Source organism: Mesoplodon densirostris, chromosome X, assembly GCF_025265405.1.
Source record: "Mesoplodon densirostris isolate mMesDen1 chromosome X, mMesDen1 primary haplotype, whole genome shotgun sequence".
Taxonomy (NCBI): domain Eukaryota; kingdom Metazoa; phylum Chordata; class Mammalia; order Artiodactyla; family Ziphiidae; genus Mesoplodon; species Mesoplodon densirostris.
The window spans coordinates 70,416,092-70,560,270 of record NC_082681.1 but is presented as its reverse complement, the minus strand read 5'-3'; the positions used below and the strand labels follow the sequence as shown (position 1 = coordinate 70,560,270).

Here is a 144,179-nt window from a genome sequence, read left to right as displayed (position 1 = left end):
AGTGGTAGAGAGCAATGTCAAAGCAGCAGGACAGAAGAAAGAACTGGCAACATGTTCACATTAGATTTCAGAGTTGTTAAAGACCAGTGATTGCTGCATTCTTTTCATTTCTCCCTCCTTTCATTTCCATCAAAATGTCTATAGTGATTAGGCTAGTCCTGCCCCACAATTGTATGTTGGGTATATGGAGTAGATAATTTGTAACTTTAGTTTGCATATCTTCATTACAAGAGATACTCAAGGAACTATACCCCAAAAACCAAATCTGAGGATCTTCATCTATACCTGGACCTGATTTAGAGAATGAAATCTTGTAGTTAACCTGCTGTCATAATGGGGTTAGATTTGGAGAAGAGGATTAGTATATTTTACATGTGGGAAAGATGTTAACTGTCGTAACCAGTGGGCAGATTGTGGCAGATTGTATGTTCCAAAGTTTACTAGAACAATATCTCCCATACTACATACTCTTCCTAAAATGTGACTTTGATATTTCTTCCATCAAGAGCTGGGTCTAAGATACCTTCTGGTATCACTTACATGTGAAATCTTTTAAAAAAAGAAAAGCTGAACTTTTAGAAACAGTGAGTAGAATGGTGGTCATCAGGGGCTGCTGGCAGTGGGTGAGGATGAGGAGATGCTTGTCCAAGTGCAGAAACTTCTGGTTATTAAGATGGATAAATTTTAAGGATCTAATGTCCAGCATGGTGACTATAGTTAATAATACTGTGATGTACACCTGAAATTTGCTAAGAGAGTATATCTTAAGTATTTTCACCAAAAAAAAGGTAACTGAGCAGTTGATGTGTGTTAATTAACTTGATTGTGGTAGTAATCATTTAAAAATGTATACATATATCATATCATCACATTGTATACTTTAAATATAAAATTTTGTCAATTATACATCAATAAAGCTGTGGGGGGAGAGTGAACAAAACAAGAGCTGGGGTCTATGTTTCCTCCTATTTAATCTGAGTGAGCTTGTAACTATAGCACAAGTGATGCTGTGTGACTACCAAGGCTAGAACATAAAAGGTGATAGAGCTTCAACTTGTGACTCTTGGGACACATGCTCTCGGAACCCAGCCACCATGCTGTTGATGAAGTCTAAGCAGGTACATGAAGAGGTTACACGTTCTAGCAGGCAATCCCAGCTGAGATCAGAGGTCACAGTCCGTGTCAATTGCCAAGCATGGGAGTGAGTGAGGCTTCAGGTGATGTTAGGCCTCAGCCTTTGAGTCTTCCCAGCTGATGCTCCAAACACTGTGGAGCAGAGACAATCCATCCCTGATGTATCTTTTCCAAATTCCTAACTCACAGAATCTGTGTACATAATAAATAAGTTGTTGCATACCATTAAATTTGGATTGTTTGTTACACAGCAACAGTGACTGGAGCAGGAACTATCAATACCTAGTACTCTATTCCTAAACCAGGTTCTAGCCAGGCAGGTAGAATGTTCTACCAGAAAGTTCTGTCTGAGCAACTTTATCTCTAGACTTTTGAAATGTGTTTTAAAATTTTAGTCTGGAAATAGTAGAACTGTGGAAAACTCATTACTGTTTGGACTTGGAGTTCATTACAGAGATATATTTGTAGAATGTATTAAATATATAAGACAGGTCAGTCTTCTTCAACCTTTCTATGCTAACACACCTGAGGGATGAATCCCTTTCTTATAAGTAACAGTGTCTCGCCAAAGCAGTGACTTTTAGATATAAGAGTAGGAAGTATGTATCATAATATACAAGTGGTAAGAAGAGGTAATGTGTAGTTTGAAAAAGCCCCTGACCCCTGGAGATTCTTATGAGTTCTCCATTTGAGATTCAATTATTGGTATACTAATATCCCTCTGAGATCTGAGACAGGTTTCCATTTCTTAGCAGCCAGGGCCATTGAAAAGGACAAAGGAAATCATTAGGAACTGAAATTAGTTTACAAATGTCCTTGGATTGCCACATAAGGCTCTGGGGATTCATATTTGTTTTGTTTTGTTTTTTTCATTTTTCATATTTGTTTAAAAATGGCCCTTTGGTTGGTATAAGATTTCAGGGATTCAGATAGAGGTTTCACACAACTAAAGCTATTTTAAAGAGAGGCAGAAAAATTTGTCATTAAGTGTTACTGGGCTCTTTCTCTCAGTGAGTCCCCTCCCCTATGATAATATGGTTATTTCAAAAGTGCTGAGAAAGTGTAAAATTTTATCATCAAATTTTGATTCAAGACATTTATTATGTGGTCTGACTCAGATCAATTTGTTGTCCGATGGGGGTGAAACTCAGTCCAAGATAACAAGAGCAAAGATACAGAATAAGAAAGATGATTGTTTCAGTTGACTTCTCTTCCCTCACATTTTCAAACCAGGCCCATTATTTTACCCTTACTCCCAGTACTGTGTAGCTATATTGTCTCATCTTTGTTATACTTTGTCAATCTTTGTCCACTTATCTTAACTTGGGTCTGTAATGTTATTTATTTCATTATGAATACCTCTCATTATTTTTGATGTGACATTCTTTCTCCTTCTTTTTGCCCAAGGTCAATGCCTTTCTGATTTCCAGATTGTTCTATTTCACTTGTTCAAAGTAACCAGCAAATTTACAGGAAAACTAAAGTCACATGCATCATTGAACAAAGATGCTGGAGTGGGGAAAATGGGAAAATAGGGTAGCATCTAGATTTCCTTCTAACATTGAAGGTGGGGATTGAAGTTCTCAGAGAACCAGAGGCTTTATAAGCAGGAAGACATCCAGAACCCTTGTTTCATTATAAAGTAGCTTATTATACAATAAGCCCCCTAAGGTCTGGGATTTTTGTCAGTTTTGTTCACTGATGTATCCAAGTGCCTACAATAGTTCCTGGCATATAATAGGTGCTTAATATAAAATTTATTGAATGATTAAATGCAATTTCCCTTCTGTCTGAAACACAGCCTGATATAGAGGAAATACCATTGGCTCTGAATTGATCCTTTATCTGACATCAAATATTGGATTTAAGAGTTCGGTTATGGAACTACTTTCTCTTTTAAATCTATATTCTTTCCTTAGCTGTTACCATCTACTCTTGTGGCTTCAATTACCACCTATAAATGTCGATGCTCACATTTCTATTTCTACCTCCAATTCCATATAATCAACTACCTACTTGACATTTCTGCTTGAATGACCCACAGGCATCTCAAACTCATCATATTTAAAACTGAACTCATTATCTTCCCCCCCCATAACAGCTACTAAGTTGAATCAACCCTCCTGTGATGTACATGGCATTGATTGAGCCTAATTTTAGCCATTTAAAGTCTTAGAATATTATTTCCAGCAGCAGACTCTTGATATATCCTTAATAAAATCCCCTTACTTATCTTATTTGCACCACCTCACCAGAATTGGAGAGAAATAGAAAGAAAAACAACTCTCAATCTCTCTTCCTTCTGGCTTTCATCCTAGAAAATTTCAAGTTTAAGGTTTGAGTTAGTTTTGAGATTGAGATCTATTCAAGTTCTGAAACACAGAATAAGAGGTTGAGAAGGAAGATCAGGATTAGAGCTATGGTATAGTCTTCATGTAAATGAAGGGGTATATAAAAGGAATAGCTAATAATAACTTCGAACGACACAAGAAATGTTAAGGTCAAATATCAAGGTCAGGACAGTATTTCTTAATATTAACATCAGCATTTTGGTCCTACTGACACTTTGGGCCAAATAATTCTGTTTTGGAGGTGTAGATGGGGACGGCTTCCCTGTATGTTTTATGATGTTGAGTGGCATTCTTAGCCTCTACTCATTAGACACCAGTAACAACAACCCCACAGTTTTGACAACCAAAAACTTCTTCAGACGTTGCTAAATGTCCCCTGAGTGGCAAAATTTCCCCCAATTGATAGCCATTGATCTGAAGAATTGTTTTATCAGAGATTAATGATTTGAGAAATCATATTAAAGAACTATCAACTAATGGAGTTATTACCAAATCCTTCTGTCCATATCCTTTACCTATTGTGGTAATGAGAAAAAGTGAAGTTTTAAATGGGCATGGATTATCACTCTCACAATTCCCATTACAAATTATAGTATGGTTTATTAGGAATCCAGTAAATTACTCTGTTATATTTGTGAAATATGAATAATAACATTGCAATAATTGATGAAGACAAAGGGAAATATCTTTATCAGTTTAAAAGACTACTTCAGAGAAAAACAAGTTTCTGATACCTCTCAGCACCTGATGGGAAGGTGGTAGATTATATGCACTAACAAGAAGTATTGCTAGTTCTAGATGACAGAATTGCCTTTATCAGGTATTGGCAGAACATAGATGCTGGCTATTTAAAGAATCAAGCCACCTGAATTTAGCCAATTTGAAAAAAAATATCTAGAAAAGTACTAGTTCTGTGGTAATGCTATTCAAGAGGGACTCATGCAAAGAAGAACCTCAGAGAAGTCCAGGCAAAGCCTCATACATTCTTGTCCTTAGCCAACCCAGCTGCATGAGCAACAAGATCCCAGTCATTCCTGTATCATTGCTGGCACTAATTTCTAAGATACCATGTTCTTCCTTGGTCTTCACTGTCTCCAACCTCTGGCTTCTCGTGGAGAACGGATTGAATAACACTTTCAGATTAGATGTTACCGGGCGTAAGTAGGTAGTGGTTTTCTTAGATTATAATTTAAAGATTTCAAGCTATGCTACAGGGCCAAGATTTGCCAAAAAGTTATGCCATCTCAAGTACTCAACTTGTAGGAAATGGAAACTATTTATCCCCATGGAGGAAATTAAGTCTGTTTGGAATTCCAAGAGTACCTGGTACTCTGTTTTAGCAAGCATGTCTGAAAACTTGTTCCCGCCTCTAGACAGTATCTATACTTGCCAGCTATGTTGTCCTACATAAATCTTTGCTGACTCAATTTATGGGGTAGAGGATAGATACAGAGCATGGTGAGCTAAGAGAAAAAGGCCCTCCAACCAAGGGACTCATCTATGACATGAAAGGGATTCTATGGTTCTATACACAACCATATATGCATACATATACAACATATACAACAAAAACTTCACACAATAATTATTTTTTTAAATGGCATGTCTTTTTATATTTCTTACTCCATCCTGTTCTACTTCATTTTATAAAAATACTGTTTGTGACCTGCTGACTTGATTTCACTACTTAATGGGCTATGATCTGCAGTTTCAAAAATATTCTTTTAGTGTAACTAAGATTTACTTTAAGAATGACATAATTTGGAAGTAGTCAGTCAGGTATTATGCCAAGTGTTTCACTGATCTATGCAAGGGAAATAGAATCATGTGGGATTGTTTTACACATTTGACTTTTCTCAGAGGATCAACAGATATTTGTGAGAGCATTAGCAATGACTCCGATTATTAAAAGAGAAAAGACCTTAGAACTAATTTGGACCTGGATTTTCTTTTGTTTTGTTTGCCAAGGGTGACTGAAGGCATTAAATCCACTGTGAAACTTCTGCATACTTCAAAAGATGTCCAAATTTGACAGCCTATCTGTAAACAATCCATAATGGCAAGCCATAGTATTAATGAACTAAAATATCTTGTTTTTAAAACCAGAGAGCAGAACTCGTAGGAACGGATTCCTGGAAACCAAATATTTTACTCATGATACCTAAAATTAAAGGGCTCTAGTCATGGTTGCTTAGATTTCATGGAAGACCTGTTTCACTCTACATAAGATATTCTGCAAAGTAGTCCAGGTGATGGGCACACAAAAATTCAGAACCACCCCATCATGACTCTCAGGAGATTCACAACTTAAAATATTTGATTACCTTGCTGTGAATGCCAGGAAATGTGGAGTGGTGGCAGAGCAAAAGGGTTAAGAGCCAGACATGTCATTCTTAGCACTTGGCTACAAAGACTCTAAGAACAACGTCACGTTCTTTACTCTTCATTTTACATATTTAGCAGGTATCCTGATGTCCACAGACGACCAACTTAGAATGGGTGTTGAGGCTGGAAATTCAGTAAGCCTGACCTATCATGTAGATAGATAAAGTGAGCAAAAACAGGAAGTTACCAGATGAAACATTAATGTGGCTCACAACAGTGGTGGCAATGCTGAAGTGTGGTGCCAGGGACTCCAATATGGATGATGAGTACTGTTGTAGACTTTGGGCCTCCTTGTCCAATATAAAATGAATTACAGGTGAATACTTATATCCCATCTAATGAGACTAAAGTTTGAAGCCACTACCTGTGTAAAAAGAGCTGGCAGAAAATGGGGTGTATACCCGAGGGTGGACAAATATGATCTATTGCCTAAGGATGAATTGGGGAAAGATAATTTTCGTCCATCTGTGAGCCCAGTGCTTGGAAACTAAGGCAATAATATGAAGCATCTGTCCTTTGTCTAGGAAAAGTTTAAAGTTGACAGTGTCTGATTTCCATGAGAAACAAAAGAAGCTAGGATAGAGAGTGGGTCAGAAAATGAGGTTGGAGTGGTTGCCTTTATAAGCTAGGGAATCAGTCTACTTACAACCATAGGTTTTCTAATGGGCAGTGTTTTTTGAGCATGTGGCTCCTCCAGGGAGGTCTCAGGAAGTTCCAGAAGACACAAAGAACCTGAGGGCCTACTCTCTAGGGTAGAAGGGATCAGAGATAGAAAGGAAAATGCTAATCTTTAAAAAGAGTACTAATTCACAGCAAAGGTAATTTATAATCTGCATTATAGCCCAGCTTTATACAATCACCTTGTTTTCTGCCAGGAGAGGATGTCACAAAGTCCAGGGTTGTTTAGTATGTGAGAATCTGGGCCTGTGAGCCAAGCTTAGAGTGCTTAGATAAAAAATTGATTACTCTGCTCCTGGGCCCCTCAGGGGGCCACCCCCATGGGCACATGCACTTGTGCTGCTCTTGCTCTGTGCTCCCTCCCTCTGCCTTTCACTTCCCAGCTGTCAAGATATTGGAAGCTTTGAAACTCAGCAAAGAAGGGATACTTATTTAGAACAGTCTGTTAAGTGTCAAGCAATATCCATATATTACCTATACTATGCTTGTCCCCAGTCCGAAGCTGGGATTCTTCCACTGGGTGAGTGGTCCAGGCCCCACATTAGCATTACTCATTTGGTTGATGAGGACATATTTGATGAGGACAGTTGTTGCTGGTATCCCAGGACTGCCTGCTTGCTGAAACCCTCTGTAAAAGCTCTGTGCACCCTGCAGTTGAGTGCTCCAAAGAGGTAACAGTATTCAGAGAGGAAAAGTAGTGCTGCACAAAATTAAAATAGAAAGGCCATGGTTCTACTAATTTAAAGAAAAATATAATACTTATAGTTAGAAGACCATGCTTGGGGCAGAGTCAAGATGGCAGAATAGGAGGACATAGAATTCGTCTCTCCTTAGAAGCACATCAAGAATACATCTACAAATGAAACAATTCTCATGGAGCACCTGCTGAACACTACTGAAAGACCTCAGACACCTAAAAGGATGAGAAAAATCCCCACTCAAATGGGTAGGACGAAAGAAAGAAAAAAAGAAAAGAAAAAACTGGAAGGGACCAGCACCCCTGGTGGAGAGTTGAAGTTTGCTCTCATTCAGATTTGATGGACAAATCTAAAGCTTTAAAGACAAGCAAAAGCTAAGAGAATTCAGCACTACCAAGCCAGCTTTACAACAAATGCTAAAGGGAACTTCTCTAGGTGGGAAACAAAAGAGAATAAAAGAAGATTATGAAAACAAATTCAAAACAATAAAGAAAATGGAAATAGGAACATGCATATTGATGATTACCTTAAATGTAAATGGATTAAGTGCTCCAACCAAAAGATACAGACTGGCTGAATGGATAGAAAAACAAGATCCGTACATATGCTGTCTACAAGAAACCCACTTCAGATCTAGGGACACATACAAACTGAAAGTGAGAGGATGGAAAAACACATTCCAAACTAATGGAAATCAAAAGACAGCTGAAGTAGCAAAACCAATAACAGACAAAATAGACTTTAAAATAAAGACAGTTACAAGAGACAAGGAAGGACACTACATAATGATCAAGGGAAAATCCAAGAAGATATAACAATTGTAAATATTTATGCACCCAATAGAGGAACATCTCTATACATAAGACAAATTCTATAGCCATAAAAGAAGAAATCAACAGTAACACCATAATAGTGAGGGGTTTGAACACTCCACTTACATCAATAGACAGATCATACAGACAGAAAAATTAATAAGGAAACACGAGCCTTAAGTGACACATTAGACCAGATAGACTTCACTGATATTTATAGAAAATTCCATCTGAAAGCAGCAGAATACACTTTCTTCTCAAGTGTACATGGAACATTCTGCAGGATAAATCACATTCTGGGTCACAAATCAGGCCTTGGTAAATTTGAGAACAAAATTGTGTCACACATCTTTTCTGAACACAATGCCATGAGATTAGTAATCTATTACAGGAAAGAATAGTAAACACCACAAACACATGGAGGCTAAATAAGGTGCTACTAAATAACCAATGGATTACTGAATAAATCAAAGAGGAAATCAAAAAATGCCTAGAAACAAATAAAAAAAAAACAAACAAACATGAAATGACCCAAAACCTATGGGATGCAGAGAAAGCAGTTCTAAGAGGGAAGTTTATAGCAATAAAATCCTACCTCAAGAAGAAGAAAAATCTCAAATAAAAAACCTAACCTTACACCAAAGCAACTAGAGAAAGAAGGACAAATAAAACCTAAACTTAGCAGAAGGAAAGAAATCATAAAGACCAGAGCAGAAATAAATGAAATAGAGATGAATAAAACCAGAGCAAAGATCAATGAAACTAAAAGCTAGTCCTTTGAGAAGTTAAACAAAATTGAAAAACCTTTAGCCAGACTCATCAAGAAAAAAAGGGAGAAGACTCAAAAGAACAGAATTAAAAATGAAAAAGGAGAAGTTACAACTGACACTGTAGAAATACAAAGGATCATGAGAGACTACTGCAAGCAACTCTATGCCAATGAAATGGACAACCTGGAAGAAATGGACAAATTCTTAGAAAAGTACAACCTTCCAAGCCTGAACCAGGAAGAAACATAAAATATAAACAGACCACTCATAAGCAATGAAATTGAAACTGTGATTAAAAATCTTCCAACAGGGCTTCGCTGGTGGCACAGTGGTTGAGAGTCCACTTGGCGATACAGGGGACACAGGTTCATGCCCCGGTCCAGGAAGATCCCACATGCCATGGAGTGGGTAGGGCAATGAGCAATGGCTGCTGAGCCTGTGCGTCTGGAGCCTGTGCTCCACAACAGGAGAGGCCACAACAGTGAGAGACCCCCGTACCACACACACACACACAAAAAATCTTCCAACAAACAAAAGTCGAGGAAGAGATGGCTTCACAGAAGAATTCTATCAAACATTTAAAGAAGGCTAACACCTATTCTTCTCAAACTCTTCCAAAAAATTGTAGAGGGAGGAGCACCTCCAAGCTAATTCTATGAGGCCACCATCACCCTGATACCAAAACCAGACAAAGATATCATAAAGAAAGAAAATTACAGAACAATATCACCAATGAACATAGACATAAACTTCCTCAACAAAATACTAAGAAATAGAATACATCAACACATTAAAAGGATCATACACCATGATCAAGTGGGATTTATCCCAAGGATGCAAGGATTCTTCAATATACACAAATCAGTCAATGTGATACACCATATTAAAAAAAATGAAGAATAAAAACCATACGATCATCTCAATAGATGCAGGAAAACTTTTCAAAAAATTCACCACCACTTTACTATAAATACTTTCCAGAAGTGGGCACAGAGGAACCTACCTCAACATAATAAAGGTCATATATGGCAAACCAACAGCAAACATCATTCTCAATGGCAAAAAACTGAAAGCATTTCCTCTAATATCAGGAAGAAGGCAAGGATGTCCACTCTCACTTCTTTTATTAAACATGATTTTGGAAGCCCTAGCCACAGCAATCAGAGAAGAAAAAGAAATAAAAGGAATCCAAATTGGAAAAAAGTAAAACTGTCACTGTTTGCAGATGACATGATACTATACATAGAAAAGACTAAAGATGACACCAGAGAACTACTAGAGCTAATTAATGAATTTGGTAAAGTCGCAGGATACAAAATTAATGCACAGAAATCTTTTGCATTCGTATACACTAATAAAAGATCAGAAAGAGAAATAAAAGAAATAATACCATTTACCATCGCAACAAAAAGAATAAAATACCTAGGAATAAAATTACCTAAGGAGTTAGCTTCAAGATGGTGGAAGAGTAACACATGGAGATCACCTTCCTCCCCATAAATACATCAGAAATACATCTGCATGTGGAATAATTCCTACAGAACAACTACTGAACACTGGCAGAAGACCTCAGACCGCCCAAAAGGCAAAAACTCCCCACGTACCTGGATAGGGCAAAAGAAAAAAAGTAAAAACAGAGACAAAGGAATACGGACGGGACCTGCACCAGTGGGAGGGAGCTGTGAAGGAAGAAAGATTTCCACAGACTAGGAAGCCCCTTTGGGGGCAGAGACTGCAGGTGGCAGAAGGAGGAAGCTTTGGGGCCACAGAGGAGAGCACAGAAACAGGGGTGTGGAGGGCAAAGTGGAGAGATTTCCGCACAGAGGATCGATGCCGACCAGCACTCACCAGCCCGAGATGCTTGTGTGCTCACACCACAAGACAGGTGGTGGCTGGGAGCTGACACTTGGGCTTCGGTCGGATCCCAGGGAGAGGACTGGGGTTGGCTGCGTGAACACAGTCTGAAGGGACTGGTGTGCCAAAGTTAGCCGGGAGGGAGTCCAGGAATATATCTGGAGCTGCTGAAGAGGCAAGAGACATTTTCTTGCCTCTTTCTTTCCTGGTGTGTTAGGAGAGGGGATTAAGAGCACCACTATAAGAAGCTCCAGAGATAGGCATGAGCCATGGCTATCAGCGCAGACCCCAGAGACGGGCATGAGATGCTAAGGCTGCTGCTGCTGCCACCAAGAAGTCTGTGTGAAAACACAGGTCACTATCTACAACTCACCTCCAGGGAGCCTGTGAAGCCCACCACTGCCAGGGTCCCGTGATCCAGGGACAACTTCCCCGGGAGAATGCACGGCGCACCTCAATCTGGTGCAATATCATGCTGGCCTCTGCTGCCACAGGCTCCTCTGCAATCCATACACACCCGCCCCCTGGCCTGAGTGAGCCAGAGCCCCCGAATCAGCTGCTCATTTAACCCCATCCTGTCTGAGTGAACAACAGATGCTCTCAGGTGACATACACGAAAAGGAGGGTCCAAATCCAAAGCTGAAACCCAGGAGCTGTGCGAAAAAAGAAAAGAAAGGGAAATCTCTCCCAGCAGCATGAGGAGCAGCGGATTAAATCTCCACAATCAACTTGATGTAACCTGAATCTCTGCAATACATGAATAGACAACAAATCATCCCAAATTGAGGAGGTGGACTTTGGGAGCAATGATATATATATTTCCCTTTTTCTCTTTTTGTGAGTGTGTATATGTATACTTCTGTGTGTGATTTTGTCTGTATAGCTTTGCTTCTACCATTTGTCCTAGGGTTCTGTCTATCTGTCATTTTTTAAGTATATTTTTAGCACTTCTTATCATTAGAGAATTTGTTATTAGGTTTGGTTGCTCTCTTCTTTCTTTCTTTCTTTTTTTTCATTTCTTAAAAAAATTTAATAGTTTTTTCTTGTATTTTAATAACTATTTAATTTTAATTTTAATTTAATTTAATTTTATATTCTTTCTTTCTTGCTTGCTATTTTTCCCTCTCTCTAATTCTGAGATGTGTGGAGGGTAGGCTCTTGGTGCTCCAGCCAGGCGGGAGAGAGGTGGGAGAGCCAAGTTCAGGACACTAGTAAAAAAGAGACCTCCCAGCTCCATGTAATATCAAAAGGTGAAAATCTCCCACAGATCTCCATCTCAATGCCAAGACCCAGCTCCACTCAATGACCAACAAGCTACACTGCTGGACACCTTATGCCAAACAACTAGCAAGACAGGAACACATCCCCATCCATTAGCACAGAGGCTGCCTAAAATCATAATAGGGCCACTGACACCCCAAAACACACCACCAGAAGTGGACGTGCCTACCAGAAGGACAAAATGAGCCCCATCCACCAGAACACAGGCACTAGTCCTCTCCACCAGGAAGCCTACACAACCCATTGAACCAAACATAACCACTGGGGTCACACACGGAAAACAATGGGAACTACGAACGTGCAGCCTGCGAAAAGGAGACCTGAAACACAGTAAGTTATGCAAAATGAGAAGACAGAGAAACACACAGCAGATGAAGGAGCAAGGCAGAAACCCACCAGACCTAACAAATGAAGAGGAAATAGGCAGTCTACCTGAAAAAGAATTCAGAAAAATGATAGTAAAGATGATCCAAAATCGTGGGAATAGAATGGACAAAATACAAGAAAGGTTTAACAAGCACCTAGAAGAACTAAAGAGCAAATGTACAGTGATGAACAACACAATAAATAAAATTAGAACTTCTCTAGAAGGGAACAATAGCAGAATAACTGAGGCAGAAGAACGGATAAGTGACTTGGAAGATAAAATAGTGGAAATAACTACTGCAGAGCAGAATAAAGAAAAAAAGAATGAAAAGAATTGAGGACAGTCTCAGATACCTCTGGGACAAAATTAGACACACCAACATTTTAATTATTGGGTAGGGGTCCCAGAAAAAGAAGAGAAAAAGAAAGGGACTGAGAAAATATTTGAAGAGATTATAGTTGTAAACTTCCCTATTATGGGAAAGGGAATAGTTAAACAGGTCCAGAAAGCACAGAGAGTCCTATACAGGATAAATCCAAGAAGAAACATGGGAGGACACATATTAATGAAATTATCAAAAGTTTAATACAAAGAAAAAAATATTAAAAGCAGCAAAGGAAAAACAACAAATAACACACAAGGGAATCCCCATAAGGTTAACAGCTGATCTTTCAGCAGAAACCCTGAAACCCAGAAGGGAGTGGCAGGACATATTTAAAGTGATGAAGGAGAAAAACCTGAAACCAAGATTCCTCTACCCAGCAAGGATCTTATTCAGATTCGACAGAGAAATTAAAACATTTAAAGGCAAGCAAAAGCTAAGAGAATTCAGCACCACAAAACCAGCTTTACAACAAATGCTGAAGGAACTTATCTAGACAGGAAACACAAGAGAAGGAAAACATGTACAATAGCAAATCCAAAACAATTAATAAAATGGTAATAGGAACATGCATCTTCATAATTACCTTAAACATAAATGGATTAAATTCCCCAACCAAAAGACAAAGACTGGTGGAATGGATACAAAAACAAGACCCGTATATATGCTATCTACAAGAGACCCATTTCAGACCTAGAGACACATACAGACTGAAGGTGAGGGGATGGAAAAAGATAATCCATGCAAATGGAAATCAAAAGAAAGCTGGAGTAGCAATTCTCATGTCAGACAATATACACTTTACAACAAAGACTGTTAAAAGAGACAAAGAAGGTTGTTACATAATACTCAAGGGATCAATCTAAGAAGAAGATATAACAACTGTAAATATTTATGTACCCAACATAGGAGCAACTCACTACATAAGGCAAATATTAACAGCCGTAAAAGGGGAAATTGACAGTAACACACTCATAGTAGGGCACTTCAACACCCCACTTTCACAAATGGGCAGATCATCCAAAATGAAAATAAATAAGGAAACACAAGCTTTAAATGATACATTAAACAACATGGACTTAATTGATATTTATATGACATTCCATGCAAAAAGAACAGAATACACTTTCCTCTCAAGTGTTCATGGAACATTCTCCAGGATAGATCATATCATGGGTCCCAAACCAAGCCTTGGTACATTTAAGAAAATTGAAATCATATGATGTATGGTTTCTGAAAACAATGCTATGAGACTAGATATCAATTACAGGAAAAATGATGTAAAAATAAAAACACATTGAGGCTAAACAATACATTACTTAATAACCAAGAGATCACTGAAGAAACCAAAGTGGAAATAAAAAAAATAACGAGAAAAAAATGACAATGAAAACACGATGACCTAAAATCTGTGGGAAGTAGCAAAGGCAATTTTAAGAGGGAGGTTTACAGCAATACAATCTTGCTGTAAGAAACAAGAAACATCTCAAATAAACAACTTAACCTTACACCTAAAGCACTTAGATAAAGAAGAATAAAATACGTCAAAAGTTAGCAGAAGGAAAGAAACCATAAGTTCAGGTCAGAAATAAATAAAAAAGAAATGAAGGAAACAATAGCAAACATTAATAAAATTAAAGCTGGTTCTTTGAGAAAATAAACAAAATTGATAAACCATTAGCCAGACTTATCAAGAAAAAAAGGGAGAAGACTCAAATCAATAGAAGTAGAAATGAAAAAGGAGAAGTAACAACTGACACTGCAGAAATACAAAGTAGCATGAGAGATTACTACAAGGAAGAATATGCCAATAAAATGGACAACCTGGAAGAAGTGGACACATTCTTATAAATGCACAACCTTCCGAGACTGAACCAGGAAGAAATAGAAAATATGAACAGACCAATCACAAGCACTGAAATTGAAACTGTGATAAAAAATCTTCCAACAAACAAAAGCCCAGGAGCAGATGGCTTTACAGGCGAATTCTATCAAACATTTAGAGAAGAGTTAACACCTATCCTTCTCAAACTCTTCCAAAATATAGCAGAGGGAGGAACACTCCCAGATTCATTCTACGAGGCCACCATCACTTTGATACCAAAACCTGACAAATACGTCACAATGAAAGAAAACTACCGGCCAGTATCAATAATGAACATAGATGCAAAAATCCTCAACAAAATACTAGCAAACAGAATCCAACGGCACATTGAAAGGATCATACACCATGATCAAGTGGGGTTTATCCCAGGAATGCAAGGATTCTTCAATATATGCAAATCATTCAACGTGATACACCATATTAACAAATTGAAGGAAAAAAACATATGATCATCTCAATAGATGCAGAGAAAGCTTTTGACAAAATTCAACACCCATTTATGATAAAAACCCTGCAGAAAGTAGGCACAGAGGGAACTTTCCTCAACATAATAAAAGCCATATATGACAAACCCACAGCCAACATCATCCTTATTGGTGAAAAACTGAAACCGTTTCCAATAAGATCAGGAACAAGACAAGGATGCCCACTCTCACCACTATTATTCTACACAGTTTTGGAAATTTTAGCCATGGCAATCCGTGAAGAAAAAGAAATAAAAGGAATCCGAATCGGAAAATAAGAAATAAAGCTGTCACTGTTCGTACATGACATGATATTATACATAGAGAATCCTAAAGATGCTACCAGAAAACAAATAAAACTAATCAATGAATTTGGTAAAGTAGAAGGATAGAAAATTAATGGACAGAAATCTCTTGCATTCCTATACATTAATGATGAAAAATGTGAAAGTGAAATTAAGAAAACACTCCCATTTACCACTGCAACAAAAATAATAATATATCTCGAAATAAACCTACCTAAGGAGACAAAAGAACTGTAGGCAGAAAACTATAAGACACTGATGAAAGAAATTAAAGATAATACAAATAGATGGGGATATATACCATGTTCTTGGACTGGAAGAATCAACATTGTGAAAATGACTATACTACACAAAGCAAACTACCGATTCAATGCAATCTCTATCAAACTACCACTGGCATTTTTCACAGAACTAGAACTAAAAAATTCACAATTTGTATGGAAACACAAAAGACCCCAAATATTCAAAGCCACCTTGAGAAAGAAAAACAGAGCTGGAGAATTCAGGCTCCCTGACTTCAGACGATACTACAAAGCTACAGTAATCAAGACAGTATGGTACTGGCACAAAAACAGAAATATAGATCAATGGAATAGGATAGAAAGCCCAGAGTTAAATCCATGCACATATGGTCACCTTATCTTTGATAAAGGAGGCAGGAATATACAATGGAGAAAAGACAGCCCCTTCCATAAGTGTTGCTGGGAAAACTGGACAGCTACATGTAAAAGAATGAAATTAGAACACTCCCTAACACCATACACAAAAATAAATGCAATATGGATTAAAGACCTTAAAGCAAGCCCAGACACTATCAAACTCTTAGAGGAAACATAGGCAGAAATTTCTCTGATATAAATCACAGCAAGGTCTTTTTTGACCCACCTCCTAGAGAAATGGAAATAAAAACAAAATAAACAAATGGGACCTAATTAAACTTAAAAGGCTTTGCACAGCAAAGGAAACCATAAACAAGATGAAAAGACAACCCTCAGAATGGGAGAAAATATTCTTAAATGAAGCAACTGACAAGGCATTAATGTCCAAAATTTACAAGCAGCTCAAGCAGCTCAATATCAAAAAAACAAACAACCGGGCTTCCCTGGTGGCGCAGTGGTTGAGAGTCTGCCTGCCGATGCAGGGGACATGGGTTCGTGCCCCGGTCTGGGAGGATCCCACGTGCCGTGGAGCGGCTGGGCCCGTGAGCCACGGCTGCTGGGCCTGCGCGTCCGGAGCCTGTGCTCCGCAGCGGGGGGGGGCCACAACAGTGAGAGGCCCGCGTACCAAAAAAAAAGACACATTTTGAAAAAAAAAACAAACAAACAAACAACCCAATCCAAAATTGGGCCGAAGATCTAAATAGACATTTCTCCAAAAAAGATATACAGATTGCCAACAGACACATGAATGAATGCTCAACATCATTAAGTATTAGAGAAATAGAAGTCAAATCTACAATGAGATATCGTCTCTTACCAGTCAGAATGGCCATCATAAAATATATCTACAAACAATAAATGCTGGAGAAGGTGTGGAGTAAAGGAAATCATCTTGAACTGTTGATGGGAATGTAAGTTCATACAGCTACCATGGAGAACAGTATGGTGGTTCCTTAAAAAACTAAAAATAGAACTACCATACAACCCAGAAATCCCACCTGTGGGCATATACCCTGAGAAAACCATAATTCAAAAAGAGTCATGTACCAAAATATTCATTGCAGCTCTATTTACAATAGCCAGAAGATGGAAACAACCTAAGTGTCCATCAACAGATGAATGAATAAAGAAGATGTGGCACATATATACAATGGAATATTACTCAGCATAAAAAGAAACAAAATTGAGTTATTTGTAGTGAGGTGGATGGACCTAGAGTCTGTCATACAGAGTGAAGTAAGTCAGAAAGAGAAAAAAAAATATCGTATGCTAACACATATATATATATGGAATCTGGAAAAAAAAGGAGTCATGAAGAACTTAAGGGCAAGATGGGAATAGAGACAGAGACCTAATGGGGAATGGACTTGAAGATATGGGGAGGGAGATGGGTAAGCTGGGATAAAGCAAGAGAGTAGCATGGACATATATACACTACCAAGTGTAAAGTACATAGCTAGTGGGAAGCAGCTGCATAGCACAGGGTGATCAGCTGGGTGCTTTGTGACCACCTGGAGGTGTGGGATAGGGAGGGTGGGAGGGAGGGAGATGCGAGAGGGAAGAGACATGGGAACATATGTATATGTATAATGATTCACTTTGTTATAAAGCAGAAACTAGCACACCATTGTAAAGAAATTATACTCCAATTAAGATCTTTAAAAGAAAAACTTCCTAAGGAATTAAAGACCTGTACTCAGAAATCTGTAAGATACTGATGAAAGAAATAAAAGATGACACATACAGATGGAAAGATATACTGTGTTCTTGAACTGGAAGAATCAAATTGTCAAAATGACTATACTACCCAAAGCAATTTACAGTTTCAATGAAATCCCTATCAAATTACCAATGGCATTTTTCACAGAACTAGAAATAAAAAAATTACAATTTGTATGGAAACACAAAAGACCATGAATAACCAAAGCAATCTCGAGAAAAAAAAAAATTGGAGCAGGAGGAATCAGGATCCCTGACTTCAGACTATGCTGCAAAGCTACAGTCATCAAGACAGTATGATACTGGCAAAATACCCCAGAAATATAGGTCAGTGGAACAGGATAGCAAGCCCAGAGGTAAACCCATGCACCTATGGTCACTTAATCTATGACAAAGGAGGCAAGAATACAAAATGGAGAAAAGACAATCTCTTCAATAAGTGGTGTTGGGAAAACTGGACAGCTACATGTAAAAGAATGAAGTTACACCAGTCCCTAACACCATACACAAAAATAAAGTCAAAATGGATTAAAGACCTAAATATAAGGTGGGACTCTATAAAACTCTTAGAGGAAAACATAGACAGAACACTCTTTGATATAAATTTCAGAAATATATTTTTTGACCCACCTCCTAGAGTAATGAAAATAAAAACAAAAATAAACAAATGGACCTAATTAAACTTAAAAGCTTTTGCACAGCAAAGGTAACTATAAATGAGACAAAAAGTCAACCCTCAGAATGGGAGAAAGTATTTACCAATGAAGCAACTGAAAAGGGATTAATCTCCAAATTATACAAACAGCACATGCAGCTCAATATCAAAAAGAAAAAACAACAACCCAGTCAAAAAATGGGCCGAAGACCTAAATAGACATTTCTCCAAAGAAGAGATACAGGTAGCCAACAAACATATGAAAAGATGCTCAACATCTCTAATTATTAGATAAATGAAAATCAATACTACAATGACCTCATACTGGTCAGAATGGCCATCATCAAAATATCTACAAACAATAAATGCTTGAGAGGGTGTGGACAAAAGGATATCCTGTTACACTGTCTGTGGGAATGGAAATTGATACAGCCACTATGGAGAACAGTATGGAGGTTCCTTAAAAAAGTAAAAATAAGACTACCATATGACCCAGCAATACCACTCCTGGGCATATACTTGGAGAAAACTGTAATTCAAAAAGACACATGCACCCCAGTGTTCATTGCAGTACTATTTACAGTAGCCCAGACATGGAAGCAACTTAAAATTCCATCAATAGAGGAATGGATAAAGAAGATGTGGTACATATATACAATGTAATATTACTCAGCCATAATTAGGAACAAATTGTGCCATTTGCAGAGACATGTATGGACATAGAGGCTGTCATACAGAGTGAAGTAAGCCAGAAAGAGAAAAACAAATATTGTATAATATCACTTTTATGTGGAATCTGGAAAAATGATAAACTTATTTGCAAAGCAGAAACAGAGACACGGACCTAGAGAACAATCATTTGGATACCAAGCTGGGAATGGGGGTGGGGTGGGATGAACTGGGAGATTAGGATTGACATATCTACACTACTATGTATAAAATAGATAACTAGTGTGAACCTACTGTATAACACAGGGAACTCTACTCAATGTTCTGTGGTGACCTCAATGGAAAGGATATCCAAAAATGTCAGATATATTTATACAATTCACTTTTCTGTACAGCAGAAACTAACACAATGTCGTAAATCAACTATACTCCCATACTAATGATTTAAAAATATAAAGAATTGATTATTTTTCCATTATTGCAAGAATTTATTCCTGAGTGAAGATAAAGGCTGTAGCATGTACTACAAAGTTTTTACTAGAAACAGAAAGTTGTAGGGTGTCTCAGTATGTACCCAAGTTTTAGGATCCATTTAGGATTTTGACATGTCTGACTATACTTGGAGAACTGGTGGAAAAGCAGTTCCAGGGGCCAAGCTACCAGAGGGGCCAAAGAACCTCTCGGAATATAACTCATGCACAGGGAAAAGAAAGTCACAGAACTCAATATGAGTTCAAAGACAATGGGTCAGCCCCATTAGCAAAAGTGATTACAGTTACAGCACAGGTGTATATCACTCAGTTGGATTAGTCACTGACCCAGCTCCCTCAGAGGGAGTCACATTTCAGTCCTAGTGGGATACCAAACATGAAAAAGAGTGAAAATTATAATGAGCTCTTTTACCTTATCACACAACATGACACAGCTGTTTTACCTTAGCTGTGCAATTTACATGGCCCATTAAGTGTTTAATCCTTACCTCAAATCATCAGGACCATCAATGTCAGCAACCTGACATAGAAGATGGCATCCTCAGTTCTTATATCCCTCCCAGACAATGGCAGTAGATATCACCAACCTTACTGTAAAAATGTCATCAGAGGCAAGAATCTTTAACAGTTAGCAGTAATTAGTGGTGCCTTCAGAGGCAATGGGTTCCATAGCTTTTGGGGACATAGTCAAGGACAGGAGACATTATTACAGCAAGGAGAGGAAGAAAGTGGGGGGCACCAAGTAGCAGCCAAGAGGACTGGTTCACACAGAATCTGAGAGATGCCCTAAGGACTCTCAAACCTGTTTGTGATGCACTGGGGCCTGAGACAGTTGAAGTAGAGCAGGTACTAGACTTTTTAAAGCAAATGAGTCCAGACTTATAGAAATACTTTTTGATGATTGTTAAAATAACTGTATCTTACATCCATGATGATGTGACCCAGGAAATGAAAGTCACTTATGGTTATATTACTATTGTAGTAAGAAAATAAATGTATAACAGAAAAAGAACTATGTTAAAAAATGAAGAAAAATCAGGCAAAATCATTTTGTCTAGTGATGTTAATGACTTAATTTATTAAACTAAAAGTGGATGAACTAGGGGCATAAAGAGTAAAATCAACAATCCCTCAAACACTATAAATGAGTGATTATCAATGAAATATATCAGTGATGAAATGTATCAATTATCAGTGAGAGATTATCAGCTAACTGGTAATATGTGTATACTGAGAAATGCTAATACATCTCAAATTCTCCAAATCTAACATTAAGAGTATATTAAATATCACAATACAACATCATAATTATATTGAGTATCTACAGTGTGCCAGATGCTTTATATAAACTAGTTCACTCAATCTTCACAGCAACTCTGAATGTTAGGTACTATTATTCCCATTATGCAGATGAAAAAACTGAGACTCAGAGAGCCTGTGACTTGGCCAGATATACTACAAATATGTGGTGGAACTGGGATTGCAATCCTGTTTTGATTGACTTCAAACTTGATGTTTCCTCTGCTACAACATGCTGCCTTCCAAGAAGGTTGATTTTAAATATTGAAATGAGTATGGAAAAATGTATAGCACTGTCACAAGAATAGCACATTGTTATTGTGAGTCAGGGAAATCTGCTTTTATTTAACATCTAATTTGTATTACAAGTAACAAGTCTCATTTGGTGAATATTAAGTGATTGACAAAGTGTGTTTTGGAGATCTGCTTATGAGGAAACTGGATTTTATAATTGAACCAACCAATGGTGATGAAACTGTAGCTTTCATCACAGAAAAAACATGCATCTTATGTAAGTGGGAAGGGAAATGAATGACACTGAAGTAACATCTGAAAAGGTAATGACTGTATGATTTTTCTTTTTTCACAAGTATAATTTATTTTCTCTTCAAAAAGAAACTTTTGAACCCTGAATTCTTATATGTCAGGTAGCAGGTCAGTTCTAGTTCTGCATAAACTTTGGGAGCTGATGGAAATGTGAAGAGAAATGTAATGGCATGTTTCCAGTCTTGACAACATAATTTACTCAGTTTTGACTCACAGGTTGGTGGATGAGAGCCACACAGCTTCACATTTCCTTGTAAAATTTTTATGTGAGCTAGTTAATCAGCATACAAATATTCAGAATTTTCCTGAGCTGAAGATGTACAATTGAAAAATTAAAACTATTCAATGACTTCCCATTGTTCTCAGGATAAAAGCCAAAATCATTAATGGGCCTAGAAAGCCCTGCATGGTTTAGCATCTGCCTCTCTCTTTGAACTTCACCTCTAGTCACTCAAACCCTTGCTTACTACACTCTGCCCACATTGCTTCAGGGTCATTGTACATACTGTACCCAAATATGATACATTACTAAAATTATTTTGTCCTCCCATCAGAAAATATTTCAAATATAACAATAAGTATATAAAATGCTAACTGATAAATATGCTCACAAGGGAACTATTTGAGGAATTCTGGATTAATGAAATAAACTTTACATTTATCAAAAAAAATTACTTTTTATGAATCACATGTCTTGATAAAATTAAACATGCTGGGCAAAGCTAAATGTTATTTGCTTTTTTAAATACAATATTATTTTTTTCTCCAAAGAATTTGAGGAAGCTCTAAAGCCAGTTTTAAAGAGTGACATTGTACTCTTCTCATTCCCTTCTGTCTGCTACTTAAATGTATGTACATAACAGGGGGAAAAAGCAGGGGGATGTAGAATAAAACAAACTTAAGAGATCTAACAACCAAACGTGATGTGTGGAACTTATCTGGATACTGACAAGGAAAAAATAAATTAAAGTCATCTTTGTGGTAATCAGGAAAAATTTAATATAGCCTGGGTATCAGATGGCTTTAAGGAATTACTGTTAATTTTGTTAGGTATGATAATGTCATGGTAGTTACATGAAAAAATAAGTTCTATCAGTTAGACATGCATACTGAAGTATTTAGGAGTGAACAGACATTATGTCTGGATTTGCTTTAAGATATTCCAATAAAAGGCAAAGGAAGAAACAGATACAAGGAAATTATACTAATGTACATTGAACACCCAGAATAAACTCTGAATGTTACAAAAAAAAGAAGCTACAAAAAGACAAAAGGAAAACACCAGTGAATTTTTTTTTATATATAATTGAGGTATAGGAAAGGACTTTTTAACTATGGCTTAAAATCCAGAAGCCAAAAAAGAAAAGATTGATAATGTCAACTACTTAAAAAAAAATCTTCTGCATGACAGGGACAAAACCATGAAAGAATTTTTTATTTCTCAAATGAGTAATGAAAAACTGGAAAAATACTTGCAACTGATATAACAGAAGAGAGCTAATCTTCCTAGTTTATTAAGAGGCCTTAGAAATTGATATGAAAAAGACAAATAATCCATTAGAAAAAGGGGAAAAAGACATAAATGCACAGTTCAGGGAAAAAGGAATATGAATTCCCCATATATATATATATATATATATATATATATATATATATATATATATATATATATATATATAATGCTCAACCTCACTCATAATAAGAGAAATATACATTAAGATACAAATATAATTTTTACCAATCAGCTTTGGCAAACAAGAATTCTCATATATTTCAGTAGGACAATTCCTATGGATAATTTGGTAATTATAAAAAATACAAATGAATTTATTCTTTGACTCAGTACTCCTAATGAGAATGTATGTCTACAGATATACTTGCATATGTATACAAGAATATTTATTGGTATACTGTTTATAATTAATAAAAGATTGGAAATAGCCCAAATGTCCATCATTAGTTTAATAAATTATGGGATACCAATACAATGGAATACTATGCATCTGTTTACAAAACAAAGGAACCTCTCTATATATACTGATATGGGAAGACCTCCAGGATACATAGTTAAGTGAAAAAAAGTAAGAAAAGGAATAATTCATCCTTTTGAATAAATAAAGGATGGAAGTGATATGACATATATCTTCATTTTCTTGTATTTACATAAACACTGGAAGTATCCACAATAGCTAATAAAAGTAGTTACTTGTAGGAAAGGGAAGAGTGGTGTAGATGAGGAGGGGATGGGACTTAATATAAACCTTGATTTATTGTTATATTTTTGAACCACTTGAGTATATTACATATTCAAAACAATATAAATAAATAAAATTTTAAAAGTTAACTCCTCAGCAAACCTTCCACATTTTATATCATACAGGATTAAGTCTTTTCCTTTACTGTGCTCCCACATTATTTTATATGCAGTTTTTTATAACACTCCACAGTTAGTAGCATAATTTTTCTTTCTTTTCAGTCAATCCTACAAAGGTATGAACTTAAGTGTAGGAATCTTATATTAATGCATCTCTGTCTGTTTCATAACGTGCACAGTGCCTGGCATGTGATAGTTGCCCAATAAATTGTCTTTTGAATGAATATAACCTTTTCAGGTACACCTTGTCTTAATGAATCTTTTCCTATAGCATCTTGCTTTTGCCTCTTTTATTACATTTGTAACTCCATTGTAGTAGAATTATTTACTTAGATGTGTTTGTCTTTATGAGATTGTGAATCCCTGAGGTATAGTAGGTATTCAATTAGGATGGTGAACTTACAGACCTTGAAAAATTAGAAATAATTTTTCCATAATTCTTAACAAAAGAAACCAATACTATCATAATATGTAGTGATATCTAAGATGAGCACTCTCCAGTAAAGTAATAGATTCTCGGTAGTGGAAAATAAGAATCTAAACTTTAAGAAAATCTTTGTTCATTACACTGATGCCTTTATCCATGGAGACTTCACACATCCTACAGTCCTTTATTCAAGGGTATGCAGAAATCTATTAAGCTGTTTTAACAATCTCCTTTTGGTTTAATTTCAATGATTAATTTTGAAATACATTAGTGGCATTTAGTTGGACTTTATAGAACAACATTACATAGAACAACACTAATGAATTGGAATTGAAATTCCAAGAATGATAGGGATTTTATCCTAGAGCACATAAAATACTTGAATGCATGAAAGCCCCTTGGCCTAGCTGAAATGTAGTTATTTATATATTCATTCATTCAGCAAATATTTTTTGAGCAGCTACTATGCTAGGCATTCTGAAGTATCACAATATAAAAAAATATGGTCTTTGTCCTCAAGGAGGCATTATAGCATAGTGGTTAAGAACACATTGACAAAAAATAATAATAAATCACTATATTGTACTCCTGTAACTTATATAATATTGTACGTCAACTATACATCAATCAATAAGAATGTGAAAAAAAACTGCACATGAAATCAAATAAACCTACTTTTGAAATATTGCTTCTCGCTTTACTAGTTACATTAACTTGAGCAAGTTACTTAAACACTGTGCTTAGTTTTCTGTCAAACAGGGACAATAATAGTTATTTCATAGGATTTTCATGAAGGTTTAAATGAAACAATGGACATACAGTGGTATACACAGTTGTTGGCACATAATAACTACTCCCAAAGTGTTTCTTTTCAGTCTTATCACCTAAAAATAGAAGTGTTATTTTCTGCAGTCAACATTTTCATAATATTAGAATTCATCTGCTTTATTATAGTATATCAACTCATTCCAAATACTTACAGGTAGACTTGGTATTCACACATGGTATGCTTATCCTAATTCTCAGGCTCTATGAGGCATGGGGGAACAACTTCTTAGAGTAGTGAGGATGTTAGTGAATGAAATTGATGAATGATTATTAGTAATCTTAAGAAGAATAAAAGAGGTTCCATAAGACTGATGATGGGAGGATATCATGTTATTTATTTGAGTGAAAAAATGGAATTCTAAGAAAGATTCTAAATGTACTAAAAGGTACTTTGAAAGGAAATGGTGATCACTAAAAGTCAGTATGGGTTCACTAAGAATATATTATATATATTATGTTAGTCCAGCAGACCACTGTTACCTAACTGATAACCCTCAGAACACTGAAAGTTAATAGGATAGTGCTGCTAAAACAAACATACAATAAAACCACACAAACACACACACACACACACACACACACCAAACTTTTATATGACCAAATAAATTTAGGAAACATGAGATTAAGCAAAGTTAAATGTGCCTTCACATGTATCTACTGCAGGACTTTTCAGTGTTTTAATACACTAAAGTGTGTTATGTTTCCAATAGCATAACATATTACGTAGTCTTTCCCAAATGGTAACACAGAACTATTCTGTGGGGTTTGTGTGTGTGTGTGTGTGTGTGTGTGTGTGCGCGCACATTACTTATCAACATTACCCAAACTAATTTTTTTTTTTTTTTTTTTTTTTGCTGTATGCAGACCTCTCACTGTTGTGGCCTCTCCCGTTGCAAAGCACAGACTCCGAACGCGCAGGCTCAGTGGCCATGGCTCATGGGTCCAGCTGCTCTGCAGCATGTGGGATCTTCCTGGACCGGGGAACGAACACATGTCCCCTGCATCAGCAGGTGGACTCTCAACCACTGCGCCACCAGGGAAGCCGCCAAACTAATATTTTATAAAATAGTTTTGGAAACACAGGTCTAGTTTGTTTCTTTATAGTTACTAGAGTAGTAGAAAGGATAATGAGCAGACATATTTCAGCTTTAGAGGGCTGAAAAAAATAATTTTATTAATCTAAGATGAAAAACTGTCTTCTAGATGAGTCAGCTTTAAACATTTTTCTTGCATAACCCCTGAAAGAATTTTGAAAAAAAAAATCCTCTCACACATTTTTAAGTTGACATCAAATGTTTTTCATCATAATTTAAAATTTAATTTTAGAAAAAGTTGGATCACAGGACATTCCTGGTGTTGCAGTGGTTAAGAATCCTCCTGCCAATGCAAGGGACACAGTTTCGAGCCCTGGCCCAGGAAGATCCCACATGCCGTGGAGCAACTAAGCTCGTGCACCACAACTAATGAGCCCACACGCCACAGCTACTGAAGCCTGCATGCCTAGAGCCTGTGCTCCGTAATAAGAGAAGCCACTGCACTCAGAAACCCATGCACTGAAACGAAGGGTAGCCCCCGCTTACCACAACTAGAGAAAGCCCACGTGCAGCAACAAAGACCCAGTGCAGCCAAAAAAAAAAAAAAATAAGTTGGATCACAGATGCTCAGATTTGCCTTCATTATAAACATTTTTAATGACATACTCTATTCATTGGTCTCATACGTAGACTACTTTTAGTTATTTATTAGTAAATCAGTATTTATAATATAATAGCATGTACAAACCCAACACCCAAAAGGAAACATAAGTCTTGACAGTAATTTGACATTTAACCATATATTTTCCCTGTGCTGTTCCATTCCCCTGGGCCACCTACCCTGAATCCTGTGTTCACTGTTCCCTGGCTTTCTTTTTTATTTAGCTTTATTGCATTTGTATGTATTGTGAAGATATATATCTTATATATTATATATGTTATATATTATATAAGTTATATATATATAATTTTAGATGTTTTAACTTTATAAAAAAGGCTTAATGCTATCTATAATCTTCTGGAACTTGATATTTTCATTCAACGTTATTTTTCTAAGGTTCATGCATATTTTTGGACATCTTTATTATTTAAAAAATATTTTATTGGGCTTCCCTGGTGGCACAGTGGTTGAGAATCTGCCTGTCAATGCAGGGGACACAGGTTCGAGCCCTGGTCTGGGAAGATCCCACATGCCGCGGAGCGACTGGGCCCATGAGCCACAACTACTGAGCCTGCGCGTCTGGAGCCCGTGCTCCGCAACAGGAGAGGCCGCGACAGTGAGAGGCCTGTGCAGCGCGATGAAGAGTGTCCCCCGCTCACCGCAACTAGAGAAAGCCCTCGCACAGAAACGAAGACCCAATGCAGCCAAATAAATAAATTAAATTAATTTAAAAAATATTTTATTCAAGTATATAACATATGTAAAACATATATACCCCCCAAAAGTGTGCAAATCATAGGTACAACTTGATGAATTGAAATAAACACACCTGTATAACTACTACCTACATCAAGAAATAGATTTATGTAGGTATTTGATATATTTTATATTATTTAAATGATGTTTCAAAAAGTTCAGACCCAAGTTTGTTGTTAATATGTTGGAATAGCGTTTTATTTATGTATTGATCTTGCAACCAGCTATTTTGCTAAATAAATTCGTTTATTATTTAAAGTAGTTTATCCATAGACTTCTTGGATATTCTATATACATGTATATTATTTATAAATAATACATTTAGATTTCTTCCCTCCTATCATTTATGTCTTTTATTTTTAACACCTTTATTGGAGTATAATTGCTTAACAATGGTGTGTTAGTTTCTGCTTTATAACAAAGTGAATCAGATATACATATACATATATCCCCATATCTCTTCCCTCTTGCATCTCCCTCTCTCCCACCCACCCTATCCCACCCCTCTAGATGGTAACAAAGCACCGAGCTTATCTCCCAGTGCTATGTGGCTGCTTCCCACTAGCTATCAGTTTTAAATTTGGTAGTGTATATATGTCCATGCCACTCTCTCAGTTTGTCCCAGTTTATACTTCCCCCTCCCTGCGTCTTCAAGTCCTTTCTCTAGTAGTTCTGAGTCCTTACTCCCATCATGCCCCTAGGTTCTTCACGACCATTTTTTTAAGAGTATATATATATGTGTGTGTGTGTTAGAATATGGAATTTGCTTTTCCCTTTCTGACTTATTTCACTCTGTATGACAGTCTCTAGGTCCATCCACCTCACTACAAAAAACTCAAGTTTCATTCCTTTTAATGGCTGAGTAATATTCCATTGTATATTTGTGACACATCTTCTTTATCCATTCATCTCTTGATGGACACTTAGGTTGCTTCCATTTCCTGACTATTGTAAATAGAGCTGCAATGAACATTGTGGTACATGACCCTTTTGGAATTATGGTTTTCTAAGGGTATATGCCTAGTAGTGGGATTGCTGGGTCATATGATAGTTCTATTTTTAGTTTTTAAGAAAGGTCCATACTATTCTCCATAGTGGCTGTATGAACTTACATTCCTATCAGCAGTGCAAGAGGGTTCTCTTTTCTACACAACCTCTCCAGCATTTATTGTTTGTAGATATTTTGATGATGACCATTCTGACTGGTGTGAGATGATATCTCATTGCAGTTTTGATTTGCATTTCTCTAATGATTAATCATGCTGAGCATTCTTTCATGTGTCTGTTGGTAATCTGTATATCTTCTTTGGAGAAATGTCTATTTAGGACTTCTGCCCATTTTTGGATTGGGTTGTTTGTTTTTTTTAATATTGAGCTGCATGAGCTGCTTGTAAATTTCAGAGATTAATCCTTTGTCAGTTGCTTCATTTGCAAATATTTTCCGCCATTCTGAGGGTTGTCTTTTCATCTTGTTATGGTTTCCTTTGCTTTGCAAAAACTTTTAAGTTTCATTAGGTCTCATTTGTTTATTTTTGTTTTTATTTCCATTTCTCTAGGAGGTGGGTCAAAAAGGATATTGCTTTGATTTATGTCATAGAGTGTCCTGCCTATGTTTTCGTCTAAGAGTTTGATGGTGTCTGGCCATACATTTAGGTCTTTAATCCATTTTGAGTTTATTTTTGAGTATGGTGTTAGGAAGTGTTCTAATTTCGTTCTTTTACATGTAGCTGTCCAGTTCTTACAGCACCACTTATTGAAGAGGCTGACTTTTCTCCACTGTATATTCTTGCCTCCTTTATCAAAGATAAGATGACCATATGTGCGTGGGTTTATCTCTGGGCTTTCTATCCTGTTCCATTGATCTATATATCTGTTCTTGTGCCAGTACCATACTTTCTTGATTACTGTAACTTTTTAGTATAGTGTGAAGACAGGGAGCCTGATTTCTCCACTTCCCTTTTCCTTTCTCAAGATTGCTTTGGCTATTCGGGGTCTTTTGTGTTTTGATACAAATTGTGAAATTTTTTGTTCAACTTCTGTGAAAAATGCCAGTGGTAGTTTAATAGGGATTGCATTCAATCTGTAGATTGCTATGGGTAGTAGAGTCATTTTCACAATGTTGATTCTTCCAATCCAATAACATGGTATATCTCTCCACCTATTTGTGTCATCTTTAATTTCTTTCATCAGTGTATTATAGTTTTCTGCATACAGGTTTTTTGTCTCCTTAGGTAGGTATATTCTGAGATATTTTATTCTTTTTGTTGCAATGGTAAATGGGAGTGTTTTCTTAATTTCTTTTTCAGATTTTTCACCAGTAGTGTATAGGAATGCAAGCAATGTCTATGAATTAATTTTTTATCAAGCTACTTTACCAAATTCATTGATTAGCTCTACTACATTTCTGGTAGCATCTTTAGGATTCTCTATGTATAATATAATGTCATCTGCAAACAGTGACAGTTTTACTACTTCTTTGCCACTTTGGATTCCTTTTATTTCTTTTTCTTCTCTGATTGCTGTGGCTAAAACTTCCAAAACTATGTTGAATAAGAGAGGTGAAAATGGGCAGACTTGTCTTGTTCCAGATCTTAGTGGAAATGGTTTCAGTTTTTCACCATTGAGGACGATGTTAGGTATGGGTTTCTCATATATGGTTTTTATTATGTTGAGGAAAGTTCCCTCTATGTCTACTTTCTTGAGGGTTTTTATCATAAATGGGTGTTGAATTTTATTGAAAGCTTTCTCTGCATCTACTGAGATGATCATATGGTTTTTCTCCTTCAATTTGTTAATATCATGTATCATGTTGATTGATTTGCATATATTGAAGAAGACTTACATTCCTGGGATAAGCCCCACTTGATCATGGTGTATGATCCTTTTAATGTGCTATTGGATTCTGTTTGCTAGTATTTGGTTGAGGATTTTTGCATCTATGTTCATGAGTGATATTGGCCTGTTGTTTTCTTTCTTTGTGACATCTTTGTCTGTTTTTGTTTTCAGAGTGATGGTGACCTCATAGAATGAGTTTGGGAGTGTTCCTCCCTCTGCTATATTTTGGAAGAGTTTGAGAAGGATAGGTGTTAGCTCTTTTCTAAATGTATGATAGCATTCACCTGTAAAGTCATCTGGTCCTGGGCTTTTGTTTGTTGGAAGATTTTTTATCACAGTTTCAATTTCAGTGCTTGTGATTGGTCTGTTCATATTTTCTATTTCTTCCTGGTTCAGTCTTGGAAGGTTTTGCATTTCTAAGAATGTGTCTGTTTCTTCCAGGTTGTCCATTTTATTGGCATATAGTTGCTTGTAGTAATCTCTCAGGATCCTTTGTATTTCTGCAGTGTCTGTTGTTACTTCCCCTTTTTCATTTCTAATTCTATTGATTTGAGTCTTCTGCCTTTTTTTCTTGATAAGTCTGGCTCACAGTTTATAATTTTTTTTTTTATCTTTTCAAAGAACCAGCTTTTAGTTTTATTTATCTTTTCTAACGTTTCCTTCATTTCTTTTTCATTTATTTCTGATCTGATCTTTATTATTTCTTTCCTTCTGCTAACTTTGGGGATTTTTTGTTCTTCTTTCTCTAACTGCTTTATGTGTAAGGTTAGATTGTTTACTTGAGATGTATCTTGTTTCTTAAGGTAATGATGTATTGCTATAAGCTTCCCTCTTAGAACTGCCTTTGCTGAATCCCGTAGATTTTAGGTCATGGTGTTTTCATTGTCATTTGGTTCTACGTATTTTTTGATTTCCTCTTTGATTTTTTCAGTGATCTCTTGGTTATTAAGTAGTGTGTTGTTTTGCCTCCATGTGTTTGTATTTCTTACAGGTTTTTTTCCTGTAACTGATATCTAGTCTCATAGTGTTGTGGTCGGAAAAGATACTTGGTACAATTTCAATTTTCTTAAATTTACCAAGGCTTGATTTGTGACCCAAGGTATGATCTATCCTGGAGAATGTTCCATGAGTACTTGAGAATAAAGTGCATTCTGTTGTTTTTGGATGGAATGTCTTATAAGTATCAATTATGTCCATCTTGTTTAATGTATCATTTAAAGCTTGTCTTTCCTTATTTATTTTCATTTTGGATGATCTGTCCATTTGTGAAAGTGGGATGTTGAAGTCCCCTACTATGATTGTGTTACTGTCGATATCCCCTTTTATGGCTGTTAGTATTTGCCTTATGTATTGAGGTGCTCCTATGTTGGGTGCATAAATAATTACAACTGTTATATCTTCTTCTTGGATCGATCCCTTGATCATTATGTAGTGTCCTTCCTTGTGTCTTTAATAGTCTTTGTTTTAAAGTCTATTTTGTCTGTTATGAGAATTGCTACTCCAACTTTCTTTTGGTTTCCATTTGCATGGAATATTTTTTACCATCCCCTCACTTTCAGTCTGTATGTGTCCCTAGGTCTGAAATGTGTCTCTTGTAGACAGCATATATACAGGTCTTGCTTTTGTATCCATTCAACCAATCTATGCCTTTTGGTTGGAGCATGCAATCCATTTACATTTAAGGTAATTATCTATATGTATGTTCCTATTATCATTTTCATAATTGTTTTGGGTTTATTATTGTACATCTTTTCCTTCTCTTGTGTTTCCTGTCTAGAGAACTTCCTTTAGCATTTGTTGTAAAGCTGGTTTTGTGGTGCTAAATTCTCTTAGCTTTTGATTGTCTGTAAAGGTTTTAATTTCTCCATCAAATCTGAATGAGTTCCTTCCTGGGTAGAGTAATCTTGGTTGTCGATTTTTCTCCTTCATAACTTTAAATATGTCCTGCTACTCCCTACTGGCTTGCAGGGTTTCTGCTGAAAGATCAGCTGTTAAACTTATGAGAATTCCCTTATGTGTTATTAGTTGTTTTTCCCTTGCTGCTTTTAATATTTCTTCTTTGTATTTAATTTCTGATAGTTTGATTAATATATTTTGGCATGTTTCTCCTTGGATTTATGCTGTATGGGACTCTCTGTGCTTCCTGGACTTGATTAACTATTTGCTTTCCCATATTACGGAAGTTTTCAACTATAATCTCTTCAAATATTTTCTTAGTCCCTTTCTTTTTCTCTTCTTCTTCTGGGACCCCTATAATTTGAATGTTGGTGCGTTTAATGTTATCCCAAAGGTCTCTGAGACAGTCCTCTATTTTTTTCTTTGTTTTTTCTTTATTCTGCTATGTAGTAGTTATTTCCACTATTTTATCTTCCAAGTCACTTATCCTTTCTTCTGCCTCAGTTATTCTGCTATTGGTCCCTTCTAGAGAATTTTTAATTTCATTTATTGTGTTGTTCATCACTGTTTGTTTGCTCTTTAGGTCTTCTAGGTCCTTGTTAAACGTTTCTTGTATTTTCTCCATTCTATTCCCAAGATTTTGGATCATCTTTTCTATCATTTTTCTGAATTATTTTTCAGGCAGACTGCCTGGTTCCTCTTCATTTGTTAGGTCTGGTGGGTTTTTGCCTTGCTCTTCCATCTGCTGTATGTTTCTCTGTCTTCTAATTTTGCTTAACTTGTTGTGCTTGTGGTCTCCTTTTCTCAGGCTGCAGGTTCATAGTTTCCATTGTTTTGGTGTCTGTCCCCAGTGGTAAGGTTTTTTCAGTGGGTTGTGTAGGCTTCCTGGTGGAGGGGACTAGTGCCTGTGTTCTCGTGGATGAGGCTGTATCTTGTCTTTCTGGTGGGCCATTCATGTCTGGTGATGTGTTTTTCAGTGTCAGTGGCCTTATTATGATTTTAGGCAGCCTCTGTGCTAATGGATGGGTTTGTGTTCCTGTCCTGCTAGTTGTTTGGCATAGGGTGTCCTGTACTGTAGCTTGCTGGTCATTGAGTGGAGCTGGGTCTTGGCGTTGAGATGGAGATCTGTGGGAGATTTTCACCTTTTGATATTACATGGAGCTGGGAGGTCATTTTTTTACTAGTGTGCTGAACTTGGCTCTCCGACTTCAATGGCACAGCCCTGATGCCAATCTGGAGCACCAAGAGCCTGTCCTCCACATGGCTCAAAATAAAAGGGAGAAAGAAGAGAATGAAAGAAAGAAGAAAATAAAATAAAGTTATTAAAATAAAAAAATAATTATTAAGAAATAAATTTTAGGTAATAAAAAAATAAAAATAATGGACAGACAGAACCCTAGGACAAATGGTTAAAGCAAAGCCATACAGACAAAATCCCACACAGAATCATACACATACACACTCACAAAAAGAGAAAAAGGGGAATATATATATATATATATATATATGTATATATATCATTGCTCCCAAAGTCCACCTCCTTAATTTGCAATGATTTTTTGTCTATTCAGGTATTCCACAGATGCAGGGTAAATCAAGTTGATTGTGGAGATTTAATCCACTGCTCCTGAAGATGCTGGGAGAGACTTCCCTTTCTCTTCTTTGTTTGCACAGCTCCCAGTTTCAGCTTTGGATTTGGAACCCCTTTTGCTTGTAGGTCACCTGAGGGTGTCTGTTCTTCACTCAGACAGGGCGGTGTTAAAGGAGCAGGTGATTTGGGGGCTCTGGCTCATTCAGGCCGGGGGAAGAGAGTGGTACAGATTCAGGGCACATCTGCTGGGGCAGAGGCCAGCGTGTCACTGCACCAGCCTGAGGCACACTGTGTGTTCTCCCAGGGAAGTTGTCCGTGGATCACTGGACACTGGCAGTGGCAAGTTGCACAGGCTCCTGGAAGGGGAGCTGTGGATGGTGACCTGTGCTTGCACGCTGGCTTCTTGGTGGCGGCAGCAGCAGCCTTAGCGTCTCTTGCCCGTCTCTGGGGTCCGCGCTGATAGCCACGGCTCCCGCCCATCTCTGGAGCTCCTTTAAGCAACACTCTTAATCCCCTCTCCTCACGCACCAGGAAACAAAGAGGGAAGAAAAAGTGTCTTGCCTCTTTGGCAGTTCCAGACTTTTTCCCGGACTCCCTCCCGGCTAGCCGTGGTGCACTAGCCCCCTTCAGGCTGTGTTCATGCTGCCAACCCCAGTCCTCTCCCTGCACTCCTACCGAAGCCTGAGCCTCAGCTCTCAGCCCACGCCCGCCCCGGTGGGTGAGCAGACAAGCCTCTCGGGCTGGTGAGTGCTGGTCAGCACTGATCCTCTTTGTGGGAATCTCTCTGCTTTGCCCCCTGCACCCCTGTTACTGCGCTCTTGTCTGTGGCTCCAAAGCTTCCCCCCTCCGCCACCCACATTCTCCGCCCGTGAAGTGGCTTCTAGTGTGTGGAAAGCTTTCCTCCTCACATCTCCCTCCCACTGCTGCAGGTCCCGTCCCTATTCTTTGTCTCTGTGTTTTCTTTTTTCTTTTACCCTACCCAGGTACGTGGGGAGTTCCTTGTCTTTTGGGAGGTCTGAGGTCTTCTGCCAGCATTCATTCTGTGTTCTGTAGTTGTTCCACATGTAGATGTATTTCTGATGTATTTGGGGGAGGAAGGTGATCTCCATGTCTTACTCTTCTGCCATCTTGAAGCTCCTCCAATTGTGTTTTTATATTGTAGTTACAGACATTCTAACTTTTTAAAAGGAAATATAAATGACTACAAACAGACACTTAATGAAGGAGACCACAATAGGAGAACTTGCCTTACAAGTTTTCAAGATGCCCGTCTCTGAGGTCCATGCCAGAGATGGGCATAGTAAAATTGATAGTAATTAAGATAGTGTGGTATTGACACAATGATATATAAATAGACAAGTGGAACAGAATAGGGATACCAGAAGCAGACTCATGCATGTATGATCACTTGATCTTTGGCAAATGTGACATTGCAAAGTGGTGCAAAAAGAATGTTTTTTTTCAATTACTAGTGCTAGAATAATTTGATATCTGTTTGGAAAAAAAATAAATTTTATCTCCATCTCATACCTTACATGCAAATCAATTATGGGTGGATTGTAGCTCTAAAAGTAATTTAAAAACCACCACAATTAAGCTTTTTTAAATGAATATGAGAACATCTTCATGCCCTCAGTGTCTGGAAAGACTTCTTAAATAATTGACATAAAGCCAACTAACCATAAAGGGAAAGATTGATATATTTAAATAACAAAATTAAGAGCTATTGTTTATAATATGAAACTATTAAGTCAGGCTGGAAGACGTTATTTATAGTACAGATAGGGGACACAAAGCTGCTATTTGGGATAGAGACAAAGAAAGACAAACACATTTAAAAATGGGCAAAAGTTCTGAACAGATATACTGCAAAATAAAATATCAAAAAGACAATAAATATATGAAAAGGTGCACAGCTTCTTAGTATACAGGGAAATGCACAATAAGATTACCATTCCCCACTAATAGGAGAGCTAAAAGAGAAACACAGGGTCCAGAATGAGAACCCCATAGTACTCTACATGATGCTAGTCATACCATGCTTGGAGCATGATATTCACTTCTGGGGATCACCCTTTGCAGAAGAGAGAAATTGACAAACCAGAACATATTTAGAGGAGAGACCTCTAGACATCTATCACAGCATATGAACAATGGTTAGAAAAACTGGAAATATAAACTTGGAGGAGAGAAGTCTTCCTGTTATAAAAGCTTTCACAAGAATAGAGATGAGTTAATAACTGGAAATTATTAGTATCAAAGAAATATAAAAGAAAATAGTTCTCAGCTCAACCTCATAAATTATTTTCTAAAGTTTTGAGCTCACCCCAAAATGGAATGGGAATGCATCAGGAATTGTGAGTTCACTGTAACTGGAGGTTTTCACAAGAATTGTCTAGGCAACTACTTGATGGAGTTATTATTACTAGGGTGTGGAGGGAGCTAGGGGTTTAGACTGACTTCTGAGGCCCTTTTAAGATTTATAATTACATAAATCGTGGTGTGCTTGCATGTGTGTGTGTGTGTGTGTGTGTGTGTGTGTGTGTGTGTGAGACAGAGAAAGAGAGAGAGAGAGAGAGAGAGAGAGAGAGAGAGAGACACCTCAGAGCAGGCCACTCTTTGGAAGAAATAATACCTGAGAAATCATCCTCCACCCTAACTTCATCACATTTCTTCTAATGACAAATGAAGAGTCAACCTTCACAGGTCGACTCACTACTCTTCTGGAATCAATGATAGCCACTGAAAGAATAAGGGTCCAGTGGCCCTAGGTATCAAAAGATGTTTAGAAATAGTTGTTTCTCTTGCCAATGGAGTCCCATTGTTCCCTCAGATATTTTCTTGTTACTGTTCAAGGACAATGGATGAAATGACCTTGTAACTCTCTTCTGGAATTCTGTACAGTGCTAACAATGTTAAATCTTGCCTTTCCAAGCACAGAACACTTTTCCTATGGGTATGTGGCACCCTCTAGCGGCCACAATTATGGACATAATGTCTTGGGGGAAATCAGAATTCTAGACCCAACCAAGACAATTTGTGGCACCAAGTCCTAAAGTCGTGTCCTGCTGATGCACAACACCATGTAGCAGGTGACTGAGACAGGCTTAGAAATCCTAAGTACAACACTCTATCATTGACTTACCCTATTCCCACTGCAGATATTGCCCTTGTTGCTGACACTTGGAAAGAACAACAGTAAGCCCTTCAGCTTGCAGGGGGAGTTTGTTTTTTTTGGGTTTTTTTTGGATTTAGATATTGTTGTAATAATGTGTTGTCTGTTAATAGAAGAAAAAAAAGGTTATATTCCTAGTCTCCCATCTGCCAGAGCAGGCAGAGAGGTGGGGACCAGGGAATCATTGAAAAACATTGTTGGTGGTTCCAGCTAACTATCAAGACTCTTTGAATACCATCAAGAACCCAGCCACTGGGAGACCTTCAAGATGGCGAAGGACTAAGACGTGGAGATCAACTTCCTCTCCACAAATACATCAGAAATACATTTACATGTGGAACAACTCCTACAGAACACCTACTGAACACAGGAAGAAGACCTCAGATTTCCCAAAAGACGGGAAACTCCCCAAGTACCCGGGAAGGGCAAAAGAAAAAAGAAAAAGCAGAGACAAAAGAATAGGGACAGGACCTGCAGCTCTGGGAGGGAGCTGTGAAGGAAGAAATGTTTCCACACACTGGGAATCCCCTTCACTGGCAGACATGGGGAGTTGCAGCGGGAAGCTTTGGAGCCACAGAGGAGAGTACAGCAACAGGGTTGCAGAGAACAAAGTGGAGACATTCCCACACAGAAGATCAGTGTGGACCAGCACTCACCAGCCTCAGAGGCTTGCCTGCTCACCTGCTCACCTGCCGGGGTGGGTGCGGGTTGGGAGCTGAGGCTCAGGCTTCAGAGGTCAGATCCCAGGGAGAGGACTGGGGTTGGCTGTGTGAACACAGCCTGAATGGGGCTAGTGCACCGCAGCTACTCTGGAGGGAGTCCGGGAAATAGTCTGTACCTACCTAAGAGGCAAGAGGCCATTGTTTCAGGGTGCGGGTTGAGAGGGGATTCAGAGCACTGCCTAAATGAGTTCCAGAGATGGGCACGAGCCACGGCTATCAGTACGGACACCAGGGACGGGCATGGGATGCTTAGGCTGCTGCTGCAGCCACCAAGAAGCCTGTGTGCAACCACACGTCACTATCCACACCTCCCTTCCCAGGAGCCTGGGTAGCCCGCCACTGCCACGGTCCCATGATCCAGGGACAACTTCCCCGGGAGAACACACAGCACGCTTCAGGCTGTGGCACCACAGGCTCGCCCCACATTCTGTACTCCTCCCTTCCCCCGGCCTGAGGGAGCCAGAGCCCCTATATCAGCTGCTACTTTAACCCTATCCTGTCTGAGCAAAGAAGAGACACCTTCAGGGGACTTGCACACAGAGGCAGGGCCAAATGCAAAGCTGAACCACAGGAGCTGTGTGAACACAGAAGAGAAAGTGAAATTTCTCCCAGGAGACTCAGGAGCAGTGGATTAAACCTCCACAATCAACTTGATGTACCCTGCATCCCTAGAATACCTGAATAGACAACAAATCCTTCCAAAATTGAGGTGGTGACTTTGGGAGCAACTGTAGACTTGGGGCTTGCTTTCTGCATGTAGCTTGTTTCTGGTTTTATGTTTATCTTAGTTTAGTATTTAGAGTTTACTACCATTGGTAGATTTTTTAATTGATTTGGTAGCTCTCTCTCTCTCTCTATATATATATATATATTCTTTTTCTTTTTCTCTTTTTGTGAAGGGGCATGTGTGTATGCTTCTTTGTGTGACTTTGTCTGTACAGCTTTGCTTTTACCATTTGTCTTGTGGTTCTGTCTGTCCACTTATTTTCTTTTTTAAATTACTTTTTAACATTTTAAAATTTTTGTTAATTTTTTAAAATTTTTTGCTTTAATAACTTTTCTTTCTTTCTTTTTTTTTCTCCTTTTTCAACTGAGCCATGTGGCTGAAAGGGTCTTGAGGTTCTGGCTGCATGTCAGGCCTGTGCCTCTGAGTTGGGAGAGCCATGTTTTGGACATTGGGCCACCAGAGACCTCCTGGTTCCATGTAATATCAAAGGGCAAAAGCTCTCCCAGAGATCTCCACCTCAGCACTAAGACCCAGCTCCACTCAATGACCAGCAGTTATACTGCTGGACACCCCATGTGAAACAAACAACTAGCAAGACAGGAACACAACTCAACCCATTAGCAGAGAGCCTGCCTAAAATCATAATAAGGTCACAGATACCCCAAATCACACCACTGAACATGGTCCTGCCCAACAGAAAAAAAAATTCATGCTCATCCATCAGAACACAGGCACCAGTCCCCTCCACTAGGAAGCTGACACAACCCACTGAACCAACCTTAGACACTGGGGACAGACACCAAACACAACGGGAAATATGAACCTGCAGCCTGCGAAAAGGAGACCCCAAACACAGCAAGTTAAGCAAAATGAGAAGACAGAGAATCACACAGCTGATGAAGGAGTAAGGTAAAAACCCATCAGACCAAACAAATGAAGAGGAAATAGGCAGTCTACCTGAAAAAGAATTCAGAGCAATGATAGTAAAGATGATCCAAAATCTTAGAAATAGAAAGGAGAAAACACAAGAAACGTTTAAGGACCTAGAAGAAAAAAAGAGCAAGTAAACAATGATGAACAGCACAATAAATGAATTTGAAAATTCTCTAGAGGGAATCAATAGCAGAATAACTGAGTCAGAAGAATGGATAAGTGACTGAGAAGATAAAATATTAGTAATAACTACCACAGAGCAAAATAAAGAAAAAAGAATGAAAAGAATTGAGGACAGTCTGAGAGACCTCTGGGATAACATTAAATGCACCAACATATCAATTATAGGGATCCCAGAAGAAGAAGAGAAAAAGAAAGGGACTGAGAAAATATTTGAAGAGATTATAGTTGAAAACTTCCCAAATATGGGAGAGGAAATAGTGAATCACATCCAGGAAATGCAGAGACTCTCATACAGGATAAATCCAATGAGAAACATGCCAAGACACATATTAATCAAACTATCAAATTTAAATACAAAGAAAAAATATTAAAATCAGCAAGGGATAAACAGCAAATAACACACAAGGGAATCCCCATGAGGTTAACAGCTGATCTTTCAGCAGAAACCCTGCAAGCCAAAAGGGAGTGGCCGGACATAATAAAGCAATAAAAGGGAAAAACCTACAACCAAGATTACTCTACACAGCAAGGATCTCTTTCAGATTCGATGGAGAAATTAAAACCTATACAGACAATCAAAAGCTAAGAGAATTCAGTACCACAAAACCAGTTTACAACAAATGCTAAATGAACTTCTCTAGGCAGGAAACTGAAGAGAAAGAAAAGACCTACAATAAGAAACCTAAAGCAAATAGAAAATGGGAACATACATACAGATAATTACCTTAAATGTAAATGGATTAAATGCTCCAACCAAAAGACATAGACTGGATGAATGGATACAAAAACAAGACCTTTATATATGCTCTCTACAAGAGACCCACTTCAGACCTAGGGACACATACAGACTAAAAGTGAAGGGATGGAAAAAGATATTCCATGCAAATGGAAATCAAAAGAAAGATGGAGTAGCAGATCTCATATCAGACAAAATAGATTTTAAACTAAAGACTATTACAAGAGACAAGGAACGACACTACATAATGACCAAAGGAACAAATCAAAAAGCAGATATAACAATTGTAAATATTTAAGCACCCAACATAGGAACACCTCAATATATAGGGCAAATGCAAACAGCCATAAAAGGAGAAATCAACAGTAATGCAGTCATAATCGGGGACTTTACACCCCACTTTCACCAATGGACAGGTCCTCCAAAATGAAAATAAATAAGGAAACACAGGCTTTAAATGATACATTATAAAAGATGGATTTAATTGATATTTATAGGACAATCCATCCAAAAACAGCAGATTACACTTTCTTCTCAAGTTCTCATGGAACGTTCTCCAGGATACATCATATTTTGGGTCACAAATTGAGCCTTGGTAAATTTAAGAAAATTGAAGTTGTATCAAGTATATTTTCAGACTGCAACATGATGAGACTAGATATCACTTACACGAACAAACCTGTAAAAAATAAAAACACATGGTGGCTAAACAATACACTACTAAATAACCATGAGATCACTGAAGAAATCAAAGAGTAAACTAAAAAATACCTAGAGACAAATGACAATGAATACGCAATGACACAAAACCTATGGGATGCAGCAAAAGCAGTTCTAAGAGGGAAGTTTATAGCACTACAGTCCTACCTCAGGAAACAAGAAACATCTCAAATAAACAATCGAACCTTACACCTAAAGCAACTAGAGAAAGAAGAAGAAGAAAAAAAAACAAAGTTAGCAGAAGGAAATAAATCATAAATATCAGATCAGAAAGAAATGAAGGAAACAATAACAAAGATCAATAAATCTAAAAGCTAGTTCATTGAGAAGGTAAAGAATATTGATAAACCATTAGTCAGACTCATCAAGAAAAAAAGAGAGAACACTCAAATCAATAAAACTAGAAACGAAAAAGGAGAGGTAACAACTGACACTGCAGAAATGCAAAGGATCATGAGAGATTACTACAAGCTACTATATGCCAATAAAATGGACAACCTGGAAGAAATGGAAAAATTCTTAGAAAAGCACAACCTTCTGAGACTGAACCAGGAAGAAATAGAAAATATAAACAGACAAGTAACAAGCACTGAAATTGAAACTGTGATTAAAAATCTTCCAACAAACAAAAGCCCAGGACCAGATGGATTCACAGGCGAATTCTATCAAACATGTAGCAAAAAGCTAACCTCTATCCTTTTCAAACACTTGCAAAATATAGCAAAGAGACAAAAGCTCCCAAGCTCATTCTACGAGGCCACTATCACACTGACACCAAAACAAGACAAAGATGTTACAAAGAAAGAAAGCTACAGGCTAATATCGCTGATAAACATAGAAGCAAAAATCCTCAACAAAATACTAGCAAACAGAATCCAACAGCACATTAAAAGGATCATACACCATGATCACATGGGCTTTATCCCAGGAATACAAGGATTCTTCAACATATGCAAATCAATCAATGTGATAAACCACATTAACATATTGAAGGAGAAAAACCATATGATCATCTCAATAGATGCAGATAAAGCTTTCAACAAAATTCAACACCCATTTATGATAGAAACCCTCCAGAAAGTAGGCATAGAGAGAACTTACCTCAACATAACAAAGGCTATATATGACAAACCCACAGCCAACATTGTTCACAATGGTGAAAAACTGAAAACATTTCCTCTTAGATCAGGAGTAAGAAAATGTTGTCCACTTTCACCTTTATTAGTCAATATAGTCTTAAAAGTTTTAGCCACAGCAATCAGAGAAGAAAAAGAAATAAAAGAAATCAGAATTGGAAACGAGAAGTAAAGCTGTCACTGTTTGAAGATGACATGATACTATACATAGAGAATCCTAAAGATGCTACCAGAAAAGTACTACAGCTAATCAATTAATGTGATAAACTAGCAGGACACAAAATTAATGCACAGAAATCTCTTGCATTCCTATACACTAATGATGAAGAATCTGAAAGAGAAATTAAGGAAACTCTCACATGTACCACTGCAACAAAAAGAATAAAATACCTAGGAATAAACCTACCTAAGGAGACAAAAGACCTGTATGAAGAAAACTATAAGACACTGATGAAAGAAATTAAAAATGATGCAAACAGATGGGGAGATATACCATGTTCTTAGGTTGGAAGAATCAACATTGGAAAATGTCTATACTACCCAAAGCTATCTACACATTCAGTGCAATCCCTATCAAACTACCACTGACATTTTTCACAGAAATAGAACAAAAATTTTTCACAATTTGTATGGAAACACAAAAGACCCCAAATAGCCAAAGCAATCTTGAGAAAGAAAAACAGAAGTGGAGGAATCAGGCTTCCTGACTTCAGACTATACTACAAAGTTACAGTAATCAAGACAGTATGGTACTGGCACAAAAACAGAAATATACAGCAATGGAACAGTATAGAAAGCCCAGAGATAAACCCATGCACCTATGGTCACCTTATCTTTGATAAAGGAGGCAAAGATATACAATGGAGAAAGGAGAGCCTCTTCAATAAGTGGTGCTGTAAGAACTGGACAGCTACATGTAAAAGAATGTAGTTAGAACACTCCCTAACACCATACACAAAAATAAACACAAAATGGATTAAGCACCTAAATATAAGGCTAGACACTATAAAATTCTTAGAAGAAAACATAGGCAAAACACTCTATGACATAAATCACAGCAAGATCCTTTTTGACCCACTTCCTAGAGAATTGGAAATAAAAATAAAAATAAACAAATACGACCTAATGAAACTTAAATACTTTTGCACAGCAAAAGAAACCATAAACAAGATGAAAAGATAACCTTCAGAATGGGAGAAAATATTTGCAAATGAAGCAACTGACAAAGGATGAATCTCCAAAATTTGCAAGTGGCTCATGCAGCTTAATATCAAAAAAATAAACAACCCAATCCAAAAATGGGCAGAAGACCTAAATAGACTTTTCTCCAAAGAAGATATACAGATTACCAACAAACCCATGAAACGATGCTCAGCATGATTAATCATTAGAGAAATGCAAATCGAGACTACAATGGGGTATCACCTCACACCAGGCAGAATGACCATTATCAAAAAATCTACAAACAGTAAAAGCTGGAGAGGGTATGGAGAAAAAGGAACCCTCTTGCACTGTTGGTGGGAATGTAAATTGATACAGCCACTATGGAGAACAGTATGGAGGGTCCTTAAAAAACTAAAAAATAGAATTGCTGTAAGACACAGCAATCCCATTACTGGGCATGTACCCTTAGAAAACCATAATTCAATTAGAGTCATGTATCACAATGTTCATTGCAGCTCTATTTACAACAGCCAGGACATGGAAGCAACCTAAGTGTCCATCAACAGATGAATGGATAAAGAAGATGTGGCACATATATACAATGGAATATTACTCAGCCATAAAAAGAAATGAAATTGAGTTATTTGTAATGAGGTAGATAGACCTAGATTCTGTCATATAGAGTGAAGTAAGTCAGAAAGAGAAAATCAAATACCGTATGCTAACACATATATATGGAATCTAAAAAAAAAAATTGATTCTGAAGAACCTAGGGTCAGGACAGGAATAAAGACACAGACGTAGAAAATGGACTTTAGGACACTGGGAGTGGGAATGTTAAGTTGGGATGACGTGAGAGAGTGGCATGGACATATATACACTACCAAATGTAAAATAGTGGGAAGCAGCCGCATAGCTCAGGGAGATTGGCTCAGTGCTTTGTGACTACCTAGAGTGGTGGGATAGGGAGGGTGGGAGGGAAGCTCAAGAGGGAGGGGATATGGGGATATATGTATACGTATAGCTGATTCACTTTGTTATAAAGCAGAAAGTAACACACCATTGTAAAGCAATTATACTCCAATAAAGATGTTAAAAATATATATAAAACAGGCACTCTCATTTTGGATACACTACTCCACAGTGTATCAAAATATAAAAATTCAAATGTACCTACCCTCTTACCTAGATATAAATATTTAAACAACTATTATTAAGAGATTATAGTTTGTTTTAATTTTAAAATCATTCAGCACCACACAATTAATTAAATTATGCTTGACAGTTATTCTCTGCAACTATTATATATACTTGGGAATTCTGCTGATGTAGAAAAAAATCTAAACTCCAAATTGTTTTCAAATGAAATGAAATTTTATGAATACCAAATTTAATATTTAAAGAAGTTGACATAGTAATATTTTGTAGATATTTCATTAAATATTTTCTAATTGTGATTTTATCATCTTCTTTCTGTGTTATAGGGTAAATAATATTTTTACTTTCTCACAGTTTAAAAATAGGGGAAATTTCTGTTCTGGCAATGGTGGACTGGGTAATCTGAACAACCCTCTTACTAAAGGCAATTTAGAATTTTAGAAGACACTTAACAAAGTCTTTAAAAAAAACTTCAAAGACCTTGACAAGAAAGTGAGGAATTACCAGTGTAAGAAAAGGGGATGAATTTTAACTTCAAAGAGCTCAGTGATGAGTTAGCACTGCTTTTGCCCAGAGTGGGCATTTGCTGAGCAAGATAATGAAGCTTCTAGGCAGACTTCTCTTTCGGCATGCAGAATGAAAATAACCCACCTGGAGACAACTAACCCTGAGAGGGGTGTAAGAGCATAAGCAGTCTCCACTTGTGTAAGGAAAAAGCTGTCCTGAAGAAGTATCAGTTAAGGCAAGGAGATAGAAGGAAAATTTAGAGAAAAGGTTGATGTGGGAGAGTTTTCTCATCATAAAGCAGAACCTCTAGTGAATACAATAAAATGTTTCAGAGGAGTGAAGCATGGAGATTAAAACCTGAAGTAGAATTTCTGGATGAGAGACATCTTCTAGTTCTTATCCTATGTCATATGCACGACCCATATCTACCAGAAATTATTAGACACCTGTGTGGAACCGTTCCATGTGACAGATATCCTCAATTCTGTAACCTTCATATTCTATCTGTTCACCTATGCCCATGCCATACACCCCAATTCTACCACTGTATGTACATCTCACTGAAACTGTCCTATGCCCTCCAGCTCAGCAGTTGGCCCAAAAATTCAGCACAGGGAACCAAAATGTATGTTTTTGGGTAGTGCTGTACTCATTCTGATGCCATTATCAGTATGAGTGCCTGGTGCATCAAAGGAGGTATGGGGCAGGGAAGTATATGTAGGAACTTACCTGCCACCTCAGAAAAGTTCAAAACGTTAGGGACGTATATCAGGAAAATCAGTGAGGGAGAAGAGGAGAGTAAAACCTGCTAAGAACTGTCCTTAGATTCCATTCTCTACAACCATGGCTATAAAGCCTCTACTCAAACCTCCCCAACTGAATACTTGTGATTGGGAAAACATCAGCTAGTTTTTCAATGAAATCAACATTCTTTTCCTCTCATATCAGGGCAATATTGGGTCCAAATTATAACATTATAACAATAGGCTGGTGTAACTATCCAGTTTGCTAGCAATTGCACAGCTAGGAATTTACTTTGAAAAAAATTTTAGAGATGTGGGCAAAGATTTATTGATACATGCATACTGCAGTCCTAACTACATAGAATAATTGAAAACAAGCAATATGTTCAATAATACAGAAATATTTAAATACATTTGGTACATCTGTAAAATGGAATCATGTAAAGCCATTAAAATAATGTAGGATAATATTTTCCATCCTGTGCTAAGTTTCTCACTGTTGTGGCCTCTCCCATTGCGGAGCACAGGCTCCGGACACGCAGGCTCAGCAGCCATGGCTCACGGGCCCAGCCGCTCCACGGCATGTGGGATCTTCCCGGACCGGGGCACGAACCCGTGTCCCCTGCATCGGCAGGCGGACTCTCAACCACTGTGCCACCGGGAAAGCCCTGTGCTAAGTTTTAAAATATATTTTCTAAGTGACAAAGAGCCATTTACAAAATAGTAGGTATCTTGTAATAAATTTGAAAACTACATTCTCTCTCTCTCTTCCTCTTTACCACTTCTCTCAACCCCTCAACCCACCCTCTTCTATCTATCTCTGACTGGTTCAGAAAGGCTTACACCACCATATTAAAAGTAGTTATCTCCAGATACTGGGGGTGTGGGTGATTTTTTTCTTTTCAATGTTTGTTGTTTTCTGCACAAAGTATAAAATAATTTTATAATTTTTGAAAAATATTACTACATTAAAAAATGAATAGATTTCCTGTGGCAATTGGTCACAAATACTGTTTGAAAACCCTTGATCCATCTTCTTTAGTCAGACCTTAACCTTTCCAGTTGAATTATATGAACAGATGGTTTTGGAGACTGCTCTATGAACTATTAAAATGAAGCAAAAATGACCATTCTAAAATGTACATTCCAGAGATGATTAAATATAGTAAGGAACAAGTATGATATAACCTACAATGTTATTTTCTAGGATAAAATCATTGGTAAAGCCCCCCTGCCCCTTGTATCCCAAGTATTGTTAATAAGGACCAATAGATTTTGTTTATATATGAATTTATGGGGAAATTTTTAACTTAGGTTAATACATCTGTATTTAAAAGAAATGAAACACCTGAAATTGTCTTCCCATTTCTCAAAGTTCCTGATAAGATCCACTGGACTCATTGCTAATCCTGTCTGCCACTCAGTTCTCTGGAGATATTAATTTTGTCATATGGGTATGTAGAATACATAGAAGAGTTTTTCTTTCTTTCTCTTTATTTATTTATTTTTCATCAATTCAAAATAAACTATAGGTCCAAATAGAATATATGTTGACCACTAAGAGGTGGTAGGTTAGATTATGTTATTATATGGCAAATTATGCCCATTATGCCAAATCACAACCTGAGGGAAGATTTTCCTGTTCTGTGGTCTGGGAAGCGCAATAAGTCACCCTGATGTTGACCATGATGAGGGTGGCTAGGTCACCCTGACTTACTTCAGCCTGATCATTTGTATAAAGATTTTGATTTGCATCTAATAAAGGTAAGAGTTGGACAGATGGAGAAGGCAGAAAAGTATGACGATGTGGGGAAAAGGCAAAGAAAGGAACAGGAAGAGCAAAGGCATGGGAATGGTAATAATTATGGTTATTGTAGTGGGGAGTCAACAATGATTATTCAAGGAAGTTAGTTTGGGGGAGCAATGGGTAAGACTGTATGGATAGTGTAGAGCCAGATGATGGTGGGAGCTCCTTAGAAACATAATCTAGGATTGGTTTGATAGTCAATAGAAACCTTTTTTTTTTTTTTTTGTGGTATGCAGGCCTCTCACTGTCGTGGCCTCTCCCGTTGTGGAGCACAAGCTCTGGATACGCAGGCTCAGCAGCCATGGCTCAGGGGCCCAGCCACTCCGCAGCATGTGGGATCTTCCCAGACCGGGGCACGAACCCGTGTTGCCTGCATCGGCAGGCAGACTCTCAACCACCGCGCCACCAGGTAAGCCCTGGAAACCTCTCTTAAGTGTTTCAGCCTACATTGTCTTTAGTGACACATGAAACGATATTTTAGGAAGAAAAATAGCTAACAATTATTGAGTACTTTCCCTGTTACAGGCAGTGTATTAAAATGATATTTAAGAGGGTGGCCTTTGGAGTTGGTTGGACTTGAAGTCCAATCTTAACTCTGGAATTTACTAGCTAAATAACTTTAGGAATATTATTTTCCTGGGTTTGCTTCTTCATCTGAAAAATTGATGTGATAATATCCACCTCTTGAGGTTGTTGTATGTATCACAGAGTTTGGAGAAGGGGGAATCTGGGAACAGGAAACAGTTAGGAAGCTGTTACAATTACTGAACCTAGACAAAGATGATAAACCACTAGAATGGAGAGGGAGGACAAACTTCAAAGTAAAGGCAAAGAAGTAGGGCAGGTGACTGACACCCTCTCTCCACTCTCATTCATCTTGCAAGTTCCTTATTTCTGTTCATTTGACATAATTTGGGAAGGTGAAATTACACTCTTGAAGTATATGGTCCCTCTTTGGGCATTATCAATTGTTTGCTCATTTCCCTAGAGCTACAAATAACCATTTGCTCTCTCTGTTCACCATTTCCACATCTCCTGCAACATATGATCCAAACTCCCTTTCCACAGTCAGTTAGAAAGCAAACAAAACATAACAGAAATCATTCACGTTCTTACACTGTATTTTCAGTTTTTTTGATTTGCAGTTTCTTCCTCCATTCTTGAGTTTGCCAGTCGATCAGGTTTTCTGCAAATTCTCACGGAAGTAGGATTCTGTAATCTAACAAAAAGCAAAACTCAAAAAGAAAACCAATCCTGCTGTTTCTGGGCTTTGGGAAACCTGACACTTTTCCTAAACCTTCCAAAGCAGCGCTCAGTGCTTCAAGGTCCAATTCCTGCCACCATCTAACATCAGAACAATCACTACGTAATAGGAGTCTTAAAATGCACAAGGCTTTGAGAACTTGGTCTTTATCACTAGTGTCTGGATTCAACACAGAACTTCCTCTTTTAAAGAAGGCATCTTATTTGCATACATTTCTGAGCAGGAAGTTACACGCAGAAGTTTGAGTCTACGTGGGAAAAGACCCTTCATTGCAATCTAATTTAATTCAACGCTCCCTTTCTTTTTCTTTCTCCTTTCCCTCTTCTCAGGGAGGGAATAGTCAAACATGAATGTTTCAACAGATCTCGCGGTGCTATTCGAGATTCCCAATTTTAAAAAAAAATTAGAAATGATGCAAACGAGCCTGTGCCTTCCGGGGTTTGGGGCTGGGACTGCCGCCCTCTGAGCCCAGTGAAAGCAGCCAAGAGAGGAGGCGGGGCTCTGGCGAGTTCCCCTTCCACCTTCCCCCACCCTTCTCTTCAAACCTCTGTAAGGCCCCTAGCTTGATTCCAGCCTTTGTTGCAGCTGCTCTCCAGGCGTTTGCAGGACTCAAACAACTACAGCCGCTGTTCCCAACCAAGATGGTGATCCGTGTGTATATTGCATCTTCCTCAGGCTCCACGGCGGTAAGGAGGGTGGGAAGCCCACCTTTGTTGTTTTTCAACACATCAGTCTCCTGCTGCACCAGAACCGTTAAATTGCAGAAGTTAGTCTGGCAGATTCTCCTTCAGTAGACACCGCATTTCCCACCCCACCCCCTTCTTCCCTTTCTTCTCTTTGTTGCATCGATTTCATTTTTCCATGGAGTTTAGCTTTGTTTGCCTAGTGATGTTAGTCCCACATTTCTTCTCTGAAGAAAAGAGAAAGCTACCGAGTTTTGGTAAATGGGAGATGGTGGTATAGGGTCTTTGGGGTTAGGTGAAGAAGTCAAGAAAGTCTCACACTGGTAAGTTTCAAGAGTGGGACATTTCACATATTTGCTGTAGGTACTGAGGCAGGGGCAGGAGTGCACATCTGTAAAGGATGTAAAACATGCTGTTACTGATGATGACTGAGTGGAGGCCTACTGAGGCACTGTGATTATACTTCACAGAGTGAGACCCTTGTAATCAAAGAGTTATATTTTGCCACTGTGTAGGAGGGAGTATTTAACTTCAGCCTAAAGAGTCTGTTAGAGCTAGACAGAATGGGAGAGGACGTTGGGAACAATGATATAAAGTTGTGGGTTTTTTTAAAGCAATGTAACAAGGGACCTGTTTTTCCCTTCCATATTGTCCCTTATTTTGACCTTTTTTTTTTTCTTTCAAAAGATGCTACTTCGAACAGTTTCTAACTGCTTCAAATACATTGAGAACTGGAAGGGAACTAACAAGTGCCTTCTTGTGTATTTGCAGATTCCAGTGGTGACTTCTTCAAATGATAGGGCAACCCTCTCTCATCCCCCGTGCTCTTAATTTTGAATAACAATTTTCAGCAGTTGTGGGGAGCAATAGGCTAAGCTGGGGTGAAAGCAGAATGTATATCCATGGTAAATGAAAGTGTCTCTGTGTTTCACAGCTTAGGAGAAAAGCCAACAGTGGCAAGAGCAGATGTGTGGGCTCAGAATGTAGAATGTATGAACCCCCTCCCTCTTCTGAGCTTCAGAGCAGCAGCTATCCCATGTTTTTTGTTGTTGTTGTGTTTTTGTTTTTCTTTTGTTTACCCCCTAAGAGGATTTGGAATAGAACTGAAAGGTGCATGAAAGCACAAGGAGCTTGAACCTTCAACATGTTTTCTCTGGCTACCCCTTGTGGGTGTGTTTAGACAGTTTTGAAATAGAATACTTAAAGTTATACTTTTGGAGCAAGTTTAGGTTGAAAAAAAGAAAACTTTTTATATCGTCTTTGAACTTCACTTTATGAGTCTCTTGCCTTATTATTTTCCATATATATTATTATACTTAAAATAATGTTCAAGCTGCCCAGAGTCTCAATTCCAAAAAAATACTTGTAAAATTTAAAACATCAGCTTAATACCTTTAGTTAAATCCCTAATTAGGTTAGACAGATCAGGAAGCTAGTTTTGCTGATTTCACTTTGGGTGACATGAAGTTTCAGTGCTGCTATTTATTCTTTGCTATCTTGCTCTTCTACTTCTCCCCGAAAAGCAGATTCAAGAAGAAACTCCTTTCAGAATTTCTATTCAAATAAGAACAACTATATCTCTCTCTTTGTTAAGACTTAAGTTTCTTAGGGCCTTAAAAATGACTACTGTCTCCTACTATGTACATATTAGATTCCATTGTTGAAGACTATGCAAATAAGAAATATTTGTGCTTTTTTTTTGTTTTGTTTCAATTGTTTTTCTTATGGGTAATTATATATTTGTTTGTTGTTGCAGTAATTATAGTTCCTATGAACCTGTTATCAAAATTCTACTGCATGTTGCCAAAATAAATTCTTATTTTATTATAATCTTATAGTACTTTTAAATAATATTAAAACAGGATAAAATGAGTAGACTTCAGAAGAGCTCCTTTATAACATAAATGGGGACTCTTCAGTTTGCAATACTAAGGTTTTTCCTTTAAGAAAGCTGTCATGTTGTTTTTAACATACGGTTTAGAAATTTGGGGGCAAACATCCTAACACGAATCCAGCAATTGTACAAAGTGAGATGGTTCTATAAGTGACTAAGTGTAGTTTTCTGAAGAGCATTTAAAAGAAAGCTTTTGGTTTTGGATTGTGAATATTTGACTGTTTTCTTACTCCTGCTAGTGATTTTCATAAAAATAACCAGTATTAGATGTTTTATCAGGCAAGGGAGGCTCTATGATGATTGCAACTTAATGTGACCTTAACTCAAGACTCCGTTTCCTTCATAGACCAATTAAAAAAAAAATTTTCAAACTTGTACTCAACTCTGCCCTAATACTGAGGTATAGCACTTGCTTCTCAAAAGTTTAGAAATGAGGGCTTCCCTGGTGGCTCAGTGGTTGACAGTCCACCTGCCGATGCAGGGGACACGGGTTCGTGCCCCGGTCCGGGAGGATCTCACATGACACTGGGTCCGTGAGCCATGGCTGCTGAGCCTGCGCATCCGTAGCCTGTGCTCCACAACGGGAGAGGCCACAACAGTGAGAGGCCCGCGTACCGCAAAAAAAAAAAAAATTAGAAATGAAAGCAGGTATATTGGTTTTTGCAATGAATTTCTTGATAGTAGCCATAATAGTATTAGTAAGTAGGAACACTTAAGTGTGTCGGGTACTATCCCATTTTTTCTTGGCAATTTCTAGTCCTATGAGTTAGATACTATGATTATCTCTATTTTCAAGATAAGGAAATACAGGTTCAGAGAGGTTAAACAACGTTCTCAAGGTCACACAACTAGTAAGCCACAGAGCTTGAATTCAACACAGGCTGTTTGAATCCAAATGGCATATGTTTAAAGAAATACTTCCTCCCAGTGATGCATGACAGCTAGGAGGGATACAGAGATAAATGTGAACATGAGGTGAGAGGTACAGAAGGGAGTAAGTCCTGTAAGTGGAATTGCTTGTGCATATACATACAGGAGAATAGAAAAAATGAGGAGCTAGTGTAGAGGAGGGATAGCGTGTCTAAAGGTGAATGTCAGTAAATGGGCTAAATTCACTGAAGGCCAGGAAGATAGAGAAGACACACATTTGGAACTGGTCTAGTATAGGTCAAGATGAAAATTCAGGTCTTAATACTTTTTTTTTTATGAAAACCATTTAGCAAGAATGCACCTCCCAAGTTGTCTGTCTGTAGGAAGTGATTTCTGCCTGTTCAGAACTGTTTGTGCATGTTTTGACCTATTGTAACACAATAATATATGCCTTACATTTTTCCTTGAAATTGTAATGTCTTATAAGTTTGCAGTTAATGGAAAAAGAATAGTAAGCACAGAACCTATAATAAACAATAAATTTCAATAACTTTTAACAAAAATCAACATTGACCTTTGATCAGGATTGCTAGAGAGATGATAGCTTGGAGAATTATAACTGGTTTGGAGTTTTCTTCCCATACTTCTTTCTCTCAGATCCATAATAATCTGCATTTCACGGTCTCTATGCATTTTAGGTGTGCTTGGTGTAGAAATTTTAAGATTGTGGTATATAGATAGATTGTAGATTTCTGAGGGTATTAGTTATGGTCTGACTTTTGTAAAATGATCTCTTTTATGACTGCTAAAACAAACTAGTTGTAGCTTGGATTGTCCCTATAGTAAATGAAATATATGTGATTTTCCTCTGTGGCATTATTCTGTGCACAAGTTATAGAAACAAGCAAATAAAATGAACACTTGTGATGGCCAAATCATTAGTCACTAGGCAGTATTTTCTTCATTGGGATAATATGGATATAGAACAACAAGCCACAGTTCTTCATCTATATGATTCAAAACTAATTGCATTTAAGTGAAGAGTATTTTGCTCCTCTGTCTCTTCTTTTTTTCATGAGAAGGCATTTTATTTTAAATATAGCAGTGTGTATATGTCAATCCCAAACTCCCAATCTATCCCCCCCACATCCCCCCTGGTAATCATAAGTTCATTCTCTAAGTCTGTGAGTCTGTTTCTCTTTTGTAAATAAGGTCATTTGTATCATTTTTTTTGGATTCCACATACAAGCGATATCATATGATATTTGTATTTCTCTGTCTGACTTACTTCACTTAGTATGATAATCTCCAGGTGCATCCATGTTGCTGCAAATGTCATTATTTCATTCTTTTTAATGGCTGGGTGATATTCCATTATATATATGTACCACATCTTCTTTATCCATTAATCTGTCGATGGACATTTAGGTTGCTTCCCTCCCTCTCTTGGCTATTGTAACAGTGCTGCAGTGAACACTTGGGTGCATGTATCCTTTCCAACCATAGTTTTCTCCAGATATATGCCCAGGAGTGTGATTGCTGAATCATATGGTAGCTCTATTTTTAGTTTTTTAATGAACCTCCATACTGTTCTCCATGCTCGCTGTACTAATTTACATTCCCACTAACAGTGTAGGAGATTTCCCTTTTCTCCACATCCTCTCCAGCATTTATTGTTTTCAGACTTTTTGAAGATGCCCATTCTAACTGGTGTGATGTGATATCTCAATGCAGTTTTGATTTGCATTTCTCTAATAATTAGCAACGTTGAGTGTCTTTACATGTTCCTCTTGGCCATCTGTATGTCTTCTTTGTAGAAATGTCTCTTTAGGTCTTCTGCCTATTTTTGATTGGGTTGTTTGCTTTTTTTGATATTGAGCTGCATGAGCTGTTTGTAAATTTTGGAGATTAATCCCTTGCCAGTTTCTTTGTTTGCAAATATTTTCTCCTATTCTGTGGGTTGTCTTTTCAGTTTGTTTATGGTTTCCTTTGCTGTGCAAAAGCTTTGGGGTTTAGTTAGGTCCCATTTGTTTATTTTTGTTTTTATTTCCATTACTCTGGGAGACAGATCAAAAAAGATCTTGCTGTGATTTTTGTCAAAGAGTGTACTGCCTATGTTTTCCTCTAAGAGTTTTATAGTGTCTGGTCTTACATTTAGGTCTTTAATCCATTTTGAGTTTTTTTTTATGTGTGTCTGGTGTTAAAGAATATTCTAATTTCATTTTTTTTTATATGTAGCTGTTCAGTTTTCCCAGCACCATTTACTGAGGAGACTGTCTTTCTTCCACTTTATAGTCTTGTCTCCTTTGTCATAGATTAATTGGCCATAGGTGTGTGGGTTTATTTCTGGGTTTTCTATCTTGTTCCATTGAGCTATATTTCTGTTTTTGTGCCAGTACCATATTGTTCTGATGACTGTAGCTTTGTAGTATAGTCTGAAGTCATGGAGCGTGATTCCTCCAGCTCTGTTTTTCTTTCTCAAGATTGCTTTGGGGCTTCCCTGGTGGTGCAGTTGTTGGGAGTCTGCCTGCCGATGCAGGGGACACGGGTTCATGTCCCAGTCCGGGAGGATCCCACATGCCACGGAACTGCTAGGCCCGTGAGCCATGGCTGCTGAGCCTGCGTGTCCAGAGCCTGTGCTCTGCAACAGGAGAGGCCACAACAGTGAGAGGCCTGCATACTGCAAAAAAAAAAAAAAACAAAAACCAAAAAACAAAAAAGATTGCTTTGGTTACTTGGGTTCGTTCATGTCTCCATACAAATTTTAAGATTTTTTTTTGTTCTAGTTCTGTGAAAAATGCCATTGGTAATTTGATAGAGATTGCACTGAATCTGTAGATTGCCTTGTGTAGTATAGTCATTTTGACAATACTGATTCTTACAATCCAAGGACATGGTATATCTTTCCATCTGTCTGTGTTGTCTTTGATTTCTTTCATCAGCATCTTATAGTTTTCTGGGTACAGGTCTTTTGTCTGCTTAGGTAGGTATATTCCTAAGTTTGTATTATTATTATTTTTTGATGTGATGGTAAATGGTATTGTTTCTTCAATTTCTCTCTCTGATCTTTCATTGTTAGTGTATATAAATGCAACAGATGTCTGTGTATTAATTTTGTATCCTGCAACTTTACTGAATTCATTGATGAGCTCTAGAAATTTTCTGGTAGCATCTTTAGGATTTTCTGTGTACAGTATCATGTTGTCTGCAAACAATGACAGTTCTTTTCCAATTTGAATTCCTTTTATTTCTTTCTCTTCTGTGATTGCCATAGCTAAGACTTCCAAAACTATGTTGAAAAAAGTGGATAGAGTGGACATCCTTGTCTTGTTCCTGATCTTAGAGGAAATGCTTTCAGCTTTTCACCATTGAGTTTGAAGATAGCTGTAGGTTTGTCATATATGGTAGCTTCTCTGTCTTTGTATTTATAAATTGAACATCAGTTTGATGTATGCTATGGTCTTTGTCATAACTGCCAAGGTTTGTTTGAATGCTGTGTAAAGGTATTCATAAACTAAGAGCAAAATTAGAAACTCTTCATGAGATGACTGTTTTGATATGCTTTTTGGATGCCCTGAACAATGGAAAATGGCAGCACTCCCGTGGCAAATGCGGGAACTCAAGATCATTGCCTTCAGATTGGTGCCCTATATTTGGTGACTGATTTCCTTAAACTCACAGCAACAATGGCAAAGCCTTTGGAATAATTTGGCCCAATTTAAAGAGGCTTGGGAAACACCGTTATCAATGATGGTGATTATTTGGTACTTGAAAGTAGAATGGTTATAAGAAAGAATATATTGCAGAAGTGTAGTAAAAGTTTCCTCATCTAGTAGGAGGAAAGGATAAAATAGATTCATTTTAGCTCAAAGACTAGTTACTCTATTGAGGAAAGCGTTTTGATCAATAAACCTTAAGGTCAACCCTCCTCGTGTGTTGAGCTGGAAAAAAAAAAAAAACAACAAACATAAATTGAAGCCCCAGACACAATCAGAGAGAATGTTCTAATTCTCTGTAGTTAACCTCTAAATTATTTTCTAAAATATATATTGTGCCATAAAACATATATCTTTTACAGGAATATTTTCTGCTTTAATTGTATTTTCAAGGGTGAATGTTGTGTTTCATTTCTTACCGATAAAATTAAACAGGTTGAGAATCTGTTGATGACTATCTGACCATCTGTTTGCTTTCAGCTCTAATTTGCAACCCACCAGGAAACCTTTTAAACCCAGTACTTAATTACTTCCTCTGATGCAGACCAAAATTAAACAAACATATGTTTAGAGAGAAGGGGCAGCTTATTTATGATGACTATTTTTATTGATATGAGAGCAAAGCTGACTTTTCACACTTGACCAATAGAGAAGAATTCTAAGCAGGGGGATTATTTTCTAGCTCAGTCCTTCACATTTTGGCTTTATTAGTTTGTTTGAGCTGTTTTAGGTTGCCAGAACATCAGGCAAAAGTTAAATATAAACTGTAAAATATCACGACAAATTAAAAATTATATATTTAAAATTATTCAGTATTAGTGCTGCTAGATTTTTGTTTCATTACTTTTCATTAATGTGACTAATCAAGATTTGACTTTAGTAATAGTAAAGCCTAACATTTATTTATGCATTGTGTATGTCAGGTACTGTACCCAGTGCTTTACATACTTTATCTCAATTAGTTTAATAATTGTGATAACATTTTGAGGTAAGTACTAGTATTAGATCCATTTCATGTAAGTGGAAGGGATATCTCTAAGACCCAGAAACTAGGTACATTGCTCAAGATCAAACGGTTACAAATGGCAGAACTAGGATTAGAACCCAGGTTGTTCTGACTCCAGAACAGGCTCCTGAACACTGTGTTATTTACACTCCCTTTTAGAGTATAGATATTGGACAGAAATCGTGTCAATAATACATTAAAATCTTATGTGATTGGGAATCTATAACTGCCATTTAATAACTGGATCGTGTTTGAAAAGAAAGAGAAAGACTGGATGATGCCTAACTAGGCAAATGTGTCTTCATCCATAATCTGCATGTGAGAGTTATGTGGAAGTGAGGGAGATAGGTTAGTAGCAACATATTCATATACAATTTAGTTCTTTTTCAAATAAAATTGCCTAACCAAGGGCACATTTTTAAATAGCATTTGTGACACATATTGAACTTTTATGACTTTGGTTCTCTTCCCTGAAAAGTATCTTTGTGTGGTTATAGACCAACATAATTAAAATGTGGCTTTTTATGATTCTATGAATCTAAATTGATCAAGAAAGCGGTACATCTATGACTTGTAAACTCTGATTCTGGACTCTAGTCTTTGAGTTCTGTCCTTTTGGCTTAGTCCTTTCTGGAAATAAGACCCTGTCACAGAGTTGGAGCAGAGCCAAACAGTTTTGCTGAGAGGATTTCCATCAGTAGTCAAGACAAAAAGAAATTCACCTTTTAAACACCAGAGAATGTTCATCCCAGTTAAGAGTTACAACATGGGAAAATTTTGTGTTTGTTTCACCACTACTCAGCCAATTGCTTCACCAGTAGTGCAGCATGTTTCTCAACACTGAAATTAAAACAGTAAATATATATTTAATAATGGCTGTATTATATGAGAAACCATTCTATCCCGTGTGATTTGGAAGCAAGATGCGCGTAGACAAGTACTTAATATGTTAAAAATATGATAAAGCATTGCATTTTAATTTCTCATGCAAATAATTTGTCAGCTTTAGTTGATAATAATAAGAGCTATCATTCATTGAGCACTTAAAATGTGCCAGGCATAGTGATAAGAACTTTAGGTGTGTTATATCATTTAATTCTTGTGACAACCCAATGAAGTCAGTATTCCTATTATGCCCATTATTTTCTTCCTTTTTTTCCTTCCTTTTTATTGTGATATAGTTTGTTTACAATATTATATGTTTCAGGTGTACAACTAGTGATTCACAGTTTTTAAAGGTTGTGCTCCATTTATAGTAAATATAAAATATTGGCTATATTCCATGTGCTGTACAATATATCCTTGTAGCTGATACATTTTACACATAGTAGTTTGCACCTCTTAATCCCCTGTTATTTTCCCTATTTTTAGGAAGAGGAAACAGGCTCAGAGAGCTAGCAATGTCAGAGAGCTAGCAAAGCACCCCTCGTGTCTGTCTGATTCCAGAGCCCATAATCTTAACCTTTATGCTGTTCTGCCTACTGAGTGTTATTTATTAACTACCCAGTATGAATGTAGCTATGAAACTACTTTAAAAGTCATTGTAAAATTGTTTTTCTTCTGAACTTGGAAAATCATGAAAAGTACTTCTTAATTGGTCTATAGCAGTACCAAGAATAATTCTAGTGGCCTGTTACATCATGTAAAAAACTTAAAATTCTTTAGAGCAGAAAACTAAAGTCATAATAGCTTAGTGTATATGATTAGTTAGATTGCAGAACATGTACTTTTATCCCAATATAAGAAAATTACCTTGTGTAAGACAGTCTAACTAAAAGTAAATAAGACACATTGTTTTGGGAAGGGAGTTTAAGATTTGGCTAGAGCATGTAGATTTAGGGTGAGGTATGTGTTATGGCCTGTTGTCTGTGAGATTTGAGTACGTCACTAAACCTTTCTTTGTTGCTCATCACCCTCACAAGTGAAATATAAGTGACATAAAATTAAGAGTATTATGGAAGAAAACTTCTGCAAGTATCATCATTGGAAATCTATTATTGAAAATTGTAGAATCTGACCTCATACTTTCAGAAACTTAAACGTAATTAATTGGTCTTGCACATCAACTAAATATTTTGAACTCATAAAAAGGAAGTGGTTTGGGTGAAGATTTTTCAATGAGTTTCTACTTAAAAAATTTAGAAATAAAGGTCTTAAATTAAATCTTCAGAGCAATGTTGAGAGGGCACTCAGGCATGGTGGTGGTGATATAGAGACTGGGCCAGGCAATAAGACAAACACCTGGTGAGTTTTTTTTAACATCTTTATTGGAGTATAATTGCTTTACAATAGTGTGTTAGATTCTGCTGTATAACAAAGTGAATCAGCTATACATATACATACAACCCCATATCTCCTCCCTCATGCGTCTCCTTCACATCCTCCTTATCCACCCCTCTAGGTGGACAAAGAGCACCAAGCTGATGTCCCTGTGCTATGTGGCTGCTTCCCACTAGCTATCAATTTTACATTTGATAGTGTATATATGTCCCTGCCACTCTCTCACTTCGTCCCAACTTACACGTCCCCCTGCCCGTGTCCTCAAGTCCATTCTCTATGTCTGCGTATTTATTCCTGTCCTCCCCATAGGCTCTTCAGAACCATTTTTTTTAGGTTCCATATATATGTGCTAGCATATGGTATTTGTTTTTCTCTTCCTGAATTACTTCACTCTGTATGACAGACTCTAGGTCCATCCACCTCACTACAAATAACTCAATTTTGTTTCCTTTTATGGCTGAGTAATATTCCATTGTATATATGTGGCACATCTCCCTTATCCATTCATCTGTTGATGGACACTTAGGTTGCTTCCATGTCCTGGCTATTGTAAATAGAGCTGAAGTGAACATTGTGGTACATGACTCTTTTTTTAAAAAAAATTATTTATTTATTTATATTTTTTTGGCCGTGTTCGGTCTTTGTTTCTGTGAGAGGGTTTTCTCTAGTTGCGGCAGGCGGGGGCCACTCTTCATCGCGGTGTGTGGGCCTCTCATTGCTGCAGCCTGTCTTGTTGTGGAGCACAGGTTCCAGATGCGTAGGCTCAGTAGTTGTGGCTCACGGGCCAAGTTGCTCCACAGCATGTGGGATCTTCCCAGACCAGGGCTTGAATCCGTTTACCATGCATTGGCAGGCAGATTCTCGAGCACTGTGCTACCAGGGAAGCCCTACATGACTATTTTTGAATTATGGTTTTCTCAGGGTATGTGCCCAGAAGTGAGATTACTGGGTCATATGGTAGTTATATTTTTAGTTTTTTGAGGAACCTCCATACTGTTCTCCATAGTGGCTGTATCAATTTACATTCTCACTATCAGTGCAGGAGAGTTCCCTTTTCTCCATACACTCTCCAGCATTTATTCTTTATAGATTTTTTGATGATGGCCATTCTTACTAGTGTGAGGTGATACCACATTGCAGTTTTGATTTACATTTCTCTGACGATTAGTGATGATGAGCATCGTTTCATGGGTTTGTTGGTAATCTGTATATCTTCTTTGGAGAAATGTCTATTTAGGTCTTCTGCCCACTTTTGTATTGGGTTGTTTGTTTTTTTTGATATTGAGCTGCATGAACTGCTTGTAAATTTTGGAGATTAATCCTTTGTCAGTTGCTTCATTTGCAAATATTTTCTCCATTCTGAGGGTTGTCTTTTTGTCTTGTTTATGGTTTCCTTTGCTGTGCAAAATGCTTTTAAGTTTGATTAGGTCCCAATTGTTTATTTTTGTTTTTATTTCCATTTCTCTCAGAGGTGTGTCAAAAAGGATCTTGCTGTGATATGTCATGGAGTGTTCTACCTATGTTTTCCTCTAAGTGTTTATAGTGTCTGGCCTTACATTTAGGTTTTTAACCCATTTGAATTTATTTTTTGTGTATGGTATTAGGGAGTGTTCTAATTTCATTCCTTTACATGTACCTATCCAGTTTTCCAAGCACCACTTATTGAAGAGGCTGTCTTTTCTCCATTGTATATTCTTGCCTCCTTTATAAAAGATAAGTTGACCATAGGTGCGTGGGTTTATCTCTGGGCTTTCTATCCTGTTCCATTGATCTATCTTTCTGTTTTTGTGCCAGTACCATACTGTCTTGATTGCTGTAACTTTGTAGTATAGTCTGAAATCAGGGAGACTGATTCCTCCACTTCCATTTTTCTTTCTCAAGATTGCTTTGGCTATTCGGGGTCTTTTGTGTTTCCATACAAATTGTGAAAATGTTTGTTCTGGTTCTGTGAAAAATGTCATTGGTAGTTTGATATGTATTGCATTGAATGTGTAGATTGCTTTGGATAGTATAGACATTTTCACAATGTTGATTCTTCCAATCCAATAACATGGTATATCTCCCCATCTGTTTGTATCATCTTTAATTTCTTGCATCCGTATCTTATAGTTTTCTGCATACAGGTCTTTTGTCTCCTTAGGTAGGTTTATTCCTAGGTATTTTATTCTTTTTGTTGTAGTGGTACATGGGAGTGTTTCCTTCATTTCTCTTTCAGATTTTTCATCATTAGTGTATAGGAATGCAAGAGGTTTCTGTGCATTAATTTTGTATCCTGCTACTTTACCAAATTCAGATTATCCCTAGTAGTTTTCTGGTAGCATCTTTAGGATTCTCTATATATAGTATCATGTCATCTGCAAATAGTGACAGCTTTTCTTCTTCTTTTCCAATTTGGATTCCTTTTATTTCTTTTTCTTCTCTGATTGCTGTGGCTAAAACTTCCAAAATTATGTTGACTAATACTAGTGAGAGTGGACAACACTTTCTTGCTCCTGATCTTAGAGGAAATGGTTTCAGTTTTCCACCATTGAGAATGATATTGACTGTGAGTTTGTCATATTTGGCCTTTATTTTGTTGAGGTAAGTTCCCTCTATGCCTACTTTCTGAAGGGTTTTTATCGTAAATGGGTGATGAATTTTGTCAAAAGGTTTTTCTGCATCTGTTGAGAAGATCGTATGGTTTTTCTCCTTCAATATGTTAATATGGCTTATCACATTGATTGATTTGCACATATTGAAGAATCCTTGCATTCCTGGGGTAAACCCCTCTTGATCATGGTGTATGATCCTTTTAATGTGCTGTTGATTTCTGTTTACTGGTATTTAGTGGAGGATTTTTGCATCTATATTCTTTATTGATATGGGCCTGTAGTTTTCTTTTTTTTTGTGGCATCTTCGTCTGGTTTTGGTATCAGGGTGATGGTGGCCTCGTAGAATGCATTTGGGAGTGTTCCTCCCTCTGCTATATTTTAGAAGAGTTTGAGAAGGATAGGGGTTAGTTGTTCCCTAAATGTTGATAGAATTCACCTGTGAAGCCATCTTGTCCTGGGCTTTTATTTGTTGGAAGGTTTTAAATCACTGTTTCAATTTCAGTGCTTGTGATTTGTCTGTTTATATTTTCTATTATTTCTTCCTGGTTCAGTCTGAGAAGGTTGTGCTTGTCTAGGAATTTTTCCATTTCTTCCAGGTTGTCCATTTTATTGGCATAGAGTTGCTTGTAGTAATCTCTCATGATCATTTTTATTTCTGCAGTGTCAGTTGTTACTTCTCCTTTTCATTTCTAATTCTATTGATTTGAATCTTCTCCCTTTTTTAATCAATGAGTCTGGCTAATGGTTTATCAATTTTGTTTATCTTCTCAAAGAACCAGCATTTAGTTTTATTGATTTTTGCTATTGTTTCCTTCATTTCTTTTTCATTTATTTCTAATCTGATCTTTTTGATTTCTTTTCTTCTGCTAACTTTGGGATTTTTTGTTCTTCTTTCTCTAATTTCTTTAGGTGTAAGGTTAGCTTGTTTATTTGAGATGTTTCTTATTTCTTGAGGTAGGATTGTATTGCTATAAACTTCCCTTTTAGAACTACTTTTGCTGCATCCCTTAAGTTTTGTGTCATAACGTCTTCATTGTCATGTTTCTAGGAATTTTTTGATTTCCTCTTTGATTTCTTCAGTGATCTCTTGGTTATTTAGTACTGTATTGTTTAGCCTCCTTGTGTTTGTATTTTTACAGATTTTTTTCCTCTAATTGATATATCGTCTCAGAGCATTGTGGTTGAAAAAGATACTTGATACAATTTCAATTTTCTTACATTTACCAAGGGTTGATTTGTGACCCAAGGTATGATCTGTCCTGGAAAATATTTCAGGAGCACTTGAGAAGAAAGTGTAATCTGCTGTTTCTGGTTAAAATGTTGTATAAATATCAATTAAGTTCATCTTGTTTAATATATAATTTAAAGCTTGTGTTTCCTTACTTATTTTCATTTTGGATGATCTGTCCATTGTTGAAAGTGGGGTGTTAAAGTCCCCTACTATGATTCTGTTACTGTTGATTTCCCCTTTTATGGCTGTTAGCATTTGCCTTATATATTGAGGTGCTCCTATGTTGGGTGCATAATATTTACAGTTGTTATATCTTCTTCTTGTATTGATCCCTTGACCATTATGTAGTGTCCTACTTTTTCTCTTGTAATAGTCTTTATTTTAAAGTCTATTTTGTCTGGTATGTGAACTGCTACTCTATCTTTCTTTTGATTTCCATTTGCATAGAATATCTTTTTTCTATCCCCTCACTTTCAATCTGTATGTGTACTTAAGTCTGAAGTGGCTTTCTTGTTTTTGTATCTTTTCATCCAGTCTATGTCTTTTGTTGGGAGCTTTTAATCCATTTACATTTAAGGTCATTATCAATATGTATGTTTCTATTACTATTTTCTTAATTGTTTTGGATTTGTTATTTTAGATATTTTACTCCTCTTTTGTTTCCTGCCTGGAGAAGTTCCTTTAGCATTTGTTGTAAAGCTTGTTTGGTGGTGCTGAGTTCTCTTAGCTTTTGCTTGTCTGTAAAGATTTTAATTTCTCTGTCAAATCTGAATGAGATCCTTGCTAGGTAGAGTAGACTTGGTTGTAGGTTTTTCCCTTTCATCACTTCAAATATGTCCTGCCACTCTCACTACCTTTTGGCTTGCAGTGTTTCTGCTGAAAGATCAGCTGTTAACCTTATGGGGATTCCATTGTATGTTATTTGTTGTTTTTCCCTTGCTGCTTTTAATATTTTTTCTTTGTATTTAGTTTTTGATACTTTGAATAATATGTGTCTTGGCATGTTTCTCCTTGGATTTATCCTGTATGGCACTCTCTGTGCCTCCTGGACTTGATTGACTATTTCCTCTCCCATATAGTTTCCCATTTTCAACTATAATCTCTTCAAATATTTTCTCAGTCCCTTTCTTTTTCTCTTCTTCTTCTGGAACCCCTATAATTTGCATGTTGCTGCATTTAATGTTGTCCCAGAGGTCTCTGAGATTGTCCTTAGTTCTTTTCATTCTTTTTTTCTTTTTTCTGCTCTGCAGTAGTTATTTCCACTATTTTTTCCTTCAGGTCACTTATCCGTTCTTCTGTCTCAGTCATTCTGCTATTGATTCCTTCTAGATAATTTTTAATTTCATTTAGTGTGTTGTTCATCATTGTTTGTTTGCTCTTTAGTTATTTTAGGTCCATGTTAAACGTTTCTTGTATTTTCTCCATTCTATTTTGGATCATCTTTACTATCATTACTCTGAATTCCTTTTCAAGTAGACTGCCTATTTCTTTTTCATTTGTTTGGTCTGGTGAGTTTTTACCTTGCTCCTTTGTCTGCTGTGTATTTTTCTGTCTTCTCAGTTTGCTTAAGTTACTGTTCTTGGGTTCTCCATTTCACAGGCTACAGGTTCGTAGTTCCTGTTGTTTTTGGTGTCTGCTCCCAGTGGGTTAGGCTGGTTCCATGGGTTGCATAGGCTTCCTGGTGGAGGGGACTGGTGCCTGTGTTCTGATGGATGAGGCTGGATCTTGTCTTTCTGGTGGGTAGGACCATGTCCAGTGGTGTGTTTTGGGGGTGTCTTTGACACTATTATGATTTTAGGCAGCCTCTCTGCTAATGGATGGGGTTGTGTTCCTGTCTTGTGAGTTGTTTGGCATAGGGTGTCCATCACTGTAGCTTGCTGGTCATTGAGTGGAGCTGGGTCTTAGCGTTCAGGTGGAAATTTCTGGGAGAGCTTTTGCCCTTTGATATTACATGAAGCCAGGAGGTCTCTGGTGGACCAATGTCCTGAACTCGGCTCTTCCACATCAGAGGCTCAGACCTGACACCTGGCCAGAACACCAAGACAATTTTAGCCACATGGCTCAGAAGAAAAGTGAGAAAAAGAAAGAAAGAAAGAAAGAAAAAGATAAATTAATAAAATAAAATATTATTAAAATACAAAATATATTAAAAATTAAAAATAAAAAAGTAATAAGAAAAAAGAAAGAGAGAAAGAAAAAAAGAGCGACCAAACCAAAAAACAAATCCATCAATGATAACAAGCACTAAAAATCATACTACAAAAAAAAATGAAAAGAAAAAAAGGTCAGTTGGAACCCTAGGACAAATGGCAAAAGCAAAGCTATACAGACAAAATCACACAAAGAAGCATACACATACACACTCACAAAAAGAGAAAAAAGGAAAAAATATATAGATAGATAAAAAAGGAAGAGAACAGCCAAATCTTTAAACAAATCTACCAATGATAATAAGCTCTATATGCTAAATTAAGATAAACATAAAACCAGAAGCAAATTAGATGAAGAATGCAAATGCCAAATCTACAGTTGCTCCCAGAGTCCACCACCTCAACTTCGGGATGATTCATTGTCTATTGAAGTATTCCACAGATGAAGAATACATCAAGTTAATTGTGGAGATTTAATCCACTACTCCTGAGGCTGCTGCAAGAAATTTCCCTTTCTCTTCTTTGTTCACATTGCCCCTGGGTTTCAACTTTGGGTTTGGCCCCCCTCTGCATGTATGTCACCTGAGGGCATCTTTTGAGAAGTCTGAGGTCTTCTGCCAGCATTCAGTAGGTGTTCTGTAGGTATTGTTCTATATGTAGATGTAGTTTTGATGTATTTGTGGGGAGGAAGGTGATCTCCATCTCTTACTCCTCTGCCATCTTGAAGGCGCCCCCACACCTGGTGAATTTGAAAGGGTATAAGTAGGAAGTGTGACAAGATCCAGAATAAAGCCAATTCTATACCAGACTTGGAGTTTATGTGATTTTTTAAAAAAGAAGTCGTTGAAAGGCAAATATAAAAATATTGTAGGAGAATGTGACTAAACATTTACTTTTGTCCAGTTGCATTAGGACTTATCATTATACTTTGAAGTTCAAATTGAAGAATGATTTTTGTTTGATATGTATTTGTATCCCTTTTATTGTATGGTTATGATCAGGGTCTGCATGGGGGCTTAAGAGAGGTGTATGCATATATCTGTCTTGGCATTTAGTCTGACTCTACCAAAAAGGTGATCTTGAACTAAAGCTACACATCCCAGTGGATCCTTATACTGCACAAATGTCAGGGACTGTGTGGGGGAGGTCCCACCAACCACACAGCATATGTATTCTTTCAGAAATTCTGTGACTCTAGATTTCATGGAAAGTGATGTACCATGTGATGTTTTGAAACACAAAGCATCTAACACTATATTATCTAAATAATTCATGTCTGGATACCTAAGTAGATTTACTATAAATCAATATCTAATTACTTTTTGAAAATCATTCATTTACAGAGATGGATTTTAGTTTTTCACTACATAACGTGGTTGAATAGAGAAGTATTAGAATTGTACTTTCAGGTCAATGTATAAAACTAGGGTCACAGTGTGTAAACGTCTTATTGCTTGGAATATATAGAGAACATCTAAAAGGGGGCTATCATTATAAGAATTAACTACCATATTGTGCAACAGCTTATGTTAAGAGATTCCATGGGAAGAAAATTGCATAACCTGAACTTTTGTGTTGTCAAAACATGTATTTCTCCAGTAAGCAATTAAAAGGAAAGGTAGTTAGACAATCTCCTAATGAGTGAGATAATTATAACCTAATTCTATACCCACGTTTGCAAAAGGACCACCATTTGATGTCCTTATAAGGCTTCATGAAAATATTTGAAGTTGCAATGATGGACATTAATTTACGTGTCTATTTTGTTTTAATAAAAATGTATACCACTTTTCATTTCATATGATTAGTTGTGAACCTTTATTATATGTAAAAGAATATGATAAAATAGACAGATGCACGTTGCTGTATATAATAGCATTAATTCTTTTTTCTAAATATTTTCTCAAGCTATAGAGATTGTTTCTACTATAGTAATTGTTTTCAAGTTATGTAAGGAAGGTTTCTGTACATAAAATAACAGATATTAAAGCCAAGTCAAAACATTGAACAAACTTAATAGTATATGTATACATACATACCATATAAACACTTGGCAGAGATGCTCAAGTGCAGAGCCTTACATAGGGTAGAGAGTTTGAATACATTATATGGGCAGGCCCTGCTAATGCTGGACCTATAGGCTGTGTTGGGAATTTTCTTCCTTTCACCCCCAAATTTATTAATTCATTGAGAAAACATTTATTGCCATCCACTGGGCTAGACTCTGGACCCACATCCTCAAGGGAAAAAAGCCAGGAATAAAGATTCCTCAGCCTCTTCCCTGAGCCAGAGGAAGTGAGGTAGTAAGGAGATGTCAATTTTAGGGACTATGTTATACAGTCTACAAATAAGGAGTTGTATGTGAGGGGCTCAAAGGCAGAAGTACTTCAGGAACTACTTGCCTGAAAGTTGGTATTGCTGTCTCACAGGAATCAATATTCTACCTCCCAACGAATGTCTCAAAGTACTTTGTCTACCTCTTCTAGCCACCCTGATGATGATCTCCTCCTTGAATATCTATTCTGAAAACAGCAATAGTTTATTAGTTCAATTCAGGCTTTACTTAGTTTTCCTGCCATTTCACTAGAGAAGTGTGTGGGAAGTAGATCCTAGGCACAATTTGCACTTTCTTCTTATATGTGAACATTTTTCACAGGCATGATTATTATACAGTTATGATTAAAGCCAAATGTAGCAGTGATGACAAATTAAAGATGTGTGGTATCACTGCCTAACTATTTCTATCAGTTATCTTGGGATTCTGGAACAAAGCATGCTACGCCCCTTTTTCATTATCTGAAAAAATGCCTTTTAGACTTCTCTATAATCCCTTCACTTTGGGACCACCCTGACCTTGAGCTTTTGTGTAAACAATTATGCCTTACAAAAATCTGGGGTGTATTCATTAACTCTTTTATTTATAACACCCCAACCATTTTATGTTTGCTCTCCCTCCCTGTTTTCCTTGGCTGTTTCTTTTTTGTTTTCCAAGGATTATAGGATTAAACCAACAGTATGGTTTAATGTTTGGTTCAGGGTTCTACGTATCAATGCCCTTTATTTACTTTGGGTTTAACTCATGCCACTGCTATGTTAAATTTCATAAGGATCATCTCTTGAGCCAGACTTTCCAGTGTGGAGGCTATTCAGTGTTTGCCTTTGGTCAAGCATATAGCAAAGAGGCTAAGTACTGAAATAATCAATATTTCTCCTTACGTTTCCACCAAATCATTAGATAAATAAAGATAATTTTAGCTCCTCCTTCCCCCTCCCAAAATATTTCTAACTCTCCCCACCACAAGCATTTGAACCTGGTCAAAAATGGTTCCATCCATTACCAAGATTATAAGCATCAAAATCCAGTTGGGCCTTATTGTTCTTGTGGATAAATTTTCTCCTAGTACCAGACTGCTCTTAAAATAGCATTATGGGGAATTCCCTGGCGGTCCAGTGGTTAGGACTCCACACTTTCACTGCAGAGGACACGGATTCTGTCCCTTGTTAGAGAACTAGGATCCTGCAGGCTGCATGTGGTGGCCAAAAAAAAAAAAATAGCATTATGGCTTTCAAATGTTTATAACAGTGCTTTAGTGGGCTAAAGCAACTATATCTAGATAGAAAGGGCATGGTAAAAATTAATCTGTTTTTTGATTAATGTCACTTGTTATTAAGAAACCTAGAGTATAACACTGGAAGTCCCTTCTTCACTGTGGAAAAAAAATGGCTTTCAGTCTTTTCCATTTTTCTCAGCATCAAACATGTTAAAAATAAAATATGAAAAGCATCTGGGTAGAAGGAATCATAGGAGGTCATCCAGTCTATACACATAAGGACTGCCTGTGAACTGTCCCAGAAAGATCGTAATCAATTTTCTCTTAAAAAACCCTCCAAAGAAGGAAATATACAACCTCCCTTGATAATATGCTGCAGTACTACTTTCTATTCCTTGTTGTTCTAGACTCTGGGACTAAGATTGTGGAAATCTGGGTGACCAATGAAGGTTATTTTTTACCTCTTTTTGTATAGTGAAGAGAAAGATTAGATTCTTGAAGCCATGGAAGCAAAGGAAGTAAAGCACTGTACAATACATAGAGATCCACCAGTAATCAATTCAACACATATTTCCTGAATACCTGCTGATAAAAGCATTCAGCTCTGTGGGGGACAAGGTGTTCATCCTGAAAGAGTTTACAACCTACCTTGTTTTGGAAAGCTTAAAATAGGTCTGATTTTTTTTTCCTCTTCTCTTCTGCCCCTCTTCTTTTTTAGGAAGCATTCTGGGCCTTGTTCATGCCTGTAGATTAGTACACTCTAAGATCATGTCATAAGAGAATATTCCCTTATATTGGTTATTTTGTGAGATGTGATTTATTGAATTTATACTAATCTCAAAATAAGCATCAGAGTAAAAAAATTCATGAAAAATAACATTTTAAAATCAATAATCTCCTAAGTCCAAGTATTGGGCATTGTTCATTCATAATAGTTGAATGTGTTATTAATGAAAAAAAATCATATGACATGGCTAATGTAAGACCTAATGTGATGCCTTTAAAAGGTTCAATTTTGAGAAAAATATTTTGTTATAAAATTATGGATTATACTACTTACTGTTGTAGAGAAAACACAGCTGTATTAGAACTCTGAACTGAAGGCTGTGACTTTTTAATGATGTTTAATAGTAATTTGTTTGGAATCCTTCTGATCATTAGTGTACTAATCAACAAGGGAGCCTTGGATCAGGGAGTAAAGGCGTTAGGATAATGATTAATCTCTATGCTTTTTTCCCCCCTGTAAAATAGAAGAAATGACCTTATCTCCACTTCCCATGAATGTTAGATTTTTTAAAATGTGATGAATAGCAAGTACTTTGAGTTTCTTTGAAAGGAAATAATTTTTCTTTAGCAGCCTGAAACATTTTGGTAAAACTCTTAAGGCAGAATGGTCTTTTCTATTTTTTCTTTTATAAGTTGGCATTTTGCATTTTGTTTTTAGTAGTCCAAGATTAGGCTTCAAGAGAACCTCAACTCCTTGTTTTCTTTTGAAATCCTAATATTGCACATGAGAGAGTTTTACCTATCATTTCTTTTTCCATTGAAAATTAACTAACCCGTTAAGGAGAAATACTATAGACTTTTATGTTGTCTCTCTCCTTCTCTCTCTCTCTCTTTTCTTTCCTCCACTTCCCCCCCTTCCTCTCTCCCTCTCTCTCTGATTCTTTTCTATGCCCTTGTAAGAATGCACAGTGATATGCAGTTAGTTGAATGTGACGTTTAATAGCAAAGTTGCGACCTGAAGAAGTTATATTTTAAGCTAGGAAAAAGGTACTAAGAAAAGATTATACAGGACCTTCAACTCAACTCTAGAAAACAGGCTAATAATGCTGTTTGTGACATTCACATTTCCGAATTGGAATTGACACATATAAAACCTTATAAATGTATAATATTATTGTGTTCTAGAAAGATAATTTTATGCTATTGAAAATGATCACATGATTTTCATTGATAATCATTCTTTTTGGATGATTTCCTCCCTACCCTTCATTTCTTCTGAATCTATGTCAGTAGCTCTTATGCTTACTTGTAAAATATTAAAAATCTACTCCCTTTGGGTATTTTTCAGCTATTTCAGGCACATTTACAATAGGTTCCAGTCTCAAGACCTTCCTAAAATTTAAACAAATTTTGTGAAACCGTATTATATATACCCCAAATATGGCTTATTTTTTTTTTAATTTTTTTTTTTTTTGTGGTACACGGGCGTCTCACCGCTGCGGCCCCTCCTGCTGCGGAGCACAGGCTCCGGACGTGCAGGCCCAGCGGCCATGGCTCACTGGCCCAACCGCTCCACGGCATGTGGGATCCTCCCAAACCGGGGCACGAACCCGCGTCCCTTGCATCGGCAGATGGATTCTCAAACACTGCGCCACCAGGGAAGCCCAAAATATGGCTTCTTTAAAGTAAAATTTATGAACCAAGAAGACAACCTGAGGCACAGGTTATGTGCTTAACCCCAAAGTACATAGTTCGAAGCAAAACTGTGAGTGCATCAAGAATAGACACTAAAAGACGTTTTTTTTGGGTCACAATCTGTGAGATTAAGATGGTTTGTATATACTAACTTAATTTTATACAAAAGCTTATTTTAAGTCTCCCTTATGATTCCACTGCATTTGTCTTAAACTCCATTTTTTGACACAGTGTAATAAAAGGACCACTAATCATCCTTTGTTCAGCTGTTTTGTTTTGTTTTTGTTTTTGTTTTTGTTTTTGTCAACAGTCTTTTTCCCCAACTCTGGGACTGGGAACACAGTTTTGTTTTGTTTTTTGTGTTTTTTTTTTAAATTTTTTTGGCTGCGCCTCATGGCATGTAGGATCTTAGTTTCCTGACCAGGGATCGAACCCTTACCCCCTGAATTGGAAGCATGGATTCTTAACCACTGGACTGCCAGGGAAGTCCCCAGTTTTGTTTTTTTTTTAAACAAAGTCATTACAGAAACCATGAGGGGGTGGTGGTGTTAGTTTCTTCTTGGAGATTGCTGCTTAAAGCTGACTCACTTTATGTCTTTTCCAAAGAAGATAATAGATCAGATAATGACCTGATGAGTGAAATGTAGAGCTAAGTAAACCTGGCACCCTCATAAAGACCCTGCAAAAATGGAGACTATATTTCACTCAACACCCATGCCTTTCTCCAAGCCTTTCAAGCCTGAAGAAAGTTCTGCCACCCCCAATACCAGTTCTATTAATTTTATATAATTAAGAGTAAGGAAACATAATGGTCCTAGTTGGACTGTTAACAAAAATTTGGGCCACTACCAATTATATTGTAAATAAAGTCAAGGCCTCAGAAAGATTGCTGTACCTTAACCTAAGTATGGGCAGTAATTTAATTTTTCTTCGGAAAAAAAATGAAGTTTCTTTTTAAAATTAGGCCTTTGTCACATTTTTAGGCATCTGCATTCAGCCCAAGGTTCTTTTGGATATTATTTGGTGAAACCTATGTATTTATAAATATTAGCTGAACTTTTGCTCCTATAAAGTTTTTTTTCCCATAATGAGTGAGGTTATGTTGATAATATTAATCTTGAGAAATAGGAGGACATGAATTAGGAATCTTAGCATCCATTTGATAATGTATATATTTCTGAGAACTACAGGGTAAAATGCCAGCTGACTTAAATTGATACTTTATCATTTATTGGGAGAAAAATCATTGCCGCTCCCTCTGCAATCCATTCCACACAGGATCCTCATATTAACCTTCCTAAATATACTTTAATCTTTTCCAGAAGACACCCTCAACTTAGGTTATGTGTCTTTTTATAATCTAGTAGCACCTTGTGCATATTTTTATTTTATTTTTTTTTATTTATTTATTTTTTTTATTTTTTTTCTTTTTGCGGTATGTGGGCCTCTCACTGTTGTGGCCTCTCCCGTTGCGGAGCACAGGCTCCGGATGCGCAGGCCCAGCGGCCATGGCTCACGGGCCCAGCTGCTCCGCGGCATATGGGATCCTCCCAGACCGGGGCACGAACCCGTATCCCCTGCATCGGCAGGCGGACTCTTAACCACTTGCGCCACCAGGGAGGCCCTGCATATTTTTATATCATGGCATTTTGGATTGGCCAAAAAGCTCGTTTGGGTTTTTCATAGGAAAACCTGAACAAACTTTTCGGCCAACCCAGTATTATAATTTTCTGTTTATATCTGTCTTTCCCACTAGGGTGTGAACTCCTTGGGCTCAGGGTCTTTGTTTTGTGCACCTCTGTTGTATTCTTAGTCTGTAGCACAGTGCCCAGTCCCCAGAACTATGTAATGAATACATGCTTATGGACTTAGTGGATGTATAAATGAATGCATGTGTGAATAAAGCACTTGATTTATCCCAAACAATGATTTCAGTAAAATCATGGATTTAATGTGCTAATTACCTATTTTTTATATTACACATTAGCATAAACACATACAGTTAAAGAAACATCTTTAATCAGGTACTAAAAATCACCTTGTGTGCCATCAATAGAAAGCGCTGCACTAGAGGCACTGTTTGGTCCAGACATCTGAGTTTACTACTTCCTGTATGTGCCAGGTATATCATCACCTCTGTGCCTCTACTTCCATTGTTTCCTCCACCTGAGTTATCATTCTTTTCCCATTCCACAGGCCTTGGTCTTACCCATCTTTACCCCTCCTCTCTAATGAAGTCTTTTCTGGCTACTTAAAGTAAGGCAGTTCTCTCTACCTCTAAACTCCTTTAGCATTCATTTGCTATATGTTTCATAGGGGGCACTCATCATATTGTTAGCTATGTTCTGATTACTCCATTAAACTCTCTGAGGATAGAGACTATATCATATATGTCTTCAATCCCTAGCCCAGAAGAGATGTTCAGTAAATGCTTGTTGCTCAATTACTTTTCTCAGTGATGTTATTGCCTTAATAAAATAAGCAACATTAGTGTAAGATTTTATGTGGAAGGAATTGTATTTATCAGTGAAGTCTAATTCAAGACCCATATAATTTTTTAGGTGAACTGGACCTATAGCCCAATCTGTCTAACATTTTACCCAATGCAAACATGTTTTTTTAACAGCTTTTTAAATATTGACCTTCTCCATGGATACTTCTAGTAATTCTTCAAATAGATTGTACCATTGTCAGAAGACTCTGGTTAATGTATACTAATAACTACTACTATTAACTCCTAAGTTAGTAAATAGAACTTCTAGAAGATATCCAAGTCCTAATTTCTGGAACCTGTGAAGATTACCTTAAAAAGGGTAAACTTCACAGGTTCCAGAAAAAGGGACTTTGCTGCTATGATTCAGTTAAGGATCTTGAGATGGGGAGATTATTCTGGATTATCTAGGTGGGTACTAAATGTAAATATAAGGGTCCTTATAAGAGGGTAGCAGAGGAAGATTTGATGACAGAAGGGAAAATAAGAGATATGATGATGGAAATAGGTTGAGAGTGATGCAAGGAAGGAGTCATAAGCCAAGAAATGCAGGTGGCCTCTAGAAACTAAAAGAGGCAAGGAAAACAGAATCCCTCCTAGAGCCCTCAGAAGGAACCAGCACTGCCACCATCTTGATTTTAGTTCCATGAAGCTAATTTCAAACTCTGACCTCCAGAACTGTAAGTGAATAAATCTGCACTGTTTTAACCTACTAAACTTGTGTTAATTTCTTTTTGTGACAATAAGGAACTAATGGAACTCCCAGCTCTGCCATTGATAAGTCATATATTCTTGGCCAAGTCACTTAACTCTGTCACTGTTTTTGTTTCTCTTAGGTAAAGAGAATGGATTTAACATTGCCTATATTACAGATCATTCAAGCCTGTTGTGAGGAAATTCATAAAGTTGTACCTGAAATAAATGCTTTGGGCTTTTACAACAGAGATATCATCATGAAAAATGGAGGGCCAAAGACCAAATGAGAAATTGGTTGTTAGACCCCCCAACACCAGTTAAAAACGTGATGCAAATTTTTAGATACTTCATGGATTTTAAACTGCCACATTCCATTTTGATCTGAAGGAAATTCCAGAGCTATTACTAAGGCAATCAATTAGTCTCTCATTTAAGAGTTCTATTTTATTTTTCTGCTTAAAAGCAACCGAAATGTTCTCTTCTGTACATTTCCCACCACCATATGCCCTTACTCTGCTGATCTATTTCAGAACAGAGAGCCTGTCTCATTGCTTACAAAATCCTTGGGGCTCGAATCTATGTGAAGAATACACAATAATTCCTGAACAAACTATCAGATGGGACTGTTGACAGCTTCCTAGTTTGAAGGAAACCAGTTGTCTTATGTTTTCACTTTTGCTTTAAAAATGAGTTATTTTTTACTTGCTGTTTTGATAAGTCTCTATAAGGCACAATGATTTCATTTGCTTTTTAAGCTTTTAGTAATAATAATCTTTTACTTGCAAATATCCTTGAAATCATAGGATTTTTGAAAATCTGTTGTTGTTTTTTAGTTATTGTAAGCTGGGTGTGCTATTAAATCGCCTAAACCAAGAGTGGGCTGAGTACAATGAATGGTGAACTAATGCTTGGAGTATTAACCCACATGATAACATATTTCACTCATTTCATGGATTTGCACTCTCTTGCAATTCACAGAAGTTATTACAAAATAAACTGTGACCATGTTCATGTTCTCTCATATATTTCACTAAGCAGGCAATTTTAGATACTAGGGCTCTAGAAAATATGATTACAGTGATTGCACATAAATATGTATAGACCTTTCTTTGTGATAGTTAATGTGTTTACAAGAACAGTCCATTTTAACAGTCCAGAGTATATAGCTAATCCACTTTGTTTATATGTTTTGTGTATATAACTCTAAATTCCTTTTTTCAACAAAATGACATGAAGTGTGACACATGAGGTATAGCTTGTGAGTTACATATAGAACTTAAAGGTTTTAAGATTAGCTCCACTGAAGTTTGGGAATCCTGAGTGGCCTGGATGGAATGGTGGTCCTCTTTTGAAAAGAACATAGATAATTGGTTAACTCTTTTTTAGGGAAGTCTGTGATGCATATTCATCTCGGCTGCCTAGAATTCATTTTCTGGGAGGCTACGGAGGAGATATCAATGATTAAATTACATGGGGTTACTAGTAATTAGAGCGTTTCTGGCCATGTGGTATAGTGGAAAATATACTGGATTTGGAGTAGAAAGTTCAGAGGTTGAGTTTTAGTTCCATCATTCATAGCTATCTTATAGTTTCCCTAGTTTCTGTGAACCTCTGTGACCTCAACTAAAAAATGAATATACTAATACTTGTTATACCTATTCCATTAGGTTATTGTAATGAATGAGTGAATATATATTCATTTATCAAGCATATTTTGAACATTTTCTATGTGCTTGGTTCTGTACTAGGCCCCAGGGATTCAGCAGTGAACATGATTGACATAACTCCTACTTTCATTAAGCTTACATTCTGATGGAAAAAGTAGTAAACACATAAATAAATATGTAATTACAACTTGTGATAAGTACCATGTAGGAAGAAGACAGGGTTTAGCATGAGAGCATAACAAGAGACTTACTTTAGGTAGCGTGATAATTAAGCTTAGTCCTGAAGGAAAAAAGGAAGAACCTGGTAGATGACATGCAAGAAAAAGAACATTTCAGGCAGAGGAATGGCAACTGCAAAGACCGAGAAGAGGAAATGAGCTTGGTATACTTGAGGAATACAGACAATCCTTGGTGTAGCTGGAACAAATTGAAAATTTTGAAATAAAAATGGAGTAGAAGTCAGAAGATAGAACAAATAGAGCCTTGATAGTACAATGAAAAACTTTATGAACTCTAAAATCTTCTGTTAGTTTAAAGTGGTGATAGCATTGGTGGCACCACTATTATCAACATAATATCCCTGAGTTCTTTCATCCCTGTAATGTGTGGTATTAAGTGACTTGACATGTGAAGATAAGCCTGTGGATTCCTGTATTTGTACTTATAGCTAAATGGGATGAAAACCAGATTTCTCTCACTTGCCTTAAGATCAAAAGTATGCTAGGTGTCTTCCGTGGTTACTTTCCCCCAAATGAGATTATTGGTTCCTTGGAGTTCCTAATTAGTCCATACTAGGTTGAAGAGTTTTAGCTGTTTGTAACATCAACAGTTTCATTCATGTAAAATGAGTAAAGAATTCTTCTATCGAGAGTGGCCACTAGAAAGTATACGTCTTTACATAACACTTTTCAAGTAAAGCAAGGGCTTACTTTTCCAACTAATTTCTGGAGGAGATAGAGATTCAGGGAGAACTGCACATCCCTTTCCCTACCTGGATTATCTGGTTGTTAAAATGGAAGACTTCTTGGAACAACAACATAGCAGAGTAGGAAGTGTCCTTAGAAATTAGCTATTTCATATTCCTTGTTATATATATAAAAGAACTGTAGCTCAGGGACTAGACTCCAGGTCACCAGAATCCCAGGTCAGTGCTCTTTAGAACAATGTGTTCATATGTTGAAGTAAGGCAAATATGTTCGCTAGTTGGTGGTCTGTGGCTCTTCAGGGAGAGAAGCCAGAAAAAGCATGTTGAATTGCCCTTGGAAAATTTTCATGTAGAAATAGATTTAAATATTGTTTTAGTAGAAGCTTGTGAACACAAGCATTGTTCACTCTTAATCTTTTAGGAAAATAGTTTTCTGCCAACAAGAATAATACATTTCACCAGACATATCTAAAGAGATGGACTTGCAGATTAAGTTTTATTTGTAAATTCGGAGTCAAGCAAATACTTATCACTCCTAACTCCTTTTGTCATTTAAAACAGCTGTGAAGGGGCTTCCCGGGTGGCGCAGTGGTTGAGAGTCCGCCTGCCGATGCAGGGGACACGGGTTCGTGCCCCGATCCCGGAAGATCCCACATGCCGCGGAGCGGCTGGGCCCGCGAGCCATGGCCACGGAGCCTGTGTGTCCGGAGCCTGTGCTCCGCAACGGGAGAGGCCACAGCAGTGAGAGGCCCACGTACAGCAAAAAAAAAAAAAAAAAAAAAAAACAGCTGTGAAGAACAGTGTCTTTTTTTTTTTAAGTGAGGAGAATTGAATTTCATTTTGTGTATATTATTAGCCTTTGAAGGTATCAGTATCTATCGTTTGTCATGTTTAGAACAGAAAAATTAGGTTATAGTTTTGGACACTTCCTTTTATTAAGCTTTTCTATCTGAACCTAAGGATCTAAACAAAGTAGTAAACTGTATTATGGGATTTTTTCCTCTGTTAGAAAGCAGTCAACTTGTTGCTATAGCTGATTAGAGGAGGATTCCTAACTTAATAACTGCTAGTAGTTATCAATTTAACTGAATTGCTATCTGTTAAATGGTGATTGTGTTGTCAGTTTTTGTGAAGAACTAGTCAAATTTTTGCTGAAAAGTTAAGTATAGTTAAGTTCAAAAGAGATTATCCAATATGTGCAAGATTAAGGTGTGCTAGCAGTTTGCAAAATGACTCTTCATTTAAGTATTTGAATAACATTGGGATATTATATATATATATATATATATATATGTATATATATATCTATTTGGTCTGTCTCTGGTTCCTGGCACAGAACTCCTAAAACCTTTGGAGTATCCTTAGAGATAGGAGTGCCTTTTGTTATTCATAATGACACCTTTCAACCACACCTGAGTTTATTCTAATGCGGTGGCTCTTGGCAGGGTGGGGCCTCTAGATAGCTTCCAGGATTGGGGGGCTGGTCTCCAGAGACACTAACCAATAGATTAGAGGGTTGGAACATTTATCCCTCCAACCCCGGGGAGGGGAGAAGGGCTGGAGATTGCATTCAGTCACCAATGGTCAATGATTTAATCAATCATGACTACATAAAACCTCCATTAAAAACTCCTAAATGACAGGGTCTGGGGAGCTTCCAAGTTTGTGAACACTATATTCACATTCCAGGGGGTGGTTCACCTTGACTCCACAGGGACAGAGGCTTCTGTGCATGGGACCCTTCCAACCCTCACCCTATTTACCTATTCAACTGGTTGCTTATTTGTATCCTTTATAATAAACTATAATAGGAAGTAGGGCACATTCCTGAGTTCTATGGGTTGTTCTAGTGAATTATTGTTGCTGAAGGGGGCTTGTGGGAGCTTGAATTTGTAGTTGGCCAGGCAGAAGTGTGAGTCGCCTGGGAACTCTACTTGTGGCTGGCATATGAATTGAGGGCAGTCTTGTGGGACTGAGCCCTCTAAATTGTGGTATCTGATCTAACTACAGGTAGTGTCAGAACTGTATTGATGGACACCCAGTTGGTGTTGGAGAATTGGTTGTTGGTATAGAAAAATGACATGTAGTTGTCAGAAAAACCACACAGTCATGTTGGTCAGTTTGTTTTGAGATTAGAATGTGAATATTTGCCATTTAAATTACAAGAGTCTTTTTTGATTCTGGTTTCATAACCTTATTAGCTTCCATAGGTTATAGCAGTAATATCTCTATGAGAACCTTTTGGAGCCTTATACTATATGGAACTCAGTCAGATAAAGACTAATGCCACGTTGATAGAAGGACCCCAGTTGTAAAAATGGCTGCTTTTGGTACAAGACTGCAGTGGCAGTATTCTCTGCGCATGAACAAATGAAATTAAATGAGACAATGTATGTGGTACTTAGCATAATAATCTGCTACAAAGTAGATGCTAAATATATTACATATATGTTCATATATATGTGTACATATATATGTGTGTATATATATATATATATATATATATATATATATATATATGGTTAAAAATGATTAGATAAAACAATTTAGGAGATACAAACTTTAACACTTCATGAAGCAGGCAGTCTCTATTCAGAGAACTGCAAAATGGAACAGAGGGCAGGAAATTTGTATAGAATGAAGAATAATGAACAAGGAAGAGAAAAATAGAAAATACTTAATTGGTTGGGACCACATAGTCAACCTTGTTTGGGGCAAGAAGGCCCAGGGTTGGCTTGGCGTTTGGGGATTGGCTGACTGGATATACTGCGTTTCGGTCAAATGGAATATTTACAGGGACATGGAAATGGTCTAAGTTTGGGTTTGCTGGCACGGCACCCTGGGCAGGAGGAGCTCCATCTTGTGTCTAGAAATTTATTTCAACTATACAGTTGACCCTTGAACAGCAAGTTTTGGAACAGCACAGACCCATTTATAGGTGGAATTTTTCAATAAATATAGTATCTGTTTTTTTCATTTTACAGATCTTTAAGTTAACTAAGTTTGGGAAAACTTAGTGTTTAATTAGAGATCACAGTATGTGGAATCACAAGAGCTAGGGTTTGAGTCCTGATTCTATCCAAACTGTTTCAGCTTCCTGCCCGTGGGTGAGTCATTTATCAATCAATTTTTTTTTTGAGGCAGAGATTTCCCCTGTTGTACGGGGATTTTTGACTGTGTCGGGGGGCAACACCCCTAACTCCTACCTTGTGCAAGGGTCAACTGTGTGTGTGTGTGCACACGTGCATGCACACAAACACACAGACACACACAGAGTAAAAACAGTGATAGTATTACCTAACTTCCTTGGCTGCTATAAAGTTTAAGTGAGATAAAATATTTAGCACAGTGCTTAAAACAGTAACTGTTCAATGTTATTTGATATCATTGTTTTTATTATTTTTAAAATTATTATTATTATTTTATTAGTTATTATTTACTTTTGTTTTTATTATTTTTATTGTTGTTATTATTATTATTTTAGGTATACCTGGATATATTCATATTGTCCATAAACTTCTTTACTAGGTTCAACACTGTATACAAGTCATTTAATTCCCTCTGAAACTCAGTTAATAAAATGGGGGTAATAGTACATATACATCACAGAATCATTGTGATGACTAAACAGGATGAAGCTCTTAATGTAGTGTTTTGCATACCGTTAAGTATTCAGCAAATAGTAATGATGATGATGATGATGATAAAGAAGATGGTGTCTCCTGCCCTCTGGAAAATAAGTGTAGGCTAGCTGTCACCTTTCCGAACAGTAAGACTTTTACTGCTTCACTGATACTCTCCCAGAACTGTTTTTCCTATTACTAAATTCAGACTTTCAACATGCATACCCATCCCTCTCTCTGTTCTCATGCGTTCCCCAGAGCTCTCATACTTGCAGTGTTTTTTGCATGCCAACGTCAACTTTTTATTTGTGAAAGCACTCTCGGCATGGATTAGCTTACTCTTTTGGAGATCCAGCTAAAAACTGTAATGAACACTACATACTGTAAAATAATGACCCAGTATTTCATTCTTCGTTAGACATTCAGGGTCAAATCCTCAAAATGCCTATGAACCAGAATCTGACCCTGCACTTGTCTGACTCATCTCATATACCTCCCCACAATCCTGGCCCTGTCAGATCATGTCTTATTTAAAAATTTGATATTTTGTTCATTATCTATATTTGCATTAATTTATATTTTAAAAATGTCTTTAACATGTTATCTATCTTGATTACTGAGCTTTTATGTGCCCCTCAAATTTTCAGTTGAAGTGAGTGCCTCACTTCCTTCAACCTAGTCCAGGCTTGCTCGAAACAACTGGAGAATGTCATACAACAATAGAAACACATGATAGTGGGAGTCAGCTTTTTCAGAGTATAAATATGGAAATCTACCATAATATTAGTTACATTTTTACTATTCTTTGGTTAAGAAAATAAATAATAACAAAAACTACTATACCACTTTCTATGGGGATATATGTATATGTATAGCTGATTCACTTTGTTATAAAGCAGAAACTAACACACCATTGTAAAGCAATTATACTCCAATAAAGATGTTAAGATTTCAAAAAAAAAAAACTACCATAAATTTGCTAACACTTTGAAATGAATTTGTATTTTAATTTACACAACAGTATCTATACATATTAGAAAAGAGTTGTATGTTTTAGTGCAAAACTTATTCTTTTAGTCTCTAGAAAATGCTTTGTGTACTTAGAGATTTGTCAGCTTTTTGCAATAACTGTTCTTCCCTCTCCCTCCCCCTCCCCACAGTGATCTCTGGACCACAGATCAGAAACTACTGCTATAAGAATTCAGATCTAAGAAAAATCAGTGCGCCTAAAATATATTCTAGGGAAGGTAAGGCTTGAGTTTGAAGAATGAGTAGGACAAAAGGAGGAGATGGGTGTGGAAAGACTTTCTATTTATTGAGTGCCTTTGGGGATCCAGGCTCAAAGCCAGGCACTTTACATTCCTCTTCTCATTTAGCCCTTACATCTCTAGGAAGTAGGTGTATTATGCCCATTTTACATATAGGAAAACTGAGTCTCAAATTGCTTGAATAACTTGGCCTATAGCCAGTAAATTTGCAGAGCCAGTATCCATACCCAGGATTTTACGTTATCGTTAATCTAATAAGAAGGGCAGAAGTCAGCTACTGTTAATGCTGGTAAAGAAAGTGTGAATTTGAACTGGTAAGCCTGGAGTCCATAGAAATTATAGCAGTTGTACTTTCTCACTTGGCAGGCCCATCTTAATTACCTCAATGTTTTTGAATATCCTGTAGAGAAAGCTTATGTTGTTTCTAGACTATCATTCAACAGATTATTTCATCTTTGCCTTTACTATTAATGTTTAAACCTACTGCCTGGACTCATTCTATGGTCCAGAATAATCTATTTTCAACAGGCCATCTGAAGCAGGGCATAAAAACATCAGTGGTCCTGTGATTGACTCTCTAAATTCCTCAAGTTGCACGTGAAGACGTAGCTTCCCATTACAAATAGGTTGTGCCAAAGTAGAAATACCTTAACTTGCTCACTTGCTGAAAATAATAAAGCAAGAAGTATAAAATTAATTCTGTATTATTCATGAGGAAATGGTTTTCCTTACTTTCTCTTTAGTTGTCTTTGATTAATTTTGCAAAGTGCATTTGTGAATAGTTCACTGAAACTTTTATTTTTAAGATTTCAATGATTCTTTTCTTCCAATGTTGTTCTGATTATTTTACATCCAAAGATAGCCAGTAGATGTGATTGTTGATTACATTATTTTAAGATTTATGTTATAGCAAAGTGTTCTTCATTGAGGTTTTTTTTTCCCCTATAACATGGAAGAACTTTCTTCTATTGTCAGAGGATACAAGACATTTAACATAGTAATAGATTTTATGGAAATTTCAAAATTTTTAGATGAGACGTAATTGGAATTACTCATCTTTTTATCTCCCCAATCCTGTCTCCCTCTAAAATTATTAAACCTTTCTGGATCTTGAGGCACACAAATACTTGATCATGACTGTAAAACTTGGTGGTAGAGGTTTACCAGGCATGTTTTAATATCATGAAGGATTTTAATTCTGGGCTTTAGACTGTGTCCGTTTTTCTTACTTTCTTACTTTTAAAATTTGTGCATCAGTGTCTTTGCCTCATGCCAGTAGTTACTGCAGATATTTATGAGCTGGCAAGTAGTCATGAAACACCTGGGTTTCCACAGGCTGCATAAGTTCAAATCCCATGTAGTAGTTTAAACCACCATTTACCGGCGGTTGTCTTGAGTAGGTTACTCAACTTTTCCCTCTCAGAGACTCTGTTCCTTTATCTGTCAAATAAATATAATAATATCAATCTTACAGATTTCTTTTGAAGATTAAGAGAACATGTGATATGCTTCACACTGTGCCTAGTGCATAGTGGGCACTTGATAAAATGTAAGGAATGATGATGATGTTTAACTTTAGCAAAGTAAACATGTGTTTATGAGCTTAAGGGTTTGGGATCTAGTATGCCTTTCAGAGACCACCTACCAAGCTGTCTCAGAAACGTAGTTGTCCTTATCCTTTGGGAAGTTTAAATGAGTTTCTTCCCATTTAGGTCACCACAGAGCATTGAGTAGAGTTCCCTGTGCTGTACAGTCAGCTCTCACTAGTTATCTATTTTATTCATGGTATCAATAGTGTATATATGTCGACCTCAATCTCCCAATCCATCCCAACCCCCTCCTTCCCCCCTTGGTATCCATACCTTTGTTCTTTATGTCTGTGTCTCTATTTCTGCAAAAAAAAAAAGGAGTTTCTAATTTTAAAAACCCAGATCTTGGAAGAATTGGGCAAAGAGGACAGAGGGAAAGAGGTCAGATAATTTATCTTTTTAATGCTTGGGGTTCCTAGGTAGTTGCATATCTCTGAAAGGCTGAAGTGGAAATAGGGAGAAGGAGAGAAAGAGTGCCTCAAGCAAACTGAGAAGCAGTAGTTCAGTTTCTTATATATGATTTACACACTGCCCACTTGCACCTAGAGGGGTGTTTTTTAATGCAGATCCCTGGGACATGTCTAGAACTCCTGAATTATATTCCAAGTCACATTAAGGTTTGAAAATCCATTAGTACAGAGAAATCAGATTGATCTGGGTTCAGGTCTCTATTTTGCCACTTATTAGCTGTACTCATGGCTTCCATCCTTCTCAAGTGTCCCTACCATCTCTGCTCTTAGCTCCCTCTTTCCCTTCTTTTCTCCTTGTTATTTTATAACCTACACCAACCACACAAACTCACTTAGGCAGTTGTGTACTAGCCATCTTTTCCCCTGAGACCATTGAGATGTTATCACTTGACTAATCCTTAACTGAACTTGTACAATTTTCTAGCTGACAACTATTTTTTATTTGTTTATTTCTCATTCTCAATTGTTGGTCCTGACATGGCTGCCAATCCTCCTTTCTAGTTTCTATGTGGTTTGAGTTACTACCCTGACCAATCAGATGCTAAGTATTTTTTACTTTTCTATTAGTCTACCCAGTTTACAGGCTTTATAACAAGCTTAACTCAAGGGCACAGACTCAGATGTAAAACTTCAGTGTATAAAAGCTAAAGACCCTATCATCACTCAATACTTCCTTGTACCCCAGTGCTGATAATGTCCCATAGCTTGTTCAATAGAAAAGAGCACATCTGCTGGGCATGGGGGAAATGGACTAGGAGGCTGCATTTGAGCTGGATCTCAAAAACTAAGCAATATTTTCATTATCAGAGAAAGGGAAAGATCATTCCTGAGAGAGGCAACAGTAAGAGCAAAGATATGACTAGGGTACTGGTGAGTGACTCAATGTTAGGTATTCAATAAACATTTCATTGTTCCTCACAGTGTAGTATGGGGATCACCTGCTTCAGAAATCTCACATGAGGGCCTCCCTGGTGGCGCAAGTGGTTGGGAGTCCGCCTGCCGATGCAGGGGATACGGGTTCGTGCCCCGGTCTGGGAGGATCCCATATGCCGCGGAGCGGCTGGGCCCGTGAGCCATGGCCGCTGAGCCTGCGCGTCCGGAGCCTGCGCGTCCGGAGCCTGTGCTCCGCAACGGGGGAGGCCACAACAGTGAGAGGCCCGCTTACCGCAAAAAAAAAAAAAAAAAAGAAATCTCACATGATGCTTGTTCAAAATTTCATTCATGAATGCTGTAAACCTATTGAATTAGGATCTATGGGAATATGACTCAAGAAGCTGCACTTTGAGTAACAGGTACAGCGTCAAAAAGCAACAAGTAGCTATGTATAACTAAGACTACAGAGCTGAGGACCAGGGAAGACAAACCCAGGTCTTTTTTAAAGGGCTAAAAACTACATAATTTGGAGAGTGAATACTGACTTTCTAAAAGAAGTGGCAGTGTTTGAAATTAGTCTCAGTCCATGGAACCGACCGAGATATAATACATAGGATTTTAGGAGAAAAGGAAGGAAACTGATCTGAAGTCCAGTAAGTTTTGTGGTTGTGTGTGTGTGTGTGTGAGAGAGAGAGAGAGAGAGAGAGACAGAGAGACAGAGAGAGAATAGGATAATAGTACAAAGAATTACTGATATGGCTTTGAAGTACAAGGGAACTTATAGTAAGAAAGAAGACACAGCCTGGAGACTTTGAGACCATAGGGATTAGATAGACTTAAGTGAGGAGTATGATAGTGAAAGAAAAGTGGGATGATTAGAGTTACATCTTTATTTGATTATATTTACAAATTTCTTTCACATACATTTGCAGTAATACTCATGATAACTTATAAGTGTAAGCACCCATGTTACTCTATTGGACATTAGGAAGCAGAGGCCCAGAAATTTAAGTGACTTGCTTATGATTACATATCTAGTAGGTAGAATAGACAAATTTTTAAGCAAGCTTTCTGACTCAAAGTCCAGTATTATTGCCAATACACCAATACTGCCTCTCTCACCTCTGGATATAATAATAACTTCAGTAATAACAAGAACTAACATTAATTGAATCCTATGTGTCAGACATTGTTTAAAGCACTTTATATATATATTAATTCATTTTGATCCTTTTTTATTGAGTGCTTTTTGTCTTTCAAAGATTGGTTTCCCATCCTGACTTCTAAAATCTTTATATTTAACATATGTGCCTTTCCTATATAGACCCTCATAACTCTATGAAACAGACCAAAAGAAAAAAAAAGTGTGAGAAAAGCCAAGAAAAAGGAGTGGTGGAAGGACACATAAATTACAGGACTGGACAGGTCATGTTTACTTGAGCAATGTTCATGAAGCCATCTCTGCCAATCAGTTGTGAGACAGTAGGTAAGTAGTAAGGCACCACCTAATTTTAAAGTGTTGATCAACATGAAAATTTTAACTGAGCCTCATCTTTTATGAACCTTGAGTTATTATGACTATATGCAGCACATAATTTCATGCCTGTAGCCCAAAGGTATACTTTTCACCTTTGAATCGTTTCCCTTCTCAAAATAGACAGGCAGAGAGCAAAAACCAGTTGTGTATATATAGTAATCTTTGAACTTTAACCAATTCTAGATAGCTCTTCTAGTGGCTCAGACATCAAGTATTTGGTTAACAGCTTTAAGAAAGAGTCTTTACTGTCCACAAACAGAGGACATTTTAGGAGTTGGGGAGAGGAAAATAAAATCCTAGGAGTAGTCAGAGATGCTAGCAAAGCATTTTTACTTACTTCACTCCTTTGCCTGCCTCTTTTCTGGCTTAGTTCTTGGGCCTGAAAGTTCGTATATTCTGCATTTTTTGTGTTCCTTTTCTTCTTACTTAGAATTAGACCAAAACAGGCTTTGATTAAAAAATGAAAATACTGCTTACAGTGGTAACAATGCCAATAGAATAAATCCAGTTATTATTCTCAGGATGGGAGAACCATCAAAGTGATGCACTGTGTTTTAAAAAAGATCTTGAAGGGGTCTTTACTTAAAAGTATTTATTGAGTACTAGCAATGTATAAAGCATTCTGTTTGCTATTCTGAGGGACACAAACATAAATTAGGTATGTAACCTGCCCTTGAGGAGATTGTAATCTAGTAAGGATAACAAGACATATATGTTAATATGTGTATATATTTTTTTCAGAACGTTTTTTTCCACACAAGGACTAATAGGATGAGCAAGCGTGCTTTTTCTCAACGGTTAACTGTGAGAGTAGAGAGCAAAAGAGAAGCACAATGAATTGATTTACCAATTCTTCATTCTCTACTGTGAATAGCCATTATATGTTTATAATAAACTAAAACCTCTTCACTTGTAAACATAGCATTTATTGAATATATCATCTTGTTTTGCTGTACCAAGGTAGTTTTTTAAAAATTCTGATAGTACATTTGTTATCATACTCATGGGTTGTTTTCTCCTGAAAATAGAAGTCTTCTAGCTCAATTTATTTAAAACTTAACTCATCGTCTTTACTCTCTGCCACTCCCCTCACCATTCTTCCCTTCTTAGATATACTGCCCTCCCAACATATACAATACACATACATATTGAAGGTCTGCCTTCACAATGTCCTGTGTTTGCCAGTGGTTCCATGTTATTGTAAGTATCATATTTTAATTAAATGAGATAATTTGTCTTAAAAAGCCTAGTCCAGGGCTTCCCTGGTGGCGCAGTGGTTGAGAGTCCACCTGCTGATGCAGGGGACACGGGTTCGTGCCCCAGTCCAGGAAGATCCCACATGCCGTAGAGCACCTGGGCCCTTGAGCCATGGCCGCTTAGCCTGCGCGTCCGGAGCCTGTGCTCCGCAACGGGAGAGGCTACAACACTGAGAGGCCTGCGTACCGCCAAAAAAAAAAAAAAAAAAAAAAAAAGCCTAGTCCATTAATTAGTACATATTTAGTCCCCTTGCACTTGTCTCTTTGTATCCTGGAAGTCATCTTTCATACTGATACTTTGATAACTTATAGAATTTATCAGTTAATCACTGTCTGAAATTATTTTGTCTATTAATTTGTTTTCCTGTTATTAGATTATAAACTGTTTCCTCTCATTAGATTATAAATTCTGTGGGGACAGGAGCTTTCCTTGTCTGTCTTGTTTATTGCTCTTTCTCTGATGCCTAGAACGAGTGCCAGGAACCTAATAGGCTCGGCTCAATAAATACATGTTAAATGAGTGATTGATTAAATAAATCTTATTCCTTAAACTTTCCCAACGTATCCATCAGTGAAGCCTATCAATTTTTTTTTTAATAATGTCTCTTAGATTCTCCTCTGCACTTTTACAGCTCACACCTTCCAATTGACCCTGAACCCTTTAAACCTAAACAATAACTTCTTACCCATAGTCTGTTTTCAACTCATCCATTTCAACCCATCCATCCTGCATACTACTGCTCTTCTAATTTTCCTCAAACACTGTTTCCTTCATCTCATTTCATGGCTTAAGAACCTTCTCCAAATGCTTCTTGGTTCAAATGAAAGTAACGGGTGTAAAAGCTTAAAGTGCTATGTGGAGGTTGTCTTTCTGTTGCTTATTGGATTGTAAGATTTACCAGCAATCATTTCCATCCTGCCTCTTCCATTGTTATTTCCTTTCTAAAACACCTATGGATCTTTCACTCTAGTCAACATGATAACCTGATGGAAGCTCTGGAGCTTCTACCCAAAGACATACACATACACATTTTAGGGGAGTCACAGACCCTAAGTTCTAAGTTAAGAATACCTTTCATAATCTCACAATTAAGCATTCCATTAAATAATGTCTTGTACTGCTGTAAAGTTTCACATGCCTATGAGCTCCCTTCTTATGTAGTATTTTTATCTTCCCTTGTAGTCCCCAGAGAATGTAGTGCAATGCGGGGCCCAGAACAAGCGTTTCATAAATACTTGCTGACCTGACATACAGACCCTTATCCATTTGTTTCTGTGAAAAAGCTAATAATAAGAATTCAGCAAAAGGGTTGAGAGAAACCGAGAAACCAGTAAGTAACTAGTAGTTAAGAAGAATATCTGTGAACTGAAATTTTAATTATAAAAACTAATTCTGCAAGGGGGTAGCACAAGGGAATTTGGGGGGGGGAGTCTGAGAATTGTTCTGATTGTGGTGGTGGTTACATGAATCTATGCATTTTTGAAAATCCATAGAAATGCATACCGAGTAAATTTCACAGTGTATAAGTAAAAATAAATTAAAAATATTTTTAATATAGTAGAGGTTTTTGTTTTTGGCCACACCATGTGTCTTGTGGGATCTTAGTCCCCCAACCAGGGATTGAACCTGGGCCCTCAGCAGTGAGAGCCTGGAGTCCTAACCACTGGACCACCAGGGAATTCCCTATAGTAGAGGTTTTAACTTTTAAAATTCAATCTACTAAGCAGCATTCTGGTCTCCATGTTTTAGAATTATGGACTTGTGATTATTCTAATCTAAGTCATAATACCTTCTATAATGCAAATTTGGTGTTGTACTTCCTCTTCCTCGTCTCTTTTTTCCTCCTCCTCCTTTAAAATTTATTTTTTGGTATGGTTGGTGAAAGTTTGCATTCATTGGTATACAGTAGCCTAATTTATATAAAGTTTACAAACTTCAGCTAAATTTTTTTCCTTTAAAGAACAAATTTTCAGGGCCAAATTGTGGTTCTTCATAAGGGGAGCCATATGTGCATTAAAAATGCAGAATTTAGACCTTAATTTAAGCTTTTTTTCCCTCTCACTAAATGGTGTTCACAAACAGGCATGTCTTTTTTTCAGTTGACTAGTAGATTTATTAGAATCATGTATTGAATGTATCCAAATGTGTTCCTTCCCTCTGCTGGATGGAAGAGCTAGAGACCTTCATTCTGTGTCCTGCTGCCCCACTGAATAAACAGAAATTATGGGTATCCCCTTTCTAGACCAGACCATGCCATATAAATCAGTTATCTTGCCGTAAGGGAGGGTTTGGTGAGGGGCCTACTCTGTGCTAAGTTAGAGGGAAAATTACTCCGATATACCAGATATCTTGATAGAAAAGGGTGAAATAATTGCAGCTGTCCTTTCAATGGAAAACTTTAACATTGCAAATAAATTCCATGTGTCTGCACGTGTAGTAGTTACAAAAAAAATATGCCACCCTTAACTTTTGGTCAAACGACTTCACAGTGGTTCGATAAGAAAGACCAGAATTTCCAGACCTTCACTAAACACACCTTCATCTAGATGAATGTCACAGATCATACTGATCAGAAGTTGTAATGAGAATTGTTCTCTGAACTGGTCAGCAGCTGTGTTGATTTAGAAATGAATGTATTCAGTACAGCCTCAAGGGGAATATATTCGATAACATGCCATCTGGTGGAGAGTAGAAACGAAATACAGTTTTAACTTAGATTTTAGATACCATAGATTTTACTCTAAATTTCTGATATTTCAAAAAAAAAAAAAAAGCCTGTTGTTTTAAATGAATACTACATAATTAAAGAAATTTTCAAGGACTTTCCCAAAGCAGGGAACACCTAGCTCTCTCCTTTTTATCATAAACTAAGTTGGGCAATCTAATAAATTGTATGATTATTGCTTGCTTTTTATACATTTTAAATCCATTTTTAATTTTAGTTCTAGTTTTGAAAAGAAAGTAATGCTGGGAAAATGTATTAGACAAAAATATGTACTAAAATGGAGAAAACTGCTTAAAGTATGTTTCTGTAAGTCTTAAAAGAAAGTAATTTTATATTTTAATCTTATACTTTTCTAAAGTCATTGTTTTTTTTCATTGACTACTGGTTACCTTACTCCTTTTCAATCCTTAGAATGAAAACTTTCCTAATTATTTCAAATATACCAGCATTATTTTCTTATTTATACCTCAATTACTTAACTTCCATTTGTATAATGTGGTGGATTCAAGCAGCTGGAGTCAGCTTACTTTGAATCTCCATTCCACCATTATCTCACTGTGTCTTCTTGGGAAACGTTAACGTCTCTAAGAGCTATATTCTCATCTATTAAAATGAGATAATGCATGTAAAGTGCTTAGTGTAATATTTAGCACATGACATAAATATTTAAAAATATTTACCTATCACAAATATTTTACTGAAGTGTAGCAAATTGAATTTAGTGTCCTACTAAATTTTAAACTTTTCTAAAACAGGAATGGTGTTTTCTCCTTTTATGTTCCCTGAAGAGCTAGGTTGTGGAACAAGAACTTATCTACAAGATTTCGGGGTTGGGGGGGAGATTTCATGGACTGAAGAAAATAGAAAAAAAATTAAAATTATTTTTAAATTAAGTACAGTATAGCAGCAAATCTCTTTAAACTATGTTCAACACTTTCACTTGTTTTTACACTAAGAAAAGTATATTTAGTGATTTTTCCCTGTTCCCCTACAAGACTAGTCACTGAAGTGTTTATGTGTATCAAACCTAATGTTAAAAATTTGCAGGATACTATGATGAAGAATCATTAACAAATACTTCTCATGTAGATCTTTTAAAAAATCCATTAATGCTTAAGGAAACTGCATATCTGCCAGTCAACAAACAGGTATTATGAGATTTTATTGCTTTGGTAGATTGCACAGAGTTAATAAGTAACATTTAAATTTTAGAAAGGCCATGATAGGCATGGATTCAATACTTGTTTTCTGTTAATTATACCTGTGATTCTTTACTATAGAATGAGTGAGTCAGATGCTTAGGGAAATTAGATATATGTCAGTAAATTATCTACTATCAGATCATGAGGTGATTCCTTGGAATGATTCATTCCCCTGTGTGTATAAATTTTAATGAAGAGAATATATCTTATTGGCTTCCCATGGACAATGTCCTATAATCTGTTGTAAGCAGTGAAACACTTTAAAAATCATAAGGTAAAATGAGTATTTTAATTTCTGCAATTTACATTCCTTACAATTTATGCTTCCTTTTAATATTGATTAAAATAAAAACAGAACAAAATAAAAAGCAATTATCCTTACATAGCATTTTAGTAGTAACACCAGACATTAAAATCCTTCTTTCATATACTTTACTTTTAATAGGAATTCTGTAAAGATAACTGCCAGTTTTTGTTCTTTTTGCTTTTTTAAACTTGACTAGTATTAGATTTATTTCAACAAATAATTTCCTGAATCAGGAACAAAATCCTTAGGGTAAAAGCATGTTTACAGAGAGAATAAATGCTTTGCAGCTTGTCTAGACTTTAAAATGAGATCATGATTTAGTTTCTGTCTTTTGGCACACATATGGATATTTGGGTTTAGAGTGAGAGAAGTTAAAGATGTAACATTGGTCACAAGAATTGATTTTACAAATAAACAACCCATATTATGAGGGACTGCTGAATGAATGTGTTATCCCTGGATGTAGAAGAGTTCAGTCTTACAGAATCCATGATTTCTATTTTTAATTGAATTGCTATACAACTTTACTCCTACAATTTTCTATTCAGCCAGGTGGTGAAACTACAGGATTTCATCACCCAAAACTGCATTTGATGTTGATATTAGCTTCCCCTTCATAAATGTATAAGACAAGAGCTGAGAACTCTATAATAGCCAAATAGGTTGTACATGGTAGATGCTGGCAGACAGTTTTCCATTCATCTCTTGTATTTGCGTACATCTTGTAAGCAGAGGCAATAACTTTTTGTTCTGTATTATCTTTTCAAGGATGCAAACAGCCTTGAAAAAATGAGATAGTGTCTCTCTCTAAAGCAAAGGGAAGATTTGCTTACTGCTCATTATGAAAGAGCCAGGTTCCCTAACCTGGCACCCTGTGTCACCCTATAAGAATTGAGGGTCAGGGAATAGGTACAAGAAAATGCTGATACTCTGGCTACTGCTGTTGCTATGACGCAGAAATCTCATATTTTCTGCCACTATCCTTAAAACTGTGGCAGGTTTACTTATTAGTTTGCAAGTGGAGTAAAAATAGCAGACATTTCACCATCTTTGACAGCAGTTCTTATTTCTGGACATGCTGTTGTTCTCGATGGTCATAGTCCAAATAACAATGGTAGCAATTAAATTGCACCAAAAAGTCACTGATGAGCCCACAGAACTACCTGACTCAGGCCTCTTTTGTTTTAGCAGCCTTAGCTTGCTAGTTGTTTAATTTCTTAGACCATTTGATCCTGGTCTTATTTAACTAATTAGGTAATACATGGCAATTGTTCTCAGCTGGACAGTTTGGAATATGCTTTATGGCTTGAGTCTGGGAGTACATTCATATTGTTCACTGGAATGTTCATGTGAGGCACACTGTTCAGGCTTCAGACTAATTTTTTATCCTATGGCAAATGCATTTGTTTGGGCCAGAATACAGAATTCTCTGAGTTGCCATGCTCCCTTGAAATGAAAGTGTTTAATTTCCTTTGTTATGAAATATTAATCACCTCACTAACTATAGAGGAAAAAAATCAGTACTACAGCGAAGTTAGTGTGAAATGGTAGTATTTGTGGTTTTTTTTTGTTTGTTTTTGTGTTTTCTGAAATCACAGGCAGCCCTTTAGGTGTAAGGATTATGCTATGGACCCACCATTAGCTGGATGTGGTTAGCAGTTATTTTCCCAGAAGGGTCTAGAGAGAGTGACCAGGGACATGCAGTTTTTTGTGTATGTGAAGGTAACCAGACCAAGAATTATATACTAACTGAGCCTACAACCCTGAAGAAGCATTCATATAAAAAACTTTTAGATTGTTAAACATTTAGTAATATACATTTCCTTGTGGATATTCTCACAAATTCCATAAAAAAAGCAAAAAAAAAAAACATGTAATCATCATATGTTTGTGTAAGGCCACTTAAAGTCCTTTACCTTAAATAGACTGTAACTGAGGGTTAGCTTTAAATTGGGTGGCTATATTTGTTTTCAGTATGAAAAAAAGTGAAGTCATACCTATTTGTCTCACTATATGACAGTAATAAAGCATGCTATTTAGTTAGATAAGGTTTTAATTATTTGGAAAGCTGACCCTGTGATCTAAAATCTGACAATTATTTGTGAAAATTGCCCCATTAGATAATGTATACAAAGATTCACTATCTCTTGTTATTACAGATTTGATAAAATAGTAATTTTAAGGGTAAATAAATTGAATTTAAGGAAGATGAACTGGAGCATTTTGTGCCATTTCCATGAATTTGATCAATGTGAAAAGATTATGGTTCTTTTCTGCATTTGATGCTTTGCTTCATGGTGGGTGTTAGACTGAGATTCTCTGCCTGCTTTGAGTGATGCCATTAGCAATAGGTCAGACCTCCCTAAAACAGTCTTTATGTTTTGTTCCCCTTCTGTCTATTGCTACAGTAATATGACTCTTGAATTTGAAAAAGTAATTGCCTTAAAATATTTTTATCGTACTGAGGGAGAATTTGGTCATAGCAAAGAGATGTCTTTGGGTTGAAAATTCAGTAGGAAATATGTAAATACAGCTTCCTTTCCCTCTGAAAAAGTAAAAGGAAGTGGAGAAATCATTTTCTTTCAACATAGAGTGATTAGAAATTGCATTTCTGAGAATGTGAATGTGTCTTTGTCTGTGTGAGTATTATTGTTTTTCTTCACAAAATGATTTGGGGGACTTTCAGAGATTGAGTCAATGACTTCCTTACTCATTGTTCACCAATATTTTTAGTCTTCCCTTTTTCACAGAAACAAATATTGGTGGATTTTTACAGTGAATACTAGCTGAGTGTTGTGAGTATAGGTTTTGTGATTCAAATTGACTTAACTTTGGAATTTTTTCTACTGCTTCAGATTTATTTATCAATTGGAAGCCTTTTAATAGATGCCAGAAAAAGAAGCCAATCTATTAAAAAGAGCAATTTTACAATATGGCAGGATGTTTTTAATGGAAATTGACTAAGTCTCAAGGAATGTATTGCTTGACAATATTTACCTGCCAGTCAATTTTCTATTAGATTCTCTTATATTAGAAGTACTTTTTAATGGATTGTTATCAGAGTAAATTTTTTTACTTTGGTAGACACTTTTTCTGAGCACAATGCTGGAATTTTGCTGTAACACAATAAATAGTTGCATCTTTCTGAGGTTTCTCATGGAGAATTTTACAGTCTCTGAGTGGTCCCTCAAACATTTCCTGGAGGTGCTAAATAGCCCACTTTACTTCTCAAGAGCCCCATGAAGTGACTGAGGAAAGTTTTTAGACTTTACAAATGTTCAGGCATCAGTCTAGCATTTTATAAACCACTCATCGTGACTATCTAGTGACTACATTGCTTGATTTAAATACCTCTTTTATAATCTTCATATAAGTATATTTTCTATTGATACTGATAGCAGTTTATCAAAAGATTACATTGAATTGTGCAGATACAATTTTCTTATGTTTGATTCCACAGTCTGGCTCCTTATCTGCATATCCTCACTATCATACTGCTCCGGAAAGGATGTCCTATATTGTGATTGATGCACTGTGTTGTAATTCATTGTTTTTAATACCTTGAAGGCAGGGGTTCTCTTTCAATTATGTATAACTACAGTTCCTTATGTATATTTAAAGTAGCTACATTTCCTTGAGAGCTTATCTTCATTTATTTATTCATTTGGTGCATATTTATAGAACACCTGCTATGGGTCAGATATGATTATAGGCACTGTATAGAATGATGAGCAAGATAGATGAGGTTTCAGCCTTGAGAGACCTTATAATTTACAATCTAGCGTATTTTGTGGCAGTCAGTGTTAAAGGCACATTGCTTCTGTTGTCTGTAATTTTCTGTACAACAGTTCTGTGAGGCGAGTATTATTACTCTCAATTAATAAATGAGGAATTTGAGAGTCAGAGAGGTTAATCAATTTGCTCTGTCACACAGATAATAAGTGAAGGATCTGAGATTCAAACCCAAGTCATTCGGGTTCTGTATTAGTTTTCTTTTCTGTTTAACAAATTACTATAAATTTAGTGGCTTAAAATAATACACATCTATTAGATCACAGTGCCTGTAGGTCAGGAGTCCTGGTATAGCTTAGCTGGGTCCTACAAGGCTGTAATCAAGGTGTCAACCAGGACAGGTTTCTCATCTGGAGACTCTACTATAAAAGAATCCATCTCAAACTCATGTGATAGTTGGCAGAATTCATTTCCTTGAAGCTGTTATACTCTTGGCAGTTGCTTATTTGTATCCAGCAAAGGAGAGAGAGACTCTAGTGTGAGTCAGCTAGAAAGATAAAGCCTTGTGTAATAACATCATCAATAGAGTGACATCCCAACACTTTTACCATATTCTACTGATTGGAAGCAAGTAACAGCTCCTGCCCACACTCTAGGGGAAGGAATTCTATAAAGAAGTAAATGCCAGGAGGTGAGGATCGTTGGGGCCATAGTCAGTGGTCTTTCCATTATATTGTATTGCCTCTACTATGAGCTCAATATACATGAATTGATTTTTTTGAAATATTTTTTAAAAAATTATGTAAAGCTATATAAAACCACTGGAAAAGTTTGGCAGGGGGAATTCCCATAATCTCATAATCCCAACACAGCTTAATTAGTCATCTGAACAAGGTGCTAAGCCCTCAGTCCTGTTCTAAGAGGTTGTAATAATTGTGTTTGAATTCCTGTCTAGTCTTTTAAAAACATACATAGTTCTCCTTTTCACAGTTGGAATCACAGCAAAAACATGATTCTGTAGACTTCTTTTTTCACTCTTTATATCATAACTATTTTTCCTTGTTGCTACATAATTGTACAGTGGTCAGTTTTAATGTGTTCATAGCAATCTTTTGAATGATCACATCACTGTTTATTTAACTAAGTACAAATGGATGGACATGCAGGCAACTTTCAATTCTCCACCACTAAAAAACAAACAAATTAATTAAAACAAGAAAAACACACCAAAACATTGCATAACCTCTTCAGGCACACAATTTCTACCCTCTTTTGGATTATTTACTTAGACTAGGAATCCAGAAGAGAAATTACTGGATCAAGGAACATGAAGGTTTCCATGGCTCTTGATGCACCCTCTCAGAATACTTTTGGTTTTATTTGACTTTGACTGAATTAGCAGCTTTCAAAATTACCAAGGCATATTGATAATGCTAATTAGAATTCTATGATCATTGGAAAAAAGGACAGTACCTTACCTGCTGTTAATCATGGGGTTTTGGTAGTGAGAAGTAGGGGAAATTATCTTCTCTTTATGTTGTTCTATTCTTGAGTTTAAATGAGGACAAGGATCCCGCAGGACTTATCCTTAGTATCAAATCATATCACTTATATGGATATTTTTCTTAGTCATAGTGTAGGACAGTGCCTTCCTTACAATGGGGCAGACACTATTCTCATGGAGCTCTTGGGAAATCTGTATTTCTTTCTGTAGGCAGATTGGGCTAGTTTGTTTAGATGTAATACCCTGTTGCCCACTTCAGCTGCACATTTCACAGTAGCCTTTCCTACCACAGAAAAGGAAATTATGAAAAAGGCAGAGCTGGTGTAATATACGGTAGACTGAATCATATTTGTCATCCAGTCAGCACTAATAAAAATAGATTAATTGCTTATTACTTTACTTGTGATTCAAGAACTTGGACTTCATGGTTACAGGGTTTTTTTTTTAAGTATCTGTTGTGAGCTGGAGAATTTAACTACCATATTTGGTTCTCATGTGCCTGCCCTGTGACCTTACATCAGCCTGTTGGAGGATTTCTGTGTTTTTGCTTACCCTTATATGGCTGCCTGGAGAATCTGTCTGACTGGAATTCGAAGCCCTGTAGCATTCGCAGGAAGTGTGGTTTTAGGAGAAAGCTGTGGTTTTTGTAATTAAGTTTCCTCGCTGCCAGAATTTGCTTCATAGAGAGGTGATGAGTTGGAGAATATCTTTGCTGACTATAAAGTCACCAGCGTTTTATACCTCTTCATTTTATATCTCTTCATATACCAAATTCCCTTCCTTCTATTATGACAAAATTCTCCTAAAGAGGAATGAAGTCTGTATAGTAACTCACTGTACTGAGTTGATAATGATAGTGATTAAAGCAGGGAGGTGGAAGCTGAAATGAATTGGTCCATTTATTTTTAAATTCTTACTGCAATCTGAAATTTTATGGAACATAAAATCCACCTATGTTAGACTAGTACTTGTCACAAATATTTAGCTTTGATGTTTGATTGTATTGTAACAGTGTGATTTGTTTCAAGGAAGGCTTTTGCTTTAAGGACACTCCTAAAGCTGCCAGAACAGCCTCAAGCACCTGTTACCCTATTTCCCCCTCAGCACTCATTTCCCATAGGCACCTTTGGTCACAAGTCACTGATACTTCTGTGGAAACACTTTGGACTGTTATCAACTTCATATTTTATTTGTCCAAACAATTGGACTGTTCTCAACGTCATATTTTATTTGTCCAAACATATGACAGTTTTAAATGAAGATAATTTTTCTTCTTTTGGTATAAGCAATGGAATTAATATGAATCATTGATTCTTCATGGTAACTTTTTCTTACCAAGTCTTAAAGTTCCAGGAGGCTTTTATTGCTTTTGGCATGTTTCTTTGTTTCATTATCACAGTACTTCAGAGTGGGAAAGGACTGAAGGGGTCATATAGGAAAATCTATCCTGTGTATTAAACCTTTAAAATAATCAACAGGTTTTCTTGCCCTTACTTTAGACCAAGCTTTGGAATTAAGAAGGATACAAAAGAATTATGAGCCATTTCCGCACTCACGGAGACGTCATTAAGTTGACAGACAGTCTAATTAGCATGAGATAACAAGTATGGTAATATTTTTGTTATTCATTATGCTTAGTGTTTAAGTGGTGCCTTTTACTTTGACAGATCGTGGGCAAGTGTGTGCTTAGGAGAAAGTTTCTAATACATTTGAATATTAGTTTCTTCATCTGTGAATCTGGAATGAAAATAATAGTAGCTCATAAGATTTTTGTGATAATTAAATAATGTAAGCATGTATAGTGCCTGGCCCATAAAAAACACTTAGTCAATAATATTATTATACTGTAATCTAGAGTAAGAGTAAATTTGGTGCAAAGCAGAGAGGACTTGCTACATATAAAAGTATGCGGTCCACTGTTAACACATCCTAAATCGGGGCCTGTGTCCCTTTGTTTCCCTTTTTCAGCCCGCTCCTAATCCACACATTTCCCTGCAGCAGAAAGAGACCAGTCTTTGATTAAGGGATGGCTATATCCCATTGCTTAAATCGCCTGCTAGTATGGAATTTATAATCTTAGAGTTTATAAATTCCTTGAGCCCATAAATAACATCTCTATTTTATTTTATTTTTACTGATATTAAGGTAAGAACACTGGCCTTAAGGCCCAGTGTGTACTTAGGAACTGCATTCTTTCTTTTACTCTTTTTTCACAGAAAGATGCAACTTTATTTTTTATCCAGTATTACTGAGATATAATTGACATACAACACTGTATAAGTTTAAGGTGTACAATATAATGTTTGACTTACATAATCATGAAATTATTACTACAATAAATGTAGTGAATATCCATCATGTCATATGAATACAAATTTAATGAAATAGGAAAAAATATTTTCCTTGTGATGAGAACTCTTGGGATTTACTGTCTTTAACAACTTTCATATATAGTATATAGCTGTTTTAATTATATTTCTTAATTGTACATTACATCCCTAGCACTCATTTATCTTATAACTGGAAATTTATACTTTTTGACTACCTTCATCCAGTTTCCCCTCCCTCCAACCTCTGCCTCTGGTAAACACAAATATAATCTATTTTTCTATGAGTTTGTTGTACTGTTTAGTTTTGAAGTATAATTGACCTATGACACTATGTTAGTTCTTAGTACACAGCACAGTAATTCAGTATTGCTATACGTTTCAAAATGATCACCATGATAAGTCTAGATACCCTCTGTCACTTTACAAAGATATTACATAATAATTGACTATATTCCCCACACTGTACGTTTCATAACCTTAACTCATTTATTTTGTAAGTGGAACTTTCTATCCCTTAATCTCCCTCACCTATTTCTCTCCTCCCCAGCTTTCCCTTCCCTCTGCCAACTACCTGTTTGTTCTCCTTATCTATGACACTATTTCTCTTTTGTTATGATTGCTCATTTTTGTTTCTTAGATTTGACATATAAGTGAAATCATATAGTATTTGACTTTTTGTCTGAATTATTTCATTTGTATAACACCCTCTAGGGCCATCCATGTTGTCACATATGGCAAGATTTCATTCTTTCTTATGGCTGAGTAATATTTCAGAGTGTAGGGACATCCCTGGTGGTGCAGTAGTTAAGAATCTGCTTGCCAATGCAGGGCACATGGGTTCAGTCCCTGGTCTGGGAAGATCCCATATGCTACAGGGCAACTAAGCCTGTGTGCCACAACTACTGAGCCTGCACCCTAGAGCCCGTGAGCCACAACTACTAAGTCCCTGTGCTGCAACTACTGAAGCCCAAGTGCCCAGAGCCCATGCTCTGCAACAAGAGAAGACACAACAGTGAGAAGCCCTCTCACCACAACGAAGAGTAGCCCCGGCTTGCCGCAACTGGAGAAAGCCCGTGTGCAGCAATGAAGACCCAAAGCAGCCAAAAAATTAATCATAAATAAATAAATAAATAAAATACACAACATAATTTTTTTTTTATTATTCCAGTGTGTATATATATCACATTTTCTTTATCCATTCATGTATTGATGGGCACTTAGGTTGTGTCCATATCTTGGCTATTGTAAATAATGCTGCAATGAATATAAGGGTCCATGTATCTTTTCAAATTAGTGTTTTCATTTTTTTTTTTTGGCTAAACACGCAGGAATGGAATTGCTGGATTGTATGGTAGTTCTATTTTTAATATTTTTGGAAAACTCAGTATTGTTTTTAAATAGTGGCTGCACCAATTTATATTCCCAGTGTTACTGCATGAGGTTTCCCTTTTCTCCATATCCTTGCCAACACTGGTTATTTGTTGTCTTTTGGATAATAGCCATTCTGACAGGTATGAGGTGATATCTCATTTTTGTTTTGATTTCCCTGATGATTAGTGATGTTGAGCTTCTTTTCATGTGCCTGTCCATCTGTATGTCTTCTTTAGAAAAAAATGTCTATTCAGGTCCTCTGCCCACTTTTTAATCAGCTTGTTTTTTTGATGTTAGTTGTTTGAGTTAGTTGTATATTTTAGATATTAACACCTAATTGGATATATTGTTTGTAATCTCCCATTAAGTAGGCAGCCTTTTCATTTTGTTTAGTTTCCTTCACTGTGCAAGAAGCTTTTTAGTTTAATGTAGTCTCATTTGTTTATTTTTATTTTGTTTCCCTTGCCTGAAGAGACATATCCAAAAAGTATTGCTGAGACTGATGTCAAAGAGCATACTGCCCATGCTCTCTCCTAGAAGTTTTATGGTTTCAGGTCTTACATTTAAATATTTTATCCACTTTGAGTTTATTTTTGTATATGGTGTGAAAAAGTAGATTTGTTTGCTTCTTTTACATGTAGCTGTACAGTTATACCAGCACCATTTATTGAAGAGGCTTTCTTTTCCCCACTGTATATTCTTGCCTCCTTTGTCATATATTAATAGGCCATATAATGGGTGCACTTCTGTGCTCTCAATTCAGTCCCAGTAATCTGTGTCTGTTTTTGTGCTGGTACCATACTGTTTTGATTACTGTAGCTTTTTAGTATAGTTTGAAATCAGGAACTTTGATACCTTCAGTTTTGTTCCTCTTTCTCAAGATTGTTTTGGCTATTTGGGGTCTTTTGAGTTTCCATAGAAATTATAGAATTATTTGTTTTAGTTCTGTGAAAAATGCCATTGGTGTTTTGGTAGGTATTGCATTGAATCTGTAGATCACCTTGAATAGTATGTTAATTTTAACAATATTAATTCTTCCACTCTATGAACACAGTATATCTTTCCATCTCTTTGTGTCATCTTCAATTTCTTGTATCAGTCTCTTATAGTTTTTCGAGTACAGATCTTCTATCTCCTTACTTAGATTTATTCCTAGACATTGTATTCTTTTTTTTTTTTTTACATCTTTACTGGAGTATAATTGCTTTACATTGGTGTGATAGTTTCTACTTTATAACAAAGTGAATCAGTTATACATATACATATGTTCCCATATCTATTCGCTCTTGTGTCGCCCTCCCTCCCACCCTCCCTATCCCACCCCTCTAGGTGGTCACAAAGCACTGAGCTGATCTCCCTGTGCTATGTGGCTGCTTCCCACTAACTACCTATTTTACGTTTGGTAGTATATATATGTCCATGCCTCTCTCTCGCTTTGTCACAGCTTATCCTTCCCCCTCCCCATATCCTCAAGTCCATTCTCTAGTAGGTCTGTGTCTTTATTCCTGTCTTACCTCTAGGTTCTTCATGACACTTTTTTTCTTAAATTCCATATATATGTGTTAGCATACGGTATTTGTCTTTCTCTTTCTGACTTACTTCACTCTGTATGACAGACTCTAGGTCTATCCACCTCAATACAAATAGCTCAATTTCATTTCTTTTTATGGCTGAGTAATATTCCATTGTATATATGCACCACATCTTCTTTATCCATTCATCTGATGATGGACACTTAGGTTGTTTCCATCTCCAGGCTATTGTAAATAGAGCTGTAATGAACATTTTGTTACATGACTCTTTTTGAATGTTGTGACAGTAAATAGGGTTGTTTTCTTAATTTTTCTTTCTGATAGTTTGTTTATAACATATAGAAATATAACAGATTCCTGTGTATTAATTTTGTATCCTGCAACTTTACCAACTTCATTGACAAGTTCTAATAGTTTTATTGTGGCATCTGTAGGATTTTCTATATGTAGTATCATGTGATCTGCAAATAGTGACAGTTTTACTTCTTCTTTTCCAATGTGGACTCCTTTTATTTCTTTTTTTTTTTTTTCTGTCTGATTGCTGTGGCTAGGATTGCTAATACTGTGTTGAATAATAGTGGTGAGAGTGGACATCCTTATATTGTTCCTGATCTAGGAGGAGGTGATTTCAGCTTTTCACCATTGAGTATAATGTTAGCTGTGGACTTGTCATATATGGTCTTTATTATGTTGAGGTGTGTTCCCTCTATGCCCACTTTCTGGAGAGTTTTTATCATAATTGGATGCTGAATTTTATCAAAAGCTCTTTCTGCATCTATTTAGATGATCATATGGGTTTTTTCCTTCCATTTGTTAATGTGGTGTATCACATTGATTGATTTGCTGATATTGAAAAATCCTTGCATCCCTGGGATAAATCCCACTTAATCATGGTGTATGATCCTTTTAATATATTGTTGGAGTTGCTGTGCTAATATCTTGTTGAAGATTGTTGCATATATGTTCATCAGTGATATTGCCCTGTAATTTTCTTCTTTTGTGTGATATATTTGTCTGGTTTTGGTATCAGGGTGATGCTGGCCTCATAGAATGAGTTTGGAAGTTCCTTCCTCTGCAGTTTTTTGGAATAATTTGAGAAGGATAGGTTTTATCTCTTCTACATATGTTTGTTAGAATTCACCTGTTAAGCCATATGGTCCTGGAGTTTTGTTTGTTGAGAGTATTTTAAATTATTGATTCAATTTCATTACCGGTAATTTTTCTGTTCATATTTTCTATTTCTTCCTGATTGAGTCTTGGGAGATTGTACATTTCTAGGCTGTTGTCCATTTCTTCTAGGTTGTCCATTTTATTAATGTATAATAGTTCATAGCAATCTCTTATGATCCTTTGTATTTCTGTTGTGTTGGTTGTAACTTTTACCCTTTAATTTCTGATTTATTGATTTGGGCCCTCTCTCCTTTTCTTCTTGATGAGTCCAGCTAAAGGTTTATCATTTTGTTTATGTTTTCAAAGAACCAGCTCTTAGTTTCATTGTTTCTTTTTCTATTGTTATTTTTTCAGTATTTCATTTATTTCTTCTCTGCTCTTTATTATTTATTTTCTTCTACTAACTTTGTTCTTCTCTTTCTAGTTCCTTTAGATGTAAGTTTAGACTGTTATTTGAAATTTTTCTTGTTTTCTGAGATAAGCTTGTATTACTATAAACTTCTCTGTTAAAACAAATTTCACTGCATCCCATAGTTTTAGGACCATTGTGTTTTCATTTTTATTTGTCTCCAGGTATTTTTTTATTTCCTCTTTGATTTCTTCAGTGACTCATTGTTTAGTAACATAATGTGTAGCCTCCATGTGTTTGTCTTTTATTTTTTGCAGCTTTTTTTTTAAATTGGGGTATAGTCTCTTTACCATATTGTGTTAGTTCTGCTTTTCAATGAAGTGAGTCAACTATATATATACATATATCCCCTCCCCCTTGGACCTCCCTCCCCCATATCCCATCTATCTAGGTCACCAAAGAGCAGCAATCTGAGCTCCCTGTGCTATACAACAGGTTCCTATAGCTATCTGTTTTACACAGGGTAGTGTATTTATGTCAATCCCGATCTCCCAATTGGGGAAAGAGGGCAGGAGAAATTGGGAGATTGGCATTGACATATATACACTATTGATACCATGTATAAAATAGGTAACTAATGAGGGCATACAGTGTAGCACAGGGAACTCTACTTATGCACTGTGGTAACCTAAATGGCAAGTAAATCCAAAAAAGAGGTGCTATATGTATATGTATAACTGATTCATTTTGTTGTACAGTAGAAACTAACACAACTTTGTAAAGCAACTCTACTACAATAAAAATTAATCAAAAAAAAAAAAGAAAAGAAAATAGGGGGCTTCCCTAGTGGCGCAGTGGTTGAGAGTCCACCTGCTGATGCAGGGAACATGGGTTCGTGCCTCGGTCCGGGAAGATCCCACATGCCACGGAGTGGCTGGGCCGATGAGCCATGGCCACTGAGCCTGTGCATCCAGAGCCTGTGCTCCACAATGGGAGAGGCCACAACAGTGAGAGGCCTGCATACCACAAAAAAATAAATAATAATAATAATAATAATAATAATAATAATAATAATAATAATAATGCAGCTTTTTATCTTATATTTTATTTCTTGTCTCATAGCACTATGGTCAGAAAAATGCTTGATATGATTTCAGTCTTTTTAAATTTACTGAGTTTTTCTGTGGCCTAGCATGTGATCTATCCTGGAGAATGTTCCATGTGCACTTTAAAAGAATGTGTATTCTGTTGCTTTTGGATGGAATGTTCTATATATGTACATTAAGTCCATTTGGTCTATTGTATCCTTTAAGGCCTGTGTTTCCTTATTGATTTTCAGTCTGAATGATCTGTCCATTGATGTAAGTTGGCTGTTGAAGTCTCCTACTATGATTGTGTTACTGTCAGTTTCTCCCTTTATGTCTGTTAATATTTGCTTTATGTATTTAGGAGCTCCTATATTGGGTGGATATATATTTACAATAGTTATATCTTCCAATTCTGTGTTTTAAACTCTATTTTTTTTCTGTGTACAAAGGAACTCATGTACATGGTTGGTGAAAATGTAAATTGGTGCAGCCACTATGGAAAACAGTATGGATGTCTCTCAATAAACTAAAAATAGAACTACTATATGACCCAGCATTTCCACTCCTGGGTATATATCCAGAAAATCCCAAAACACTAATTCAAAATGATACCACACCCTGATGTTCATAACAGCATTATTTACAATAGCCAAGATATGGAAGCAACCTAATTGTTTATCAACAGATGAATGGATAAAAATATGTGGGATATATATATATATATATATATATATATATATATATATATATATACACACACACACACAATGGAATCCTATTCAGCCATAAAAAAGAACAAAATTTTACCATTTGCAGCATCATGGATGGACTTGGAGGGCGTTATGCTAAGTGAAATGAGTCAGAAAGAGAAAAACATATACTGTATGATATCACTTACATGTGGAATCTAAAAAATAAAAGTGACTATAACAACAACAAAAAAGAAGCAGACTCACAGATATAGAAAACAAACTAGTGGTTAGCAGTGGGGTGGGGGCAAGGGCAATACAGTGGTGGGTGAGTGGGAAGTACAATACGGGTGAATATAGCCAATATTTTGTAGTAACTGTAAATAGAAAATAATCTTTAAAATTTGTATACAAAATTTAAAAAAAAAATAAGAGATGGAGACACAAAAAAATAAGAATTTACCGGCACCATTGTCCTTGAAGTAGAATGAGCTCATAGAAATGGCTACTGCCAGAGTCTGTGTCCCAAGGTGGTTCCTAGTTGCCTCCTGCCTCTCGAGGAGGCTCTTCAAGCTCAGAAAGTTGGTTTGACCCAGGCTTCTTTCAAATAACTGCTTCTGCCCTGTGTCTCGGAGTGTGTAAGCTTCTGTGTACCCCTTTAAAGAGTGGAGTGTCTGTTTCCTACACATTCTGGTTCTTCTGAAAGTAAGCCCCACTGGCCTTCAAAGCTAAGTGTTCTGGAGGGTCATCTTCCTGGTGCAGGACCCTGGGGCTGGGGAGCCTGCTGTGTATCTTGGATCCCTCACTCCTTGGGAGGAAGCTTTTCAATTGTATTTATCCTCCCGTTTGTGGGTCACCTACCCGGGGATATGGGTCTTTTGACTGCACCTCATCTCTATCCCTCCTACCTGTCTCTGTGGTTTCTCCTTTATATCTTTAGTTGTTGAAGACCTTTTCTGCTAGTCTTCAGGTTGTTCTCATTGACAGTTGCTCTGTAAATCGTTGTAATTTTGGTGTGCCTGAGGGAGGAGGTGAACTCAGAGTCTTCCTACTCCATCATCTTGGTCAGTCCATGAACTGCATTCCTGACTGAATGGTAGTGTCTAACATCACTTAGGCAGGAGTCTGACACTAATCCTTTCCTAGCAGCAGAGGATCCTAGAGTTAGAATTGGGTATTCCAGTCACTTTTTGCTAATAATAATTTGAAGATTGATTAGATTGTATGCATACTCATTTGGATGATAATGGGAACAAAATCATGGTCTGGTAAGTAGAATTTAGAATTAAATTATATAGTAAGAACACATCAAAAAGTGGTATTACTCGGGCTTCCCTGGTGGCACAGTGGTTGAGAGTCTGCCTGCCAATGCAGGGGACATGGGTTCATGCCCCGGTCTGGGAGGATCCCACATGCCGTAGAGTGGCTGGGCCCATGAGCCATGGCCACTGAGCCTGCGTGTCCGGAGCCTGTGCTCCGCAGCAGGAGAGGCCACAACGGTGAGAGGCCCGCGTACTGCAAAAAAAAAAAAAAAAAAAAAAAAAAAAAAAAAAAAAAAAAAAAAGTGGTATTACTCTTTGTAAGAGCTTGTCGACCTTATATAAAAATCTCTTACGAAAAAACATCCCATGCAGAATATCTTGAAGCTAGACAGGACAATGTATTGGAACAAACTTAATCATTGGAATTAGAGACATTTAGGTTTGAATGCCAGCTCTGCCACTGAATAACTTTGTGACTTTGGGTAAATTTACTTAACCTTTTTCAGCCTCAATATTCTAATCTGTAAAATGAGGGTAATAATATTTACCTTACAGGGTTATTATGAATATTAAGTTAAATAATGTATCAAAACACCTGCTTTAGCATCTGTCACTTAATTGCCCTTCTATAACTGGTATGAATAATAAGACAATATCTGTCTCCCAGTCTTGTCTGAACTCAAAATTCCTGTGAATTTGGGAATAATTCCTGAATACCTTCTGATACCCCAACGTATGCTGGATGAGCCCATAGCTTCTGTGAGTCCAAAAGCTCTAAATCTTGTGAAACTTTTTAGCTTTAATTCTTCTAAGCTTTGCTTAGAGCAGCTGCTATCTCCTTACCATGGAATGTGCTAGCAATGAGGTGCTCTGTTTGGGTCTGGAGATTTCTGAAGGCTGTATTTTATAATCAGCTTTGTTCTTGGATTGCCAAGTGGTAATTTGTAGAATAAAGACTTACTTCGCTAGTTAGGGATGAATGAGAGTCTATGTGCAAATAGTAATAACCAACAATATTTCCCTGCACTCAAATCCTAGGTAATTGTAATTTATATTGTCATATTGTACATTTCAGTCATTAGTACTTCAAGGGTGCAGGAAATATCTGATATTGAAAACAGTGGCTAAAACATAACTAAAACCCACCATTAAATGGCATTTTCTCCAATCCCTTTTGGAGAACCCATCAATCTAATATGATGCACGAAATGTTTAATCCTGGGAATTTTTTTGAAGACATATTTCCAGATAACATTTAATCTGTGAGAAATCCAGCCCAGTCAGCCACAAAGACTAATGTATATTACTTTAGAATAGGCTCTTATAGGTTTCAGATTATAGCTACCTACTTTTCTCAAACTTCCTTGACTCTTTTGAAACTTTCTTAGAAAGTATTTTCAGATTCACAGTATGCTGTAAGAGCTTTAAAAAGAGAGCTTTTCTTGCTTTATATAGCTGGAGTTATTTTTTTCCAGATTTATTGATGTATAATTTATTTATTGAATTGCTTCCAAAACATAGAGTGTGGAAATATAATCATCCAAAAAACATCAGACAAACCTGAATTGAGGGGCATTTTACAAAATACCTGACCAATACTCCTCTGAACTGTCAAGATCATGGGGAACAAGAAAAGTCTGAGAAACTGTCACAGGCCAGAGGAGACTAAAGAGACATGACTAAATGTAATGTGGTATCCTGGAAGGGATCTTGAAACAAACAAATAGACATTAGTGGAAAAACTGGTGAAATCCAAATAGTCTGGAGTTTAGCTAATAGTACTATACCAATGTATCAGTGTTGGTTTCTTAGCTGTGACAAATGTGCCACTGTGAGTTAAGGTGTTACAATAGGGGAAACAGAGTGAGAGTTATATGGGAACTCTCTATATTATATCTGCAAATTTTCTGTAAATCTAAAATTATTCCAAAATTGAAGTTTATTAAAATAAAAAAATACTAAAAACAAGCATTTTGGAGGTCCTGGATTTAAAACGAAGTTGTTAGATCAATCAGTATTAACTACTTTGTGTCCAGCTTATGAGGTGAGCACTATGTAGGAAAGCTTAAGCAAAAGGCATGGCCCCTACCTGCAGGTGTTTTACCAACTAATTGAAGAGATGAGACTTTGACATGTGAAAAGATTAGCGAGCATTGGTACTATTTGATTAAGCTCCAAACTGGGTGATCCTGACTGTAGGAGGTCAGAGGGAGAAGGCTGCAGTGGCCACCAAGGGTTTCACAGAGGGAGTGCTCCTGGATGAATCAGTTAGAATTGCATCAGTGGAGAGAGGGGAGACTTGCAGTAGAAGGTAACAAAGAGAAAAGCACTAAGGTCTTGGGCACAGCAAACTCAGGGAAAAATAAAGGCAGCTTGATATGTTGTGGGGTGCCCGGGGAGTGCATATTTTTAGAGAAGATAGAACATTATGCAGAACCTTGAAAGTTAAGCAGTAGGGGGTGAGGTTGAAATTGGCCACAGGGGAACCAGTGTAGCAGCAGTAGGATTACAGTATATGTTTTGATTCTGTGGCTTTCAGCCTTTTGCCAAATTTGTCTATTATTTATTAATCTGCCAACACTTCACTCAGAATGTACATTTGATAAGACTATATGGGGATGAAATTCACCTGCAAGAGATGAAAGTACAGTCATGCTCATTTTCCGAATTAAAAGGGCTTTTCTTGACTAAATGAAATTTCAGTTCTGAATAATCTCATCTTTATAAGATAATGAGAATTTGGGAATAATTATTTGGGAATGATTCCTGAATACCTTTCTTACCTGGCACTTTTCTCTGTCCATACTGTTTCCCCAGAAGGAACTTTAGTCCCACTGTTACTGACTCAGTAAAAGCTTGTTTTTACTTTTAAAAAAATATTTATTTATTTATTTTGGCTGCATTGGGTCTTCATTGCTGTGCACGGGCTTTTTCTAGTTGCGGCGAGTGGGGGCTACTCTTCATTGTGGTGCACGGGCTTCTCATTATGGTGGCTTCTCTTGTTGTGGAGCATGGGCTCTAGGCGCACAGGCTTCAGTAGTTGTTTCACACAGGCTCAGTAGTGGTGGCTCGCAGGCTCTAGAGCGTAGGCTCTGTAGTTGTGGTGCACGGGCTTAGTTGCTCCATGGCATGTGGGATCTTCCCGGACCAGGGCTCAAACCCATGTCTTCTGCATTGGCAAGCAGATTCTTAGCCACTGCTCCATCAGGGAAGTCCCTGTTTTTACTTTCAAGTGAGTAGTGCATTGTGTTCAGATCATTTTGCTCTTTGAAAAGGTTGTTGGAGGTTTGTTTTTTTTTTTAAGTGATGTGTACATTGCTTATTTTTAAAAAAGTAAAGAATGGGAGGAGTCTGATGCCCTTACACTTTCTCATCTGTTTATCTGTAAATTTAAAGTACAGAAATATGCCTCTATACCAGCTTTGCCCACTCAGAACTATTAAGTGACCGAGATTTGACAAAGGGGAGGCATGGACTACATTGTTCTCAGTGTAGTCAACAAGAAAGCAGAGGCCTCATGACATTCCATTCAGTTCTTCTGTGTGTATGCTTCCCATGTGCAAGCAAGCCCACAAGTTGGTGGGCTTAGGAATTCAGTGGGGTCAGTTTAGACTGGTCAAGGGGAAAGAGACCATAATAACTAGGAAATCAAATTCAGTAAATGAGGCTATTTGGAAGAGAACATAAGATATCTCAGCTTTCTTTGTCTTTCTATTTTGTATCACATAGTTTAGAAGAACTCTTTCATATATTTCCATCTTATTTCCCCAGCAAGATTGGGAATTCTAATATGTACTGCATGTAGTGAAAAAGAACAGGGTTTTGCAGTCAGATAGTTTTATATTTGTAATTTAGTACAGGCAATTAATAGATCATTCTTCTTGGGCAGGTATCTTAACCTATCTAAGCCTCAATTTCCTTTGTTTTAAAATGGGGATAATCATACTAACCTTTCAGAATTGTTGTGAGGATTTCAGGGGATATATGTACATAGGCTCACAAAGAGTTTGGTACTCAGCAAGCACTCAACAAGTCTTAGTCTCCCTTTCTCCTTAAAGGTCTTTATCTGGGACAAATCTTAACCCAGTACTAACATATAATAAGGCTTGGAAATTTCCTCTTGGGATTATCTTGGGAGGCCATTCCAGCAGCTTTTTTGTGTACCCCTCTATTAGAGTTATATAGGGACAACTCTAACAAAATTCAAAGGCAGACAAAGAAACTTCACTGTTTCCTTGACTACTTCTCTCCAGGCAGTCCCTCCCTCCACTCCAAATATGCACACTGCCTGCCCTTTCTATGAAGACCAAACTAGTAAACCGGTCATGGTAGAGTTTCAAGCATCAGAAGAATTGAATTTTAGGGTAGATGGTACTCCCAGTGCTCCTTATTTCACAGCCTCCTGGGTCTACATATACAGCCATGTCTGAAGGAATTGGAGAGAGACTGCAGTTCCTTCTGACTCTGGAAAAAGCTCCAGATAAGAAAGGGCTGGATCCTATTTAGTAAGTGGTGCTGTGAAAACTGGACAGCTACATGTAAAAGAATGAAATTAGATCACTCCCTAACACTGTACACAAAAATAAACTCAAAATGGATTAAAGACCTAAATTAAGGGCCAGACACTATAAAACTCTTAGCAGAAAACATAGGCAGAACACGCTATAACATAAATCACAGCAAGATCCTTTTTGACCCATCTCCTAGAGAAATGGAAATAAAAACAAAAATAAACAAATGGGACCTAATGAAACTTAAAAGCATTTTACACAGCAAAGGAAACCATAAATGAGGAAAAGACAACCCTTAGAATGGGAGAAAATATTTGTAAATGAAGCAACTGACAAATGATTAATCTCCAAAATATGCAAGCAGCTCATGCACTTCAATATAAAAAAAAAAACACAAACAAACAAACAACCCAATCCAAAAATGGGCAGGAGACCTAAATAGACATTTCTCCAAAAAATAGAAACAGATGGCCAACAAACACATGAAAAGATGCTCAACATCACTAATTATTAGAGAAATGCAAATCAAAACCATAGTGAGGTATAACCTCACACCAGTCAGAATGGCCATCATCAAAAAATCTACGGGGCCTCCCTGGTGGCGCAAGTGGTTGAGAGTCCGCCTGCCGATGCAGGGGATACGGGTTCGTGCCCCGGTCTGGGAGGATCCCATATGCCGCGGAGCGGCTGGGCCCGTGAGCCATGGCCGCTGAGCCTGCGCGTCCGGAGCCTGCGCATCCGGAGCCTGTGCTCCGCAACGGGGGAGGCCACAACAGTGAGAGGCCCGCATACCGCAAAAAAAAAAAAAAAAAAAAAAAAAAATCTACAAACAGTAAATGCTGGAGAGGGTGTGGAGAAAAGGGAACCCTCTTGCACTGTTGGTGGGAATATAAATTGATACAGCTGCTATGGAGAACAGTATGGAGGCTCCTCAAAAAACTAAAAGTAGAACTACCATACAACCCAGCAATCCCACTCCTATGCATGTATCCAGAGGAAACCATACTTCAAAAGGATACATGCACTCTGATTTTCATTGCACTATTTCTAATAGCCAGGAAATGGAAGCAATGTAAATGTCCATCAACAGATGAATGGATAAAGAAGATGTGGCACATATATACAATGGAATATTACTCAGCCATAGAAAGGAACAAAATTGAGTTATTGGTAATGAGGTGGATGGACCTAGAGTCTGTCATACAGAGTGAAGTAAGTCAGAAAGAGAAAGACAAATACCATACACTAACGCATATATATGGAATCTAAAAAAACGGTACTGATGAACCTAGTGGCAGGGCAGGAATAAAGACGCAGATGTAGAGAACGGACTTGAGGACACGGAGGGCAAGGGGAAGCTAGTACGAAGTGAGAGAGTGGCATGGGCATATATACACTACCAAATGTAAAATGGATGGCTAGTGGGAAGCTGCTGCACAGCACACGGAGATCAGCTTTATGCTCTGTGACGACCTAAAGGGGTGGGATAGAGAGGGTGAGAGGGAGGCTCAAGAGAGAGGGGATATGGTGATATATGTATAAATATAGCTGATTCACTGTGTTGTACAGCAGAAACTAACACAACATCGTAAAGCAATTATACTCCAATAAAGATAAAATTTAAAAAGAAAGGGCTGGATAGGTGAGATTTTTCAGAACTGATAAAGAAAAGTCTTTTTAACCCAGAAAATTAGCCATGACTGTACTTTCTTTACTGTGACCACCTTAAGACATAGCTATTTTTGAGAAACTACCTTTAAATGTCTACATTCTCCTCATTTCACACAAGTCTCTATTGAACTTACTTGAGCCTTAACATCTCTCTAGACATAATGTGGTAGAATTGCAACTGAAAAAGAAAATAATAACAGTATTTGGGGAGGCAGACAGCAGTAAAATAGCAAACCTTACATTATGCTCTTATGCTGCCACATCTCGGAACATCTGTCAGGAGAACTCCAGGGAGCTAGGGGTAGAGATGGGAGATCAACAAGAAAATTCTTAATAGTCTTACCCTAGATTTGTTGTAGACTTGTTGGTGAATTACAAGTTTTACATGGCTGATTGTGACCAAAGCACTTTTTTAAAAAAATATTTAAAAACAATCAAGCTGAAAACAAGTGTCTCTTGCTGTGGTTATACCATTAGATTAAGCAGTAGGAAGCCAGTGGCTTAAGGACTCATGACAGTATTCATTTAAAATGCACACACATCTCTTTGTTTACCAAATGACTACACAGTGGCAACACTGCATAGTCTAGTGCCAAACAGACTAACTGGGGATTCAGACTTGATTTTCCTTTTGGGTGTATTTTGTAAGTAGATTAGTAAAAGACTGAAAAGGCAGCTTTAAATTCTATTTGTTCATGCTTCCTTCACCCCACTCTTAAATCGATAGGCACTGGCTAGGCAAAGACAGTCTTATTATTTAACTACAAATTAGCGTAGCCCTCTTGTGGCAGCATTTGAAACAAACAGAACCAATTGGAAAGAATTTATATATCTGAATTTCTCTTTGCAGAAGTTGACTGGGTCACAAATTATAACCTGTTTAAAAGACAAAATACACACCCACACAAGTGTTTATTCATTTAGAGATTTCAATTATGTGTGAGAATTTAGTCATAGAAATTATAAGCATCCATTTAGAAAGTTTCCAAGTTTATTTTTTAATACTGTACCTTTATTGTTCTAGTTCAATATGCTGTAATATTTGTGAGCTCATTTTTCACAGCTAGACAATTATATTAAGCTTTACTAAGTACATCATGCTTTCACTAAAACCACAGACTGCATGCAATATAGATGGATGTAGTATGCAGCATGTATGCTGTCATTATTAAGCTTAGTCTAAGTGGCATCACTCATAGCAATAAGCACTTGCTCTCTCTTTTAAGTCCCTTGCACTCTTGGCTTTGTCATTCACTTGACTCCTCTCACCTGACCACCTTAGCTTCATATTTAAATACCATGTTATAATTGAAATTTTTAATATATCTATGTCTAATACCTCCCTCTAGATTTTAATTTTAGGAGGGAATCTGCTATTTTTCTTTAGACATTTTAAATAACCTGATAAATTTCTTACACACTTAAGAGGCACCAAAGAAATATTGTTGAATAGCTATTAAATACAGTTTTGGACAATCATTTTAGATTTTAGTGCATCACACTTGGAACCTCTGTTGATTTTCAATAAAGTGTTAGCTGAGAAAATGTGACAGGTTGATTATAAAACAAGACAAAATCCCATCTTGATTAAATGTGTTGTTGTAGCTCAGCACTTTCATGAAAAAGACTCTTGTTTTCTTGTTCAGCTTCTGTTCCAAATGATGAAAATTGACACATAGAGTCTTGTAACATTCTCAAGGAAAGATTCATTTCTGTTAACTGTATGATGCTTATTAAGACAGGAAGTAGACTCAGGTCATTTGGAATGACTTTCAACAAAGGCTAAAATTAAGAGAGGCTTGTAGATAATCGGAAAACACACCTTCCCACTACTCAAACTTTTGAGTTAATTGCACTTAAGGTTATTGATATGCATCAGCTAGCTTTTCTTCTTCATGATTAGATGTGAGCATTTCAGTGAAAAAAAGAAAAAGTTGGGTTGATAAAAGGATCTGTGAACTGAAAGCTCTTCAATCCACTTGTGAGACAACATTAACAACAAAATAATAGAGGGAAAACTATATATCTTCGGTTAAACCACAAATCTTGATCCATGTCTGAATTCATTTCTGCTAGTTCATTAACACTTTTCTGTTGAATATGATAAACAAAAATAATAAAAGCTTTTTGTTCAACAATATAACTTTTTGTCCTTTGGGCCCTAGATTAAGAAGAAACAGCAAGATGTGCTTGGCTTCTTAGAAGCTAACAAAATAGGATTTGAAGAAAAAGATATTGCAGCCAATGAAGAGAATCGGAAATGGATGAGAGAAAATGTACCTGAAAACAGTCGACCAGCCACAGGGTACCCCCTGCCACCTCAGATTTTCAATGAAAGCCAGTACCGTGGGGTAAGGAACCAATTAAAATTATTGTTTTCTTTTTTTAAGTGGATTGCCTCAAACCCATCCTCTTTCTTTTACTCCCACCCCAAATCTGCACACAGTCATTTCTCCTGTTCATCCTCTACATCCATCCTAGGCAGCTGGGGTATTTTGCCTTCTACTAGAAGGCAAATGTATGAGTCATTCACCAAAAAATTATCTGTGAATGTATAAGTACAGACGAGAGCATTTATGTTATTTCTGGTATGTCCATGAAGAAGCCACTGAAAAGAGGTGAGCTGTTTTACTTATTTAGTTTAAAATTAGTTTAAAAAGAGGAATATCTTAGTTTCTGCTTCAAGGTAGTAAAACTTTTATTTGGGTATTATTAATGAATTTTCTTAAAATTTTTAGTTAGCTAATTGAACTAATGTATAGATGAGGGAAACAAGAGTAGAGTTTTTACTTTGTGACTGGTGCTTTCAAGTTTGTCATCTTGGTTAGCCTTCATTTAAACCATGAAATAGTTCCTTTCAGTGTTCATTCACTGTGTATTTAAGTAACATTTGTAGCCTGTGGCCATTCTAGGTACCATGGCAAGTACAAGTATGTATAAAACAAAGCCTCTTTTCTTAAAGAGCTGATTGGGAGTGTTGTGTGGGTAGAATCAAACACACCTGAAACAGAGAGAGTGGTTATGAGGCCACATCCATGTGATGACATGGTACAGAAAGCATATGTAAGGGCTATAGGAATCTCCAGTAAAGAACTGTTTGCTTTGCTGTGTCCTCAGAATTAGCATAATTGAGGAACAAATGTTTTTAGAGCCAGCAATCCAAATCTTCTAACTCATGTGTTTATATGGGAGTGAGAAGGAGAACACCTAGAGGAGGGTATGGCAAAATTGAGAAGTCCATTAGCATAAAGTATTTTCTCTGTGAATTGAATTTGTCACTTCTGAGGAGGGGCCAGAAGATTTCTTCTGCTGCTGCAAACAGGGCCAATGTGTAAAGACATACTATGTAGATAAGGAAAAGACAATTAGGCTATTCATTTAGAAGGTGAAACCTCAGTGCCTCTATATTTGAAATTTCTGCAAACTGTCAACTCTCAGGGGCTGAAAGAGGCCTCAGAGTTCATCCAGTCCAATCTAAGCCAGCATATATTGTCTTATCCTCTCCTTTTTGAAGCAGGAATTTCAATTTGTCTGACTTTTAAAACGAAACACATTTTGGGTTATAAGTGTGATGTTTGAGAAGCCAAATTTACCTGGTTTATTTCTCCCTCGGAAGCCACACTATAAGGGAATGGAGTATGTTATGGAAAAAAAGGCAAGTATCACTGAGAAATGGGAAGATGAAAAGGAAGGTGCAGGAGGTGAGACACAAATCAAACAAATATTTGTTAATGGAAAAGGAATCCATTATCTATTGAGTGCCTGCTGTGTGCCAGGCACTGAGTTAGGAGTTTCATAACAATAATTAAGATTTGTCCCTATACAGACGTTAGGGACAAAAGTGTATAGCAACCATTCATAGAAAGCATATTATATGTCAGCTATTGTGCTACATACTTTATGTGTATTATATTAGTCAGTTCTCATACTAATCTCATGAGGTGTAGATATTGTTATTCCTGTTTCATAGATGAAGATATTGAGGCCTAGAAGAGGTTAACTAACTTCCTAAATCATACAATTATTAAGTGATGCAGCTAGAATTTTAACCTAGATCTCTCTTATTCTGAAGTTCTTACTCTTTCTGTTAAACCACTGTGTTGTTAATTTTCCTGTTTACACAAAGATCCCATCTTCGTTCTTTCCTTGTTTCATTCTGTATTGTGGGAGGCTGACCTCAGCAAATTATATTTCCCAGTGCCCATTGCCAACTGTCTGCCTATTAGGTTTGGCCGATAATAGGAGGCACTGGTTGGATGAGTGGAGGGCAGGAGGAGAGGAAAAGCCAAGGTATCCCCCTTTTTCTGGAGGTGTCCATGACAGTGGCTACATCTCCTTTGTGGTACCAGCTCTGTAATACTGCCTTCTCCGCTTTTCCCTTCAGCAGTAGCTGTGGTAGCAGCTTCCTGCTATTTCTAGTCTCTGGGCTGCCTCACCGTCTCCTGTCTGCCTTTCAGCTCTTTAATCTTTTGTAAGTGGTTCTTCATATTAAATTCCCTTGTTTAAACTATCTCAAGGTTTCTCAACCTTGGCACTACTGATATGTTGGGTTTATGGGGGCTCCCTTGTGCATTGTAGAATGTTTAGCAGCATCCCTGGCTTTTATCCATGAGTGCTAGTAGCACCCGCCCAGTTGTGAAAAAACAAAAATGTTTCCAGATTTTGCAAGACGTCCCTGGGGGAAAATTACCTCCTTTATACAATCATTGAGCTATAGCTTAGGTTCTATTTCCATATTAGGATGTGACTGAAACAATTACACTGCCAACATAAATGCAGCTCTGCTATAGATGATACAAAAATTTTAAGGGTAATCTTTGTTCTGAAAGAGCTTATGCTGTGTATATTAATAACTAAAGCATATTTTCATGAAATAATTAATATGATACAAATATATGGTAGAATACATTCTAGATTAATGTTACTGGAATCCTAAAGATGTAAATAAAGTATATTTTTCCTCAAGAGAATTCCTATAGAAGAAGCAGACTATATTTTGTTTACTCTTGTATTCTTAGCACCAGGAACAGTGATTGGCATGCAGTATGTGCTCAATACATATTTGCACAATAAATTAATTAATCCTGCTTAATTGAGAAGCTGATGTTCTTTTCTCTCAGAGCTACAAATCTGTTTGTGTGTGCTAAGTTCAGGGCCGACAAATAATGTACTGTGATCCCCAAACACCTGAAACAGAGATAACTAGATTACCCTACAGAGTATTTTATGATCAGATTTTAATGTATTTGAAGATCTGCTTTCTTTCACATGAGTTTAAAGGTTGACACAGACTGTTTTTATTGATTTGATGATAATAAGAAATGTCTCTTGTATAACTGTTAGGTTCTTTTAACTAGCATTTTGAGGTTACTTCCAAGTGGTTGAGTATAGATATGATGTATATTGCTTATTTACTTTGAGTAACTTATAGGTCATGTGTCTCAGTATGGATTTTGTATCAAGATCCAGTTAGTTTCACTTTTGAATAGTGAGTTCAAAGAGTATAGGAGGCTGGTCATAAATGCCTGTTGTTTATGATTTATTCCTTTGTCAACATCTAGGGTACACAAAAAGATGCTTTGAGACAATCCTTGAGAAGATCTCTGTGGCTCTAAACAATACTGACTGGGTTAAAATAGTCCCTAAATGAGAGAAATTCTGATGTTTCTTGAGTTAGGGGTCAGATTTAGGGTCATCAATGGCTTGAGAGGTGGTAAACTTTATACCTCCAGATCCTCCAAGTACCAGGAACTATATATGCTAGAAAAGAACCTTGTAATTGGTGATCTGTTGGTGAGGCAATCTCTAGAGAAGCCAGCAAATTATGAGTGCATTTTACCTCTAATAACTCAGCCAAAATGTCAAGCTTATCTCTGTGTTTTGGGGTTTTTTTAGAGAAATTTTGAAACACATTTTTTTAAAATTTTTAATTGTTGTTTTTTTTATTTTTTGGCCATGCCATGAGATGTTTGGGATCCCCGACCAGGGATAGAAACTGTGCCCCCTGCATTGGAAGGGCAGAGTCTTAACCACTGGACCGCCAGGGAAGTCCCTCTCTGTGTGTTTTAAGTCAAACAAACTAAGGCCAGGTATAGACAATGGCTGTGTTTTCTAAGTATATTTGCTATTGATTATATGTCATAGTCAAATGTAGGCAGTTCGGTTGTTACTTTTGGAGCATGCATGGTGGTTTAGAGAATGACAATGGGAAGCCCAACTGAACTTAGTCATGTGAAGCTTTTATTGGATCCCCGGATTGTTTGCTCTTCCAGTCATATTTCATGAAAGTCTCATACCCTTCCTCTGAACACAGCACAGATTTACTATTCTTATGGCCATGGGATAGCTAAAATCTGGTCTGCTGTAGGTTCTGAGGGCATCTCTACCTTAATAAATAATGCAAGAGAAATAATGGCAAACTGGAACAATAGCCTCCTCCCAAAAGTAAGCAACCTCTTACTGGCAAATAGTTGGCTGCTTTGGGCTATGGAGAAAGCTGCTTGCCCTGGGGCAGATTTAAGTTCTATGCAGTACAAAATAAGTCCTTTTGCTATTTCTGTCTCACAGATCAGCGTATCTTCTAACCCACATTAATTGGGATCCAATAAGCCTTGCCTCTTTACTACTCTTTCCAGAATTCTAGCATTATTGAAGTTAGCTAGCCTGTTTGACTTCAAAGATATTGACCAGTCAGATAATTTTGAATTAATGTCCCCTTTTCTTTCCTTTGTTGGTTGCATATTGCTAATTCTTGTTGCCTTCTTTTATCAAGGACTATGATGCCTTCTTTGAAGCCAGAGAAAATAATGCAGTGTATGCCTTTTTAGGCTTGACAGCCCCACCTGGTTCAAAGGTATGATTCATTTTTCCCCTTCTTTATAGGTCATTTTATTGCTGCTGGGTTTTTTTAATCAGTAAGATTTCCACTTTATTAAGTACTCAGATTAAGCCAGAGGCAGTGCAACATAGCTAAAAGGAAATGTCCCTGCTCCGCATGCACTTAATCCCTAGTAGGGCAGGCAGATGTGCATAATTAAATACAAAAAGTATGTAGATAGAAGGTAGGCCAAGTGACTTCCCTTCAAGCTGCCCAAGGTAGCAAATTTCTCATTGACCCATTCGCAAATAAGTGGTTAACAAGTTTAAAGACGCCATTATTCCAGTTGTCATGTATGGTATTACGTGGAAAGAAAGCATTTAGTTCATAGTAATCTTCTTGTCAGTATCTATTGTCCTTGTGTGACAGCAAATGCTAGAGTCACCTATTCAAATTAACTAAGAGCATTTGAGTATCAAAACTCGTCACTAAATTGCTGGCTGAATTTGGTGCTTTTCTCCTGCCAACAACAAATTAATTTTTCAAGTGGTGGTGTTCCCAGGGAAGATCATACAAAGAAAAATATTAAAAAATAAAGTTGCCTGTTTAAAAAAAAGTCTCAGAGCTATGGACTTTAAATATATGTTTGCCTTTTACCATATTTCTTCTCCACAAAGGCTGATTTAATCAAAGTGTATGTCCCCTGCTCTATCATTTTACATTTTGCTCTCAGAAGCTAATTTTTGTTAAACAGATTCTTCAAACTCCAGCTCCTTCTCCAGTTTTGAGGGTCTGTGTTATTGTCTGTATTTTCACTAGAGACTGTTTAGATGCATTGTTGTCTGAGTCACTATGAAATTCTGTTTTCTTGCCAAACTTTCTTTTCCCATGGATAAAATGGCTTATTTTAGGCTTTGTATAATTTAAGTTGTAGGAAATCTTAGGTAAGGCATTTTTCTTTAAACAAGTTAGTAAAACCCAAGTTAAGTCATTGATTTCAGTGCATATTAGAGGAAGTAATCTGTGACTGATGACTCTCTTTCCTTCAGTGAAAAGTAGGATCCATTCATTCAATAAATATTTACTGAGTGTCAAACATTGACTTGACATTGATGGTAGGGCAAATACGGAGAATAAACATAATCTCTACCTTCAAATTGTTTATAACCTAGTGAGGGACATGTATATGAATAATTATACAATAAATATGTCTACAAATAATTATGATATAGTATGGTAAATTCTGTATGGTTGGTATGAATAAAGTACAGTAAGCATCCAAAGGAAATAATCATAAATTACTACTAAGGAGTTTGGGGAAGGTTCCACAGAGGAATTGGCATTTGAGCTGTTAGGGATTCTAAAACACTGAAGTAACACTAGGTGTCTTTCACAGTGGCTGCAATAGGAACCACTGCATTGGGATGTACCTGAACCCAATGGTATGTTCAGGGAGCAGAGTGTAATGCAACATGAATCTACTATAGGACATATTAAATAAGGGAGATGCATTAGGAGGTAAGATTGGCTAGGTAGGATGGGGCCAGATTATGAATACTGTGCTAGATACTTTCAGCTTTATTCTCTAGGCATCTAAAAGCCATGGTAGGGAATGAGGGAAGACAATGATGTGATTATCTTTGTATTTTAAGATGTGATTTGATCTATGTCTCAAGAAAATAAAATTGGCAGATGTGTGGGTTGTGAAACATTGGAGAAATGAGATATTAGAGATGGGCTGACCCATTAGAGGGTTCCTTAAGAGTCCAGAAAAGCAATGGAGAAGGCCTAAAGTGGGACTGCAGTTACAGAAAGGAAAAGATGGATTTAGGAGACACAGAAAAATCACTTGTGATAGGATTTGGCAATTTATGAGATGCTTATGTATGCAAAGAACTGGGAAGGATTGAAGCTATCTCTGAGGCTTCTAACTGGGTGATAGGGAAATGAAGCAAAAGTCATGGAGGAAACAGAAAAGTGAGTGATCCAAGGGAGGAGTTAGTCTTGGAAAAGAGAGGGCATGCAGTTTTCTTCTGAGACTGGATAGAATGAAGAGAGAAGGATAAAAATAAAAATTTTAATGTGTGGGGAGGTTAGGGAAGTTCACATTTGAAAATGTCTTATCTTTAGTATGAGGTAGGAAGAATGATCATCTGCTAGGAATGATGGGAAATTTGAGAATTGTAAAGATCAATTTGCTGTAAATAAGCTAAAGAGTAGGCGAAGATCATGAATGGAAGGATGGCTGAGCAAGATGAAAGTCCCTGTTGAAGTTAGAGTTCATGAGCCCACAGTGGAGCCAGTCAGCTTGTTTACAGTGTTTTTTTTTTTTTTTTCATCCTTGTCTAACCCTAGAAGTAGGAATAGAGTAAAAGAACAGCAGATGTTATCAAGGATTGAACTAGAGGGAGCTGATAGATCGGGATAAAGCAAAGAGGTCTGGAATTGACAGTGGAGTTGAAGGGTGGATTGGTAATAGGGAGATTTTGAATGTTAGTATTTAATAGGTTTTTCCCAAGATTAAAAGTGATAAATTTGATATCAGAAGGATGATTTTTCTATCCTTCAGCTCAGTTTTCAGAGTTTTCCCCTTTAATTTAACAGGACAATAAGTCTTCCAGAAAGAACTGGCTGAAAATAAAGTATACGCAATAAGAAATACAACTAATTAACCCGCATTGGAAAAGTGCATTCATAATAAAAAGAAATGTGATAAAATGAGATACAATATTCATCTGTGAAGTTAACAAAGCTAAAACAAAGTTATAATGCTCAGTGCTGAGAAGTGTGCATTAAACATATTCTCTCATATATTACTGGTGATGATATAAATTGGTACTACTGTTTGAAAACCAAAATAGCAAACATATATCAAGGACCTCAAAAATGTTTATAGTTCTTCATCCAGTAATTTTACTGGGTAGTAAGGCCTAATGAAATAATTCTATACATGGAAAAGTCTTTATGGATAAAAAAGTAAATCAAAATGTTATTTATAATCTTAAAAATTTTGAAAAAAAGTTAAATGTCTAAAAATAGGGTCAACAAAAAAAATTTATCCACTGAGTGAACTCATGCTCTCATTAAAAAATGAGAGTTTGTGAAAAGATACATTATAATGAGCTACAGAATTGTTTTTACTGTGTAATTAACATTCTATTGATAATTACATTTAAAATCTATGTATAGGACAAAAAGATACTGAAAGGAACCAGAGCTAATAATATGAATGTTTTTCTTTTTTCTCCATTTATTTACTTTCCAAATAATTAGAATACATTCTCTTTACATTTAAAAATTATTGAGGGATTCCTTGGTGTCGCAGGGGTTGAGAGTCTGCCTGCCGATGCAGGGGACACGGGTTCATGCTCCGGTCTGGGAAGATCCCACATGCAACGGAGCGGCTAGGCCCGTGAGCCATGGCCGCTGAGCCTGTGCGTCCGGAGACTGTGCTACGCAATGGGAGAGGCCACAATAGTGAGAGGCCCGCGTACCAAAATAAATAAATAATTAATTAATTAAAAAAATAAAAATTATATTAAAAAATTATTGAAAGCCAGTGCACTGGAAAGCTTGATATTTAAAAGTACCCAATGGCAAATATTTCCATAAGGCAAGGTATCCTCTGTAAGACAAATTTTTTTTTATTCTTTTGTATATTAGATGCAGTTAAACATGGTATATAAATATTTGCTCTTTACTCTTCTATTAATACAGAAGATAATTTCATAGCACTAGCATTTCTTACATTGCAGTATAGTTAATAGTTTTGATATGGTATAAAATAACTGATCTATTTTTACTAAAAAAATAAAAATCCAGTGATGTTCATGTTGAGAGGAATACCACTCCTCTGGAAAAGCCATGTTCACTAGTAGGTTGAGGGTATAGAACATGCTGGTTAAAGAAGTGTTCTCATTGACTTTGGTTAAACCACCTAGCTCTAGGGAGGGGCCATGAAAATCTGCTTCTGCTGTGAGATTTGGAGCATTCCTATTTCCACTAAGCCCATCCCATTTTATTGCATCTCCAAGAGAAACTGTATGTTAATAACACTTAGCTGTGGTGTTGGTCTTAGTGACTAGGAAGAAAGTGGAAAGGAAAACGGCAGGAAAGAAGTCTGGATACCTGCAATGGACTAAGCATTGAGCTACACAGTTCACATTCATCTCATTTTATCTTTACTCCATCCTTATGAGCTAGGTGTCCTCAATACCATTTTATAGAGGAGGAAACTGATGCTTAGATAATTTAAGTAATTTGTCCAAGGCTACATAATAATTGAGTAGCAGATATGGAATTTGAACCCGGGATTATCTAACTCAAAACCAATGCATTTATAGAATGATGTATATAGTGGGAGTAGAGGGTGAGAACACATCATATGCCTGTTTCTAAAGCTCTCTGGTTGATTAAATAACTCATGATACTATAAATACTGGCTACTTACTTTTAGATAATAATAAAGCTTGTAGCACAATTTACATATTTGATGAATAAAACATAATTTAAAAAGTACATAATTTAAATATGGTGTATTCTTAAAGACAAATTACAAAGAAGTTTGAATTGCCTTTTGTTTTGGATTTTTGTGCTAGTAATTTCTTCCATTAAAAAGGATAAGTGAGAGCTAAGGAATTTATGACAAATTACAACAAAGATTGATAAGTGTGACTTTAGGGAACTAGGCTGTCTCCAAAATACTAGTTACTCAGAGTCATTACATGCTCATAAGAAGAAGAACTTCACATTAGCATGTATTCACATTTTTATACCACTGCTTCCCCACCTATATGTAGTATGCCATTGAGGGGTTTTATGTATTTTTATTTTTTTATATTAATTTATTAATTTATTTTTTGCTGCATTGGGTCTTCATTTTGGTGCACAGACTTCTCACTGTTGTGGCTTCTCTGCGGAGCATGGGCTCTAAGAGTGTGGACTTCAGTAGTTGTGGCACGCGGGCTCAGTAGTTGTGGCTTGCGGGCTCCAGAGCACAGGCTCAGTAGTTGTTGCGCACGGGCTTAGATGCTCCGCGGCATGTGAGATCTTCCTGGACCAGGACTCGGACCCATATCCCCTGCAATAGTAGGCGGATTCTTAACCACTGTGCCACCAGGGAAGCCCAATTGAGGGGTTTTAGTATAAAATTCATTGTGTTGTGTGAGGAAGTTGTTGGAAGCTTGTTCTATAAAATGAAACAAAATACATAATGTGGGTCTAAGATATATTCATTTAGATAGCCAAACACCATGTTAGAAATTTCAAAAGAGCTTAGGGACGTTTGTTTTTCGTTTTTGACTAAGAGTTTTGGAAGGTGAGTCAGTAGTGTATTGCATATGTTTTGTTAAGGATGTATTAAGAATGAATTACACTGTCCTCTGGTTTCCTTCTTTCTATCATTTCTACCTCTCTCTCTCTTTTCTTTTTTTTTTGGTAAAAATATAGCATCTTTTTTTGTTTGTTTTTCCCCTTCTTCTGGGGTTAGCATCAGAGGCTCATTTTGGAATATGCAGCTGCTCTCACTCCTCCTGAGACTGTCAAGTACTCAATTAGTGACAGATGTTTAGAGTGACATTGTCTAGCATACATGATTTCTACAGCTCAAGTCTGAGGTTTTTTCACCAGACTCACTCTTGCCACCCATCCTTATTTCCAGAAATTTTCCTTGAAGTGTATTTTGTGTCGAGTACTATGTTAAGTGCCAGAGCACACCTATAGGTCAGAGTTCCTATGCTAGAAGTACTCACCATCCACAGGAATAGAAAGACAACCTTACCTCTTCGAGCCTACTGCCATGAAATTTAAAAGCAACAATATTTTAGCAAATAACACATTTTCTAATTAGCTTAATCCTTAAACAAAACTCGCGTGACTGTAAACTGTAGGTGACAATGTTTTTGAACACTCAATTTTTGTGAAAAATCATTCAAAACAGAACTTAGCTACTTTTAAATAAAATGTCAACTATAATTGTAAATCACTTGCTTTTATGGAATTATAGACAGTTCTCTATGACATCTGTTTCTAGGCAGAAATTTCTATTTTTTTTTAATTTTTCTATTAAGAATTTTTAAGCAGTCTTTTCTGGGGGCTATTTTTCTGATTTTGAATATTCTTAGCAATTTAAGGTAATATAGTCTAACCAAAATACACACGGATGCCTGCTTTGTGATATTTAAATCTGTGTTGTTTGTTTTTCGTTTCAGGAAGCAGAAGCTCAGGCAAAGCAGCAAGCATGAACCTTAAACATTCTGCCTTAAGCATCCTGACAAAGGAGTCTCCACTGCTTTTTATAAAATAACAAAATTATCTTGGCTTCAAAAGAAATAGGCTTAATGTTGAAATAATAGATAGTTGTTGTTTTCACATGCAAACAATCAAAATGAATACATAATTAAAATGTGAACATTATGATGAGGAGAATGGGAGATGAACTTAAAATTTTAAGTAGGTGTCATGGAATAGTATTGTTGTCTGCTAAGGCATTTTATGTACATCAGTGATTTTAAAAAGCAAACACCTGTTCCCTTTTTTGATATTATTATTGCAACTTAAGTATATCTGTAGCTCTACATTGAGTAACTTTAAAAGATGAGTGACAAAGAAAGAATCTGTCTCTTGTTCCCAAATTGCCTCAATTTTACTCAACAAAAATATGTACTTTTTTGATGTGAAATTATTGTGATTAAAAAAGTAGTTGCAGATAATGTTTATGATATGTCAGACATTGTAATTTCTGATGGTAATTATAACATTTACATTCTTTTGTAGTTAAAACTTCTATGTACTGAACCACAGGTCTTCTAGGCTTCTAAATGTAGCCTTTCATTGCATGTTTCAGTGATCAGAACAGATGACCTCCCACCAAAATAAGGATGTATTCAGTTGACAGATTTCTTGCTTAACTACACAGCTATGATGCAATCATGCTACTAAGTTGTTTGCCCCAGTGAAATATGCATATGTATGCTATGGAAGTGGGATGGCAAATAAGTTAAAAACGGCATCCTTTTGCAAAGAACTCAGACTTTTAATAATATTTTAAAATAGGTTGGAACTCATTTTTCCACTTTTAAAACAACTTGTGATCACGAATGCCACTATCTCTCAGATATTTGAACTTTTTGTTTCAGCTTAGGCATATATTGTATGAGTACATTAATCTAAGCAGGGAAAATCATTTCTATGACTCTATTCCAGTGAATAGCATAAGTATCAGATAAAAGGATCAATTTAAAAAATGTTAATTTTGAAAACTTCTAAGAAGACAAGAAACATTATTGCCTAAATCACCCAGAAGACACATATATTGTACTTTAGTTCCACATTACTATTGTACTTTAGTTTCACATTACTAAAAACGAACACCTTTTACTTTAAATTACTTTATCATATCATTTGATGTATGCAAGTCTGTGCTCTTTGCCAAAATCAACATACAATGAAGACATGGCTTTGTTTACTGAGATTCAAACATGATTCAGTGCTTTAAAATAAACTCAGTATTGTCAGAAACATAATTTTTGTGTTTGTGTTCGTGGAGTTTCTAAATAATGTAATAATAATTTTAGATGGGTAATATATTTTTTAGATGGTGGGGAAGGAGAAAAGAGAAAATAATAGAAAGAAAACAATTTGAATAAACTTTCTAAATTTCCTATTTAGGACTCTGAATTTTGCAATACACACTAGAGTCAAACAAGTACTCCATTGTTTTGTGTACAAAAATACGCTATGGAGAACTCTAAAGTAAACAAGGTATCTTGTAATAAATTCTGGAAAATGCTAAAACATTTTTCAATATTTTCTCCTGAGCTTTATCAAATGCAGATGATGACACTTGCAATATTTTATGTGGGCATTTTTACTTTTAGTATCAAATAAGTTAACACTGTCAAAAAAATAGACATTCTTTAAAAATAGATGACCTTTTTGAGATGTGTATGTCTACTAGACTATACCTTACAATTAGCATATATGTATATTTAAAGTAAAATGTTTTATTGAGTCTTGCCAAATTGAAATCTTTCTTTCTGTCAGCTGAGTACTATATGTCCTGTAGATACAAGAAAAGCAAGTGAAATTCTGAATATTAGGGAGCTGCCTTCAAGGCTATGCTGAGGCCACACCCACTTTTTTAAATTTTTATTTTATTTATTCATTTTTTGTCTGTGTTGGGTCTTCGTTGCTGCACATGGGCTTTCTCTAGTTGTGGTGAGTGGGGGCTACTCTTTGTTGCAGTGCACGGGCTTCTCATTGCAGTGGCTTCTCTTGTTGCAGAGCACAGGCTCTAGGTACGTGGACTTCAGTAGTTGTGGCTCACGGGCTCTGGAGAGCAGGCTCAGTAGTTGTGGTGCATGGGCTTAGTTGCTCTGCAGCATGTGGGATCTTCCGGGACTAGGGATCGAACCCGTGTCCCCTGCATTGGCAAGTAGATTCTTATCCACTGTGCCACCAGAGAAGCCCCTGAGGCCTCTTTTAAGAAGGACTAAAAGATGTCACACTGTCCTAAAGACACACTAAACTCCAAGAGATAGTAGGAAGCTGCAATAACTAAGCCAGTGAAACCAGTACACAAGCCTGAAAGCAAAGCAGAAGAAAAGTGGGGTTTGGGTCTCTGGTATTTCATGAGCAACTGAGCCCCTGTTTTCCTAGATTGCTCTTGATTCACCTTTCTGAGGTTGGGAGTGTGTACTCATTTTCTGAGATACCTACTCCCCAAAGTCTCCACCTCCATCGGTGTGCTGGTCTGCTCTATTCCCTCCAATTCCCAAGCAGCACATTAAGCAAGGTAGTAGCATGGTTCCCCAATGTTAAAGCTCTCTTGGTTTCCAGAACCAAGAAACAAGAAGCTTTAGAAACAGCTTCATTAGTAGTAGTAGTAGTAGTAGTAGTAGTATTTAGGGAACAATATATAACCATCTACTTGTATGTATGAAATTAAACCAATATAGATACAGATGTGTGTGTGTGTGTATATATATGTATATGTGTATATATATGTATATGTGTATATATGTATATGTATATATATGTATATGTGTGTGTGTGTGTATATATATATATATTCACACAGCACCATCTACTATGACTCTTGGGGTATCTCAGGGAATTAAGCAGGATTGCAAAATTATTTTTGCTCTACTAAGGTTTTCCAGAAATGACTATAAGGGAAGAGGTTTTCGGAAGCAGTGAGAAGAATTCCTAACTTCCTCCTGACAGGTAGGAACCCGAGGATTGAATGGAATTCCTTGTATCACGTGACTATTCTAGCTGCTGTGGGAAATGCCTGCATTTCCTAATGGCTCATTCAAGCTCCCAGATTATGGAAACTAATGGTGATCATGCAAGAGGTATCTGGAGAACAGGAGCAGGCATCTTACTCTGCTAGGCAGAATTTTAAATTAAGATCATTTTCAGCATAAGATGACAGACCACTAAGCATTTCTCCCATCCCACCTCTGTCATCTGTACTAGAAGAAGAGCTCTTCAGTCCCCTTGTATGACACTCCATAACCTTTCTGCTTCATTGTTTAAAACGACTATATGAAATATAAAGGGAATTCCTCTGGACAAAAAAAAAATCTAAAAACCCTGCAATTGAGGGGCCTTATATGCAAAGGGATAAAGTTTATTACCCCAAGGAAGAGGACTGTATAAATACAGAGGGGTTTTATATGCATATTAACCTTAGTTATCATTTTGGGTCTCTTTATTTCTTCCTGTGGAATTAAGTTAACATCTGGTGTCATTTCTTATTCCAGTATAGTTATATGCCCTTAGGACAACTTCCAGAACTTTCAGTTACTTTTGAATTTTCTTCAGTAAAATTGCTGTTTTGAAGGGGAAATTTCTGCCATACTCTTTACCACACCATTACAAAAGCACAGCATGATTGTCTTTCACGATAAAATATATCTCATTTCCTCCACAAGTTAAAACATTTTAACATTAGTTTTCTTTGGCTCTAACATGCTTGGAATGTACATGGAAATATAGTATGCCTTCAGTCCCTCCAACCTATCATGCCATGGGATTTATGAGAAAAATAAGTTTCCTCAAAGTTTTATCAAAATGACACAGCCGTAAAAGTAGGTGATCTTCCTAGGTTTCTTATTAAAATATACTGTGGGAAGGTTAACCTAATGACCAAAGTTAAAAATGAAAGGACAAAGAAAAGGTCTCAATTTCAGAAATTGTTCAAATCATTGAGATTCTTGAAGACCTTGAGTTATTAATTTGTATTACTACTGGAGTAATTAATTTGCATTACTGCTGAATTAATGTAGGAAAAGAGGCAGAGAGACAGTAGTGGATACTTGTTTTGGCAACTTAATTTCTACTCTCCCTCTTTTAAGTAAAGAAAAAATAGCTACAGAGCATATAGGGCACCTTTTCCTTCTTCACTTTTTTCTTCACTCGAATCCTAATTATTTAGATTGTGACTGGGCATAGTGAAGGCTGTGCATCAACTCTGGGCACTCTGCTAGATCATATGCCTACATAATTTTACTTAATCTTCACAACAGTCATGAGAAGTAGGTGTAATAGTTAAATTTATGTGTTAATTTGGCTAGGCTAAAATTCCCAGATATTTGGTCAAACACCAGTCTAGATGTTGCTGTGAAAGTATTTTTTAGATGTGGTCAACGTTTAAGTCAACAGACTGAGTAAAACAGGTAACCCTCTATACTGTGGGCAGACCTTTTCCAATTAGTTGAAGGCTTTAAGGGAAAAAGATCTAGACCTCCTGAGGGAGAAGGAATTATGCCTCCTGACTGCCTTTGGACTCAAAACTGCAATGTCAACTGTTGCTGGAATTTCCAGCCTGCTGTCCTGCTTTGCAAATTTCAAACTTTCAGACTTGCCAACCACTACAATCACATGAACCAATTATTTTAAATGGATGTATGTGTTTTTTCTATTGTTTCTTTTTCTCTGGAGAACCCTAACTAATACAGTAGATATTATTATCTCCATATTTTTGATGGAAAAACTGAAGTTCTGTAACTTGCTTGGGTCACACAGCTGGGAAATGGCAGTTACCTAAGTCTTAGTAACTCTAACATCTGTGTTTTTTCGTCACCCTAAAAATTATCATGAAAGGAATCTTTATTTTCTGCCCATCTCTACTCTTAGGGCCCATATATGAAATAAATACATTTCTGAAAAATTGACTATAAAGTCAAATTCTGGGGCTTGAATACTTTGTAAAATTTGCTTACATTTAAAAATTAAATCCTGGTCCTACTGAATATTGCTGTTGCTATGACAGCATAAAGTCTGAGCTGTGAAATGGAATTCTGAGGCAAATACATGCAAGCAATTTAGAAAAACAAGGAGGAAGTAGAGATTTTACTTCAATGATTTTTCTTGTCCAATTTAAATCTGTCTCTTCACTCACAAAGCATTTTGATTCTTATGCTGACTTTATCAGCTCACTCAGGGGAAAAAGTCAAATGAGGTATTGGATTGACAGCTTCTGGCCTGACTTCAATTGATTAAGTCAGTCAAAACAAGCAGGTTTGTTCATGTAGATGGAGCTTGGGATAAATTATGGATAATTCCATTTCTTTTCACTTTTCCTCTCAATAGAGGAAACATATGCAAATCACATGCGGTTTTAACTATGTCTAAGTATTAGTAAAATATTAAGTGAAAGCATTGGAGAAGACTGTGCATTAAATTTATAATAACTAGCTTGAAGTGGAGGTGGGAAAAACCACAAAGTAAGCACCTGGTATAGTGACTGACACCTCAGCAAGTTGTACATCGGTCTACATAGCTGATGGCAAATAGGCTTTCCAACTCCATTCTACATTTTTTGTTTCCTACAATGGATTTGATATGCTCTGAGGAAATAAAAAGAAAAAATGCATTCCTGGTCGTCAAAGAACTTTGTTTTAAAACTCTTTTTCTCTACATTTCATAATGTCTACATTTTAAGGTGCTACAATGAGGGGTAATTATAATTAATCATTCAACCCATATTTTTAGTCACATACTGTATATTGATAGCAGGCACATTTTTTAGGGCTGAGAACACTGCCATGAATAATACATTATCTCTACTTTTAAGAAACTAATAGTGTAGTGTGGGATGTTGTACAAATTGCTAGACATTTCTAATACAGAAAGGTAAGTGGTGCTAAGAGAAGACTTAGGAGAGATACCTCATTATGTGTTGTATGTAGGAGGTAATCAGGCATACTTTCCTATAGGAAGTGATATATAATCCAAGACATAGAGGCTAAGAAGGAGTTAGTCAGGTAAAAGAGTAAGGGGAGTGCAGCAGTATGTTCCCCGGCTTGGATGCAAGAGACATCATGGAGCATTAAAGAAACTATAAGTACTTCAGCATGGCTAAGGTAGAGACTCTCCGTGGTCAGCACACATATTACAAATGTGGGGGTGCTTGTGATAATATAAGAAGCTGGGGTGGTAGGCAAGTCTTTATATATATATATATATATATATATATATATATATATATAGTTTGTTTGTTTTGGCTGCGGTGGGTCTTAGTTGCAGCATGTGGGATATTTCGTTGCAGCGTGCAGGCTCCAGACCACGTGGGCTGTGTAGTTTGCTGCACACAGGCTCTCTAGTTGAGGAACGTGGGCTCAGTAGTTGTGGTGCAATGGGCTTAGTTGCTCTGCGGCGGCATGTGGGATATTAGTTCTGGGACCAGGGATCAAACCCATGTCCCCTGAATTGGAAGGCAGATTCTTTACCACTGGACCACCAAGGAAGTCCCTTTAATATATTTTTATTCTTCTTTGAAACATCCTACTGCCATTATTTGGCAGTCTACTTTTGTAATGAGTGGTCCATGTAATTTTTTTTCAGTTTAAAAGTTAATTAATAGATTACTTTTTAGAGCAGTTTTAGGATTAAAGAAAAATTGAGCAGAAAGCACAGAGTGTTCTCATACATTCCTCTCCATCTTCCAGTTTCCAGTATTATTAACATCTTGCATCATTGGAGTATATTTTGTTATGATTGATGAACCAATATTGATAAATTATTATTTACTTAAGTTCATAGCTTACATTAGGCTTTACTCTGTGTTTTACAGTTCTATGGGTTTTGACAAATGTGTAATGTCATATCCATTACAGTATTATAATGTTATATTACATTACAGTAACATAATAATTTCATTGTCTTAAGAGTCCCTTCTCTCCCACCTATTCATCCCTCCCTGCCTGCCCCATTCAAGTCATTTGATTTTCTATCTGCTCAGAAATTTATTGCATTTTGTCATTTACTCATATGCTTTACATTTTACTTGATGCACTTTTTTACTTTTTTTAAAAAAAATGTTACATTCCTTAAGATTGGAAAGGATTTTAAGAGATCATGTAGCCCAGGGGTGTTAAATAAATTGTCCAAAAGCTTTCCTTACCCATTCCGTTGTCCATGGAAGATATTGTTAAAGGATCATAATGCTCTTTCCTACTGTGCCTCAGAATCCTTCTAAACACATTACTTTAGAAAGGCAATAACAATCACCAGATCTGGCACAAGAGTTAAGACCTATTTGCTACTTTAATCTTGTCTAAACCAACCTCATTTTACCAAAAAAGGAAATTGAAATCCAGAAAACTCAATTGATTTACGCTAGGACACAAAGCTGGTAACTTGCAAAATAAGAATAATTTGCAAGTTACTTATTCAAGAGTCTAGGGTTTCTTACTCAATCCAGTGATGTTTCTACTATGCCTCTCTTAGGGTCATCTTGAAAGAGTAGTTGGTGAAGTGACAAAAAAATCATTATAAAGTGCATACTTCAAGATTTTTTTTTCAAAAACATGCATTTCTATTTCCAATACTGATCACTTCTGATTATGAAGCAATCACCAGTTAGTGCTTTTTAAACCTGATCGGTACAACTTTTTCTTCAAGGTAAATATGAAATAGGTGCCCGGTATGGACGACATGCACATGGAGTTTTTCTGATTAAAATAGGTGTGTGTGTATATGTGTATTTGGGGGAGTATGAGTCAGGCTGGCTCTATTTTCTCCCCCGTACTCTGCCAAACATCAAATAATTCTAGGGAACTCTTAAGACTCTAACAAGAATAGTTTGAAAGCCCTTGCACTAGAGGAACAAGTATTTATGCCTAAGGAATTATTAACTGTATATATTCATACTTTACAATATATTTCCCCATCTCAGATACCATATATCTTTTATTAACACAAAGGCTCATAGACTAATGTATCGATTATCTACCCAAATTATGCCAACAAATTATTAATGACTCATCTTTATAATGTGCTTGATTTAAGAAACAGACTTCATATTAGATAATTAAATCAGGTCAATGATGCTATAGGAGACTATCTCTGTATAAGTAAGGTAAGATTACTGAAATATACCTTGCTTACGTATGCTATGTTATACACAATATTTCTGTTTTTTAAAAACTAACTTGAAATATATTCTAATCTCATTATTACACTCCTATCATAGAAGGAAGGGACTCAGAACAATCCAAATGTTCTTTAGCCAGCTGTGTCTTCTTTCTTACTATAAGTTCCCTTGTACTTCAAAGCCATATCAGTAATTCTTTGCACTATCATCGTATTCTCTCTCTCTCTCTCTCTCTCTCTCTCACACACACACACACACACACATACACACACACAGTCTGAAAAAATGTATGTTTTTTTAAAAAATAATGTAAAACAGCCTTAATTTTAGGTTTGGGTCATCCGTTTCAACCCATTACAATAATGGCTTTCCAACTTTGTTGGTTATGATATCCAGTGACACACACACCCTAAATCATGATAATAAATAAATGAATACACGTCTATATGTGTATGCACCTCTGTCTACACCTATTTCTCTATATACACATTTACATACACGTAATCAATTTCTCCATATATGTTTATAACTGGAAAATAAATTTTACAAAAGAGTATTTTTTTCCTTTTCCCACTTTCTCTAATGTAATTAGGAAGAGTCTACCAATCTCATTATATTTGTGAGTTTGACGAAAATGTTCTAAGGCATCAAATACATGGTCACCCAGAACATTGTCTTTTATAAGTATTTTATTAGAAGTTCCAATGGCGATATTTTGCATTTCTCTATTAACACGTAATTCCTGGACTATTGATTCCCTTTCTACCTTTGGAAATAGAGTTATTAATGCATTTAAATCGGATAAGATTAGAGAAACAATTGCAGAAACCTCAGAACCAAAAGAGAAAAAACTCAATCTTTAACATTCTGTTCCTGTAAAACCACTCTAGGTTCCAAAATCTCTATCAGTGAGGGTTCTTCAGAGGAACAGAACAGAAGAACAAATAGGATATATATGCATATCTAGGAGATATATATATATACATATATATATGTATGTATATATATATATATATATATATATATGTCCTATATATAAGTAGGAATTATTTTATATCTGAATTATAAATATATATGAATTATTTTAAGGAATTGACTCACACGATAATGGTGACTGGAAAGTCTGGAATTTGTAGAGCAGATTGGCAATCTAGAAACTCAGACAGGAGGTAATGCTGCAGCTTTTTGTTTGTTTGCTTATTTGTTTATTTTACGAAATTAAACTTCCTTGTTCATTAAGCAGTTTCTTCCCATTCCAACTCCCCCAAGCACCAGGCAACCAACAATCTGCATTCTGTTTTTATAGATTTATCTATTCTTGACATTTCATATAAATGGAATCGTACAATATGTGACCTTTTGTGTCTGGCTTCTTTCACTTAGCATAATGTTTTGGAGATTTATTCATGATATAGCATGTATCAGTACTTTAATCTTTTATGACTGAATAACATTCTATTGTTTGTATATACCAATTTAACTACTCATCTGTTAATGGACATTTGGGCTGTGTTCACCTTAGGCTATTATGATTAGGGTTACAATGAACATGTGTGTACATGTATATATATCTAGGAGTATATGTTTGGGATCATATGATAATTCTATGTTATTTTTGAGGGACTGATCAACTGTTTTCCAACATGGCTACACAATTTTGCATTTCCACCAGCAGTGCACAGAGTCCCAATTTTTCTGCGTCCTCTCCAACACTTGTTAATATCTGTTTGTTTGATTTTTTTGTTTAGATAATAGCCATCCTAAGGGGTGTGGGGTGGTATCTTACTGTGGGTTTGATTTACATTTCCCAAATGACTAATGATGTTGAACATCTTTACGTGTGTGTTCGCCATTTGTATATTTTCTTTGGAAACATGTCTATTCAAGTCCTTGCCCATTTTTTAATTGGATTGTTTGTCTCTTTGTTTTTGAGTTATGAGTTCTTTATATATTCTAGATACTCCACTCTTACCAGATACATGATTTACAAATATTCTATCCCATTCTGTATGCTGTTTCTTCACTTTCTTGATAGGCTTCTTTGAGGCACAAATATTTTTAATTTTGATGAAATCCAATTATCTCTTTTTATGTTTGGTTGCTTGTGTTTTGGTGCAAGAAACTACTACCTAATCCAAAGACACAAAGGTTTAACTCTATGCTTATTTCTGAGAGGTTTATAGTTTCTGCTCTTACATTTATGTCTTTAATCCATTTTCAGTTAATTTCTGTACCTGTATATGGTTTGAGATAGAGGTCCATATTAATTATTTTCCATGTAGATAGCCAGGTGTACCTGCATAATTTCTTTAAAAGACTATTCTTTCCCCAGTGAATAGTCATGGTACCATCATCAAAAATTAATTGATCATAGATATATAGGTTTTATTTCTGGGCCGTCAATTCAATTACATTTGTCTATATGTCTAACCTTATGCCAGTGTCACACTGTTTTAATTACTGTAACTTTGTAGTAAGTTTTGAAATTGAGAATTGTGAGTTTCCAACTTTGTTCTTCTTTTTCAAGATTGTTTTGGCTATTTGGGACGACTTGCAGATCCATATGAATTTGAGGATCAATTTACCCATTTCTGCAAGAAAAGGCTGTTGGAATTTTGGTATGGATTGAATTGAATCTGTAGATTGATTTGGGTACAGTACTGCCATTTTAACATTAAGTATTCCATTCCATGAATGCAGGATGTCTTTCCATTTATTCAGGTCTTCAATTTCCTTCCTGAGTAATTGGCAGTTTTCAGTGTATAAGTCTTTCATCTCCTTGGTTACATTTCTGCTTAGTTATTTTATTCTTTTGGATGCTATTGTAAATGGAATTGTTGTCTTAATTTTTTTTTCATATTTTTCATTGCTCTTGTATAGAGACACAAGTGCCTTTTTGTGTGTTAATCTTTTACCCTGCAACTTTGCTGAATTAATATAAGCTCTAGTTGCTTCTTTGTGGATTCCTTGAGATTTTCTATACATAAGATCATGTTATCTGTGAATAGTAATAGTTTTGCTTCATCTTTTCCAAATTTGATGTCTTTTATTTCTTTTTCTTATCTAATTTTTATGGATGGAACTTCCAGTAAATTGTTGAATAGCAGTGGAGAAAGCAGACATCTTTGTCTTGTTTCTGATCTTAGGGAGAAATGTTTCAGTCTCTACCAATTTAGAATGATGTTAGTAATGTGTTGTTGTTGTTGTTTTTAATAAATTCCCTTTATCATGTTGGAGAATTTCCCTTCTAGTCCTAGTTTTCTGAGAGTTTTTTTATCATGAAATGGTATTGGATTTTGTCAAATGCTTTTTTTGCATCAATTGAGACGATTATGTGTTTTTTTATTTCCTTCTGAATGTGGTATATTGCAATAATTGATTTTCTTATGTTGAACCACTCACATTCATAGGATAACTCTCGCTTGTGGTGTATAATCATTTTAATATGCTGTTGCAATCAGTTTACAAGTAATTTTGTGAATATCTACACCTATATTCATAAAAAGATATTGGGCTGTAATTGTCCTTTCTTGTGATGTCTTTATCTGGCTTTGGTTTGAGAGCATGCTGGCTTCATAGAATGAGTTAGAAAGCATTCCATTGTTTTCTATTTTTCAGAGTAGTTTGAGAAAGATTGGTGTTAATTCTTTTTCAAAAGTTTGGCAGAAATTACCATTAATTTTTTCTGTTCTAGGACTTTTCTTTGTTTGTAAAATTTTGATGACAGATTTAATCCCTTTACTTTATATAGTTCTCTCCAGATTTTCAATTCCTTCTTGAGTCAGTTTTGGTAGTTTGCATGTTTCTCATATTTTTGCCCATTTCATTTAGGTTATCTAATTTGTTGTTCTACAATCATTAATAGTGTTATCTTATAATTCTTTCAACTTCTCTAGAATTAATAGTAATGTCTCCATCTTCTTTCCTTATTTTAATATTTTGAGGCTTTTCTCTTTTTTCTTTGTCAGTCTAGCTATAGTTTTATAAATTTTTTTTGATCTTTTCAAAGAACCAAACTTTGGTTCCATTGATGCGCTCTTGTCTTTCTATTCTTCCTATCTGGTCTATCCTAGAGAATAGCCCATATACTCTTGAGAAGAAGGTGTACTCTGCTGCCATTGGGTGGAGTCCTTTATATGCTTAGGTTATATTGTTATTCAAGTCCCCTTTTTCCTTATTGACCTTCTATATTTCTAATTGATATCACCTTATCTGAAACAACATATAAAAAATTTGCTCTTATACAGCTTTTTCCAAACACCCCTATATGTTGTTTTTATCACAAATTGCATCTTTATTATGTAACCAATAACACAGATTTTTATGCATTATCTTTTAATTCACATAGGAAATAAACAGAGGAGTTACAAACAAAAATAAAATAATACTGGCTTTTATATTTATCTGTGTAGTTACCAATGCTGTGATTCTTTACTTCTTTGTATGGCTTTGAATTATTGTCTAGTGTCCTTTCATTTTATTATGAATAAACCCCTTTAGCATTACTTGTATGGTACGTCTACTGGTAACAAAATCCCTCAGCATTTGTTTATCTGGTGAAGGTGGTTTTTCTTTTTTAAAATTTTCTGGCTTCTTTTTAAATTGAGATGTAGTTGATGTACAATACTATGTAAGTTACAGGAGTACAATATAGTGATTCACTATTTTAAAGGTTATACCCCATTTATAGCTATTATAAAATAGTGGCTATATTTCCTGTGCTGTACAATATATCCTTGTATAGTATTTATTTTAAACATAATTGTTTTACCACTTAATCCCCTACTCCAAAATTTCCCCTCCCCCCTCCCCCTCCCCACTGGTAACCACTAATTTGTTCTCTATCTCTAAGTCTGTTTCTGTTTTGTTATATTCACTAGTTTGTTTCTTTTCTAATATTCCACATATAAGTGATATTATACAGTACTTGTATTTCTCTGACTTATTTCACTTAGCACAATACCCTCCAAGTCCATCCATGTTGTTGCAAATGGAAAAATTTCATTCTTTTTTGTGGCTGAGTAATATTCCATTGTATCTATATCTATCTATTTATCTATCTATCTATCTATCTATCTATCTATATATATATATATATATAGATATAGATATATACCACATCTTCTTTAACCGTTCCTCTGTTGATGAACACTTAGGTTGTTTCAATATCTTGGCAATCATAAATAATTCTGCTATGAACATTGGGGTGCATGTATCTTTTAGAATTCTTTTTTTTTTTCAGATGTATACCCAGAAGTGGAATTGCTGGGTTATATTTTAGTTCTATTTTTAGTTTTTGGAGGAACAGCCATACTGTTTTCCATAGTGGTAGCACCAATTAACAATTAACAGGGTATGAGAGTTCCCTTTTCTCCACATCCTCACCAACATTTGTTATTTGTGGTCTTTTTGGTGACAGCCATTTTGACAGGTGTGAGGTGATATCTCACTGTGGTTTTAATTTGCATTTCCCTGATGATTCACAATGATGAACATCTTTTCATGTGTTTGTTGTCAATCTGTATGGTTTCTTTAGAAAAAGGACTATTCAGGTCTTCTGCCCATTTTTTGATTGGGTGTTTATTTATTTATTTATTTATTTGATGTTGAGTCTTATGAGCTGTTTATATATTTTGGATATTAACCCATTATTGGTCATATCATTAACAAATATTTTCTTCCATTTGATAGGTTTTCTTTTCATTTTGTCTATGGATTCCTTAGCTATGCAAAAGATTTTAAGTTTAGTTAGGTCCCATTTATTTATTTTTATTTTCATTTCTTTTGCTTTAGGAGACAGACCCCAAAAAATATTGCTACAATTTATGTCAAAGTGTGTTCCGCATATGTTTTCTTCTAGGAGTTTTATGGTTTCTGGTCTAACATTTATGTCTTTAATCCACTTGACTTTAATTTTGTATATGGTATGAGAAAATGTTCCAATCTCATTCTTTTACATGTAGCTGTCCAGTTTTCCCAGCACCACTTATTGAAGAGTCTGTCTTTTCTCCATTGTATAACCTGCCTCTTTTGTCATTGATCAATTGAGTATAAGTGTATGGGTTTATTTTGGGCTCTCTATTCTGTTCCACTTATCCATGTGTCTATTTTTGTGCCAGTACCATACTGTTTTGATTACAGGAGCTTTGCATTTTTAGTCTGAAGTCAGGGAGTATGATTCCTCCAGCTCTGTTCTTCTTTCTCAAAATTGTTTTGGCTATTTGGGGTCTTTGTGTTTCCATACAAATTTTAGAATTATTTGTTCTACTTCTGTGAAAATTGCTCTTCTTATTTTGATAGGGGTTGCATTGAATCTGTAGATTGCCTTGGGTAGTATGGGAGAATTAACAATATTAATACTTCCAGTCCATGAACACAGTATAACTTTCCATCTGTTTGTCCTTAGCATTGTTTGCCTTTCTAAATTAACTAGTATACATGGGTACTTTTGAATGCTGTAATTCCCCAAAGAAACTCATTCCTCAGATATTCCTCTGAAGCTTTAGGCAATGTATTCTAGGTCTTAATTATAATTTTTGCCCCAGGTGGCTATGGGTTTTTATTCACTTTGCAATGTTTTCAAGCAATACCCACTGCTTTTCTATCCTGAGTGAGTTCTGAGTTAAAAACTTTTAAAAAGTATGTGTCATGTATTATAGTATTTTCTAGTGTTTTATTTCATTTTTAAGAAATACTGGTGGCATACAGCTATGTTAATTTCATTGTGTAGCCACTTGCCTTTTCAAAATACCTACATTGAAGAATTTATAAAAGTTACTTGGGACTTCGCAGTGACTCTTGCTTTATTCCACTAGCTTTATTATTTGTATTGTGAACTTAGTGGCATCTGTGTATTCATCCTCTAATGGTGTAAGGGGAAACCTCTTCCTCTTTTGACTTCACCCATGACCCTAGATGGTTTTATTCCCTTTTATCTTAATTTTGGTAAATTGCACATGGGGCATAATATTAGTTTCCTGTGACTTCCATCACAAATTACCACAAAATGTGTGGTTTAAAAAAACAGATATTTATTTCTCACTACCCTGGAGGCCAGAAGTTTGAAATCAATGTGTTAACAGGTCTGCATTCCCTCTGGAGGCTCTAGGGGAGAATCCATTCTTTGCCTCTTTCAGCTTCTGTTGCTTCCAGAAATTCCTTGGCAAGAGGTCATATCACTCCAATCTCTCCCTTATTGGTCATGGTACCTTCTCTTCTTTCTATAATGTCACTTTAATAAGGATTATTGTCATTACATTTAGGACTCACCTGGATAATTCAGGATGATTTCCTCCTCTCAAGATCCTTACATTTACAAAGACCCTTTTTCCAAATAAGCTAATATTCATAGGTTGCAAGGAATAGGATGTGGACATATCTTTTCAGGGGCCATCATTCAATCCATTACAGGGGATTTAGAAGGGGACATGAGAAAAATGCCTTCTCAGGGGATGGATATTAGAGTGTTGTATCTGCAAAATCAGTGCACTTTTTATGCTACCCAGATTAATAGTCCTTTGGGCAGCTTCAGTTAATGTTGTTATGCTGAATGACAATCCTCCTCAGTTTTCTTAGTCTCTGCCTGAAAGCTGGAGGAATAAGGTGTTAAAGGAGAGAAAATTTTGCACATAATAGACATTTTCTCTATTTTAAAGAATAAACTGATTTTAAACTGCAGATGTTATGCCTATATCCCTCTATTCTCTGGCCACCAGGTTCATAACATCTCTCATCATCCATTTCCTGAATTTGAAGGTTTCTATATCTGCTGGCTCACACTCAGCCACCTTTGATCCTCTCTTAGAGTGGAGTGTGAAACTGAATACACAAACAGACAAAGGCCAGTCCTCATATAAAAATAGAACTGAAACACATAACCTTCAACAGCTAACTCAGGAAGCCAAACCCCAACCTCTGCAGTAAACTGTGCAGGAAGTCAAACAACCTCCTGTAACAATCAGTCCAAAAAGACCAGAACATGATAAACAACTGCCAGCTTGCCTAATTTTTGGTCCTGCTTACAAATTGGAAGTAAGTGGAGGAAACCAAATATGCCCCACTAACAGTTTTAATCTAGGATGCCCTGCTTCTAGTTAGCCTGTTTTCAGCTTCCCCAAGGTGAACAGCTTCCAATCAGGACACATCTGAAGCCTTCCCATTTTTCCATTATAAAGCTTTCCCACTCCTTTGCCTGCCTTTGAGCTTCTGAAAAATGTAAATGATAGTGGCTGACTCTTAGTTATAGCAATCTCTGAATAACCTTTAACTGTTCTCATTTGGTTGGTCTTTGTTTATTCCCATAAGAGGTGTGGGGAAGTTTGGGGTGCTCTTTCACTCACTGTAATGGAGATGTGAGGCTTTATAAGGCTGCCCTCAATCCCATTATCTTAGACCCTCACTTAAGAATTGCCCCTTCACAGTTGTGGTGCAGTGAGAGGCTGTGAGAATTCTCTGGCTCAACTTTAGAAATAAGAAGTACCACTCTTTTCTGTTTTCTGGTTCCCCCAAAACTAGCTGGGAGTTTTAAGGACTCTATCTCCCATCTCTCTGGAGGTTTTGACCATAAGAAGGGCCAATCTGTGGGACTTATTTTATAGGGACCCACACCATTGACTCACTTTTTTGCTGCCTTCTCTTCTTTCAGATCCTCTTCTTATTAAGAGCCTTTTACTTCGTCTATGCAATGGCTCCAAAATCTAGGTTTATCACTTATTAGCTGTGTAGCTTTTTGAAAATTACTATTTGGCAACTCATTTTCCTCATCCATAGAATGAGGATGATTATAGAACCTATCTCATAGAGTTGTAAGGATTAAATAAGGTAAGTTCATACAAAGCGCTTTAGAACAGTGTCTGGAACATTGTGAGCACTGAAGAATTATTGACAATTATAACTTTCAAGGGAGGTGAAAGTTCTAAGCTGTTACTAGTGTTGCAGTAAAATAGGTAGTAGGTCATCTAGGTCATAAAGAAGAATAGTGTTTCATTCTCTAAGGGAGAAAGAGGTCACAAAAGGTATCTTAGAGGAGTTTTACTTGAAATATCTGTAATTATTTGTCAAGCAGATGGTGGGATGATGTAAGCCTGCAAGTGTGTACAAAAAAAAAAAAAAAGCAAGATAATGCAAAGCTGATACATCCAGGAAACTACAAACAGGTAAGTAGGGTTAATGGTGAAGAGAGTTGGATGTAACTAAAAAGTGTGAAAATAATGATCTACAGAAGTTTGTTTCAGAGAATGAATATGGAGTTTAGATTTTAACCTATAGATAAGCACTTCTCAAAAATTAGTGTGGTATCTGATGCTACTCATATAAAATCCAAATATCTTTGCCCAGCTTTAGAGGTCTGGGGAAAAGTCCAGGAATCTACATATTTATTATGTTATCCAGATGATTCTGAGTAATGTGGTTTTCTTACACCACGCTATGAGAAACATTTTGCTGCAGGCTACATAGACTTGACTAAACTTATGTTTTGAAAGATCTCTCTAATTCTATTGTTCACAACTTTAGGTGCACATTGAAATCATTAATGGTGGGATACAGACATGGTTTTACAACTTCTTCAGGTGATTCCAAAGTTCAGTAAAGGTTGAAAAGTCCTGACTTAGCAGCAATGTAAAGGGCAGATATTAGAATATTAAAACTGGAAGTAGGGAGTTAAGATATTACTGCAATGGCATGGCAAGAGTGATGAGGACAGGAACAAGGGCAATAGCTGGACAGCTGGAGATGTAACTGAGGTATTAAGACTAGCTCATCTAGAGTCTGGTCATTGATTGCATACAGGGGTGAGGGAGTGAGCGATATTAAGAATGACTCAGGACTTCCCTGGTGGTGCAGTGGTTGAGAGTCCGCCTGCCGCAGGGTACACGGTTTCGTGCCCTGGTCTGGGAAAATCCCACATGCCACGGAGCGGCTAGGCCTGTGAGCCATGGCCACTGAGCCTGTGCGTCTGGAGCCTGT

The 144,179-nt window shown here is 36.6% G+C and overlaps 1 protein-coding gene across 1 annotated transcript; it reads left to right on the top strand.

The window, feature by feature from the left end:
* Positions 1-49,210: 49,210 nt before the first annotated feature.
* On the top strand, positions 49,211-127,353 carry SH3BGRL (SH3 domain binding glutamate rich protein like). The gene is made up of 4 exons (XM_060086831.1): positions 49,211-49,467; positions 115,179-115,364; positions 119,786-119,866; positions 126,040-127,353. The coding sequence occupies exons 1-4, from the start codon at positions 49,423-49,425 to the stop codon at positions 126,070-126,072; spliced, it is 345 nt and encodes a 114-aa protein (XP_059942814.1). The 5' UTR covers positions 49,211-49,422; the 3' UTR covers positions 126,073-127,353.
* Positions 127,354-144,179: the final 16,826 nt, after the last annotated feature.

Coding starts and splice junctions, on each gene's coding strand:
- SH3BGRL (XM_060086831.1), top strand. CDS start 49,423: ATGGTGATCCGTGTGTATATTGCATCTTCCTCAGGCTCCACGGCG. Junction 115,365..119,785: donor ATGAAAGCCAGTACCGTGGG/GTAAGGAACCAA, acceptor TCTTTTATCAAG/GACTATGATGCCTTCTTTGA. Junction 119,867..126,039: donor CAGCCCCACCTGGTTCAAAG/GTATGATTCATT, acceptor TTTTCGTTTCAG/GAAGCAGAAGCTCAGGCAAA.